General features: G+C 38.7%; 2 protein-coding genes across 9 annotated transcripts; one reads left to right on the plus strand and one right to left on the minus strand.

Annotated features, from left to right (window-relative positions):
* The first annotated feature begins 1,857 nt into the window (after positions 1-1,857).
* On the plus strand, positions 1,858-73,539 carry LOC309622750 (glucocorticoid-induced transcript 1 protein-like). Of its 8 annotated transcripts, none has more exons than XM_082378833.1 (3): positions 1,858-4,112; positions 44,642-44,793; positions 73,435-73,539. In XM_082378833.1, exons 1-3 carry the CDS (start codon positions 3,668-3,670, stop codon positions 73,444-73,446), a joined length of 609 nt encoding a protein of 202 aa, XP_082234959.1. In that variant the 5' UTR covers positions 1,858-3,667; the 3' UTR covers positions 73,447-73,539. The 8 variants fall into 8 exon arrangements, 4 of the variants coding, with proteins under 4 accessions (XP_082234959.1, XP_082234958.1, XP_082234961.1 ...); XM_082378832.1 differs by lacking the exon at positions 73,435-73,539 and adding an exon at positions 65,482-68,191; XM_082378835.1 differs by lacking the exons at positions 44,642-44,793; positions 73,435-73,539 and adding an exon at positions 65,482-68,191.
* Positions 72,269-111,937, minus strand: LOC309623509 (uncharacterized protein; the record flags this gene model as incomplete). The annotated part of the gene is made up of 6 exons (XM_082380454.1): positions 72,269-73,625; positions 85,666-85,796; positions 87,221-87,265; positions 88,203-88,421; positions 110,322-110,794; positions 111,841-111,937. The coding sequence occupies 5 exons, from the start codon at positions 111,935-111,937 to the stop codon at positions 85,776-85,778; spliced, it is 855 nt and encodes a 284-aa protein (XP_082236580.1). The 3' UTR covers positions 72,269-73,625; positions 85,666-85,775.
* Positions 111,938-119,077: the final 7,140 nt, after the last annotated feature.

The raw sequence follows: 119,077 nt of genomic DNA on the forward strand, positions 1-119,077 counted from the left end.
TACATTCTACAAGGACAGAACAAAAAATAATTAAAATACACAATAGGTAGGTGGTGATGTGTGCTCTGGGGAAAAAAAAAGGAAGAGAGTAGGGAACATCTAGGGGGTGCTTGCAATTTTAAAAAAGAGTTTTCAGAAAAGCTTTCATTGTGAAGGTGATGACATCTGAGTGAAGCCCTGGAGGAAATGAGGGAGCAAGCCATGTGGGTAACTGGGGTAGGAACTGCTCAGGCAGAGGGAACACCTAGTGCAAAGGTGCACGTAGCCTGTCACAAGCAGTAAGGAGTTTTACTGTAAGCATCTGCCAGGGACAAAAATTCAGGCAAGGCTCTTTTTGTTGCTGCTATAAAGAATCCACCTACAAGAGAGTTTAATCAGCTGAAGATGAACATCAGTGCAGATCTGTTTAGTGTTCTCTCTCAGCTGTGACCCCATTTCTGATACTGACAGCCTGGACTGCCTCTTAGATTTGGTTGGGGCTTGGATGCATACCCCGGCAAACCTGGAAGAAACTAGAAGAGGGAGGTTTTGGTAGCTCTGTAGGCCCGTTAGTTATCTCATTCTCTCTTCACATGGGGCTACATATTCATCAGAGGTAGCCAATGATTCCAAGTTTTAATGCAACCTAAAGTATAGTCCATTACCATATATGAACCAAGAAGTAAGTGTCATAGTTCTACTTCAGATTAGCTAACGGTGGAATCTTGTTCCACAAACAGCCAAGACACGGGTTACTGAGAACAAAGGTATTTCCCATGCCACCAAATTGCGCTTTCAGTGTTGTCTTCTTCTAGGTAGGTCAACATAGTAAAGAGGTCATTACCAACATTAACATATATAGAATTTCCAGGGATTGTTACACTTATATTCAACAAATAGAGATAATCTGCACGGGACCTAGCCATCCCATAGCTAGCACAGTCGGGTAACAATGCTCTTCTCGCCCAGCAATCCACACTTCCTTCTAAGTGGGGGGTCCCAATTTACTGAGGGCTATGTTTTCCTAAAGCTTCTTTTCATACCCTTGGAGCCCACTCCCAAACTCACTAAGAATAAAATACTGTTAAGAACTCAACAAATGGACACTGGAAAGCCGATACTGGGTTTAGTTGATTTTAGCCCACCTTTGATTTGTTTGGAGACTGAATTCCTTACACATAAAGATCAGTATTTATTTCATGAGAACAAAGGTTTAAGAGGCAACCAAGATATATTTAGTAAAGAGAAGGTGATTGAACCTCCAAATAGGTCATGGTGACTTATCAGCAACTGAAAATAGTATTTTAAGATCATACTAGTTCTCTGTGTGTGTCATTTAGATTTGTTTTGGTTGTCTGATTTAAGTTGGCGTTGGCAGTTTGGAACAAACACAGAAAGACTTTAACATATGGCTAGGTAGGTTGTTTTAGATCCAAATCAAGTATTGATCATTAGGACTGTGGCTTGGTATAAATTTAGAATTACTGTAATCTAAAGTGTTGGGGTCGTTACATACTTATATTTAGGAGTGGCCAGAGATAACATTTCTATTATGAAACCATGCTGTAATCAAATCGACAACTTGGCAATTTACCAGCATTTTTAAACACTTCACATATTTTAATCCGTCAATTTTTGTTCTTGATATTCTGAAAAAGTCATCAGAAAGAAGCCATTTATCATTCTTTTTCCTCATGAAGGAAGGCAATTTCCTAATGAATGAGGAAATCTTTCATTTTAGATGGAAAAAATAACACAATAGGTCAATTATACTGAATTGAAAAGAGTAAAGTTTTTACTACATTTATATTTAATATATGTTATTCTCAAAAGCAAATACATGTGAACACAATGGGGACAATAGTAGTATCCTACCTTGTGGATTATAGGAGGATTGAAGGAATTAACACATAAAACATTCTTACAACAGTGGCTGACACATGAAATGCTCAGTAAATGTTAGCTGTTATTCTACTATGTGATAAAGTGAGGAACTGTCACTAGTATTCATGGGTGCAATTCTTGCATTTTACAGAAAAAGTGGTTTCATCCACTTTTTACAGAACCTACTATGCTTTCTGTTCTGAGGGCACAATGAAGCTGAGAGGGATGGCTCCTCTAAGTGAAACTGACCCCTGCATTCAGTGCCTGAAATCAGAGGAAGCTTGTCAGTGTGGGCAGACACCAAGAGTAGACCAATCTGATCTCCCACTTCTTTTTTCTCTCATGGAAACGAATGGAGGGTATCTGATGTGGACCCTTCAATCAATTGTTCCTGCTTAATATTTCAAACCTTGGTTTACTGTGGGGTAAACTTCGGTTCCTGACAGCCATCCAAAATCTTAGTTTCTCTTCAGCTCCACTGCAGAATAAAAACTAAATTTACCCCAGTGGATTGTTACATCAAGTCTGGTATTATTTCTCCCAAGAGGCCATCTGCTTCTGGGAAAAGACAACAGGGTGTGCCCTCCATTACACCTCCATTTAACTGACGGTGCAATGATGGACAATTCCTTGTTGACCCCTGCAATTCAGAGTTATTATCTTGGAACATAAGATTTGATGATCTCTTTTCACTCCATAGGATAACTGTAAAAGTATCCACCCAGTGTTCAATCCAACCCCCAGACATTGCTTCTGATGACCTTACATTCTTTTAATTAGTCTACTCAACACAAAAACTCAGATTACTAAAATTAGTGGGGAAGGGATGGATTCTTCTCAAACATCCCATCACCAGAACAGGTGTACTTGCAAAGTCAAGTTTGCCTGACGTATCCTCTGTCTCAAGTGGTACAAACGGCCCTGGAGGGTGGAGCCCTCACAACCTGCTTCCCTGGGCGTGCGCGTCTGTGGGTGTCGGGGTACGCGCAGGACACACACGGACCCACTGTCCCAGGACAGCCCAATCACGGTCCCCCTCTCACCTCAAAGCCTGTCAACTCTCACGCCCCTCCTTGAACGCACAGCCCCTTTCTCCTCCTTCGCTCCTTCGTATCCCGCCTCCAAAGTAGGACGCCCAGTTTCGTTGGCCGGTGCTCCTCTCACTCCTACGCGGAAACCAATCACTCGCGTTCTGGTGGAGAGTGACGGAGACAATGGGAATTCTCGTTGCGTCAGCTGCCGGCCCCGAGCGCCGGGAGGCGGTGCAGGGGGCGGGGTACGGTTTGGGGTGTTAGGTGCCTTATGGAGTGAGGAGCGGGCAGAGGAGGCGGTGGCGCCGCTCCGCGTTCAGCCAGGCACCTCGAGGCCCTTTCCCCCTACCAGGACCCCAGAAGCAGGGATCCCGGCCCTCCCTGCATCTGCCGGGCTCTCCTGCGCGTGCAGCCCCGCGAATCTGCGTGATGCCGGCGGCTGCCCCTTTCCCGTGTCAGCGCGTTGCCCGTGTCGGCGGCGGCGGCGGCTCCGGGCTCCTCGCGGCCCCGGCCGTAACCGCCACACCCAGCCCGGTCGGGTGGTTGGGGCCGTTGGACGTTTGTTTTCGCAGGCTTCCCCTCCCCCCCCTCGCTGAGGCGGTGGGGGTGCGCGTTGCGAAGGGGGAGCCGAGAGACTCCTCCCCCTCCACGATCCCCCCGCCCCTCCCCCTTACACACTCGCACGCACTAGCGCGCCGGCTCCCACACGCTCGCGCGCCTCCCGCTCCGCGCCTCGGTGTTGGCCGGCATCGTCCAGGGCCCGCGGAGCCACCATGTGCACTGCCTCCTCCTCTTCCAGTTCCTCTCAGACTCCTCATCCCCCGCCGCAGAGGATGCGGCGCAGCGCCGCGGGTTCCCCGCCCGCCACCCCCGCCGCCGGGAGCGGGAACGGTGCGGGCGGCGGCGGCGGCGTGAGCTGCGCCCCGGTTGCGGGAGCCGGCCGGCTGCTGCAGCCCATCCGCGCCACGTTGCCCTACCAGCTCCTGCGGGGCAGCCGACACAGTCCCATGCGCCCGGCCGCCGCCGCCGCCTCGCTGGGCAGCCTCCTGGGGCCCGGGGCGGCTCGCGGCCCCAGCCAGCCCGGCCCGACGCCGCCGCCGACCGCGGCCCCGACCGAGCAGGCGCCGCGGGCCAAGGGCCGCCCGAGGCGGTCCCCAGAGAGCCACCGGAGGAGCCACTCACCTGAGCGCCGGAGCCCCGGCTCGCCCGTGTGCAGAGGTAGCGAGCCCAACCCTTGCGTCCTCCCGGGCTGCGTCTCCCCGACGGCGCCCTCCGTGGAAACTTAAGCCTCTCCGGGCTTCTCTTTGCTAGTGCATTATGGAAGGTGTGAAAGTGGCTTTGGGAACCTCACCCCCCTGCGGTCGCTGCGGGGCTTGGATGAGCGAACTGCGGAGCAACTTTTATTTGACCCTCCTGGCGCCCCTCAGCTTTTATCTTCCATCACTCGCCTGGATCGAAAGGTTTTTCAGTTTAAGAGCTGATTAGCTCACTCATGTGTTTGCTGTTTGTAGTGGGGGAAGGAGGAGCTGGGCGAAACACTTAAAAACAACACGCACACAAACTCTCCGGCAGCAGGTAAGGTGGTGGTTGTAATCTGTACAGCCTCTTTGTGCTTTCCTACAAAGTTCCTATAACGTGTCTGTGCCTACCGGGATAATTTTTGTTTTCTTTTTTGGGGGTGGGGAGGTGGAGTCGCCAGTTATGATGTAAGGATATCCTGTTGGGTGTGTAGAGGGGACAGTTTTGGATGTGCAGTTGAAGCGTATAGTGTTTTGTTTGGCTTTTTTTTGGGGGGGGGCTCCCTCTTTTCTCTACTTTATATAGTCATATGCATCAGGGCGGTACTGCACTGGAAACAGTTTATGCCCAACGCAAGACTTTCATGGTAAATTTCTAAGGACCTATTTGTGGAGTGTGCTCCCTTTTTCCCTTCTATTTTTAAGTACACTTAACAGTTCAGTTGAGCTGTTAAAGGATCTCAGGTTTCGTTTTTCTTAGCTGTCACAGGTAATGGTGAGCTGGTGGATGCTGTCGGCTTCCCTTAATGTTTTGTGTTTTGGTGTGGTTTGGTTTATGTTTAGGGACACGGTGAATGATCTAGTTTAGTCCTGGGGGAGAAAAGGAAGTTTAGTCAAAACAGGGATGTAAAGCTCCTAAGGGAGGGAGGAGTAGCTCATGTTATTAGCACGCTAGGGCTACAGATGCTGCTGCTGCATTGTGCAGAGAACGGATCATACCGAGGGGAAACTCTCTGCTTGGAAGGGAATCACTGTGGAGCCTGTGCAATGTTTATGTGGTATGTGTAATTTTTTTAATGGAGTTTTCTTGATGAAGGTCTTAGACTTGGAGAAAGTGATTGTGTTAAGATAGATTGCAGTTTTGGTGTTTTGTTTTAATATTTCTGACCTGTAATTAGCATGTTGCTAAGGCCCTTGTTTTCAGAGCACTTGGTGGTGAGGCAGGGTAGGATGTAGTGCAGTGGTATGTGTCCAGGAGCACCGAGAAATGCATCCTGTAATCAGTATGCACCGGAAGGAATTTGCTCCCCCACTCCTCCCCCAGGTCAAGCCCGCTGCAGAAACTGACATCCTCCAGCAAATCCTGAATGAATGAATGAAAACAACGGGATCGCCCTAATAATGACCACAACTGAACACACATATTTGGCTGTATTTTATAGAAAAGGCCACCATTTTCTAACAGATTAATGCCATTGCATCTCCTTTGCACATTTTCTAGAACTGTATGAAATGAGAGGTAACAGAATGAAAAGAAGGCAGCAGTTACATAAACTTTTGAGTGATTTAGTTTCAACAGTACATAGATTGAGTTTTGGGATTTTCTTTTAGGGACTAATGTAAGAGCCATAAAATAAGCACTGCAGAAAGACTGTGTTCCGAGGGTTTTGCGGGCATAGGGAGTAGTTTCAGCAATTGCTGCAACAATATATTGGTCATCTAGTACCTCCTCCCCTTTTGTTGATAAACACATCTTACAACAGATCGTAGTACTACTTGTTTTTCTGCATCCTTCAAAAGTCTTAATTGCGTAGGAATTACAAGGTCCATCATCAAGTAGTTTTAATGAAATTTGTGACCAGGCTTAAACTGTCCTCTTTGTTGTAGTATGTCACATCTGAGTTGAATGCAATTTTAACGCGATCATGATGAAAACACTTCTCTGAGTCTAGTTGTTCAGGAGACAGATTTGCATCAGAGAGCTTGTATTGGGAATAGAAGAGGCCTTTCTGCTGTTTTTTACACCAGGTGGTTTTGTCAGTTTCTTACATTGAAATGATTTTGAATGTAGGCTCTTCTGCCCCCGGTTCCCTGATGATATTACCTTTCTGTTACTTCTCCACATCCCACCTTGCTCCTCTCTACCTAAGTTAAAACGATACAACTAATCTATTCTTTTTACTTATCTATTTAAAATTCATGCTATGAACAGTTGAACAATTTTTCAAACAATTATCTACTCAGTTTCTTTTGAATTCTGCAAGGTTCTGACTTCAGTGGATTGTAGCCTCCACAGGTCAAGGCTCCTGCCGCTGCTGCTGCTGCAGACACTGACATCACTATACTGCATGAATGAAAAACAACAACGTGCTCCATTTCTGGCTCTCCACCTCCTTCCTTTTCTGCACACTCCGTGTGTGTGTGTGTTTAAGATGGTATTATGCTGCATTTGAAACTACATTTAAAACTGTTAAATTAGGTAGGTGGTGGCTCAGGGATATGTGTTTAGTATAGGAGCATATTGCTTACAAAAAGCTTCAAGTGCTATGAGCATTTGGACTAGAGGTGACATAACAGCATTCAGTATTTTTTTTATCTGGACTGGTGGTTATGGAAGAGAATACAGAAGATGTAAACAATTTTCTTTGTAATTGCTTTACCAAAAACAAGTTATGAGACAGTGTAATTTCTGAACATGTTAGATCATTATTATCTCCCTCTGAAACATTCTTAATATGCACATTTATAGGGTTAAGTCTAGAATAATAAAGAAATGATACTCAGATTGTTTCACAAGGCTGAGGAAAAGCTGAATTATGTAAATAGGCACAATTTTAATATATCTATAAAATCTAGCAAGAAGATGGTAATTTTCTTTATTTTCGTAGCACACTTTTAGATAATTTCAAAGGGTATCATAATAGAAAATGCATAAATCTCCAAACACCTTGCTCTGTATAGAGAACATGGAGTTTTAAAAATTGAAATTATCTTGTTTATGCATATGATCATATTTTTGTTTGCATTTTTAAAATTTTCTTTTGTATTTTTAAAACTTCAAAGTTTGTTATTTATATTCATTTCTTCTGCCTTTAGCAAAATGTCCCCCTCCCCCTTGTTCAGTTCTGAAGGGTCTTGAAGTGGTGAATGACAAGCTACTGAATGCATCCTCAGGCTCCCTGTGATGTGTTTTTAATAGATGTAAAATCATGAAGTATTATGCAAATAGTTATTTTTTTGTAATGGTAATACATAAGTCTACCTTTGAGATAAATAGAACAACCCAAATGAGAATATAGCAGGATGTTTTGTTAAAATGAATGATCTTTAAGCTAAAATCATGAGTAACAATGAAAATATAATAAAGTTGCTTCTTTCTGAAAACTTCATAAAGCAAAACCTATGAATTCAAAAACAGAACAAATACAGTTTTATTGTGCAAGACAGTAAATAGCAATTGCAGGTCCTTTTGTGGTTTTTTGTAAGGATTGAGCACTGAGATGAATTATAAATTCTAAAAGATATAAAAAGAGTTGCGTTAGAGCACTCGATGTAGAATACCGCTTATTTTTAAGTGTACCAAACCTAATAACAAAAACATGGAAGAGCTTGTAATTTATATAGTTCCTGCTATGGAAAATAGCATGTGTTGATTCCTGATTTAACATGCCTAATATCATTAACTCTAGAGTGAAATTTGATAAGAATTTTTCATGAGTACCTTGAGAGCCTTATTGTTTTATACATTAAGAAGTTATGATTATATTTTAAAAGAAAATACAGAGCCAGGTAGCATATAATGCTGAATGACTGCCTGCAGTGTGTGTGCATGTATGTGTGTGTGTGTGTGTCTGTGTTTTGATCAAATAATTTGCTTTCAGTTTTTTATTTTTCATTAAATTTTCCCTCGAGTCCTTTTTACTGCTATGCTCAGTTTGTGGACTTCCAACCTTTTAAATTACTTTTTTTCTCTCTCTTTTTAAGGATACTCAGACATTCTCTTATAAAGTTACTTCTCAGGCCGATATTGTTGAAAATTAAGGTCCTCCTCTTGTCCCCCCCGCCCCCCCCCCGCTTTTAAAAACAGTTTTCCTTGAGTGCTTAGAGTTAACTTGTTTCAAAGCTTTCTTATACTAGACTGAAAACAGTTAAAGCTTTGACTGTTTTTCCTAAAGAGGCAGGTTTCAGATACTGATTTTTGGGAAAGGTTTTCAGCCTTTGAGAACTACACTAATTATCAGCAGCGTTCATTAACTAAATTTTCCCATTAATTATGGTACGTAAAATTTCTACATCAGTGGGTCAATAGCAAAATAGATAAGTGAATTTATAGAAGTTTTTTTATTCTTAAACTGTTTTATGTTCAAAGATTATATTCCTTTCAAATAACTATTATTCTAAGCATATTGAATATTGTATACCTAGGGTGTAGAAAAGCACCTTGGTCAGTTTAACTGTATGTAAAGTCGTGCATATATATTGAGCTAAAAATTCTTTCATTATTTACAGTACTTTTTACAGAAGGACAATTCATTCACTGCAATGTATGTTGCTTCAAGGATTTAATGCAAATTAGGATTTATACATTGGGGAAGTGTTGAAGGGTAATGGTATCCTTGTGATTTTTATTTGTGATACTGTGGACTAAATGTGAATAAGAAAACAAAGGAGTAATTGGGCCCCATGGCAATGAAGAACAATGGAAATAAACGGCAGTGTTCAACAAATGGCGAGTAGGAGAGGATTTTTCTTAAATCTGAAATCTAAAACATTGCTAAAAGCCTGTTTTATCAAAGCTTCCACATACAGCTAATAATCTGCCAAGAAGTATATACTAATGACTTTGTTATTCTTCATTTTAGTTTAGTCTTTTCTCCAGAGTTTCAATCCCCAGACACCACCACGATAGGCTTTTTCACAGCACCTGTCCTGGGTCTGTGCCTGGCACTGTTGTCTTTTGTCCTCAATATATAATTTTGTTGTCTCATTAAATGGCAAAGAAACCAAATCACTGATGCTGTTTCTGTCCTATATTCTATTTATTTTAACAAGAGGTTGAGCTTCTCTGATGCTGGTCTCTAACTGGGTTTGCCAAAAGTCAGTGGAGGAAAGAGAGAACACTGCTCACCTATTGATGTGAAACACCTGAGTGAGAAGCTGATGGAAGAGCCAGGAGCCAATCTCTTTCCCTTTCTGCCTCTCATCTGAACCCTAGAACTGACCATGACTCCATGGGTCATCCAGTTGATTCTAGAAGGATAATACTTGTGCTTGTTCTGCAAAACAAATTATAATGGATTTATAGTAATTCTAAAGAAAACAGGATTATACTTAATTATGAACAAATCATGGAAAAATACTTTCCTAGTATTTCATTTTTGTAGGAACAAACATGGCAGATCCCTTTAAGCAGTGTTGTTTACCTCAGGTGAATGTTATTGTGGCGGCTTGCAGGACGAGGCAAGTTCATGAGTACCTGAATAACCTCCCCAATATTATGTTGTATCTCTAATTGTTGTAGGTACAAAGGAAGAAAACATGTGAGTGCTTTACTCTATATAAGGCAATATATACTTTCGTTCATCAAGAAAGTGGATTTCAAATCCTATCTTCCGATTCCAGATACAGCGTTCATTCCACAGGATTATCCTATTTCTCCTAATTAAAAAGAGACTGATATTGGTCATCAGCTGTGATTTCTGAGCTCTAAGAATTACTGAAGAATAGGTTTTCTATTGGTTCCACAGCACTATTACACTGTGCTGGGGTATGCTTTGACATTTTCAGAATGTCTAAAAATGTGTCAGAGAGAGAGAGGGAGAGAGACAGAGAGGAGGGTATGAGCAACAGTGTGTGTGAGAGAAATCCTGGTTCCTGAGGGGTCAAGGATATGGACTTGGTTGTATCTGGCCCTGTGTACTTCTAGAATCTGTGCTGTTCTTGAATCGTATTATAGTGAGGAGTATGTTTCTCCATGATTATTAAAAGTTAGTTATACATGGTGGTAAACTGGTAAATGCTTCAGGAATGACTAAGCAGAGATTCTGGTCTCAAGTGATTGTCCTGGCAACTGGTTCTAGGTTAATTTAGCCCCACCAAGAGCTAATAGTTATCACTGCAATTTGTGGGTTTGAACTCTGTATATATGTAACTTAATGAAATGCAAGTATGGTGCACCTTAATAATGGCTCACCAAAAATAAGGATGAGTTAAAGAAACTAGTGAGATCCATTATTGTGTGGGAAGGTTGATGTCCAAAATTGTCTTCCAAGTTATTAGAATTCAGAAATCCATTAAACTTTTGGATGTTGCATAACAAGAAGGAAAAACTGCTAAAACTTGCTGCCTAGTGTCTAAAGATAAAATACCTATCAACTACTGACAGTAATATCCCCTTATTTAGCCAGTATGGCCACAGGGTGAACTTCCGTTAGTAGTCCCTATAGCTAATTTTAACTTTTATATTACTAAAAGATCAATTATTTAGTGAAACATTTTCTAAAATTATTATACAGTTGTTTTCTTGAGCAGAACAAACAAGACATGAATGAACTCTTTGTGGCTTAATGAGCTTTGTTAATACCTATGATATACCTAATAAAGTGATTGCTGTTGATACTATTGAATATAGGATTGAATGAGCACTGACTGACAACTAGAGTTGCCCTGTAACTGATTCTATAAATTTGCTTTGGGGATTGTCTTATTTCTGGTAAAGGTGGAATGAAGCAGTGAGTGGCTACATTTATTCCTTAATGGAATAACCTGGCTTTTTTCTCTAGAATTAATTATCAAGTTAAAGACCAAAGAAATGATTTTCCAAATGGTTCCATAAAAGAGGCTTAGAAACAGAAAGATATACTGAAAAATATTAGATTTGGAGTCAAGAGACTTGGGTTATATTTCCACATCTACCATTTGACTTATAGTAAGTTCTTAACTCTTTGCATCTTATTTTCTCTATCTTTAAAATGATACAGGTGGGCTTTTGAAGAGTTTGGTTGGGTAGGGGAAAGATTCCGCTGTGGAAAGGAAAAGTAAGTTTATTAAAGGAAAAGTAAGTTTATTATTTACTGAGGCATAACTGACAAATAAAAATTCTATATATTTTAAGGTATACAGTGTGATGTCGGTACACATTTACAATGTGAGATGATTACCACAATCAAGATAATTAACATATCCATCACCTCACATAGATGCCTTTTTTTTTTTGATGTGTGATGAGAACACTTAAGATCTATTCTTAGCAAATTCCAAGTATACAATACAGTATTATCCACTGTAGTCACCATCTGTACATTAGATTCCCAGAACTTACTCATAACTGAAAGTTTGTACCCTTTGACCTCCCCACTTTTCCCACTTGCCAGTCCCTGGCAACCATCATTCTACTCTCTGCTTCTATGAATTAGACTTTTTTAGATTATGCACATAAGTGAGATCATATTTGTTTTTGTTTTTCCCTGTGTATTCGTTTTTCTGTCTGGCTTATTTCACTCAGCAAAATGTTCTCCAGGTTCATCTATGTTGTTATGAATGGCAGGATTTCCTTCTTTAAAAGACTGTGTAATATTCCATTTTATATGTATACCACATTTTCTTTATCCATTCCTCCGTGAGTGGACACATAGGTTCTCCACATCTTAGCTATCGTGGATAATGCTGCAAAGAACATGGGAGGGCAGATATCTTTTCAAGATACTGATTTTACTTCCTGTGGGTATATACTCAGAAATGAGATTGCTGGATCATATGATAGGTCTATGTTTAAGTGTTTGAGGAACCTCCATACTGTTTTCCATTCCCACCAATTTATATTCCCACCAATGTTATACAAGGGTTCTCTTTTCTCCACATCCTCACCAACACTTCTTATTTTCTTGCCGTTTTGACAATAGCCATTCTAACAAGTGTGAGGTGGTATCTCGTTGTGGTTTTAATTTGCATTTCACTGGTGATTAGTGATGTTGAGCACTTTTTCGTGTACCCTCATTAGCCATTTATATGTCATCTTTGGGAAATGTCTATTGAGATCCTTTGCCTATTTCTTAATAAGGTTATTTGTGTTTTTTGCTATTGAGTTATATGAATTCGATATATATTTTGGACATAGCAAATGTATATATCCAAAAAACCATATGCTTATCAGATGTATGGTTTGCAGATATTTTCTCCCATTCCATAACTTGCCTTTTTATTTTGTTGATTGTTTCCTTTACTGTGCAGAAGCTTTTTAGTTGCTTGTGCTTTTGGTATCATATCCAAAATATCATTGCCAAGACTGATGTCAAGGAGCTTTTTCCCTATGTTTTCTTCTAGGAGTTTTATAGTTCCAGGTCTTAAATTTAAGTCTTTAATCCATTTCAAGTTAACTTTGTGCATGATGTAAGGTAAGGGTCCAGTTTCATTCTTTTGCATGTGGATATCCAGTTTTCCCAGCACCATGTATAGAAGAGACTGTCCTTTTCCCATTGTATGTTCTTGGCACCCTTGTCAAAGATTAGTTGACCATATATGCATGGATTTATTTCTGGGTCCTCTGTTCCATTGGTCTATGTGTCTGTTTCGATTGCCAGTACCATATTGTTTCTATAGCATTGTGTAGACTAGATGATTCTTAGTAAAATTAGTTATTTACTGAGCTTTTATGTCAGCAACTAGTCTTCACCAGAACTCAATATAGAACACTTTTATAATTTCTCTTTCTCTCTTGAGAACTTAAGTAATCTGCCCAAGATCAGGTGGCATGCACAGAAGGCCCAAAGGGCCGTGTAACTCTCTAAGTCCCGACCTCAGGTCAGGTGAAAGTTGCTTTTGGAACCCAATTAATTATGGGGCAGGAAAGCATGCACAATGGGTTATCCCATTGCTTATACAGTTAAGTCACAGAAAGGCCAAAATTAGCTTTGGTGGGGTGTGAAGAGAAAGCTAAATGGAACTAAACTCTAGGGTCCATAGTACTTAAAATAGCTGCAAGTATTCCCAGTGATTCAGGCCTCAGATATGTATATAAATATGTCATAGCACTTCAAAACCTTATTATGTCATTAGTAAGCCTTCCCCTTGGTCCTTAAAGTACTTACCACTTTGTTAAGACAGAATTTAGATTTAATTTTTAAAGTTGCCTTTCACGTGAAATCTTAAAATCTGGGTAGAATGAGTCTTTTGCATTTTCCTATTTGATAAGGTAAGCTTTACATTTATAATAAAGCATCATAAGGCTCCATTCAACCATAACATTGTGATTCATAACTTTTACCATTCTTTGATAATTTAGCAGCATTCAAAATAGTATCTTTTTATATTTCACTCTCATGGCAAAGCAGCAAGGTGCAGTATCTTCTCAATTTATGCCTCCTTGGGCTCTTTTCCATTTTCTAGGTTTGCTGATGTGATGTATAATAGAAAAGATATTTCAATCTCCATTTTAACAATTCTTTCAGGATGTTGTGGCATTTTTCAGTGTCACTTGTGCTTACCCTAAGCCCTCTTTGATAGTCAGTGTGGAACATGCATCCTTTCATAAGTAACATTAGAAATGGTATTTTTATTGTTATTGTTATGATACTGAAAGTGTTATATAGAGTCTATGTGATGAAGTTTCTCATGACTTTTCTTGTGTAATTACTTTACTAGTGAAATACATCAGTTTATAAGTTGGATTAATGAAGTAATATTTGTATCTTAGGAGATAACAAAAACTAATAGAGCTCAGTTGCTCAGTTATCTTAAAGAACTTTGCTATACTTATGTAAACCTGTGAAATGATCTTCTCACAAATGTGGAAAAGGATCATAGTAAAATACAGATTTGTTTATATATTAGCTGGTAGTCTATAAACAAATTATGATATTTTTGAGTGTTCTGTGACAGTGTCATTTTCATTCTTCCAAAGAGTTTTGGAGGTACTCTGGTGCATCTCCCTGAAAAGAATCAACTGTCCTTTTCCTGCTTAAAGTCAGGTTATTTCATTTGTGTCTACTACTTACTAAACAGGGATTAGCAAACATTGCTAAATGCAGTTTCATTAGCATTGTAAATTAGGCAGTTAGACTGTGCTCAGAAATCAGGTTTTGGAAAAAAGCTACAATATTCTGCAATATTTTGATCAGATAGCTTTAAAAAACTTATTTTAAAATTCTGTTCTTTCTTTGCATATTGAAGTGACCTGTTATTGAAAAATACCTGGTCAGTTGATTGCATTTGCCCACTCTTTGTCTTTTTGGTTAACACATGGCCAAAGGTGAGTGTAGCTTTAGTGTAATTTCAGTGATAACTGTTCATTCAAGAAATTTTTGTTTTCAGGTATTGTAGTTGTTGGCAGTATGTTGATGAGTAAAACGAATGCATTTTCTCCCTGTTTTACAAAATAAATATTTATTGAGTCCCTGCTATGTCTGAGGAGCTCTGTTTAACCCTCCCAGAATACGTATCCTAGGTGCAATTGGGGTGCTCACATTCATTTTTCTCAACAAGGTCAAGTCATTTAAAATCTGCCAAGAATTTGACCCACTATTTTCTCTGAGGTTTGGACTTCATATGGGAATTATCATGTTCTATGCTTATCTTTCAAGATTAGGTTGCACTTCTTGGTATACTTTTTTGAATACCAAATACTTGTTTATATGTGTTTTTCCCTTATTAGATGAAGCTTAGGAGAGCATTACCTTGTGGCTTCTATATTATATCTAGGTCTAAGCTATATTGCTGCCTGGACATATTATAATATTCTGCTAAAGTTTGGCCTAGCATGGTGGGATTAACATGGAATCAGCTTCTGAAGCTGTTATATTTGGAGAAATTCAAAAAACCATCATGCCAAAAATTTGGTGGGCATTTTCAATTACAAATCTCAATGTTTTTAGATCTGTCATAAAGATCATGATTATACTAAGAAAGCAATGAGAATATAAATTACATATTAATTTGTTCTTTATTGCAATGTAAAAATTTTAAAGTGTAGAGCAGATTTTGGGGTGGTTGTTTGCTTTAGAGAATATCTAATTTACGTGCAAGTAAAATTATTCAATTTAGCAAAGTGTTATTTACACAAACTTTTTAGGAAGTCAGTTACACAAGATTGAGGTTCATCTGAGGTTGTAAAAATATATTACAGAATAGTGTAATTTCTCATTGCTACATAAAATGTTCTACTGACATTTAGCAGGATTAACTAATATCCTAAGAAGTTGTTATAAATGAACATGGATAGATCTTTTCCATTTCCTTTCTAGTCTGAGTTTTAAAATTCTAAGAAATTTTGTATTCAGTGAACCCCTAAAAGGGAAAGAATTCATATGTACTAATGATTTTATTTCTCACATTTCTCTGTGGAAAGGTATGCTTTCAAATTAGATAAATATTCCAAGTTTTTTTCTGGATTATTTTGTCCTTATAAAAAAAAAGTTATTACTTGAGTTATAATTTCCTACCACACTGTTCCTAACCAGCTTAATGGAGGAAATATTTCTTCCTTCATGAAAAACTTTCACCAAACCTTCTACTGTTTTCAGTGTCAGGAGGACAAGGCAATAAGTAAGCATAATTAGACTAGAAATATGATTAGTACTGTGGATTATGATTTTATTTATAATTGTATAATCCTACAGTCTGATTTTAACTTAAAGTTTCTGTATATACTTAAGGACGAAGAAATTAATTGGTCACCCATATACACACTACTGTATATAAAATAGATGACTAATAAAGACCTACTGTATAGCACAGGGAACTCTACTCAATACTCTGTAATGGCCTATATGGGAAAAGAATCTAAAAAAGAGTAGATATATGTATATGCATAACAGATTCACTTTGCTGTACACCTGAAACTAACACAACATTGTAAATAAACTCTACCCCAATAAAAATTTAAAAGTCAATAAATAAGTATACATTCACAGGAAGTTGCAAAGACAATACAGAGAGCTCCCACGTATCCTTCACCCACTTTTCCTTTAACGGTTATATTTTACAAAATTATAGTATGACATCAAACCAGGATTTTTATATTGGTGTGTGTGACTGTGTGTGTGTGTGTCATTTTATCACATGTGTAGATCTGTGTAGCCACCAGTAGAATCAAGATACAGACCTGTTCTATCACAGATGTCAGATGCCACTCAGATCCCCCTCGTGCTGCCCGTTGCAGTCACACCACTCCCTCCCCCTACCACCCTGACCCCTGGCAATCACTGATCTGTTCTCCATCTCTATAATTTTGTCATTTTGAGAATGTTAGATAAAAGGAATCATACACTATGTGACCTTTTGAGCTTGGCTCTTTTTCACTCAACATAATGCCCTTGAGATCTATCACAGTTGTTCAGAGTATCAATAGTCTGTTACCCTTTATTGCTGAGCAATATTCCACAGTATGGATGTACCACAGTTTCCTTACCCATCACTTATTGGAGGACATTTTGGTTAAGGTTGGGTCTGTTACAAATAAAAATGTTAAAAAAATTTGTGTACAAATTAAAAAAATTAATTGGTCACCTAATTTGATTATACCTAAGGCCTACACAATATCTGTGTGTGGTGTGTATGTATGTGTATAAAAGAGAGAATGCTGTAAAGTTTGCATTCCTTTCTCAGCAATCACTGGATAATCACTGGCTCCTGATACTTTTTCCGTATAGAGTAGAAATTCATGGTCATCTTTTCATAATGCTGTAAGTAATTTTAATATACTAACTGGTAGTGACTTAGGGACTTTACTTATCTCATGTAAGATAAAACCAATGGACAACTAACTAGATGAGAATTCTGAACATCTTCCTTGTGGTTATGGGGAAATTTGCTATTTATAATACAATTATATTTCCTTCGGGAGGCATGTCTTAAATGCTGAACTCTTTGACGTATTTACTTAAGGATTATTTGGTAAAAAGTAGTTGGATGGGTTTGGAGAAAGAAATTAATCAGTTTACATATAAATTCCCTTTTCTGAATCACCTAACATAATTTAGAATGACAATCCAGTTATCTACAGTTTAATTTTCTTAGTAAGTGTATGATCATTTTCTCTGCTGGAGTTGGCTTTGTGATTTTTGAGCAGAATATTATGTTGGTATTTAGATTCAAAGTTGAAAGAAGTGTTGAAAGCTGTCGTTATTGCATTTCTACTGACTGGAGTGGGTATTCTTCTAGGTGGTAACTGTATATAGCAAATTAAAACAGACATGATGCTTACATCCTGCAAGTCTACATATCCAAATATTTTAAAATATCATTATAATTGTCTTTGGATGTTTTGCTCATGCTCTTTACCTTCTTGCTGATCTTGTTACTATTTGTATAAAAAGTTTTAATTTAAAGTATATTCCACCGATGTTTCACGTAGAATATATCATACTCCCTTAGGTAACATGCTTTGAAAAAGTGGCCTAGTGTATTTTTCTGTGCTGCTAACAGAAAATCAATAATTTATTAATAAGACTTTCAGACCCAGAGCATCATTGGGTTGGGTTCTTAACTTCCTTGCAGCATAATTATTAACTTTTCCTCCTCCCTCATTTCTCTCATCCTACTGATCACCATATCTTATCCCATCTCCTTAGAATTATGTCCTGAATCTGGTAGCTTCTTTCCATCCCCTCACGGCTCCGTTATTACTTATTGCTTGATTTGTTAGAACTGCTGCCTCTTAAGTGGTTCCCCTGCCATTAGTCTCCCTTCTCTAATTGACCCATTGCACAGTCTTTCTTTATAAACATAGTCTTTCTTTAAAAAAAAAAAAATTCTGAAGTTCACAATCCTTTGCTTGACATAAAAGACTCACCTCAGCATCCTCGATGGTGTACCTCAAGTTCTTCGTAAACTGAACTCACTTTATATTGAAAATGCTATTATCTTTCAATAGCTCCATACTTGTTCCTTGTCAGGCAAGGATTCCGTGTCAGTGTAAGGTAATCTACTGATTACTGTAAATTAGATTAAGTTAGATCATTCTATTTATGGTGACAATTGTAATAATTTAGCAAGACTTACTCTAAAATTTGGCTCAAACCATCTCCAAGGTAATTCAGACAAAGGGAGTTAAGCCCTTCTATAGTAGAGACTTCTAAGGATTCACCAAACCCTGTTTTGTCTCCCTGTTGGCCCACATCAAGACTCTTTTTCCTACCCCTCCTTACAATTACATAAGGCTTTGTGATATATAACATTTTCATCTGTGTTCAATAAAAAAGCACTAGTTTGATCCTCATCATTCATTCTCTTCCCTCATCTGCCAGCTGGAAGCAGAGAATCTAGCAGAGGACTCCAACCAAGGCCCTGGAGGAATGGTGGAGCTATAAGATGAAGGAAGTCTGAATCCCTGAATGATCATATAGAAGGCCATCTGTCAGCCAGGAAGATACACATTGGGTTTTTATTGTGATAAGCCACGAATTTTAAAAAATTGTAGCTGTTAGCATTAGCAACTTTACTGCACCTCACAGTTTAAAGAAAGGTGGTCTACCAGCTGCTACTACTGGAGCCACTTTGAAAATGCACCTTGGGAGTCTCACTCTTACCTCGTGTGATCCATCACATAGGCAAGTGTGGTTCATTGTCATCAGTGCTTCTGTCAGTATGCAAGAGATACTTCATCAAGTTCGATTGTGTGGTCTTGGTGGAATGTATTTAGCTTTATACAATTTGCTATTTCATTAACTGAAGATGCTATAACTACTCTTTGATTAATAATTTAAGAAACTATTTTCAAAAAAATTTGGAGACGTTATACGAATTGATAGCCATGTGGAAATAAATCCATTGTCTCCCAGAGTGCCTGGCAGGACACGAAGTTTAGTGGTCTTATTAAGTGGTCTTGTTATTTTATATAAATATGTTATTTTTCTTGGATATGCACTATATGAAGAGTTATTTATTATATGAACCTGTTTAATGAGCTGTTTGTGAAATACCTAAGCATGGAAATCATAGCCTTTTATGTAAATGTGGAAAATGGGATGATAGAGATCTGAATTCAAGTTAATTTTGTCACTGTCTTGCACTTTATTCACAATGATTTTAGATGAGCCTCACGTACAGAATATTAAAAAGAAACGTGGAGCCATTCTATTTGAGGCTCTTCCAGAAAGCCTCCTTTGCTAATGAGTTCCATAATATATGCCAGGTGATTTCTAGTTTTTGAGTATTAATTTATTTAAAAGTAAGGAAAGGATGGATAACTGATATCCACAGATTCAACAAAACTTGAGTAGTTGTGCTAGGTGTTAGAGAAACAAACAGAAAAAGACAAGAGCTTTACTTTTAGGAAGGAGCCTACCCTCTGGTAGATAAGTTTTACATTTATCATTTAAGTATAAACAAAATAGTGAATCATATTAGGTTTCACTTTCTTATTTCATTCTTAAATGAAAGTAAAATAGCTAAAATATGGGGCAGGGGAAGAGACAGATAAATGAGTGATTTGACATATCCATGAAAAAGAAGTTAACTGTATTATTCATAATGTTTGAATATATATTGTTCGTACTTGTCCTGTCTCAAACACTACATAGAAAGGATTTAAAAAATTCTGGTCAGAGGTAAAGAAGGAAAGAATGGAGAAAAAAAGACAGACAAAAATCCAGTTGACCCATCTCTTTTCTATAGTGTGGTTTTGTTTTCTTCCCATGTTGAGATGAGTCTTTTTAGTACATCTGGAAGTGTTGTTCAGGTTTTTATTACAAATGCCCTAGCTATTGTAGGTATTGTTAATGATTCAAGCTATATCCAAAAGTGTAGTCTGATATTTGTTCGCTCATTTCTTGGGCTTTTGGATTGAACAATGTTCTTTCATCATTTAAGGGGAAAAATGAACTTAGATGCTAATAACAAACTCTGGAACTTTGTGACTTCAGTCCATTTGTAGCTCCTGGGCAGTGCCATTTTGATTGAAGTACAGTTCAATCAGTAATATCAATAGACTGTTTTTGGCTAAGATTATAATGGCCAGTTCTATGCCTGTTCTGGAGGAATAAAATATGATGCTCTTCTAAAATATTTTATGACACTTTTCCCCTACACTTAGTCATGCCGGTAGTAGTTTTATTTCATTTTTTCTGAAGTTGATCCCAGTCCTTGGCAGTGTTTCCTGGCAACCTTTTATGCACAATATTTGTAGAATTGTTGAGGTGGAAGGTGTCCTGTGCATGCAAACACGGAACTGGTTTTTACCATGTTCTGTTTTACTCCATGGCCTCTACAAAGGTATCATTTGTATAAGACGTTTTCCTTCAGGATGTTTTCCTGCAGCTTTGGGCCATATCCAGCTTTAATGAAGCATCCAATTTTGGATACATTACTGCTTCACAGCTGCATATTTGATTCTTTGATGTCAGTATTTATGAAAGTAAATGCTAGAATAAACATCTGTGTTTCCTTATTTCTGAAGCCTTCATTCTGTTGAGCCTATTGATTTTGGGTTTATTCTACAGAAGCGTAGTTATATATTTCCCAGTCAACAGCATATTCACCATTGCTGGATTTGGAGACACAATGTGGGGGAAAATACAGCTGGTCGGCTCGATTTAATTAACTAGATTCTTTTGCATGAAGCAAATCCGTGGTATCCAGATGTATTTTCAGTTCAGAGTTCTGTTTATCATTTGCCTACCATGAGTAAATTAGCTTGACTAGCAGTCATATCTTATTGAGGTTAAGCAGTTACTCTTTTCCTAAGCCTTTCTCCTTAATCTTTTCTACTTAACCATGGAGTTAACTGTTTACCCTATTATTATGCTATTATGAGCTAATCTGTAGGTTTTACTACCTAAACAAAATGTTTATAACTTAGACTTAAATGCTTGAATCTTTTCACTATAAATTGTATGTTGTTAAAATGTATTTGGATTTAGAATTCTACAAATTTTCAGTATAGATTTAAGAAGAGATATTTACTTGTCTAGGAGACTGTTGTGCTTTCTCTGCCATATTAAGTCATTATTCTTTATTCAAATAAGAGATGAGAAAGCTGATAATTTTCAGACTCTTTTTCAGGATCAGAGGAACTATAGTCCTCATACAGATTTCATCATAAAGATCTTGTATTACATGGTAAAATTTGTTTGTCCTTTTGTAATAGTGGTAAGACCCTGATTCCATAATGTTAATAGTCAATCAGTTCTTTCTTGGTCTTGACAATTATTTTAGGACTTTTTGTTCTTTATTGACCTGTCCCATAGATACTGGGATGATGTGGACAGAGGCTGCTTACTTTTGTTCCTTCAAAAAGCAGATCCTTATTGATTTAGCTCCTTGCAAGGTGAAGGTGCTCTTCAAGGCTTCTTTCCATCTTGTTTTTTTCCAAATGACTCTCTCTTCAAGCCCCTCAGCCCATTGTTCTACCTTTTCCCGTGGTAAACTCCACCTTTCCCCGTAAGAGGAATTCCCGTTCCTTTATCCATTCCTGGTTCTTGCTGCAGGCTTCTGTAGGATTGACTTTCAAACTTTACTGTGTAATTGCCAGCTCTAGAGGAGGGGGATGGGCAAAATTTCTATTAATGGAGTGACTATGGATGCCCCATTTCAATTAGTTTCTTCACGAGGTTGGGCAGGAGCTAATTTCTCTACTAGGTTACCTAGGAAGAAAGTATACCTCTCTAAGACTAACATTAATTTTTCTCAGAGTCAACACAATAAAATATTGGAGGAATATTAAAATGTTTAAAAATATATGTATATATATATATATATATATATATATATATATATATATATATATCTGGTTCTATAAGAAATTTAATAACTACATTTGGTTATCAGATATTCTGGAAATTCTTAGTCTTACAGATGTGCTGAGAGAATAACTGTATGAATTTCCAATCCTTCTCTGGTCATTTCTTTCATGGCATGATGGAGGACTTACCTGAGAGATATTGAGCATTCTGCTACTCTCTTCCCCTTTGAAAGTTACTACCTGAATGGCTCACACATTCCAGGAGCCCTTATGTTAATTCCTTTCCAAGCTGTTGGTTGTTTGAAGCTTATTCTCTGGTAGATTCTTCAGGACAGACTTATGGGAAGAATATTCCTTGAGTTCTCATGTATTATGTAGCAAGAATATACAAGACTATAAGAAGTTTTAATCTATGGGTTTTTATACTTGAAGGTCACTCTAGCTTCATTAAAATGTGTTCGATTTGGGCTGTATCATTTTCTCAGATACATGTATAGTCTTTCAATATGTAGTTTGATGTTATCTTTTATTCCAGGAGAGTTTTATTATAGTTTTTAGTATTTTTTGCTTTGTTGCTTTGGTCTTCTTCAGGGACTCCTACTAAACATATATTGGACAGTCTTGCTTATGTTACATATTAATTATTGTCTCTTAAAATCTTTTTACCTCTTCTTTTTTTTTAATTCTAAAATTTGTCTTATGTTCCATTTTCTACTTTTGGTAAGGCATTAACCCACTGTGCTTCTTCTTAACTTAGTCTTCATTCCTGAAATAAGTTTTTCTTTTCTTTCTAAATCTTTCCTGAGTTTGATCACCTCTCTTTTCATATCTTCCTTGTCCTCAAACACAACATTTTTCAGTTTTTCTAATTCTGAGGTTTTTCGTTGCTTCTGTCATTTAAAGAATATTTTTAGCTTGTTTTGAACTATTAGATCACAGTTTTCCCTACTTTAAAAATCAAGGAGTTTGATCAGTAATATTGGTTGTCATACTGTGGTAAAGATATAGCCCATTCTGTAGCCTTTATTATAGTCTTTTTTGTTCGTTTTTTTTTTTTAATTGGAATATAATAGTGGATCTGTCTCATTTGGTGAAAATTTTCTAAGCTCTACCACTGCTTTAACTGGAAGTTAAGTGCTTTGAAACAAAATTTTGTTAAACATTTTGTCTTCTGGTTAAGGAATATTTGCTTTCCTTTCACTTACTGTATTAATATCCATTTTTGGTCATCTTATTTTGGTTGTTTTATAGTTGCTAATACTTTGTGATTATTTCTTTAACATTTGAGACCATTAGGTAAGATTTTAGATGTTTGGAAGCTCTATTAATCGAGTTCATTGGAAGTTCATAAAGTTTATAGAATGTTCTTCTACTAATTATGACTTTGCCAGGGTTCCTTAAAGAAATACCATTTTCCACCAGAAAAAAAATGAACATAAAAATCTTTAGCATCTCAGCTGCCATATATGTTAATTTCTTTATAGATATATTCCAGATGTCAGAGCTCCATCTTAATTTGTTGTGTATTCCTCCAGTGCTTGTCACCAGCCTTCATGGCCGTCTTGGTGAAGTTTTCTTTTACAGCCTTGATACAAGAAGATACTCTCTTGGGTTTTCTTTGAAAACAGGCTGAAGGCCTTCCTCAAATGTCGCATCTCAATTTATGTATCATTTGACACAAATTTGAGTGAGCTATAACCTAGAGAAGAATCATTCCTAAATGGCTGCTTGACTACATTTTTCTGTTTGCTTTTCTTGACAGACCTCAGGTTCCAGGCTGTGTCAGGCCTCATTTGGTGAGAAGCATGTTTGTTTCTCTTGTCAGCTTCTTGACTGGTTCCTTTCCAGATTTCTGCAGGGCAGCCATATGGTCATTGCGGCATGTCTTCTAGATTGCTTCTGTGGCAGGATTCCAGGTCTTGATTAGCGTTTCAGAATCTGCTCACACTGAGAGGGCTTTAGCTTTTGCCCTTTAGTTTTATTTCAGATAGCATATTCAGATCTGGTGTCCTTCCTGTCTCACCTGAAGTTCATTTGATTTTGATGATTTTATTTTATGTGGCCCATGTATTTGGCTAACTTTTTATCTTCTTATATTTTAAGCAAGAAAGGCCCCTAAAGGCCGTTGGTGAGGTGCCTAGACTGTGCTGATTTTGGAAAACTGAATGTAACAATAATTCTATTAGATGATCAGTATTAATGTGCATTAGATTGGCTAGAGATGTATACCAGTCTCCTCCTTTCTACTTTTTTTATTCTTAGTTACATAGTTCTTTAAATTTGTTTTTTTCCTGGTGGTGGGGGAGGGATTTACTTTGAAAATTTCTCTCTGTAACCGAGAAGCAAGGAGAAAATTACTCATAATGTTGGTAGTGATGTTTAAGAAAAAATTGTTCATGACACTTATAAAGATTCGTAAAGCAGACTTTATTCAGGGAGACTATCATGATAGTTGTAGGGACCACTGCAATGTGGTTTTGCAGTGGGGGAGAGAGATTGGGCTCAAACTTGGAATACAACTAGGAGAACTGGGGCTGTATAGCCAAGTAGAAGGGTGGGGTAAAAATTACTAAGAGGAAAGAAACATCAAAATAAGGGGGATTCTGGCTACACAGACCTAAACAGGATTGTTGATGAAGGCAGGCCAGGTGGTCAGATATTACATGGGGGATGGTAGAGATGAGGAACCTAATCAGATATCCAGCATGATCAATATTGAGGGTGGGGGATTCTGGTTAAACTGACATAGTAGGTTTCTTGCTAAAATTGGACAATGCAGAGATGAACACAGAAGCCCAAAAGTTAAGGTCTAATTGGAAAGAGTTCAGAGGAGCCTGACTAAAGTTTGGTCAAGGAGAGACTCTTCAACAGTGATAATAAATGTAAAACTATAACTTTCAAGGAAGTAACTCTCAATACAGAAATACTGAAGCAAATCTCTATGAACAAAACAGACCTTTAGGAGCTTCCCTGGTGGCACAGTGGTTAAGAATCCGCCTGCCAATGCAGGGGACATGGGTTCGAGCCCTGGCCCGGGAAGATCCCACATGCTGCGGAGCAACTAAGCCCGTGCACCACAACTACTGAGCCTGCGCTCTAGAGCCCGCGAGCCACAACTACTGAGCCCGCGTGCCACAACTACTGAAGCCCGCGCGCCTGGAGCCCGTGCTCCTCAACAAGAGAAGACACTGCAGTGAGAAGCCCGTGCACTGCAATGAAGAGTAGCCGCCGCTCACCACGACCAGAGAAAGCCCGCACACAGCAACAAAGACCCAACGCAGCCAAAATAAAAATAAAAAATAAATAGATTTATAAAAATACAAAACAAAACAGACCTTTAGTTAAGTTCATGCTTAACCTCAGTGAACCAATAGCAAGATATTCTCTACCCGTATTTACTTTTGGTTATTTTTGATCACTAAATTAGGAACTATATCATTTCAGGTTTTTCTGAAGTTGAAGAAAAGCAACTTAATGTCTTATATTCAGTCTCTGCTCCATGAATTTGTTATTTTGATTTCAGTGATAAGGATTGAAATTATAATATGAAGGAGCAAATTCAGACACCATGAAACACTTATTTTCTCTTAAAAGATAAAGGTTTTAAATAAACAGGCTATAAAATACTGTAATATTTGGAGACTCAGGCTTAAATTCTTTAATCAAATTAATTATTAAAATCTAAATTTTACTCTGCTTATATATTTTATTTTTCTTTGACACTTTGATTTTATAAAAAGGAACGTACTTAATGTATTTTTTCAGACTTTCTTGTATTTTTTTAGGAAGCAAATTTTATTGTAGTTAACTTTTGTGTGCAAAATGCCCTGTTTGGGTGGGAGGGAATCTTTCCAAAGAAGCTGTATTGAACTTTTTGTCTGTTATCTCATCTTTCTGAGAAAGCATTCCTAAGCATTCTGCCTAGAGTGCTTTGTATTTAGGTTTGAAGGTTCTTATTGTCATGGCTGGCACTTAGTTTAGAAAGTGACCTTTTTGAAGGAGATGACTAGAAGTTTAAATTTACTAGATTCTAGAAGGTTAGCTCCTAAGTGCAGATTTCGAAGAATTGTTTGACTTTTTTGCAGCAGGATATTTTCTTGGATTTATATTCAAACTTTCAGTGCCTCTAAATGGAGTAGATTATAATCAACAAAATGATTTTATTTTTGAGCACCTGCAGCTCTAAAGGATCTAGTCCCAATCCTGTAGACATAGGTTCTGAAGCTTGTAGTACCAGTAGATTCACTTGAGATATGTGTTTAAAATTCACATTGTTTGGTCCCACTAGCAGAGAGTCTCACATTGTTGATGAGAAATTGGGCCCGGTATTGAGCATATTTAACAAATGTCTAACACCATAAGAAACATTGCTTTAGGACCTCAGTGGTTCCCAAGGCTGATGATGCATCTGAATCAATTTGGTCTGGTTTAAGAAATATGTTGAGGGCTTCCCTGGTGGCGCAGTGGTTGGGAATCCGCCTGCCAGTGCAGGGGACATGGGTTCGAGCCCTGATCCAGGAGAATCCCACATGACGTGGAGCAACTAGTCCCGCACGCCACAACTGCTGAGCCTGTGCTCTAGAGCCCGCGAGCCACAACTCCTGAAGCCCGTGCGCCTAGAGCCCCGTGCTCCCGAACAAGAGAAGCTACCGCAATGAGAAGCTGGCGCACTGCAACAAAGAGTATCCCCCGCTCTCTGCAGCTAGAGAAAACCCGCGTGCAACGACGAAGACCCAACGCAGCCAAAAATAAATAAATTAATTTTTTAAAAAAAGAGAGAAAAGAAAAATTTAAAAAAAATATGTTGATACCTGGTTCCACCCTATAGCTACTAAATTAGAATCTCTGGGAGTGTGGCCCAGTAACGTGCATGTTTAACAAGCTGCCTGGTGATGCTTATACAGAGAGCCACATCTCAGGATCCCATCTTTGAGATCCATTGCTTAGTTCTACCTATGCCTGAGGGCCTTGAGCCTTTTTGTTCTAGGATCTCCCAAGATCTAATTTCTGGGTGATACACTGTATTAGAAAGCTTTTGCTATTACTTCTCAGACATGCCCAGATGTTGACACTGTACTGACTAAAAAGTATTGCCTTTTTTTTTTTTAACCATTCTTTAACATTTTTCTAATCAATACTAGGTGATTTAAGGCATACACACACACGTACACATTATGGGATTTAATGGCTGCTTCTTTTTGAACATAATTGTTAAAACATAAAAAGATTTTACACACTTTAGGAACTTAAATTCAAGACAAAATATATATGTGTGTTTTGATACTACTGACTAACATTGTTAATGTGATTTTTTTTGTAAAACTAGTTATTTAATGTGAGTTCTATGTAGAAAGGTCTGGAAAAATTGGTATTCGTTACTTAGTTATCTTAAGCATTTTGCTGAATTGTATGGCTTGAGGATTCTTTAGAGTTGTAATAAATGTATGGCTTGAGGATTCTTCAGAGTGGTAATAAACTTTGAATAAAGTAAGAAGCAGTTTATTCTTGGTGGTGGTGTTACAATGGCTAAGTTTCATGCAGTTACAGTCTTTACACAGTAGTTGAAGGAATAATAGCTTTTTCAAAAGGTTTAAATGCTTTCTTAAGTTTAGATGTGCTTTGCTTGTATAATCAGTGTTTAATGGAGAGCTTTGGCGAATAATCTTTCTTGAGAGTTAAACACAGAGAATCAACAATTTTTATTTTTTAGTTACTTATGCACACTGAACCTATGAAAAAGGTTGGAGTGTGTTAAAGTGCAAGAAAAGAATGTGAGCACTTTTTATTACGTGTGTTAGTTTACATTCTGTATGGCTGCATTATGTCACTCAAAAATATTGCATCCTCTTTACCACCTGTTAAGGTTGGTTTAGAAGGCGTAGTGGCTTGTTTCATATTTCTCTGTAGCTAAAGTTCTTAAAGTTTCTAATAATAACTTTTTTTTAATTTGCAGAAATTCCACTTAACTTTGTTAATTTTCTCCTTCAGGTGAGCTTCTTAATCCATCAGATTTCCAAACTCACTAACCAGTCAATCTTCAGTCACTGCTACTAAAGTAAAAATTGTTGGGAACAATTAGTTTAACATCATATTACAGTGCTCTGGCAGTTAGATATTAAGCAGTTTTGCCTATTTAGAGTAATGCCTTGTATGCTATTCAGATGCAGAGTTATCTAATACAGCTCCTTGTTTTTAAACCTATTATACTATTATCACTTTAAAGTTAAATTTCCAATTGGCTGTTAGAAAGCAATAATTATTTTGTATAGTCCTCAGTAGGAACCCCAGAGGAACCCCAGGCCTACCACTGCTCCCTCATCACGGAGGGGAATTGGAGGGGGAAAGTGCAACCTGTAGATGGATATAATGAGCAAGTCTTTTTGCAGAATGCTACATGAGGAGTCATTTTCTGGTCCTAGCAATGATGCTAGTACTGGAAATAGATGTGATTTTTTTCTAACCATCATATTTTATTGCTGAATTTAGTATTCTCTATTTTATCCTCAAATATTTAAGTAGGCGATGTTAGCAACAGGATTATAAGTGGCATGGTAAGAGTCTTACTACTTGAAAGTTTCCCTTGATGTAGTTGGAGTACATCATTGTAGCTATCTGCTGCCTCATTTATTTTTTGCATTGTTTGCTTCCTGTCCTTCATTGGTGTGCATGTGCCATAATATACCACTTTATATTATAGTTTAATTATACATATTGTATCTCCCTCAACCAGAATGTAAATTCCTTGAGGAGAGTCTGAAACTGATTTTGTAATTCTTCTTGGTACACGGAACAGTGCTTTTCATATATAGTAGTAGACATTCAGCAAGTTTTATTTAGTGGTAGTGGTTACCTGGTTTCACTATATATGAAATTACTATTTTGCTGATGCCTGTTTACCTTAAGTAATGATGATAAGTATTTATTTAATTGATTTGCTTTCATACTTCAGAATATTTATTTTAGCAATTTTATTGCTACTATTAATTTTTTATTCAATGTTTTATTAAATGTTATTATTTAAGCTCTTGTAAATTCAAAGATTGTTTGAGTATTTTAGGTATTTTACTCTTTTTGTTGCACTGGTCTGTGGCATTGTTTCCTTAATTTCTCTTTCTGATTTTTCATTCTTAGTGTATAGGAATGCAAGAGATTTCTGTGCATTGATTTTGTATCCTGCAGCTTTACCAAATTCATTGATTAGTTCTAGTAGTTTCCTGGTGGCATCTTTAGGGTTTTCTATGTATAGTATCATGTCATATGCAAACAATGACAGTTTTACTTCTTCTTTTCCCATTTGTATTCCTTTTATTTCTTTTTCTTCTCTGATTGCCGTGGCTAGGACTTCCAAAACTATGTTGAGTAAGAGTGGCGAGAGTGGACATCCTTGTCTTGTTCCTGATCTTAGAGGAAATGCTTTCAGTTTATCACCACTGAGAATGATGTTTGCTGTGGGTTTGTCATATATGGCCTTTATTATGTTGAGGTAGGTTCCCTCTATGCCCACTTTCTGGAGAGTTTTTATCATAAATGGGTGTTGAATTTTGTCAAAAGATTCTTCTGCATCTATTAAGATGATCATATGGTTTTTATTCTTCAATTTGTTAATATGGTGTATCACATTGATTTGCGTTTATTGAAGAATCCTTGCATCCCTGGGATAAATCCCACTTTATCATAGTGTATGATCCTTTTAATGTGTTGTTGGGTTCTGTGGGTTAGTATTTTGTTGAGGATTTTTGCGTCTATGTTCATCAGTGGTATTGGTCTATAATTTTCTTTTTTTGTGATATCTTTTTCTGGTTTTGGTATCAGGGTGATGGTGGCCTCGTAGAATGAGTTTTGGAGTGTTCCTCCCTCCACCGTTTTTTGGAAGAGTTTGAGGAGGAGAGGTGTTAACTCTTCTCTAAATGTTTGATAGAATTCACCTGTGAAGCCATCTGGTCCTGGATGTTTGTTTGTTGGAAGATTTTTAATTACAGTTTCAATTTCATTACCTGTGATTGGTCTGTTTATATTTTCTAATTCTTCCTGGTTCAATCTTGGCAGGTTGTACTTTTCCAAGAATTTGTCCATTTCTTTCAGGTTGTCCATTTTATTGGCATATCGTTGCTTGTAATAGTCTCTTATGGTCTTTTGTATTTCTGCAGTGTCAGTTGTAATCTCTCCTTTTTCAATTCTAATTTTATTGATTTGAGTACTCGCCCTCCTTTTCTTGATGAGACTGGCTAAAGGATTACCAATTTTGTTTATCTTCTTAAAGCAACAGCCTTTAGTTTTATTGATCTTTGCTATTGTTTGGTTTGTTTCCATTTCATTTATTTCTGCTCGGATCTTTATGATTTCTTTCCTTCTACTAATTTTGGGTTTTCTTTGTTCTTCTTTTTCTAGTTGCTTTAGGTGTAAGGTTAGAATGTTTCTTTGAGATTTTTCTTGCGGTGAGCTTGAATTGCTATGAACTTCCCTCTTAGAACTGCTTTTGCTGCATCCCATAGGTTTTGGATCGTCATGTTTTTGTTGTCATTTGTTTCTAGGTATTTTTTGATTCCCTCTTTGATTTCTTCAGTGATCTCTTGGTTATTCAGCAGCACACTGTTTAGCCTTCATGTATTTGTGTTTTTTTGCTGTTTTTTTCCTGTGATAGATCTCTAATCTCACAGTGTTTTGGTTGGAAAAGATGCTTGATACAATTTCAATTTTCTTAAATTTTCCAAGGTTTGATTTGTGACCCCAAATGTGATCTATTCTGGAGAACGTGCCGTGTGCATTTGAGAAGAAAGTGTATTCTTCTGCTTTGGGGTGGAATGTCCCAACAACATCAATTAAGTCTGTCTGGTCTCTTGTGTCATTTAAAGCTTCTGTTTCCTTATTTATTTTCCATCTGGATGATCTATTGGTGTCAGTGGGGTGTTAAAGTCCCCTATTATTGTGTTACTCTCAATTTTTCCTTTTAAAGCTATTTGCATTTGCCTTATATATTGAGGTGCTCCTATGTTGGGTGCATAAATATTTACAATTGTTTTGTTTTCTTCTTGGATTGATCCATTGATCATTATGTAGTGTCCTTTCTTGTCTCTTGTAACAGTCTTTATTTTAAAGTCTATTTTATCTGATATGAGTGTTGCTGCTCCAGCTTTCTTGTGATTTCCATTTGCATGGAATATCTTTTTCCATCCCCTCACTTTCAGTCTGTATGTGTCCCTGGGTGTGAAGTGGGTTTCTTGTAGACAGCATACAGACAGGCTTGTTTTTGTATCCATTCAGCCAGTCTGTGTCTTTTGGTTGGAGCATTTAATCCATTTACATTCAAGGTGATTATCGATATGTATGTTCCTATTACCATTTTCTTAATTGTTTTGGGTTTGTTTTTGTAGGTCCTTTTCTTCTCTTGTGTTTCCCACTTCGAGAAGTTCCTTTAGCATTTGTTGTAAAGCTAGTTTGGTGGTGCTGAATTCTCTTAGCTTTTGCTTGTCTGTAAAGCTTTTGATTTCTCCATTGAATATGTATGAGATCCTTGCTGGGTAGAGTAATCTTGGTTGTAGGTTTTTTCCCCTTCATCACTTTAAATATGTCCTGCCACTCCCTTCTGGCTTGCAGAGTTTCTGCTGAAAGATCAGCTGTTAACCTTATGGGGATTCCCTTTTATGTTATTTGTTGCCTTTCCCTTGCTGCTTTTAATATTTTTTCTTTGTATTTAATTTTTGATAGTTTGATTAATATGTGTCTTGGCATGTTCCTCTTTGGGTTTATCCTGTATGGGACTCTCTGTGCTTCCTGGACTTGATTGACTATTTCCTTTCCCATGTTAGGGAAGTTTTCAACTATAATCTCTTCAAATATTTTCTCAAACCCTTTCTTTTTCTCTTCTTCTTCTGGGACCCCTATAATTCGAATATTGGTGCGTTTACTATTGTCCCAGGAGTCTCTGAGACTGTCCTCAATTCTTTCATTCTTTTTTCTTTATTCTGCTCCCTGGCAGTTATTTCTACCATTTTATCTTCCAGCTCACTTATCCTTTCTTCTGCCTTAGTTATTCTGCTATTGATTTCTTCTAGAGTATTTTTAATTTCAGTTATTGTATTGTTCATCACTGTTTGTTTGCTCTTTAGTTCTTCTAGATCCTTGTTAAATGTTTCTTTTATTTTCTCCATTCTGTTTCCGAGATTTTGGATCGTCTTTACTATCATTACTCTGAATTCTTTTTCAGGTAGGTTGCCTATTTCACCTTCATTTATTTGGTCTTGTAGGTTTTTACCTTGCTTCTTCATTTGTAACATATTTTTTGTCATTTTATTTTTTTTTTCTGATGGTTGGGGCTGTATTCCTGTCTTACTGATTATTTGGCCTGAGGCATCCAGCACTGGAGTTTGCAGTCAGTTAGATAAATCCGGGTCTTGGTGCTGAGATGAGGACCTCTGGGAGGCCTCACTCCTATTTATATTCCCTGAGGTCTGAGGTTCTCTGTTAGTCCAGGGGTTTGGACTCGGAGCTGCCACCACAGGAGCTCGGGCCCAACCTGTGGCCTGGGAACCAGATCCCATAAGGCATGTGGCGTGGAAAAAAAAAAAAGAAGAAGAAGAAAAGGAGCAATACAATAACAAAGAATAAAAAACAAAATAAAATTAGAAAGATCAAAAATATATTAGGAAAAATAACAATATAATTGAAACAACTGCAACAAGGTAAAATAAAACTGTAACAGAAAAAAGAAAAAGAAAAAAGGGGGGTGGGGGAACAAGCCAAAAAGGAGCAGAACAATAACAAAGCATAAAGAATAAAATAAAATTAGAAAAATAAAAGATTTATTAGAAAACATAAACATATAAATGAATGAAGAACAATTAATCAACAAGGTAAAACAGAACCCCAATCTAAAAGAGGAAAAAAGGAAAAAAAAAAAAAAGCCTTGGCTATGGGGTGCGGAGTTTAGGCAGGGTTGGAACTTAGACATTGGTGGGGGTTATGGTGGGGCAGGGCCTAGGCTTAGGACCCATGCAGCCAGAAAAGGTCTTGGGGGCGGGGCCTGGGCAGGTGATGTTCAAGTGTCGGGCAGGGCCTCTACTTAGGACCTACAGAAGGGGAGAGGCAGCACGTCCAAAGGAGGGCCTTCAGAGTGTGGAGTTCTGGGGTTTGGAGGCAAAGCCGTGGGTGAGGGTGTGTGGGTGCGGTTTAGGCCCAGCTCATTGGAGGGGTTCTCTGAGTGTAGAGGTAGGGCCCTGGGTGGGGGTGTAAGGATGGGGCTTGGTCTCTGCGCAGCAGGAGGGAGGCTCTGAGGGCAGAGAATTAGGCCCAGGAGCCCAACAGGCTCTCTGGTGCCTAAGTGGACAGGGAAAGCACTGGCCGCGTTCCCTTCCATTCCTCCACGCCCCCACTCCCCATCTCTCCCGGGGTCTCCCCAGTCCCCGCTGGACCCCTAACCGTGGGTGTGTCCTGCTGGGTGTAGGAACTCCTCCCCTCCCCCAGCCACCCCTCAGGGGTTCCAGTCCAGTAGGTCTGGCCTTTACTTTTGCTTTCCCTTCCCTCCCTCCCACTCCCTCAGGACCCATGCAGCTGGAGGGGACATTCATGGGCAGAGGATCAGGACCAGGATCTCAGCAGGCTCCCAGGGGCCCAAGTGGGCAGGGGAGACCTGGCCATGCTCCCTTTTGATCCTCTGCCCTCCCAGTGGTCCCCCAATTTCCCCCTTTGGGGATGGGATCCCTTCCCCTCCCCCAGCCACCCCTCAGGGGCGCCAGTCCTATCCCACCTGCACTTCTCCCCCTCTCACTCCCCCCATGCCCCACATCCTACTTGGTCACTGGGTGTTTCTCCCCTCCCCTTAGGTGTCTGTGGTCCCTCACTGGTGCCTGGTAGGTGCCCTAGTTGTGTGGAGACGTGAATTCCATGTGCTCCTAGTCCGCTATCTTGACTCTTCCCCCCAATCTTAAACTTATGAATTATTTCTGGAATTTTCCATTTAATATTTTCAGACCATGGTTGACTGTGGAAAGTGAAAGTGAGGATAAGAGGGGACTACTATAATGCAAAACCAGTGTTGATTTTTATTGTTGCACTAAATTGTAAAACCTGAATTGGTAGGCAATAATACCACAAATTAAATAAATAAAAATTTGGGAGAATCAAGGCTTAGATGTTGAGGCAGTTAAAGTCTAACTCATTGCCATGATAGTTTGGATAATAGGAATAAGTCGTCTTATTTAATAACTTATTTAATAAGTTAAAGTAGAATCGCACTGCTTATGATGAATCTGTTGGTAAAAAAGGCCCTACTGATATTTGGTTAAGCGGGGTTATTATGGCTAATCATATCTTGGAAGAGGACTATCCTTGCCAATTATTAAACTTATTTTGTATTTTAACCCTTCAAATAATTTACGTGGAAATTACTAACAACTACATATCTTTGAAATTTTCCTTATGTGAGCAATGGTGAGAGTCTTGTGTGTGTGTGTGTGTGTGTGTGTGTGTGTTGTTGTTGTTGTTGTTTTTAAACATCTTTATTGAAAAACAATTGCTTTACAATGGTGTGCTAGCTTCTGCCCCATTACAAAGTGAATCAGTTATACATATACATATGTTCCCATATCTCTTCCCCCTTGCATCTCCCTGCCTCCCACCCTCCCCATCCCACCCCTCTAGGTGGTCACAAAGCACCGAGCTGATCTCCCTGTGCCATGCGGCTGCTTCCCACTAGCTATCCATTTTACATTTGGTAGTGTATATATGTCCATGACACTCTCTCACCCTGTCACATCTCACCCCTCCCCCTTCCCATATCCTCAAGTCCATTCTCCAGTAGGTCTGTGTCTTTATTCCCGTCTTGCCACTAGGTTCTTCATGGCCTTTTTTTTTTTCCCTTAGATTCCATATATATGTGTCAGCATACTGTATTTGTTTTTCTCTTTCTGACTTACTTCACTCTGTATGACAGACTCTAACTCCATCCACCTCATTACAAGTACCTCCATTTCGTTTCTTTTTATGGCTGAGTAATATTCCATTGTATATATGTGCCACATCTTCTTTATCCATTCATCCGATGATGGACACTTAGGTTGCTTCCATGTCCTGGCTATTGTAAATAGAGCTGCAATGAACATTTTGGTACATGACTCTTTTTGAACTATGGTTTTCTCAGGGTATATGCCCAGTAGCGGGATTGCTGTGTCGTATGGTAGTTCTATTTTTAGTTTTTTAAGGAACCTCCATACTGTTCTCCATAGTGGTTGTATCAATTTACATTCCCACCAACAGTGCAAGAGTGTTCCCTTTCCTCCACACCCTCTCCAGCATTTATTGTTTCTAGATTTTTTGATGATGGCCATTCTGACCGGTGTGAGATGATATCTCATTGTAGTTTTGGTTTGCATTTCTCTAATGATTAATGATGTTGAGCATTCTTTCATGTGTTTGTCGTCAATCTGTATATCTTCTTTGGAGAAATGTCTATTTAGGTCTTCTGCCCATTTTTGGATTGGGTTGTTCGTGTTTTTGTTATTGAGCTGCATGAGCTGCTTGTAAATCTTGGAGATTAATCCTTTGTCATTTGCTTCATTTGTAAATATTTTCTCCCATTCTGAGGGTTGTCTTTTGGTCTTGTTTATGGTTTCCTTTGCTGTGCAAAAGCTTTGAAGTTTCATTAGGTCCCATTTGTTTATTTGTGTTTTTATTTCCATTTCTCTAGGAGCTGGGTCAAAAAGAATCTTGCTGTGATTTATGTCATAGAGTGTTCTGCCTATGTTTTCCTCTACGAGTTTGATAGTGTCTGGCCTTACACTTAGGTCTTTAATCCATTTTGAATTTATTTTTGTGTATGGTGTCAGGGAGTGTTCTAATTTCATAATTTTACATATATCTGTCCAATTTTCCCAGCACCACTTATTTTTTTTTTAATTTTATTTATTTATTTATTTATTTATGGCTGTGTTGGGTCTTCGTTTCTGTGCGAGGGCTTTCTCCAGTTGCGGCAAGCGGGGGCCACTCTTCATTGCGGTGCGCGGGCCTCTCCCTATCGTGGCCTCTCTTGTTGCGGAGCACAGGCTCCAGACGCGCAGGCTCAGTAATTGTGGCTCACGGGCCTAGTTGCTCCGCGGCATGTTGGATCTTCCCAGATCAGGGCTCGAACCCGTGTCCCCTGCATTAGCAGGCAGATTCTCAACCACTGCACCACCAGGGAAGCCCCCCAGCACCACTTATTGAAGAGGCTGTCTTTTCTCCACTGTATATGCTTGCCTCCTCTATCAAAGATAAGGTGACCATATGTGCGTGGGTTAATCTCTGGGCTTTCTATCCTGTTCCATTGATCTATATTTCTATATTTGTGCCAGTACCAAACTGTCTTGATTACTGTAGCTTTGTAATATAGTCTGAAGTCAGGGAGCCTGATTCCTCCAGCTCCATTTTTCGTTCTCAAGATTGCTTTGGCTATTCGGGGTCTTTTGTGTTTCCATACAAATTTTGAAATTTTTTATTCTAGTTCTGTGAAAAATGCCAGTGGTAGTTTGATAGGGATTGCATTGAATCTGTAGATTGCTTTGGGTAGTAGAGTCATTTTCACAATGTTGATTCTTCCAATCCAAGAACATGGTATATCTCTCCATCTATTTGTATCATCTTTAATTTCTTTCATCAGTGTCTTATAATTTTCTGCATACAGGTCTTTTGTCTCCTTAGGTAGGTTTATTCCTAGATATTTTATTCTTTTTGTTGCAATGGTAAACGGGAGTGTTTTCTTAATTTCACTTTCAGATTTTTCGTCATTAGTGTATAGAAATGCAAGAGATTTCTGTGCATTAATTTTGTATCCTGCTACTTTACCAAATTCATTGATTAGCTCTAGGAGTTTTCTGGTAGCATCTTTAGTATTCTCTGTGTATAGTATCATGTCATCTGCAAACAGTGACAGCTTTACTTCTTCTTTTCCGATTTGGATTCCTTTTATTTCTTTGTCTTCTCTGATTGCTGTGGATAACAGTTCAAAACTATGTTGAATAATAGTGGTGAGAGTGGGCAACCTTGTCTTGTTCCTGATCTTAGTGGAAATGGTTTCAGTTTTTCACCATTGAGGACAATGTTGGCTGTGGGTTTGTCATATATGGCCTTTATTATGTTGAGGAAAGTTCCCTCTATGCCTACTTTCTGCAGGGCTTTTATCATAAATGGGTGTTGAATTTTGTCGAAAGCTTTCTCTGCATCTATTGAGATGATCATATGGTTTTTCTCCTTCAATTTGTTGATATGCTGTATCACGTTGATTGATTTGCGTATATTGAAGAATCCTTGCATTCCTGGGATAAACCCCACTTGATCATGGTGTATGATCCTTTTAATGTGCTGTTGGATTCTGTTTGCTAGTATTTTGTTGAGGATTTTTGCATCTATATTCATCAGTGATATTGGCCTGTAGTTTTCTTTCTTTGTGACATCTTTGTCTGGTTTTGGTATCAGGGTGATGGTGGCCTCGTAGAATGAGTTTGGGAGTGTTCCTCCCTCTGCAATATTTTGGAAGAGTTTGAGAAGGATAGGTGTTAGCTCTTCTCTAAATGTTTGATAGAATTCTCCTGTGAAGCCATCTGGTCCTGGGATTTTGTTTGTTGGAAGGTTTTTAATCACAGTTTCAATTTCAGTGCTTGTGATTGGTCTGTTCATATTTTCTATTTCTTCCTGGTTCAGTCTCAACAGTTTGTGCATTTCTAAGAATCTGTCCATTTCTTCCAGGTTGTCCATTTTATTGGCATAGAGTTGCTTGTAGTAATCTCTCATGATCCTTTGTATTTCTGCAGTGTCAGTGGTTACTTCTCCTTTTTCATTTCTAATTCTATTGATTTGAGTCTTCTCCCTTTTTCTCTTGATGAGTCTGGCTAATGGTTTATCAATTTTGTTTATCTTCTCAAAGAACCAGCTTTTAGTTTCACTGATTTTTGCTATTGTTTCCTTCATTTCTTTTTCATTTATCTCTGATCTGATCTTTATGATTTCTTTCCTTCTGCTAGCTTTGGGGTTTTTTTGTTCTTCTTTCTCTAATTGCTTCAGGTGCAAGGTTAGGTTGTTTATTCGAGATGTTTCCTATTTCTTGAGGAAGGCTTATATTGCTATAAAGTTCGCTCTTAGCACTGCTTTTGCTGTGTCCCATATGTTTTGGGTCGTCGTGTCTCCATTGTCATTTGTTTCTAGGTATTTTTTGATTTCCCCTTTGATTTCTTCAGTGATCACTTCGTTATTAAGTAGTGTATTGTGTAGCCTCCATGTGTTTGTATTTTTTACACATCTTTTCCTGTAATTGATATCTAGTCTCATAGCGTTGTGGTCGGAAAGATACTTGATACGATTTCAATTTTCTTAAATTTACCAAGGCTTGATTTGTGACCCAAGATATGATCTATCCTGGAGAATGTTCCATGCGCACTTGAGAAAAATGTGTATTCTGTTGTTTTTGGGTGGAATGTCCTATAAATATCAATTAAGTCCATCTTGTTTAATGTATCATTTAAAGCTTGTGTTTCCTTATTTATTTTCATTTTGGATGATCTGTCCATTGGTGAAAGTAGGGTGTTAAAGTCCCCTACTATGATTGTGTTGCTGTTGATTTCCCCTTTTATGGCTGTTAGTATTTGCCTTATGTATTGAGGTGCTCCTATGTTGGGTGCATAAATATTTACAATTGTTATACCTTGCTCTTGGATCGATCCCTTGATCATTATATAGTGTCCTTCTTTGTCTCTTGTAATAGTCTTTATTTTAAAGTCTATTTTGTCTAATATGAGAATTGCTACTCCAGCTTTCTTTTGATTTCCATTTGCATGGAATATCTTTTTCCATCCCCTCACTTTCAGTCTGTATGTGTCTCTAGGTCTGAAGTGGGTCTCTTGTAGACAGCATATATATGGGTCTTGTTTTTGTATCCATTCAGCCAGTCTGTGTCTTTTGGTGGAGCATTTAATCCATTTACATTTAAGGTAATTATCGATATGTATGTTCCTATTCCCATTTTCTTAAATGTTTTGGGTTTGTTATTGTAGGTGTTTTCCTTCTCTTGTGTTTCTTGCCTAGAGAAGTTCCTTTAGCATTTGTTGTAAAGCTGGTTTGGTGTTGCTGAACTCTCTCAGCTTTTGCTTGTCTGTAAAGGTTTTAATTTCTGCATAAAATCTGAATGAGATCCTTGCTGGGTAGATTAATCTTGGTTGTAGGTTTTTCTCCTTCATCACTTTAAGTATATCCTACCACTCCCTTCTGGCTTGCAGAGTTTCTGCTGAAAGATCAGCTGTTAACATTATGGGGATTCCCTTGTGTGTTATTTGTTGTTTTTCCCTTGCTGCTTTTAATATGTTTTCTTTATATTTAATTTTTGACAGTTTGATTAATATGTGTCTTGGCGTGTTTCTCCTTGGGTTTATCCTGTATGGGACTCTCTGTGCTTCCTGGACTTGATTAACTATTTCCTTTCCCATATTAGGGAAGTTTTCAACTATAATCTCTTCAAATATTTTCTCAGTCCCTTTCTTTTTCTCTTCTTCTTCTGGAACCCCTATAATTCGAATGTTGGTGTGTTTAATGTTGTCCCAGAGGTCTCTGAGACTGTCCTCAGTTCTTTTCATTCTTTTTTCTTTATCTTGCTCTGCAGTAGTTATTTCCACCATTTTATCTTCCAGGTCACTTATCCGTTCTTCTGCCTCTGTTATTCTGCTATTGATCCCATCTAGAGTATTTTTCATTTCATTTATTGTGTTTTTCATCGTTGCTTGGTTCCTCTTTAGTTCTTCTATGTCCTTGTTAAATGTTTCTTGCATTTTGTCTATTGTATTTCCAAGATTTTGGATCATCCTTACTATCATTATTCTGCATTCTTTTTCAGGTAGACTACCTATTTCCTCTTCATTTGTTAGGTCTGGTGTGTTTTGACCCTGCTCCTTCATCTGCTGTGTGTTTTTCTGTTGTCTCATTTTGCTTATCTTACTGTGTTTGGGGTCTCCTTTTCACAGGCTGCAGGTTCGTAGTTCCCGTTGTTTTTGGTATCTGTCCCCAGTGGCTAAGGTTGGTTCAGTGGGTCGTGTAGGCTTCCTGGTGGAGGGAACTATTGCCTGTGTTCTGGTGGATGAGGCTGGATCTTGTCTTTCTGGTGAGCACGTCCACGTCTGGTGGTGTATTTTGGGGTGTCTGTGGCCTTATTCTGATTTTAGGCAGCCTCTCTTCTAATGGATGGGGCTGTGTTCCTGTCTTGCTAGTTGTTTGGCATAGGGTGTCCAGCACTGTAGCTTGCTGGTCGTTGAGTGAAGCTGGGTCTTGATGTTGAGATGGAGATCTCTGAGAGATTTTTGCCATTTTGTATTACGTGGAGCTGGGAGGTCTCTTGTGGACCAGTGTCCTGAACTTGGCTCTCCCACCTCAAAGGCACAGCCCTGATGCCTGGCTGGAGCACCAAGAGCCTTTTGGGAGGTCTGACGTTTTCTGCCAGCGTTCAGTGGGTGTTCTGTAGGAGCAGTTCCACGTGTAGATGCATTTCTAATGTATCTGTGGGAAGGAAGGTGATCTCCGCATCTTACTCTTCTGCCATCTTCCAAGAGTCTTTTAAAGCATATGTTTGAAATATAACCTTTCAAGTATATTTACTTCATATACTATAATTTTTTAAAAAATCATGACTGGTAGAGGGAATTTTTTTTTTTATATTTCTTTATTTATTATTTATCTTGGCTGTGCTGAGTCTTAGTTGCGGCACACGAGATCCTCATTGTGGTATGTGGGCTCCCATTTGTGGCATGCGGGCTCTTACTTGTGGCATGCATGTGGGATCTAGTTCCCCGACCAGGGATCGAACCCAGGCCCCCCGCATTGGGAGCGCAGAGTCCCCCCCACTAGGCCACCAGGGATGTCCCTGGTAGAGCAAATTTTATAACAGGATATCGATACCATGTTGTCCTACCTTATTCTTTCTACTTAAGGCAGACCGTTTTTGTTTTTTTGGTATTGGTAATGTGTGATGCTTGTTTACACATTCTTAACACAATTAAGCATTAGCATTATATCACAGAATTGAGCTAACTGGCCAATCTGTAGATTGAATTTAGCACCCAATTCATATTTTTCCCTTTTATTACATTATGTTTATGGTAACCACATGGAGATATAAATTTCAGGAAGTTTCCAGTTCAAAAACCTCAGGCTCTCACCCAACATAACACATTTATACAACATTTAAAAGTACAAAAGCTCCTTTTGGTTAAGGGACAATACAAGAAAACTCATGAATTTAATGACACCAGAAGTTCCGGTCCGCGCTGTCCCAGAAAAAGGTTGCCAAATCTGTTTCTTGGCTCTCTCGTTGGTAAGAATGTCCCCCTCTGATACTCAGCACAAGGTGAGTGTTTCTACACCAAATGTTGGAGCCTAGGTTTTCAGAGTCCAAGCTGATGACCGCCACTGGTCCTTGGGCCTTGGGAGCACCCAATTTAAAGTCCCTTATCCCAGTGGTCTTCACACTGAAGTAAGGTCACCCACTTATGAGATACAGGAAGAAAATGTAACTTCCATTTTTTTCATACATATTTTTATTTTTTATATCATGTGTAAATTTCTACTTAGGTTTACACTATATATAACATATTAGTCATATAATATATACCTCATTTATAAATAAATAACTGCACATATTGCTGCATACTTAGATATTTACTATTAGGAGTACTCAGTCAAAATAACTTGAAGACCACAGTTCTGACAGTAGCTAATCAGAGAGAATGGACACTAAGGGGAGAAATGGGATCCTTTGGAAGGTATAGACAAAGGTCCAGTGATTAACAATATAATAAAAAAGTATAGATTAGAATATTATATGTATCAAGGGACTTGTTTATAGATTCTTTATATACTTACTATAAAACATAAAAATTATCCCTATTGTTCACCAAGTTAACAGGAGTTTTAATAACTATAGGTAGACTACATACAACTTTCATAATAGTTTGGAGCAGTTTAAAGTTCAGGCACAAGTTTTTTGCATATAGTGGCTTTTCATTTTCTGGTTGTGGCTGACCTTTATGTAGGTCTTTTTTATTGCTATAAATGTTGTTTTTCAAGGGATAAATTGTTTTTGTCTTTTTTTTTCTTGGTGGAGGGAATGTAAAGTAACTTTAAAAAGTTTTAAACAAATTATTATAAATCAGATTATGAGAGACATGTTAATTTTCCGTGTTTCCTAAAGTTGCTAAAATTTGTGCATATTGCTTTTTTAGCCAGAAAAAATATTTAAAAGAATTAATAGAAGTAACTCCTAGTAATAGAACTAAAAACAATCTGCATATCTTCTAAATTACCTGTGGTAGGGGAAAAGGTAAGAAGGAGAAAAAGAAGTAAACAGTAAAACATAGAAAACACGTAGCAAGGAAGCATTTATAGGAGGAAGGAAAAAGTTATGACAGGTTTAATCAAGTTTGTTATAACAATAAATATAAGTGGGATGAACATACCTTTTATAAGAAGACATACTCTAAAGTTTTTTCAAAAAGCCTAATTACATACAGTATACAAGAGTCGCACCTAAACAGCATGATTGAAAGAAATTGAAAATAAAAGAATAGGCAAACCAGATACATTATAATAGAAGGAAAGCATAAAGGGGTGATAATGTTCAATTTGACAGAGCTTAAAAGTAATAAATGGAACAGACTGCAATGGTGAAGCATATAAGCCATAATGATGATGTCATGAATCAATATGGAACCAAATTATACAGAACTAAATTTCTATAAACTTTTTTTGTTTGTTTCTTGTTTTTGGCCACACGGCGCAGCTTGCGGGATCTTAGTTCCCCGGTGACCAGGGATTGAACCCATGCCCCCTGTAGTGGAAGTGCAGAGTCCTAACCACTGGACTGCCAGGGAATTCCCCAGAACTAAATTTAAATGATAAAAATTGCAAGAGATAAAGAGAATTGTTATATCTCAAGAGTAGTTTAGAAACTTGAGTAGTTCTCTAAGTCTGTGACAGATAAAGCTAATAATTTTCTTATTAATATATTCTATATTTTTATTTCAGCTGATGTACAAGAAAAATAACTATTCTGAAAACAGAAAATATATGTTCTCCGTGACTCATGAAATATTTATAAAAATTGACCATGATTTTTGGTTACAAATAAAATTTCAGGTGATCCCAAAGAGTAGACATAGATTGTCCTAGACTCTCTGCCTATGGCAAAATAAAATGAGAGCTAAGTAATAAACATAGGAAGGAAATTGTGTAATTTTCAGATCTTCTCTAACACTCTTGGGTCAAAGAAGAAATCAGAACTGCAGTTGTAAGATAAAATTGGCCCTCCAGCCCTCTGTGTCCAAGGATGTGGAACCTGGAGAGGTGGATGGCCAAACGTAAGGGACTTCAGCTTCCTCAGATTCTGGTATCCGTGAGGGTCCTAGAACCAGTCCCCCACAGAACTGAGGACGACTGTATGTAAATAATACGATAGTTCACAGTATGCTGCATTTTCTTTTGTTTTCCGATTAAAAAAACCCAATTTTGTATTTTGGTTTCAGAAGGGTAGTTAAAGGACAGTATTCAATAACAAATGTTTCTTGGCCCTCTGTAATGTGCAAGACATTTTGTTTGATGTGAGATATAACTCTGAGTAAGACTGAGCCTTGGTGCTTGTAATCCACTGGATTTTATTATTCAATGCACATTAGTAGTAACTTATTTGAGATGCATATATGAAAAATCCTTTATAGTTTCTTTGTAAAGAAACGATAGAGTTCAGTATGATCATTTTAAGTTTCAGCAGAGGTACCTATGGTACCTATATGGAGAAGAGAAGTAGATTATTATAGTAGATTGAACTGTGTAGAATGTCTGGATATCTTCGTTCCTTTTTACCTCTATCACCTGTTAGCAGTTCTGTTTCATTGGACAATTTAAGTTTATCCCTCTGGGCTTCAAATTCTTCATCCATAAATGAGGAAGCTGAATTAAAATATAAGATTCTTTATACATGTTATTTTTGTGTAGCTGTGAATAAATTCATAAGTATTGAGCATCAACTTCTTTTCAATCTGTAGGGACCAAACGTATGCTCTAGTTGGGGAAAAAAGACAAATTTAGGGCTCCACGCAAGCAGAGGAGAGTGCGTATATCTTTAAAAAGGACAGAGATGGAGAAAAGAAGAGCATTGGGAAAGGTTTCACAGAGGCAGTGTGACACCTGAGCTGATCTTGAAGATAAGTTTTTGTCAAGTGAACAGGGAAGGAGAACATTTTAGGTGCAGGAGATAATAGAAGGTATAGAGGCAGAGAAGTGAGCGTTTTACATTTGGGAAGTTGCAGTTAGTTTGTATGGCATTTCGTAGTTAACATGGGTTTATGGAGGAGTAGCAAGACATCAAGTATTGATGTATATGGGAGCTGAACTGTGAAAAATAATGGGCTTTAAGTTAAAGGCAGTGAATAACCATGGAAATATTTTTAAGCAGTGGAGGGAGGTGGCACTGTAAGATTTAGTTAGGGTGGATGCAGAGATAGCATTTAGGAAACTGGCAGTTGAGACATGATGAAGTCTTAAATAAAGTAATGGCAGTGGAGATGCTATACAGGTTTTAGAATAGGTCTCTAAAATGGATGGGCTTTGTAGGGTTGACAGCCCTGGAAGTGTGTGCAAAATTTAATATGTGAATGTATTTTCCTCTGGGAGAGGGTCTATAAATTTCATCACATCATGCAGGAGGGCTATTAGGATAAATATATATTGTAGGGAAAATTGACAGAGTGATATTTTACAAACCATGAGGGTTAAATAATTTTAAGTTTTACTTTATTCATTAGTGACTAATCTAATCTTTTTTCACTTTTTGATAGTGGACAGGCCAAAATCTCATCAAGTTCGAACCTCTGGTACAATAAGGCGAACCTCTTCTTTGGATACGATAACAGGACCTTATCTCACAGGACAGTGGCCACGAGATCCTCATGTTCATTACCCTTCATGCATGAAAGATAAAGCTACTCAGGTAAAATAAGCAAATCAAAATCAGTTTTATTATCCTGCAGTTTTTCTATTTTGATCACAGTAAAGAAAATTAATTTAATCAAATTTTCCCAGTTATTAAATATATTCAACCAAAGAAGAAAGCCATTTCTTTTAATAAACTTTAGACTAAGTATTTTTATCATCTCGGTTTTGAAAGTTTTTAAATTATTTAATATTTAATAAATAGCACATCAGTCTACATTGTGTTGTTTTTGAGACTTATAGTTTTAGGAATTATTTTCCTACAGAAATTAATGACTAGTAACTGTATTAGAAAATACAGGCATATCTCGTTTTACTGTGCTTTGTTTTACTATGCTTATCAGATATTGTGTTTTTTTACAAATTGAAGGTTTTTGGCAATCTTGCATGGAGCAAGTCTATCGGCGTCCTTTTTCCAACAGCATTTGCTCACTTTATGTCTCTCGGTCACATTCTGGCAATTCTTTAAATATTTCAAACTTTTTCATTATTATTATATTTGTTATGGTGATCCGTCATCAATGATCTTTTTTGTTACTATTGTAAAAAGATTATGACTTGCTGAAGGCTCAGATGATGATTAGCATTTTTTAGCAATAAAGTATTTTTAATTAAGGTATGTATATTGTTTTTTTAGGATTTAATGCCTTTGAACACTTTAATAGACTACAGTAATAGTATAAAAATAAATTTTATATGCACTGGGAAAGCAAAAATTTGTGTGACTCTCTTTATTGCGATATTTGCTTTATTATGGTGGTCTGGAACCAAACCTGCAGTATCTCCAAGGTATGCTGGTATAAGTAATTTTTGAAGAAAAGCTTGTACAGTTCCTGGAAATAATTTATAAAGTATTAACACATGGCTAAGGAAATATATGTTAAAGGACATTTTTTCTGTTTAAAGCCAAAACTAAAATCCTTGAGAGAGAAATAGAAAATTTCCTGTTTGTCACACCTTCTCTATTTGTGGATCACAGCTTTTGACTTGAAAAGTTTTCCTTCCATGTCAGAAAAAGATCTGAAAACATCTTAATTTATAATTTCTGAATTCTTGACCATATCTTTATAGCAGTAGTCGATTAGCATTATGAAGAATACTAAAAGTATAAGAGATGGTTATTGGCCTTAAAGAACTTACAGCATAGTTAGGAAGATAAGATGTAAATGTAAGAAAATTGGTAATAGAAGACAGAGTATTATTAGGTGTTAGATGAATGGAGCATTTAAATGTAAGGGAATTCAATGGAATGGGAACATTTTTGGCTTTGTGGGTTAGGGAAATAGAAGGATTAGAGTTTCATGTCTGAAGAATGAGGAAAAGGGGAGAAAACTTTGGACATGATCTGTGAGAATCTTCTCCAGTTTTGTAATTTTCTCAGGCAAGCTTGAAACCATAAAATTAGCTTCTTTATCATGCATCCTATCAATTTTGTCTGTGTAACATTTTATGTCACCCACTCCCAGTCTTTTGCTTGCCATTCTTTGTGAGGGAAAGGAGGAGTTTGAGATGGTATGCAGTGGGATTCTCAAGTAGAAAGTACTAGCAAAACTTAGAGATGTGGGCCTGCACACTTAGAAATGGTCACAGATAATTCAAAACTATCTATCTGGAGGAGTTGGACTCCCAAGTGTGACAGAGTGTAGGTATAGAGTAAAGAAAGAAGGTCAAGAGATCAAGGACTTAGTTTTTAGAAATGCACACAAAGGAAGGATAAAAAAATTAATGTATTCACCTGGTAGCAACAAGAAGAGAAAGGAGTTTAACATTTACTGACTCTGCACCATGTACTTTGTGTTTTTATATCCTGTGTTTCATTTAATTCTCACAAGAACATTATAAAATTACACGATGGGGAAGCAGAAGCTCAGGGAAGTTAAGTGACTTAGTATCATAAACCTAGGAATTGTTGGAGCCAGGTTTCTAATACAGGTTAATTTGTCAGCCAATCTGAACTTCAATTTTATGGTTCTTGTAGGATAAATGGAATAGTGTGTGTGCATGTGTGTGTATCACCTAGTAGAGTAGTTGACACCATTCTTAAAAATGGTAGCTATTCTTTTTAGGTTAAAAAGAAACCCTACCCCTTATTGAATATATGCTTTATGCTGACACTCTCCAAAAACATTATCTTATTCATTCTTCACCAAAACTCTAACAAGAGGAGACAGAAAAAGAGCAAAAGCTAAGAGAAGAAATGAAATAGTCTTGCCTTAGAAACCGAAGGGAAAGTTGTTTTAAGAAAGGAAAAATTATTAACAGTATCAGGTGCTACCGACAGGTCATGGAAAATAGGGACTAGATTTAGGGATTAGGGGCATATTGTCTTGGAGAGTGAAATATTGATAATATGTTAGAGAAGGAAGCTCAGCTATTTGGGAGTTAAGAAGAGAGTGATATGGTGATAGAAGATAAGGGCGCTGGGTAGGTTTCTTAACTACATCTGTTTCTTTATCTGCACAATGGGATTAATGAAACCTAAATCATGGTAATGTTGTGTGACTAAATAGGGTAATATTTGAAAGTGAATATGGCAATACACATGTTAGGTTATTAGTAGTAGATACAGACAGGCCCATTTGTAACATCTGCAGGATCTGGAGCAAATATAAATGTAGACCTACATACCATATACATACTAAGTTAAATTAACAAACTGTTACATAAAACTCCCCCAAAAGCCTGAGTTCCAGGGTAGGGGCTTCTCTTGCCTGGGTCTGCATGTAGATCGTCTATTTGAGAAACCTGACATTGATAGCAAGTCCAAATATAGGCCTCATTTTACATATAATACACTGAGGCTTAGAGAAGCTTAACTTGTACATGGTTATATAGCTAAATAAATACAAAGAGATCTGAATCCAGATTTGGCTGATTCCAAAGGTTTTGTGTTTTCTCCAGTTCCTCCCTGCCTCTCATAGTAATCACTAAAGTGTATAGCACTTGACCTAGTGCTTGCCTTACAAGCCTAAGAAATGGTCTTGCCCCGAAGCATTATTAGTTTAATTGAAGGTATAAGAGATGAACATATGAGATGGTTGTTCTTGTTATGTCCATACCTCCTTGATTAATTCTTTAACTCTTGGGGAAGGAAGTAGATATTTTTATTTATTCAGTGGAAATTAGTAAACAGAAAGTGGTACAGTCATTCTGCTACAGATATTAAATACCTAGGCTGTCTGGCTTTAGTAGAGGGAATCTCTAGTATTTTCTACCTTTCATATTTCCATATTTCAGCTGCCTTAATTATTGAGGGTTAGAATTTTTATTGCTTAATGTATTTATACATTGGGCCTTTTTAAAAGAAGTAGCATAGTGTTGTGGGAAAGACTGTGGACTTTAGAGACAGATCTTGTGTTCAAATCAAGGCCCAGGATTAACCAAGATGGCGGAGTAGAAGGACGTGCTCTCACTCCCTCTTGCGAGAGCACCAGAATCACAACTGGCTGCTGGACAATCATTGACAGGATGACCCTGGACTTCACCAAGGAGGATACCCCACATCCAAGGACAGAGGAGAAGCCACAGTGAGACGGTAGGGGGGGCGCAATCAGAGTAAAATCTAATCCCATAACTGCTGGGTGGGTGACTCACACACTGGCGAACACTTATACCACAGAAGTCCACCCACTGGAGTGAAGGTTCTGAGCCCCACGTCAGGCTTCCCAACCTGGGGGTCCGGCAACGGGAGGAGGAATTCCTAGAGAATCTGACTTTGAAGCCTAGTGGGAATTGATTGCAGGACTTCGACAGGACTGGGGGAAACTGAGACCCCACTCTTGGAGGGTGCACACAAAATAGTGTGCGCATCGGGACCCAGGGGAAGGAGCAGTGACCCTGGGGGAGACTGAGCCAGACCTACCTGCTGGTGTTGGGGGTCTCCTGCAGAGGCGGGGGGTGGCTCTGTTTCACTGTGGGGACAAGGACTCTGGCAGCAGAGGTTCTGGGAAGTGCTCCTTGGCGTAAGCCCTCCCAGACTCTGCCATTAACCCCACCAAAGAGCCCAGGTAGGCTCCAGTGTTGGGTTTCCTCAGGCAAAACAACCAACAGGGAGGGAACCCAGCCCCACCCATCAACAGTCAAGTGGATTAAAGTTTTACTGAGCTCTGACCGCCACAGCAACAGTCAGCTCTACCCACCACCAGAGCCTCCCATCAAGCCTCTTAGATAGCCTCAACCACCAGAGGGCAGACAGCAGAAGCAAGAAAAACTACAATCCTGCAGCCTGTGGACCAAAAACTACAGTTACAGAAAGATAGACAAGATGAAAAGGCAGAGGGCTATGTACCAGATGAAAGAACAAGAAAAAACCCCAGAAAAACAACTAAATGAAGTGGAGATAGGCAACCTTCCAGAAAAAGAATTCAGAATAATGATAGTGAAGATGATCCAGGACCTCGGAATTAGAATGGAGGCAAAGATTGAGAAGATGCAAGAAATGATTAACAAAGACCTAGAAGAATTAAAGAACAAACAAACAGAGATGACCAATACAATAACTGAAATGAAAACTACACTAGAAGGAATCAATAGCAGAATAACTGAGGCAGAAGAACGGATAAGTGACCTGAAAGACAGAATGGTGGAATTCACTGCTGCGGAACAGACTAAAGAAAAAAGAATGAAAAGAAATGAAGACAGCCTAAGAGACCTCTGGGACAACATTAAATGCAACAACATTCGCATTATAGGGGTCCCAGAAGATGAAGAGAGAGAGAAAGGACCAGAGAAAATATTTGAAGAGATTATAGTCAAAAACTTCCCTAACATGGGAAAGGAAATAGCCACCCAAGTCCAGGAAGCGCAGAGAGTCCCATACAGGATAAACCCAAGGAGAAACACGCCGAGACACATAGTAATCAAAGTGGCAAAAATTAAAGACCAAGAAAAATTATTGAAAGCAGCAAGGGAAAAATGACAAATAACATACAAGGGAACTCCCATAACGTTAACAGCTGATTTCTCAGCAGAAACTCTACAAGCCAGAAGGGAGTGGCATGATATACTTAAAGTGATGAAAGGGAAGAATCTACAACCAAGATTACTCTACCCAGCAAGGATCTCATTTAGATTTGATGGAGAAATCAAAAGCTTTACAGACAAGCAAAAGCTAAGAGAATTCAGCACCACCAAACCAGCTCTACAACAAATGCTAAAGGAACTTCTCGAAGTGGGAAACACAAGAGAAGAAAAGGACCTACAAAAACAAACCCAAAACAATTAAGAAAATGGTCACAGGAACATACATATCGATAATTACCTTAAACGTGAATGGATTAAATGCCCCAACCAAAAGACATAGACTGGCTGAATGGATACAAAAACAAAACCCATATATGCTGTCTACAAGAGACCCACTTTAGACCTAGGGACACATACAGACTCAAAGTGAGGGGATGGAAAAAGATATTCCATGCAGATGGAAATCAAAAGAAAGCTGGAGTAGCTATACTCATATCAGATAAAATAGACTTTTAAATAAAGAATGTTACAAGAGACAAGGAAGGACACTACATAATGATCAAGGGATCAATCCAAGAAGAAGATATAACAATTATAAATATATATGCACCCAACATAGGAGAACCTCAATACATAAGGCAACTGCTAACAGCTATAAAAGAGGAAATTGACAGTAACACAATCATAGTGCGGGACTTTAACACCTCACTTACACCAATGGACAGATCATCCAAAATGAAAATAAATAAGGAAACAGAAGCTTTAAATGACACAATAGACCAGATAGATTTAATTGATATATATAGGACATTCCATCCAAAAACAGCAGATTACACGTTCTTCTCAAGTGCGCACAGAACATTCTCCAGGATAGATCACATCTTGGGTCACAAATCAAGCCTCAGTAAATTTAAGAAAATTGAAATCATATCAAGCATCTTTTCTGACCACAACGCTATGAGATTAGAAATGAATTACAGGGAAAAAAACGTAAAAAAGACAAACACATGGAGGCTAAACAATATGTTACTAAATAACCAAGAGATCACTGAAGAAATCAAAGAGGAAATCAAAAAATACCTAGAGACAAATGACAATGAAAACACGACGACCCAAAACCTATGGGATGCAGCGAAAGCAGTTCTAAGAGGGAAGTTTATAGCTATACAAGCCTACCTAAAGAAAGAAGAAAAATCTCAAGTAAAGAATCTAACCTTACACCTAAAGAAACTAGAGAAAGAAGAACAAACAAAACCCAAAGTTAGCAGAAGGAAAGAAATCATAAAGATCAGAGCAGAAATAAATGAAAAAGAAATGAAGGAAACGAGCAAAGATCAATAAAACTAAAAGCTGGTTTTTTGAGAAGATAAACAAAATTGATAAACCATTAACCAGACTTATCAAGAAAAAGAGGGAGAGGACTCAAATCAATAAAATTAGAAATGAAAAAGGAGAAGTTACAACAGACACCGCAGAAATACAAAGCATCCTAAGAGACTACTACGAGCAACTCTATGCCAATAAAATGGACAACCTGGAAGAAATGGACAAGTTCTTAGAAAAGGTATAACCTTCCAAGACTGAACCAGGAAGAAATGGAAAATATGAACAGACCAATCACAAGTAATGAAATTGAAACTGTGATTAAAAATCTTCCAACAAACCAAAGCCCAGAACCAGATGGCTTCACAGGCGAATTCGATCAAACATTTAGAGGAGAGTTAACACCTACCCTTCTCAAACTCTTCCAAAATATAGCAGAGGGAGGAACACTCCCAAACTCATTCTATGAGGCCACCATCACCCTGATACCAAACCCAGATAAAGATTTAACAAAAAAAGAAAACTACAGGACAATATTACTGATGAACATAGATGCAAAAATCCTCAACAAAATACTAGCAAACAGAATGCAACAACACATTAAAAGGATTGTACACCATGATCAAGTGGGGTTTATCCCAGGAATGCAAGGATTCTTCAATATACGCAAATCAATCCGTGTGATACACCATATTAACAAATTGAAGGATAAAAACCATATGATCATCTCAATAGGTGTAGATAAAGCTTTCGACAAAATCCAACACCGATTTATGATAAAAACTCTCCAGAGGGGCTTCCCTGGTGGCGCAGTGTTTGAGAGTCTGCTGCAGTGCAGGGGACGTGGGTTCGAGCCCTGGTCTGGGAGGATCCCACATGCCGCGGAGCGGCTGGGCCCGTGAACCACAACTGCTGAGCCTGTGCTTCTGGAGCCTGTGCTCCCCAACAAGGGAGGCCGCGATGGTGAGGGGCCTGTGCACTGCAGTGAAGAGTGGCCCCCGCTTGCCGCAGATGGAGAAAGCCCTCACACAGAAACGAAGACCCAACACAGCCATAAATAAATAAAAAATTAAAAAAAAAAAAAACTCTCCAGAAAGTAGGCATAGAGGCAACCTACCTCAACAGAATAAAAGCCATATATGACAAACCCACAGCCAACATTGTTCTCAATGGTGAAAAACTGAAACCATTTCCTCTAAGATCAGGAACAAGGCAAGCTTGCCCACTCTCACTACTATTATTCAACATAGTTTGGGAGGTTTTAGCCACAGCAATCAGAGAGGAAAAAGAAACAAAAGGAATCCAAATCGGAAAAGAAGTAAAGCTGTCACTGTTTGCAGATAACATGACACTATACACAGAGAAGCCTAAAGATGCTACCAGAAAACTACTAGAGCTAATCAATGAATTTGGTAAAGTAGAAGGATACAAAATTAAGGCACAGAAATCTCTTCAATTCATATACACTAATGATGAAAAATCTGAAAGAGAAATTAAGGAAACACTCCCATTTACCACTGTAACAAAAAGAATAAAATACCTAGCAATAAAGCTACCTAAGGAGACCAAAGACCTGTATGCAGAAAACTATAAGACACTGAAGAAAGAAATTAAGGATGATACAGACAGATGGAGAGATATACCATGTTCTTGGATTGGAAGAATCAACATTGTGAACATGACTATACTACCCAAAGCAATCTACAGATTCAATGCAATCCCTATCAAACAACCAGTGGCATTTTTCCCAGAACTAGAACAAAAAGGTTCACAATTTGTATTGAGACACAAAAGACCCCAAATAGCCAAAGCAATCTTGAGGAAAAAAAAAAAAGGAGCTGGCGGAATCAGTGCCCTGACTTCAGACTCTACTACAAAGCTCCAATTAAGACAATAAGTAATTAAGACAATATGGTACTGGCACAGAAATAGAAATATAGATCAATGTAAAAGGATAGCAAGCCCAGAGATAAACCCACACACATATGGTCACCTTATCTTTGATAAAGGAGGCAAGCATATACAATAGAGAAAAGACAGCCTCTTCAATAAGGGGTGCTGGGAAAACTGGACAGCTACATGTAAAAGTATGAAATTAGAACACTCCCTAACACCATATACAAAAATAAACTCAAAATGGATTAAAGACCTAAAATGTAAGGCCAGACACTCTAAAACTCTTAGAGGAAAACATAGGCAGAACAATCAATGAAATAAATCACAGCAAGATCCTTTTGACCCACCTCCTAGAGAAATGGAAAGAAAAACAAAAATAAACAAATGGGACGGAATGAAACTTCAAAGCTCTTGCACAGCAAAGGAAACCATAAACAAGACAAAAAGACAACCCTCAGAATGGGAGAAAATATTTGCAAATGAAGCAACTGACAAAAGATTAATCTCCAAAATATACAAGCAAGTCATGCAGCTCAATATCAAAAAAACAAACAACCCAATCCAAAATATGGGCAGAAGACGTAAATAGACATTTCTCCAAGAAGATATACAGATTGCCAATAAACACATGAAAGGATGCTCGACATCACTAATCATCAGAGAAATGCAAATCAAAACTGCAATGAGGTATCACCTCACACCAGTCAGAATGGCCATTATCAAATTTTACTTAATTTTTAACTACTACAAAACTATATATTTTTTTAAAAAGGCATATTCAAGGGTGTCACATACAAAATGTTACTACAGAAGAGGCCAACAACATGCTTACTGGCCTCACCAGGTTAACTCTCTTGGTACAGCCCTCAGAACAAATGAAGCTCCCCCTTGGTACTTAGAAATGGAATGGTACCCTTAGACCACAAGGCAACTTGTTTAAAAACTCTATTTTTTACCATTTCCAACAGTTTATCATTGTAATCAAGAAAAATCTTGATAATATGCAAGAAGTAAGAAATCACAGAAATCAATTGGTTGCTGAAGCTCACGTAAGATAATTGTCATTAATCCCCTAATTTTAATTTTTGGCATTCATCACAACAGGCTTGTTTTTACATTGAATTTGAATAAATACGATAAATCTGAACTAATACAATGTTTACTAAAAATATTCTTCCTATCTGTTTTATATATTTGTGATTCTTCATAAGATTCCTTCTGAAAAGAGGGTTCTACTCCTAAAAAAAGTCTTTTAAAAAACTGAATGTAAGGGAGGGGCAAGATGGCGGAAGAGTAAGACGCGGAGATCACCTTCCTTCCCACAGATACAGTAGAAATACATCTACACGTGGAACTGCTCCTACAGAACACACACTGAACGCTGGCAGAAGACGTCAGACCTCCCAAAAGGCAAGAAAATCCCCACGTACTTGGGTAGGGTAAAAGAAAAAAGAAATAACAGAGACAAAAGAATAGGGACGGGCCCTGCGCCAGTGGGAGGGAGCCGTGAAGGAGGAAAGGTTTCCAGGCACTAGGAAGCCCCTTTGCGGGCAGAGACTGCGGGTGGCAGAGGGGGGAAGCTTCGGAGCCGCGGAGGAGAGCGCAGCCACAGGGGTGCGGAGGGCAAAGCGGAGAGACTCCCGCACAGAGGCTCGGCGCCAACCAGCACTCACCAGCCTGAGAGGCTTGTCTGCTCACCCGCCGGGGCGGGCGGGGGCTGGGAGCTGAGGCTCGGGCTTTGGTGCTAGCCGGGAGGGAGTCCGGGAAAAAGTCTGCAGCTGCCGAAGAGGCAAGAGACTTTTTCTTGCCTCTTTGTTTCGTGGCGCGCAAGGAGAGGGGATTCAGAGCACTGCCTAAATGAAATCCAGAGACGGGTGCAAGCCACGGCTATCAGCGCGGATCCCACAGCAACAGGGGCGCAGAGGGAAGAACGGAGATTCCCGCACAGAGACTCAGTGCCGAGCAGCGCTCACCAGCCCGAGAGGCTTGTCTGCTCACCCGCTGGGGCGGGCGGGACTGGGAGCTGAGGTGCGGGCTTCAGTCAGATCGCAGGGAGAGGACTGGGGTTGGCGGCGTGAACACAGCCTGAAGGGGTTGGCGTGCCGCGGCAAGCCGGGAGGGAGCCTGAGAGGAGGTCTGCAGCCGCCGAAGAGGCGAGAGACTTTTTCTTGCCTCTTTGTTTCGCGGCGCACAAGGAGAGGGGATTCAGAGCGCCGCCTAGACGAACTCCAGAGGCGGGCGCGAGCCGCGGCTAACAGCGCGGACCCCAGAGACTGGTAGGAAACGCTAAGGCTGCTGCTGCCGCCACCAAGAAGCCTGTGTGCGAGCACAGGTCACTCTCCACACTGCCCCTCCCGGGAGCCGGTGCAGCTCGCCACTGCCAGGCTCCCGTGATCCGGGGACAACTTCCCTGGGAGAACACATGGCGCGCCTCAGGCTGCTGCAACGTTACGACGCCTCTGACGCCGCAGGCTCGCCCCGCCTCCTCCGTACCGCTCCCTCCCCCGGCCTGAGTGAGCCAGAGTCCCCGAAGCAGCTGCTCCTTTAACCCCGTTCTGTCTGGGCGGGGAACGGACGCCCTCAGGTGACGTACATGCAGAGGCGGGTCCAAATCCAAAGCTGAACGCGGGGAGCTGTACGAACAAAGAAGAGAAAGGGAAATCTCTCCCAGCAGCCTCAGAAGCAGCGGATTAAAGCTCCACAAACAACTTGATGTGCCTGCATCTGTTGAATACCTGAATAGACAACGAATCATCCCAAATTCAAAAGGTGGACTTTAGGAGCAGGATATATTAATTTCCCCTTTTCCTTTTTTTGTGAGTGTATATGTGTATGCTTCTGGGTGAGATTTTGTCTGTATAGCTTTGCTTTCACCATCAGTCCTAGGGTTAGGTCCGTCCATTTTTTTTTTTTACTTAAAAAAAATTTTTTCCTAATATATGTTTTCTTAATAATTTTTTCCGTATTTTCTATTTTTAGAAATTAAAAAATTTTTTAATAAGTTTTTTTATATTTATTTTAAAAAATTAAAAATTTTTTTCTTAATAAATTTTTTTTAATTTTTTTTCTTATTTTTTACTATAAAAAATTAATAAATCTATTTTTAAAAATTAAAAAAAATTTTTTCTGAATACATTTACTCTTAATAATTTTTTTTCTGATTTTTTATTATAATAGCTTTATTTTATTTTATTTTATCCTCTTTTTTTCTTTCTATTTTTTTCTCCCTTATATTCTGAGCTGTGTGGATGAAAGGCTCTTGGTGCTCCAGCCAGGCATCAGGGCTGTGCCTCTGAGGTGGGAGAGCCAACTTCAGGACACTGGTCCACAAGAGACCTACCAGCTCCACGTAATACCAAACAGCAAAAATCTCTCAGAGATCTCCATCTCAACATCAAGACCCAGCTTCACTCAACGACCAGCAAGCTACAGTGCTGGACACCCTATGCCAAACAACTAGCAAGACAGGAACACAGCCCCATCCATTAGCAGGGAGGCTGCCTAAAAACATAAGGCCACAGACACCCCAAAACACACCACCAGACGTGGACGTGCCCACCAGAAAGACAAGATTCAACCTCATCCACCAGAACACAGGCAATAGTCCCCTCCACCAGGAAGCCTACACAACCCACTAAACCAACCTTACCCACTGGGGACAGATACCAAAAACAATGGGAACTACGAACCTGCAGCCTGTGAAAAGGAGACCCCAAACACAGTAAGATAAGCAAAATGAGACAACAGAAAAACACACAGCAGATGAAGGAGCAGGGTCAAAACACACCAGACCTAACAAATGAAGAGGAAATAGGTAGTCTACCTGAAAAAGAATGCAGAATAATGATAGTAAGGATGATCCAAAATCTTGGAAATACAATAGACAAAATGCAAGAAACATTTAACAAGGACATAGAAGAACTAAAGAGGAACCAAGCAACAATGAAAAACACAATAAATGAAATGAAAAATACTCTAGATGGGATCAATAGCAGAATAACTGAGGCAGAAGAAAGGATAAGTGACCTGGAAGATAAAATGGTGGAAATAACTACTGCAGAGCAGGATAAAGAAAAAAGAATGAAGAGAATTGAGGACAGTCTCAGAGACCTCTGGGACAACATTAAACGCACCAACATTCGAATTATAGGGGTCCCAGAAGAAGAAGAGAAAAAGAAAGGGACTGAGAAAATATTTGAAGAGATTATAGTTGAAAACTTCCCTAATATGGGAAAGGAAATAGTTAATCAAGTCCAGGAAGCACAGAGAGTCCCATACAGGATAAACCCAAGGAGAAACACGCCAAGACACATATTAATCAAACTGTCAAAAATTAAATATAAAGAAAACATATTAAAAGCAGCAAGGGAAAAACAACAAATAACACACAAGGGAATCCCCATAAGGTTAACATCTGATCTTTCAGCAGAAACTCTGCAAGCCAGAAGGGAGTGGCAGGATATACTTAAAGTGATGAAGGAGAAAAACCTACAACCAAGATTACTCTACCCAGCAAGGATCTCATTCAGATTTTATGCAGAAATTAAAACCTTTACAGACAAGCAAAAGCTGAGAGAGTTCAGCACCACCAAACCAGCTTTACAACAAATGCTAAAGGAACTTCTCTAGGCAAGAAACACAAGAGAAGGAAAACACCTACAATAACAAACCCAAAACATTTAAGAAAATGGGAATAGGAACATACATATTGATAATTACCTTGAATGTAAATGTATTAAATGCTCCCACCAAAAGACACAGACTGGCTGAATGGATACAAAAACAAGACCCATATATATGCTGTCTACAAGAGACCCACTTCAGACCTAGAGACACATACAGACTGAAAGTGAGGGGATGGAAGAAGATATTCCATGCAAATGGAAATCAAAAGAAAGCTGGAGTAGCAATTCTCATATCAGACAAAATAGACTTTAAAATAAAGAATATTATAAGAGACAAAGAAGGACACTATATAATGATCAAGGGATCGATCCAAGAGCAAGGTATAACAATTGTAAATATTTATGCACCCAACATAGGAGCACCTCAATACATAAGGCAAATACTAACAGCCATAAAAGGGGAAATCGACAGCAACACAATCATAGTAGGGGACTTTAACACCCCACTTTCACCAATGGACAGATCATCCAAAATGAAAATAAATAAGGAAACACAAGCTTTAAATGATACATTAAACAAGATGGACTTAATTGATATTTATAGGACATTCCACCCAAAAACAACAGAATACACATTTTTCTCAAGTGCGCATGGAACATTCTCCAGGATAGATCCTATCTTGGGTCACAAATCAAGCCTTGGTAAATTTAAGAATATTGAAATCGTATCAAGTATCTTTTCCGACCACAACGCTATGAGACTAGATATCAATTACAGGAAAAGATGTGTAAAAAATACTAACGTATGGAGGCTACACAATACACTACTTAATAACGAAGTGATCACTGAAGAAATCAAAGGGGAAATCAAAAAATACCTAGAAACAAATGACAATGGAGATACGACGACCCAAAACCTATGGGACGCAGCAAAAGCAGTGCTAAGAGGGAAGTTTATAGCAATACAAGCCTACCTCAAGAAACAGGAAACATCTCGAATAAACAACCTAACCTTGCACCTAAAGCAATTAGAGAAAGAAGAACAAAAAAACCCCAAAGCTAGCAGAAGGAAAGAAATCATAAAGATCAGGTCAGAAATAAATGAAAAAGAAATGAAGGAAACAATAGCAAAAATCAATAAAACTGAAAGCTGGTTCTTTGAGAAGATAAACAAAATTGATAAACCATTAGCCAGACTCATCAAGAGAAAAAGGGAGAAGACTTAAATCAATAGAATTAGAAATGAAAAAGGAGAAGTAACCACTGACACTGCAGAAATACAAAAGATCATGAGAGATTACTACAAGCAACTCTATGCCAATAAAATGGACAACCTGGAAGAAATGGACAGATTCTTAGAAATGCACAAACTGCCGAGACTGAACCAGGAAGAAATAGAAAATATGAACAGACCAATCACAAGCACTGAAATTGAAACTGTGATTAAAAACCTTCCAACAAACAAAATCCCAGGACCAGATGGCTTCACAGGTGAATTCTATCAAACATTTAGAGAAGAGCTAACACCTATCCTTCTCAAACTCTTCCAAAATATTGCAGAGGGAGGAACACTCCCAAACTCATTCTACGAGGCCACCATCACCCTGATACCAAAACCAGACAAAGATGTCACAAAGAAACAAAACTACAGGCCAATATCACTGATGAACATAGATGCAAAAATCCTCAACAAAATACTCGCAAACAGAATCCAACAGCACATTAAAAGGATCATACACCATGATCAAGTGGGGTTTATCCCAGGAATGCAAGGATTCTTCAATATACGTAAATCAATCAATGTGATACACCATATTAACAAATTGAAGGAGAAAAACCATATGATCATCTCAATAGATGCAGAGAAAGCTTTCGACAAAATTCAACACCCATTTATGATAAAAGCCCTGCAGAAAGTAGGCATAGAGGGAACTTTCCTCAACATAATAAAGGCCATATATGACAAACCCACAGCCAACATTGTCCTCAATGGTGAAAAACTGAAACCATTTCCACTAAGATCAGGAACAAGACAAGGTTGCCCACTCTCACCACTATTATTCAACATAGTTTTGAACTGTTATCCACAGCAATCAGAGAAGACAAAGAAATAAAAGGAATCCAAATCGGAAAAGAAGAAGTAAAGCTGTCACTGTTTGCAGATGACATGATACTATACATAGAGAATCCTAAAGATGCTACCAGAAAACTCCTAGAGCTAATCAATGAATTTGGTAAAGTAGCAGGATACAAAATTAATGCACAGAAATCTCTTGCATTTCTATACACTAATGACGAAAAATCTGAAAGTGAAATTAAGAAAACACTCCCGTTTACCATTGCAACAAAAAGAATAAAATATCTAGGAATAAACCTACCTAAGGAGACAAAAGACCTGTATGCAGAAAATTATAAGACACTGATGAAAGAAATTAAAGATGATACAAATAGATGGAGAGATATACCATGTTCTTGGATTGGAAGAATCAACATTGTGAAAATGACTCTACTACCCAAAGCAATCTACAGATCCAATGCAATCCCTATCAAACTACCACTGGCATTTTTCACAGAACTAGAACAAAAAATTTCACAATTTGTATGGAAACACAAAAGACCCCGAATAGCCAAAGCAATCTTGAGAACGAAAAATGGAGCTGGGGGAATCAGGCTCCCTGACTTCAGACTATATTACAAAGCTACAGTAATCAAGACAGTTTGGTACTGGCACAAAAACAGAAATATAGATCAATGAAACAGGATAGAAAGCCCAGAGATAAACCCACGCACATATGGTCACCTTATCTTTGATAAAGGAGGCAAGCATATACAGTGGAGAAAAGACAGCCTCTTCAATAAGTGGTGCTGGGAAAATTGGACAGATACATGTAAAAGTATGAAATTAGAACACTCCCTGACACCATGCACAAAAATAAACTCAAAATGGATTAAAGACCTAAGTGTAAGACCAGACACTATCAAACTCTTAGAGGAAAACAGAGGCAGAACACTCTATGACATAAATCGCAGCAAGATCCTTTTTGACCCACCTCCTAGAGAAATGGAAATAAAAACAAAAATAAACAAATGGGACCTAGAAACTTAGAAGCTTTTGCACAGCAAAGGAAACCATAAGATGAGAAGACAACCCTCAGAATGGGAGAAAATATTTGCAAATGAAGCAACTGACAAAGGATTAAACTCCAAAATGTACAAGCAGCTCATGCAGTTCAATATCAAAAAACGAACAACCCAATCCAAAAATGGGCAGAAGACCTAAATAGACATTTCTCCAAAGAAGATATACAGATGGCCTACAGACACATGAAAGAATGCTCAACATCATTAATCATTAGAGAAATGCAAATCAAAACTACAATGAGATATCATCTCACACCGGTCAGAATGGCCATCATCAAAAAATCTAGAAACAATAAATGCTGGAGAGGGTGTGGAGGAAAGGGAACTCTCTTGCACTGTTGGTGGGAATGTAAATTGATACAGCCACTATGGAGAACAGTATGGAGGTTCCTTAAAAAACTACAAATAGAACTACCATACGATCCAGCAATCCCACTACTGGGCATATACCCTGAGAAAACCATAGTTCAAAAAGAGTCATGTACCAAAATGTTCATTGCAGCTCTATTTACAATAGCCAGGACATGGAAGCAACCTAAATGTCCATCGACAGATGAATGGATAAAGAAGATGTGGCACATATATATAATGGAATATTACTCAGCCATAAAAAGAAATGAAATGGAGGTATTTGTAATGAGGTGGATGGAGTTAGAGTCTGTCATACAGAGTGAAGTAAGTCAGAAAGAGAAAAACAAATACAGTATGCTAACACATATATACGGAATCTAAGGGAAAAAAAAGAAAAGGCCATGAAGAACCTAGTGGCAAGACGGGAATAAAGACACAGACCTACTAGAGAATTGACTTGAGGATATGGGGAGGGGGTGGGGTGAGATGTGACAGGGTAAGAGAGTGTCATGGACATATATACACTACCAAATGTAAAATAGATAACTAGTGGGAAGCAGCCGCATAGCACAGGGAGATCAGCTTGGTGCTTTGTGACCACCTAGAGGGGTGGGATGGGGAGGGTGGGAGGGAGGGAGATGCAAGAGGGAAGAGAAATGGGAACATATTGTATATGTATAAGTGATTCACTTTGTTATAAAGCAGAAGCTAACACACCATTGTAAGGCAATTATACTTCAATAAAGATGTTTAAAAAAAAAAAAAAACAAACCAATAGCTAACATCATACTTACTGGAGAGAAACTCAGTGCTTTCCCACTAAGATTAAGCACAAGGCAAGGATGTCCTCCTTTATTATAACTGTTCAATATTGTGCTGCAAGTCCTTGTTAATGCAATAAGGCAAGAAAAGGAAATAAAAGTGTACAGATTGAGAAGGAAGACATAAAGCTGTCTTTGTTCACAGATGACATGATCATCTATGTAGAAAATCTTAAAGAGTTGACCCAAAACTCCTGTAGCTAATAAGTGATTATAGCAAGGTTGCAGGATCCAAGGTTAATATACAAAAGGCAATTACTTTCCTATATACCAATAATGAACAAGTGGAATAGGTTAAAAAAAAACCCCACACTATTTACATTAGCACTGCCAAAAATGTAATACTTCAGTATAAATCTAATAAAATAAGTACAACCTCTATAGGAGGAAAACTACAAAACCATGATGAATGAAGTCAAAGAATAACTAAATAAATGGAGAGATATTGCATGTTCATGAATAGGAAGACTCGGTATTATCAAAATGTCAGTTCTGTCTGACTTAATGTATAGAAACTCAGTGCGATCCCAATCAAAATCCCAGCAAGTTATTTTATGGATATTGGCAAACTGATTCTAAAGTCCATATGAAGAGGCAAGAGACCCAGAATAGCTGTCACCTCACTGAAGAAGGACAAAGTTGAAGGAATGACACTACCCAGCTTGAAGACTTACTATGAAGGTGCAGTAATCAAGACAGGGTGGTATTGGTGAAAGAACAAATAGCTCAATGGAACAGAATAAAGAGCCCCAAAATAGACCCACATAAATACAGTCAACTGATCTTTGGCAAAAGAACAAAGGCAATACAATGGAGCAAAGAGAGTCTTTTCATCAAATAGTGTGGAAACAACTGGATGTCCATAGTAAAAAAAAAAAAAAAAAAAAAAATCTAGACACAGACTTTATATCCTTCATAAAAATTAACTCAAAATGAACCACAGACCTAAATGTAAAACACAAAACTGTAAAACTCCCAGAAGATAACATAGGAGAAAACCTAGATGACCTTGGGTATGGCAGTGACTTTTAAAATATAACACCAAAGGCACAATCCATGAAAGAAAGAATTGATAAGCTAGACTTCATTAAAATAGAAAATTTCTGCTCTGTGAAAATCACTATCAAGATAATGAAAAGAAAAGCCACAGAGTGGGAGAAAACATTTGTAAAAGACACATCTTGTTAGGATAAAGTGGCAACTTGCAAGCTTCTTACATGTGCAACTGGTGTAATTTATTTTGGTATGTAGTATGAGGTACAGACTTTAGTTTTCAATGGGTGTGTAGTTTTCTAGGCATCAGTTTTAAAGATTATACCTTGACTTTATCACAATCAAACTTCCCAGACATACTTAGAACTATTTGTGGATATTCTTTTCTGTTTAATTTGTATATGTGTTCATTCATGTAGTAATGCTACAATGTTTGAATTGTAGTGGCTTTATAGTTAAGTTATATAGCTGCCTGCTAATTAACAGATACTCGACTTCTAATAAAGTTTATTACTTGTACCAGAATGCCTCCAGATTATGTCCTTCATTCAGACTCTTTACTATTCACTCAATATAAATTCAGAGCTGATATACATTAAAAACTGAACTAAGGTGGCTAACATGTTTTAGTTTTCATCTATATTCCTAGATTTAAAATATGAGAAAGTAATAGAATGCAACATTTTTAAAAACCTCTAATGACTCACATTTTCTATCTCTAATTAAAACAGAATACCCTGTGGAATATCTTTGCATCATTTACCCGGTTTCATTAATTCTGGCTGCTGAAGTTAATTTAAATTCACTCTGGTAAAATGAGAGCTCAGTATAAGCTTTTAGGATACTCAGTGAGACTTACAAATAGTCATCTGCTAGATGGTAAACAGTAAACAGTCTTGTTTATTGCAAATAATCTTAGCCAATAAATGTTATTTATGCTCCATTTAAGAATAAAGATGTTAATCTGAGATCACAAAACGATCTTTTTGTTAAAGCTAAAAGCAATTCTGCTTTAATTAGTTGCAAATGCAAATATTACCCAACTTCTTTCTCCTTCTTTGATAGTTGTATAGAAATAAAACGAAATATAAGAATGTAAGCCAAACCCACTACAAATGAAACTGCACTACAGGCCCAGTATCTTCAGTGATTTCTAGATGATTTCTATGCTCAAACCTTCATTCTATCCTCTTTTCCTAAACAGAATTGTTTTGTTTTGTTTTTTTGGGTTTTGAGTAACTTTTATTACACAAGGGATTCATATTCTTTATAGAGAAATCATGTAATCAAATAATCCAAAAATAGATTAAAAAGCAGCCATAATTCCACCTCTCAGATATATTATCACTGTATCTATTTTATAGTATAGCTTTCATATATATTTTTTTAACATCTTTATTGGAGTATAATTGCTTTTCAATGTTGTGTTAGTCTCTGCTGTATAACAGTGCCTCAGCCGTACGTATATATATATCCCCATTATCCCCTCCTTTTTGCGTCTCCCTCCCACCCTCCCTATCCCACCCCTCTAGGTGGTCACAAAGCACCGAGCTGATCTCCCTGTGCTATTTGGCTGCTTCCCACTAGCAATCTGTTTTACATTTGGTAGTGTATATATGTCCATGCCACTCTCTCACTTCGTCCCAGCTTACCCTACCCTCTCCCCATGTCCCTAAACAGAATTTTAAGAAGTTAGCCAAGATAAAATGAGAAACTGATTTAGACTTAGGTCCCAAATTTACAGCTTCAATGATTTAGGAAAATTCCTTGACAGCTATACTGAGCCTCAGTTTTCACATTTGTAAAAGGGTGAGGATTAAAAAAACTGATACTTCTGGAAAGGCCTGTCATTCTGATTGGATATTTTTAAAATGTTAACTGAAATTTAAATGTATAAATTATAAAAAGAAGATGACAAAAAGGCCTATTATCATTTTATTACCCTGGTGGTCCACTGATAGGAGAAGGGGCTTCTCTAAGTAGTTTACTTCATCCTGATTTCTGGACACTCCCTTCTTTAACCTGCTTTTGGAGGCAGCGGGTGACATTTTGGCAAGTTTTATTCAATTTCTTTATGCCTTGGTTTTAGGAAAGAAGAATAGTAGCTGTGCTGAGCTCTGCCAGGTCAGATAGAATTTTGGAGTATTCTCTTTCTCTCTCTTGTAGACAGCCACTGTCATTTGGTAAGCCATAAGCCTTCCTTTGCTTTGACTGTGGTTAGTGTGTTTGCTGGATTTCTAAAATATATTTTTAGTGTTTACTTGTTTAGATTGAAAAGATTGGGCTATATTTTTAGAAGTTTACCCCTTCATTTTGGAAGGCCTTTTAAGTAGTGTTATTGCATGCAAGAGAGCTAACGGAATTCTGGACTCCATATTTTCGTTTTTACCTTTTTTTTTTCTCAGACTTTGAACCAACAATGGCTAAGATTGAAAGGAACTCAGACCCAAATATTTTTTCCCTTGTAAAGCACAGAGAATATGGGAAAAAATTAAATTGGGAAATTGTTTTGCTCCTCTTCCTCCTCCTTGTTGGTCAGTTACCTTAGTCGTCCACCTCACTTTGTATTTCTAGCCTGGCTTCAGAAAGACCTGAATTTGATGAACTACACACTGTTGGAGTAGTAGATTGCTAGAAGGAACCAAGATCCAGACAACCTTCAATGGTGGCTTCATGGAATTATATTCAAGAAGGATGGTCCAGCCAATTTCCTTACTTCCATTGTGAAAGGAGTTCCCTATTCCTAAGAAAATGGACCTATGTCCGACTGACACAGAAGATGGAGATTTATCCCAGTGCATTTATATATGTATATATATTAAAATTATGTATATTTATATATATATATAATGCCTAATGGAAATATCTCAGATGGTCTATTTTGTGTTTTTTCTTTAATTTTACTTATAAAATTGTGACCATTTTTTAACTCAAAAGAGGAGAACCTTAAAAATTAATTAAAAAGACATTCTCACTAGTCTAAGGTTCAGAGTGACTTGGCAGAGAAAATTGCTGAATGGTTAGATAACAGTGCTGGTATGCTTGGCTATTGTAACACTTTACATTTGAGTTTCTCTTTCTTGGAATTACAAGAACTATATGACTCAAGAGAAAGATTGATAATTAGGAATATTCTGCTTGCTTTTTATATAGCCGAATGAAGAACATTTTGATTAATTATTTGGAGGTCATAGGAAGGAACCTTCATGATCTAACTTTTGAACAAGTAGTGTTGCAACACAAAGCTGTGACTTCAAATTAAAAAGGAAATTTGAAATGACCTATTTCTTTTGGCATCTCAATCCAGATATCTGTCAGTAAAATGAGTCACTTTTCAGTCAAATGGGTGGTCAGCAATATAATTTTTTATTGGGAAGCTGAAAGACACCATTGCCAAACAGAGCATCTGCAGTGTTAACATCTATATTTGAGCATCTTTCGTTTTCCCAAGGGGTGCAGGTGAGAAGAAGGAAGGCAGAGAAATGCACTTGAATAAAGCTTTTCAAGATGGATAGAACAGACAGCATTCCCAGAGGCAGGTCAAGTTCAACCCAAGAACAACTCTCTCAGTGCTTTCACAACTAGTTAACTCAGCTCTCAAATCAGTAACTCAGCTCTCAAATCAGTGCTGAAATCAAGCAGAAGGTTGTTAATATTGATACGGTTAACATACATCAAATAGGATTACTGAATTTTCTGAATCCAAAAGTTCTCCACAGTGTTGACATTTCCTCACTGAACTCCCAGGATTGTTTGGTTTCAAAGGCTGTTGGGCTCAAGATGCATTTTGTTTTAAATAATCCTTCATAAAAAGTTCAGCTTTCAGTCTAATATGATTGAAACCCAGCTTGAGTGTGTTTTATAATGCACTGAGCTGGAAAGACCATGGGCACTGAATTATTCAAAACATGGTAGGCAAAGGAGTGATATGTGGGGAGGAGGTGATCAAAGAAATCAGTGAGACTTGATATGTCATGTTATCTCATTTTATTTAGCTTTTAGAACTCTTCCAAATATTAGAGGAAAGAAATCAATATCAGTTTTCACCTGTCACGTTCCACACTTCAATTATTAATGAATGTCAAATTTGACCACAGTTTTCTCTACCACCTGCTCTGCAATAATATTTCTGAGCCTTTATTAAAAATGTAAAATTGTCATTGAATTTCCAAATATGATTCTGCAGTGGCTAATTCAGCTTGTTTTATTAATAAGCAAGTTCTGATGAGTAATAGTAATTTAATATGCCTGCATGTAAGGTTAAAGTGTAAATTATTGCTGCCGAAGGTGATGAGATATGACTGCGATGTGGTGGTAGGGCACTCACCTTCCTGAACGAACCCTGCAAGCACACAGTTCTTGGGAGAAACCAGTACTTCATAGAGTAGCAAATCTGATATTACTTTGCATTTCTCCTGTAGCAGTGGAATGCACACACACACACACACACAAACATGATCACGGGTGAAAAAACACACATGCGCACCTTAGATGCTTGCATTAATTTCTGAATATAGTTCTCCGGAAAGAAAAAGCATTACTGATGATTTGTATTTTTATAGTTTATTACTTTATCCATACTAAAACACTTCATGAAATCACTTCCTGTTTTGTTGTCCATGGAATCCTTTCAATTTTGAGATGCGAAAAAGAAATCAAAATAATGATTATAGTCCTTGGCCATGAAAGACTTAAGTTACAGAGAGCCCGGTGACTGGAGGTCAGAGCTGCCACGGAATTATTCCCTGCTCCGGAGACCATTAGAATATCACTGTGTACCCACTTAAGGATAGAATGCTGCTATTGAGAAACTAGCTCTCTTTTATTTATGCTAAAAGGAGAGAACAGTAGGGGACCTTGGCTGTGTGAGTGTATGAAACTTTCTCTGTTTTGTACAATAAGCAAAAACTATACATGAAATAGCCTCGGGCCTTTTGTCTTTTGTACCCAGCTCTTTCCTGTATTGCTCCTGATCAATTACACTTAAATCAACAAGAGTTGCTTGAACATTTTGACAGTAATGTTCCCCATACCCTGAAGCATTTTTAAAGGGTTACTGAGATAAAGCTATTTCAAAAAATACTCCCTCCAAATGTTTTCAGGGTGGCATCAATGAAAGTAACTTAGAGGAAGAAAACTCCACCTTGAGTTCCTGGCCTACCACTCTAAGGCCAGGCAAGCATAAACCTTCATAGCAAAACCTAAATTTGCTCCCACTTGAGAATTTGGTTTCCATGGTCTTATATGAAAAGTATATGGAGACTTTAATTCCCTATAAGCCCTTTCCAAAGAGTAAATATAGTTCATCATTCGTAAGAAATGATGAAAATTACAATTTTGTTGAATAGGTGGAATATATATTATATATAATATTTTTTTTAATATATATATAAAATATATAAAGTTACTATTCAGAGTCCTAAAACATGGATTTTTCTTACTTACCAAGAAGGAACGGTAACTTGATCTCTAAACACAATAAAGCACCTGGTCATAGCAGAATCATAACAAATATTTGATATCAGAATGAATTCACTGTTCAGGTGTAAAGAGGGAATACCTTCAGCTTTCCTCTTTCTTGTACCCCATTATTGCATCCTGGACAGAGGGGATTTTTCTTGATTTTAATCTGAAGGAGAAATGTTCACTTTTGTTAAGATGGAAATTGACAACCTCAGTAGGCAGAGGCACTGTTTTTATTTGGCTGAATTCCTGTTTCTAGTGATAATTCAAGGTGTAATAGGGTTTTCTCTGCCACTCCAAAATCTGAAAATGATAAGCATCTCACCAGAGTTTCAGGACGGCCCATTACCTATTGTGTGGAAAGGATATTCAAAGTACCATGCTTCATCAGTGTCTTCTTTGACTTATTCATCAATGGACAACTACTGAGTTAAGACAGTGTCTTATCCTTGCTTCAAAAAAACAAAAACAAAAAAAACCCACAAACAGAAAAAAACTGTTAACGATGAAAACTTATTATGCCAGGCCTTAGTATGGCCTGACTTGGAAATTTAGTTTCAGAGGCTTTTGTGAATATACCAAGGAAAGAGGACCTAGGTGTATCTTATTCCCACAGGCCGCCAATAAATATTTGCTTAATGGAGAAAAAATTAATATATAGTATAGGAGAGAACCTGAGAGATGCTTAACATTATTGAGTGATAGCAATGCCCAAACTCATCTGTGATCAAACACTATGAAAGTATCCTCCTAAGGATAAACTGATTACAAATAAGAAGTGAAAATTCAATTATGGAGATACTTTCAGTTTCAGCTCTGATATGCAAAAAGCTTGGAAGTTGTCACTGTATATTGGCCTTACAAGATAATGCTGTACAAAATGAAAATCAATGACTTTTCTCAGACATGATTAATAAAACATGTAACTATGAAAGAATTTTAAAACTGTAATTATGTATGTGTATATATGTGTCTCTGAAAAATCTGTGTCAAAGAAAACTGAGGCTATCAGTATAAACTCATTTAACTTCTATCTCTTCTTACCTTTATTTCCTCCCAAACTTACCAGTATCCATCCAACTCGAAGGATACAAGTGATTTTTACATACTGTGCAAGGTTTTTTTCTTATTCCTATGTCCATGTTTCCCCAGTTCTCTAAATTATTATCTACATCTTCAGGATCTCCTTCATCGGTTCCTTCATTTCAACATATAAAATATAAGTCCTTCTCATTCTAAAAAGTTCTTTTTTGCTAATTATTTTCTCTTTTCATCCAAACTCCTTCAGAGTAGCCTATTCCCACTGTCTTCACTAGCCCCGCCTGGCCCCCACAGGCAGCCCTACACCCTCAATTTATCGCCATCTGGCTTTCTTGTCCACCACTTCACTGAACTGCTCTAAGGTCACTGGGGACCTAACTGCCCAAATCCAATGGACACTTACATTCTCTGAAGGATGACACTGTCATCTACTTCCTCCTTCTTGAAACTCTATCACCTCTCTCCTTCCCAGAATTCTTTCTCTGCTTATTACTTAAACGTTGTCAGTACTCACAATTCTCTGAAATCTCATCCATTTTCATGATTTTAATGACTACTAAGTGCTGATGACATTGAAATTTTTATCTTTCCATGTCTTCACGTGCAGGTCCAGTTATCTACCAGTTTGTCTCCCGAATTCTACAGGTGCTTTAAAATTCTACATGTCCAGAACTAAAGTCTTTTCCCCAATTCAGTTCTTTATCCCCTATTTCCAAACTCAATGATACCACCACCCAACCTTAGTCACACAGATGGGGGTTCAGCCTCCGCCTCCTACTTCTTCCTTACTTCCCAAGATCAAGTCTTGCTTGTAATTTCCTAAATACAATTAGAACTTATTTCCTCCCTTCATCTATACCTTATTTCAGACCCCTTTCTTCTTGCTATTACCTGGTCTAGAAGTTACCAAATTGCTGTTTGCTGGAACCAGTTGTTAGACACTTCTATTAAAAAAGGACTCTAGAGTCAAATAGCTTTGAGGATGGCTGTGTACCATACGCCTGCTGTGACGATCCAGAATGAACATTAGCCGACAGCAGCCCCGAGAAGCTGTGCAGTAAAGAAACCTGATTAACTTTACTTAAGCCAGGTTCTCCCTTCTGCCGGACTATAAACCTTTCAGTAGGGACAGGAGAGGAGGTGGCAGCATGAAAGTCCCACTCGAAAATAAAAAACACTGCTCGTCAGAAGAGTGGGGCATAATTGTCTCCAGGCTTCTTCAGATTCCTCATCCATACTGACGTCAGTGGTCTAAAATGCCACCTGAACTTGTCCTTTCCATTCTTAGCTATTTTCTGAGGAAACCAGCTCCACGCACATGGATGGCTAAGACCCGCTCTCCTCCTCCTCGCTGCCTCCTTTAGGGGCACTTGCAACTGCCTGGTGACACTGCACTGATGCGCCAGAGCCTGTGCCTGTGGCTCCGTAACACACCCCTTGCACACTCACGGCTCTGGACTTCTGCTGTCCTCTCTGCCTTGAGTGTCCTTGCCCTTCACCGGCTGACTCACCAGTTTTTCACGAGTCCTTTAAGACTTAGCTTAGGGACTGCCTCTTTCGATGACTTTTCTTCGCCTCACAGCTCCCCCTCTTCTTCCACAAACACTGATGAAACGCCCTGAATATGTCCGTCACAGCAGCATGTCACGTGCAGGATGAGACATCTGCTGTGTGTCTTCCCCTCTCACTCCACTGCTAAAGGGCCAACGCTACATCTTGCTCATTGTTTCGCTCCTCTAACACTCAATCCATGACTAATGAACTAACTAGTACTGTAGTAGCCCTCTTAGTAACAATCAGGCAGGAACTTCTAGAAGAAATCTGACACTCCAGCTCTTCTCTGATCTCACCTTTCAGTCTGAATGAACTAAAGACTTATCTGTACATGTTTTACCAGAGAGACATAATTTAATCCAGAGATGTGTCATCACATACTCTTACATACTCTGCCGTTTAAAAATTCGGCTCACAATGGGGAAAGGAGACAGGTGTGCTTTCTGATAGCCCCACTCTTTTGCACCTCTAGTGCTCACTGGCTTCTCTCTCGGTGCCTTCCTTAAACCCTTCCTCTCTTAACAAGGAAACAGGATAACAAAGTAATTAAGAGCCTGGGTTCTGCCTATCTGTGAAACAGAAACATAACCAAGGACATAGAGAATAGACTGGTGGTTGCCAAGGGGGAGGGGGTGGGAGAGGGTTGGATTGGGAGTTTGGGATTAGCAGATGCAAACTGGTGTATATACAGGATGGATAAACAAAAAGGTCCTACATGGGACTTCCCTGGTGGCGCAGTGGTTAAGAATACGCCTGCCAATGCAGGGGACACGGGTTCGAGCCCTGGTCCGGGAAGATCCCACATGCCAGAGAGAAACTAAGCCTGATGCCACAACTACTGAAGTCCATGCACCTAGAGCCCGTGCTCTGCAACACGAGAAGCCACCACATTGAGAAGCCTGCGCACCGCAACTAGAGAAAGCCCGCGTGCAGCAACGAAGGCCCAACGCAGCCAAAAATAAAAAAATAAATAAATACATTTATTAAAAAAAAAGTGGATGTATTTTAAAAAAACCAAAAAGGTCCTACTGTAGAGCACAGGGAACTATATTCTATATTCTGTGATAAACCGTAATGGAAAAGAATATGAAAAAGAATGTATATAAATGTATAACTGAGTCACTTTCCTGTACAGCAGTAATTAACACACACTGTAATTCAACTATACGTCAATAAAAAATAAAATTTAAAAAAATTGCCATAGAAATCATCACATAAGGGGGACTTCCCTGGTGGTCCAGTGGTTAAGACTTTGCCTTCCAATGGAGGGGGTGAGAGTTTGATCCCTGGTCGGGGAGCTAAGATCCCACATGCCTTGTGGCCATAAACCAAAATATAAACCAGAAGCAATACTGTAACAAATGCAATAAACACTTTAAAAATGGTCGACATCAAAAAACATCTTTAAAGAAAATAATCACATAAATCAGAAACAAATGAAACATAATAAAGTCCGTACATTTTAAAAAAAAGGAGCATGGGTTCAGGTCAAATCGCAGCTTACCACTTACTTATAGCTGTGTAATTCTTGGCAACTCACATAATGTCTCCTCCGACTCCTCATCTATAAAATGGGGATGGTAATAGTTCCCAATCTCATAGCGTTGCTGTAATCCATAAACACGGTTAAGTGCCTTGGTAAATGTTTGAGGCTCTCTGGTTATTGTGAATTAAAATACGTCAATGGCTTCTGGCCATGTGATTTATAATAGTTTGACATTTAACCAAATGGTAAAACTATTCCATTTATTATTCCCATCTCTTTTTACCCCTTACCCTGTTTTGTTGTTTATGTTTTCTCCCACCACAGAGTGCTAGTTCCAGGAGAGTAAAGGCTTTATTTTGTTCACTGCTGAAAGCAATGGCACCCAGAAAAGTACTGTACATATGAAGACCTCAGAAAACACTAGCTGAATGAATGGCAAAGTGTCACAAGGAAAAATACACCAAAACTTTCATTATAATAAAAAAGTATAGATAAATCTTTCTCTAATGGCTTCCAGTCAAGTAATTGAAAACACCATATGCTATAATAAAAACATAAGTAGTTTATTAAAATTTGAAGGCAAAAACATAATTTTAAAAGATTTAGACCTATGTTAGGCGTGATAGAGTATGGATGCTTTCTTAAAATTCACAATCAGATCCAAGAGTATCACTTTCAGAATGTTCTAGTAGACTGAGTTTACTTTTAGTTGTCTTTGATGAAACAGTCACTATTCTACTCTCTTTCTTAACAGAAATGTGTTTTTTCAAAGACTCACTTTTAATTGCTTTATTAACCAAAGAATTCTTTTGCCCCATTCCTTTGCTTTTCTGCTTTACAGGTGAGTCAGAGCAGGAATGCAGGTCCTTCCCAGGTTGTTTCTTAGCAGAGTATTTTTTTGGTTTATTCACCTGCTTTGCTCATTTTCTCTGAAGAAGACCTGCTATTTCTAGATAATTCCTCTTCTTTTCTTTGACTTCCAGTTCCAGAAATGACATCTGCTGAAGGGAGAACATGTTCTAGCAATGAAATCTTCAAAAGACTCCTGCTGCTGCTCTGTGACTGGGACCCCCAGGTTGTCTTTGGAAGTTTCTAAGGCCTCCTGAGTAGAGACTGGGACATGGAAGGAGTCGGGAGGCAAAGGAAGCCCAGCATCACCTGTAATTTTCTGAAACTGGAGGGAAAGACAAAAGACAAAAATTCAGTGATGAACAAAGCCAACCATTAAAAAGTAGAGTTCAAAACGTCAATGTTATTCTGTGATCTTATTATTAACACAGTAATTGATTATTCAGAAGATTTCAGAGCCAGTTTTTTTCTAATTCTATCTTGCCAAGTGATTCTCAACTTAACCTAGCTATATCCAAGGCTATGTCTGCTACATTTTCAGACTTTGGTGATTGGGGTAGTTATTACCCATTTCCTTTCCCTCACTAAAAATGAAACCCTACTCTGTAAGAAAATTAATTTCTTTTCTATCCTCCAGGCACATGTAAACAGTATATAGTTTGTGACCAGACTGTGTTCTCAAGCTGTCAGTTCCCAAGACCAGTCTGAGATTGGCTGAGGTGGGTGAAGGGGGCTCCAAGTAACGCTAGAGGAAAAGCTGACAGGTTTCCCCTCCCATTCCCATGACCAGGTGAGTCACTATAATATCTTACGTATTAGCTATGTCAAGATTACTTATTTTAAAAATTCTGTCAATACGTGTACTTTCATTAGTGTTCCTTCATTGTAAGCTGACTGCATACAAATAGAAACCTAGATAAAATATGAATAGAATAGACATTTATACAATTTAAAATTTGGAATATTTTCTGTAATGTTTTCTTTCTTCATTAAGGAGAGTTTGCTTTAACTCATAAATTTTCTAAAGAACTTCCAGTTTTCTTATGTACAACAATACAGTATCATGAAATGGGCCCACATTTACTAATCTCAGATTTGGAGAGGACTCCACAGTCCTCTAGCTCCCGAGCATGTGAACTATTAGAGACCGACCATTATTATTTTCTCTCTGACTTGGTCATTTCCTTTTTGCTAATCACTCTTAGAATCATTAAGTGCTGTCCTGTCCACTTACTTGGAGATTCTGCATTTGTACTGGGGCACTCTGCTTTGATTCTGATTTTTCTTCTTCAAGTGCCTTCTTTTCTTCTTTAGGTGGACTACTAACAGTAGAATTCATCTGGGGACGACCTAGTAAATGAAAATCTGACTGATCTATACCAGCCATTGTGGCAAAATTGTTCCCGGTTGAGAACCACTGACCTATATCTTCCCTGAAGATTAATAATAATTTTTATGTCTAAGACAAAAATAACTTTAATTCAAACTTATCAAACAAGCAAAATAAATGAAAGGTAGGAAAATTCTTATCCATTCCCAAATATTTTCAATGGACACTGCCTTCAATTTAGTCTTCACAACAAACTATACCTACTAATTACTCTGTCTACAGGTTACTCTTTTATAATGGGCTCCCCACTCTACCAAAGCAGGCTGCCCTATTTGCATTTCTTAAAAAATTTAATTCCTCATTTTAAAACGTCAACTATATTACCTATAATTACACTAAATTTGGCTAAATATGGCCACGTAAGTGATGAAAATCGCTCCAGTTCCTCAGCAAACTACCGTTATAGTCGCAAAGAGAAGAATGCCATGAAGAGAAATGAACTAACCCAGCATCTTTAAGGAGATCCAAGAAAGCATGGAACTTCTGAAAAGAATTCTCAGTGCTGCCCAAAACACCTTCATCATCCAGGATCATGCTTGTCAATGAGTGGGCATGAAGGCCTTCAGACAAAGAGAATTTTATATTTCTTAACTGGGCATTTTCATGTTCCAGCTATAAAAGAAGACTGAAAATGTCTGACATGCTTTTTTCTCATTGTCATCAAAAGTAGTCTTGTCTAGTTTCAAGGAACAAAACTAAAACACTCAAAATGTAATTAATCTGTAATTAACCTAACTCGCCACCAGTAAAGACAGAGACCATATCACATAATAACCAAAACCCCCAGGCACCCAACAAAGTTTCCTATATAACACTTAGCTGGTACATAAATAAACCAAAGTTATCGTTTTATTAATGATCTTTCACAAAAGATCACATTTCTAACTGGTTAAATTCATAATGGAGCCTCATTCCACATTAGAAAATTACCTGCTTTAAGTTTCCCTTAAATTAGAAAGTGAATTATAGAATCTGATTTGAACAAAACATATTACAACTCTGCTGAATGTTAAGAATTACCTTTAGTGAGCAAACTATCTAACGCTTACGTTTAAAAGTCCTAAATCATACCCAACCCAATTTATTAAATGTACGATCACCAATATTTTCTTTAGCTTCTTGCAAATATTCACTCCCGTGCACTCTTCCCCTTCCGCTCATCACCTATGCACTTAAAACCCCTATAAGCTCAACTCTAGTATTTCTCAGAAAGGCTGTTATGTTCATGATGCCCCTTTTGCCTTATATAAGCAGGTGCTCAACACTTATTGAATGAGTGTCCGGCAATCCAATGGATGCACTTTGAAAAATTCCTCCCTACGTTCAACCTATGATAAAGTATATTTAGATGGAACTTTTTAGATTATGCCCTGCTTTCATGCACATTACCTAATGTAATTCTTATAGTATATATTTTTATCTTGCATTGCATTCGTACAAGTTTTCCAATATCTTAAATTTATTTAAATGATTCACTTTCCTAATTCATTGCCAGGAGAGTCTCATCATGTCTTTTATGCTACTGTATATACAGTATATGCACAAAAAGTGCTTTCTTGAATCAAAGAATCATGAACAGAAAATAAGCTAGTGTCATATGAAAGCACACACACACACACACACACACACACAAAATGAGATTTTCACATTTTTAAAAACATGCTTTCTGGAATATAGATCATATGATCACTAAATACCAGTAAATGCAAAAGTCCATATGATACAACCAATTTGCAACATATTACAGTTTTAAAGTTTACAAACTATGTGTGTATGGCTTAAAATCAAATCAAAATAAAACGAAAACACTCTCAAAAGTATAAGAAATTGTTTGCCTCATTGACTCATTTATCAGCCTTAAGTCTTATTACTCTTTCCTCCTTTAACTGCTTTAGGCACTCCTCCAGTTTTTCCTAAACAAACAGAGTAAATATTATAACTAATTCGTAGTATAATATCCAAAAGCCTTTCCAGCTATAGGACTCATCAGGATTTAGGGGCAGAGCCAGAAGTGAACTCAGGTTTTAGTCTGCTACTGGTAATATCATACCATGCTAGTGAAATGAATTATCAAAATCTATCAAATTAGCATAGTAAAGATTTATTTAAATTCCACTTTTTCCAACATAAATTTGTGGCAGCCCACCATAAAAGGCATATGCGTATAACATAGCAAGTCATAAATAAATAGTTAAGACCAAGAAAGAAAACTTCTATTTTTATTTGTGGGTCTCTTTATAGTAGGAAGTCCTATTAATGAACATGCTTAATATACCTGAATTGCATAATTGCAGATTCAAAAGCATTTTTTTAAAAAGTAATCATTTTTAAAGCAATTTACAGTCAAGCACTGTTCCTGGAGTTCCCTGGGCATTAAATAATCTAATCATCAAAACCCTAAGAGGGGGGCTTCCCTGGTGGCGCAGTGGTTAAGAATCCGCCTGCCAGTGCAGGGGACACGGGTTCGAGCCCTGGTCCGGGAAGATCCCACGTGCCGCGGAGCAACCAAGCCCGTGCGCCACGACCACTGAGCCTACGCTCTAGAGCCCCCGTGTCACAACCACTGAAGCCTGCGTGCCTAGAGCCCGTGCTCCGCAACAAGAGAAACCACCGCAATGAGAAGCCCGCACACCACTAGGAAGAGTAGCCCCTGCTCGACGCAACTAGAGAAAGCCCGTGAGCAGTATCAAACACCCAGCGCAGCCAAAAATAAATAAATAAAATAATTTATTTTAAAAAAAACCCTACGAGGAAAGAACAATCACTAACTCCATGTTATTTTACAGATGAGGGAAACAGAGGCAGAGAAGTAGAGTAAGTAGAGCAGCACAGCCAAGGTGACACCACTAAGTAGCAGAGCCACACTGTGGACTCAGGAAGCTGGGTGCCGTTCCTGTTCACGGAGGTGGTAGTCTTCCCACTCACCAAGGTCAATCAAATAAAATGAACACTGATAAGCTCTCTTAGGAGTTTTAGGAACTAAGACACTTCAGTCCTTGAAGTGGGGACACTGCTTGCAATAGGCAGAATTCTAACAGAGCCCCTAAGACTTCTACTTACTGAAGTACACAAACCTTCCACTTAAACAATCAAACCCTAAATCTGGGTGCTGTAGTGAAGGGATTTTGCAGACGGAATTAAGATTCAAAATCAGTTGATTTTTTAAGATAGGGAGATTATTCTAGGTGGATGTGACCTACTCAGGCACCCCATGAAAAGGACTTGAACTCTTCCTAAATTGAAGTACAAAAGGGACAAGAGGGAGACTCTCCACTGCTGGCTCTGAAGAAGTCCAATGCTGCGGCAGGGAAGGCAAGCGAGAGGCCCCTAGGAGCTGAGACCGTCCCCCGACTGACAGCCAGCAAGGAAATGGGGACCTCTGTCCTGCAACTGCAGAATCTGAATTATGCCAACAAGCCAAAGAAGCTTGGAGGCATTCTTTCCCAGAGCCTCTGGATGCTAACACAGCCAGACTGACATCTTGATTTCAGCTCTGTGACCCACACAAACTATGGTGAACATCCAACATTTGGGGCTCAATGTTTACACTTAAATTTCACGTGCTTTAACACTCTCAGGAGGGAACCTACATGTTCCAGTGTGTATCTGAGCAGGAAACCCAGTCACGCTGTGCCTGGACTTCTGACCTACAGAACTGTGAGCTAGTTAAATAGGTATTGTTTTCAGTCAGTGAGAGTGTAGTAAAAGCATTAATATTCTACTCAACCTCCAGGTTCGTGGACAAAATAAATGACTGTCATTGTTTTGGGCCACTGTTTCGGGGTGGTTTCTTATGCAGCGATAAACAGTCAGAATACCTATACTTATGAAAACAGTAAGGTATATTTATACATTTTAACTGCTTTGAACAATCACTTAAAGAATGAGGAACTCTATTATATGCCATCATTGGGAGAGGAACTGGTATGACTTTCTGGAGAGTAGCTTTTGGTACCTAACAACAATCCTACATCAGGAGTTTACCCTAAGAAAATTAAAGATGTGGGCAAAGATTTATCTACCAACATGATGTCATAAGATTGTTTATAACCAAACCCTAGAAGAAAGCTAAGATCCTCCAAATTGGGATTGGTTTCAATAAAAATAGCTCACCGTATGAAGGAATGCGCTGTGAAGCCACTAAGAAAAGAATGACAAGAGGTCTCAGCCAGAGTTAATGAACGGGCTTCAGGAGTTCTACATTCAAAATATATCTGTGCGTTTCTCCTGGGAGATGATGCATAAGCTTAATCAAATTCTCTGATGTAGAAGAGTACTTAGTGACATGGCAAAATATTTTTGATAGTTTTTTAAGACAAAAGAGCAGATTAGGTGTGTGTACATGCAGAGGTGGCTTTTATTTCCTTCAATAAGTTGTTCACTGTTTTCAAAGATTTGCTCAATGAACATATATTTTTATATTCAGAACATGTTTAAAAAATTGAGAGTCTAAGAACTTCAAATTCTTTAATGTTTCATTACTAAAGCCAGTCAAGTTTTCAATGGGAAAAAAGGGGAAAAAATTGCAAAATTCCTCTACTTTTAGCATAATGGTTTAATCAATCTTCTAAAACTGATTTCAAAGAAATTATAAACAAATAAGCAAACAAACAAAAAACCATCACCACAGTCAGAGGAAAGTAGACTAAAATTCCTGACTGGTTCTAAATAGCACATCAAAGTGCAATTACATGAAATAGTTTCTCCCTCTAATGGAGGGAATTAGAACACAGTGTGAAATTTTTGTGAAAAAGTGTACCCCTCTCCTACAAAGTATTAATAATTCATGTACCTTACGTGGAAATATGGAACCAAAAAAGTTAGAAAGTAAAATTGCTTGATATTCTATTATTTAAGTAAGACTAATGATAAGGCTTTGGAATAATCTTGCTTCCTGTCATCTGCTCTCCTTCCTCCCTTCTGTACACTGGCTAGGGTGATTTTTCTGGGACAAAGCTCCCATCGTATTGGATATCAAATTTTATGTTCAACTTTTCTCCATTTAACATTGAAATCAATCATTTCTCATATAATCAGGGGATTCATAACCTTGATTTTTTTGTGTGGGCTACAAAATATTCCACTGAGTGGGTTTACTGGTTAACCATTTTACACATTTAAATTCTTTCCAACTTTTCAATATTATAAGACAAAATAACCGTTTTTATGCATGAAGGCTTTTTTCCATATTGAGAATAACATTCTTACAATAAATCCATAAAAATGAGTTTGAGATCAAAGCAAATGAATATTTTTAAGGCTCTGAGGTACCTATCTCCAAACTTCTTTCCAAAAGATTTCTGAGATTTTATACTGCCATCACCGATGTCTCACTTGGTATATAACCTCTACTATAACTGTTGGCTTACTTCCTCACCTAGAGTGCAAGTTATTTGAAGATAGGGGGTGTATTTTATTAAGTGTTTATCCCCAGCACCTGTGCCTAGCACAACGTAGATGGTCAGTAAATAATTGCTTAATAAGGAAAATCCCTGCCGATACAAGATGTACGTGTGTGAAAGACAGACTGTGTGTTTTTCTCTAACTGGATAGATGAAAACTTGTCATCTTCTTTATATAATTAGTAATTAAATTTCTCTTTTATATTATGTTGTAAACATTCAGATTCTCTGAGGCAAATGGGCCTGGCACTACCCGTTAGCTAGATAACCTTGGACAAGTTCTATAACTCTAGGCCTCAACTTCCTCATCTATAAAATGGAGATAAGCTCCCATATCACAGAGCTCTTGTGAGGATTACATGACTTAAAACACATAGAATTAGAAGAGTGCTTGGTACACAGCATATGTTCAATTAATGCTGAATGAATGAACATGTGAACGCAAGCAGTAGTGAAGGGCTTAAAATGAAATAGTCTCATCCCACTCCCACATCCAGCACTCAAGAAGCGACCGATTCTGTACGCAGGTTTTTAATTGTAAAATACGATATGTGTACTGAGAAGTGCACAGGACAAAACTGTCAATGTGACAAATCAAAAGAGAATACTTACATAACCACTACTCGAATCTGAAAGTATTGATACTTGTCAGCATCTCAAAAACCCCCCATATCGTTTTTCTCATCACAAGCTCCTTCCCTCTTCCCGGTTAAACACCATCCTCATTTCTCGACAATCATTTCCTTTAACCTGCATGCATCCCTAACAAAAGAGTTTAGTTTTGTCAACATCTAACTTTATGTAGAGGATCATAGTATATGAAGTCTTTTCTATCTTATTTCTTTCACTCAACATTGGTTTAAAAGATTCATCCACATTGCAGCCTTTAGCTCTAGTTCATTCAATTTTATTGCTTGATAGTTTTCCCACTGTATGAATACACATAATTTATTTAATTTTTGACTCTTAATGGACATTTGGGTTGTTTTCAGTTTGTGCTAATGCAAATCATGGACAGGAATCCTGCTGTACCGGTTATTCTGGTGCATTTACACAGGGCGGGGGTGAGGGCTGCTGGCTCACAGGCTATATATATACCTTCAGTTGATGGAGAGTGCTAAATGCTTTCCAAAGTAGTTGTGTCGATTTATACTCCAGTATAAGCAGGGTAGAAGATTCCCATAGTACTCCAGGTCTACAATACCTGATACTACCAGACTTTATTTATGTATTTGTCAATCTGATTGGCATGTAGTTTCATTGGTTTTGACTCACTTTTCTCTTATTACTTAATGAAGTCGTACACTTTTCTGTGTTTACTGGCTGTTTGGATTTCCTTTTTTATGAGGTTTACGTCAACTATTGTTATTTTTTATTCTTATTTTTTTAATTATTATTTATTTATTTTTGGCTGTGTTGGGTCTTCGTTGCTGCGTGCAGGCTTTCTCTAGTTGCGGCGAGCGGGGGCTACTCTTCATTGCAGTGGCTTCTCTTGTGGAGCACAGGATCTAGGCGCGCGGGCTTCAGTAGCTGTGGCACGTGGGCTCAGTAGTTGTGGCTCACAGGCTCTAGAGCGCAGGCTCCGTAGTTCTGGCGCACGGGCTTCGTTGCTCCGCGGCATGTGGGATCTTCCTGGACCAGGGCTCGAACCTGTGTCCCCTGCCTTGGCAGGCAGATTCTTAACCACCAGGGAGGTCCAACTATTGTTATTTTGAATTCTTCTCCATTTCCAAGTAATACTCTTACATGACTATTTTCTGACTAAATTTGAGGCATTATCTGTTGACTTTCTGATTTACTAAGTAAGGGTTTAGTTCCTTTACACTCTTTCCTATGTCCACACTGCTCAGTAAAGTTATGTCATCATTAGTTATTCCACTGCTCATGATCTCTTTGACTTGTAGTGATATACTTAAACACCTACATTGTTGATCCACTATAAACTCTCTCAGCGTCACGCTTTGTAAAATGAGGACATTCATACCATCTTCCCTTTTTTCTACCTCCTGTTTACCTTCCAAACCTAGCTTTTACGTTGTCAAAGTTGAAATTTATATTCTGTTCTATGTGCAGTTAAGTCTTCTGTTATTTGAGAGTCAGTAGGGAGTAAGGTTTAAGAGAACAGGCAGAGAGCCTAAACTCAAAGCCTCGATCCAACCCTAAATTCGGTACAGCCTGGGCAAGTTCCTTCCCTGTCTTAGCATCCTTTTCTCAAAAGTGGGAATGATATTAGCACCAACCTCATAAGGCTATTCAGAGGATTAAATGAGTTAATATATGCAAAAACACTTAGAGCCTAACATATACTAAGTACATACTAGTACACAATACATTTCAGTACATACCAAGTTAATACTAATACACACTAAGTATAGTTTAGGTTAGTTATTTGTTATTACATGCAAGTTGACAATAAAAGCTGCAAACCAAGACAGTATTGCCATTATTACAATTAAATTAATATTGCCCACTGCAGATGTACTGTGTCTCTGTGTATAGACTACACCTCGTTCCATACTGTGTCAGTGTCACTGCCCTTGTGCAGGGTGACCACATACCCCAAGCCGCCGTGGGCTGTTCCAGTTTATACCTGTTGTCCTGATGTTACAGCATTAGAGCGCCTCCTTACACTATTGAAGTGTAAGGAGTTTGGACAAGTTCTGGTTTGGACAACAAATTAGATAGGTGGTCATTACCCCTGTGTGTCACTGAAAATGGGGACATCTGTAGTGTCAAGTTTAGGTGGATTCTTCTCTTCCTCACCAATAGTAGGTTAAAAATCAACCATAATTTAGTTTGCTTCATGTTTATGTCAGTATAGCCTTTTCTCTGGAGTTCAAGTTCCTTCTCCTCTTCCTCTCCCTCCTCCCTTCCAACAGTGTCTAATACCTAGTAAGTACAATATGCCTCAAGGTGTTTCTAAGCTCTCAATCACACAATCAATGGAAGCCTCTCCAATCTAGACTAGCTGCTCTCTGCACTGAATCCCCTATTACCTTCCTTCTTGGTTTATTGCCTCATTTTGCTGGATTATTTCTATAAATAGCTTAAGGTATTTACAGGAGGTAAATTTTTCAAATTTCTTTTTGTACAAAATATCTCATTCAGGCTCCACTTATGACTGATAGTTTGGCTGGATACAAAACCCTAGGGTGAAAATTATGTGCTGGAAAAATTTGGAGGTATCTTTCTCATGCCTTCCAGCATCCATGGTGCTGATGACAAGTATGATAAAGTCAGATTTTAACTTTTTTTTTTTTAGGTGACCAGTATTTTTCTCTCTGGAATGGATGTATCCTCTCAGTATTTTATTCTATTTTAATTTATTTTTTCAGTATTTTAAAGTTTCACAATGAAGGGTGCCTCGGTATGAGTCTATTCTTGTTCATCTTGCTCAAAACTTGAGTAACTATTTTCAATCTGAGGTCTGATGTCTACTTTCAGCTGTGGGGAATTTTGTTGCCCTTTGACAGCTTCCCTCCATTTTTTGTCTGGGTCTGGAGTTTCTAATGGTAACATGTTGGATCTCCCAGATGCAGCCTCTCTAACATATTGCTATCACATTTTCCATTGTGTCATTCTTTTTTATATACTGAGAAATTTTTAAAATTCCTACTGAATATATTTCAGCAACCATATTTTCATATCCAAGACACCTCTCTTGCTTTCTGACGATTCTCTTTTTAATTAACACCCTAGTCTTATTTTATAGTTGCTAGCTCTTTTTAAACCTCTCTCAGGATACTAATTAGGGTTTTTTCTTAAATTATTTTGTTCCCTAAATTGTCCCCAGTCCTACCAGGATATGTTTTCACTCTTTTCCCCCCTCTCTCATGTTGTAAGCTTTACTCAACTATCAGGCAAATGACAGTTATTTTCTATTTAAGAATGAGCGCAGAAAGCTCCCTGAAGTCAACGATTGATTGGCTTCTTATGCAGGAAGAAGTGGGGAGTGACTATAATAGGATCCCCCCCAAACACTCTTTTCTAGGGTGTAAAAACTCACACTAGCTGCCCTAGTTCTCCCCAGTTTCACTGTTTTCAAAATTAAAATCATCTCACTTCAGGAGCGTGAGGGCGGGGCTGGGAGTCCACTCCTCCAAACACAACCCTTCAATGAGCTCCCCTATTTCAGTCACACTTTTAACTAACTCCACCCTCTCTCCTACATGCGCATCAAAGCATGAAGCTACTTCTGCAGGTGGGGTCAGAATCCTCCTCAGTTGCAGGTGGTACCTGTGCATATTCTAGGTGATGCTTTTCCTCTGTTCTACTGCTTCAGTTTCACACTCTTCCATGTGTCTTCCGTCTTTCAAAACTATGTTGAAATCTCTTGACTGTTGTTGGCTTATGTACTTAAACACTTTGACACCATCCTTGTAGTGTCTTGTCAAAATGGAGAAGAGCTGCAAGGGTTCTCAGTGCATTCTGAATCTGCTATTCTGTGGTCCCCGTGTTTAAAGTTCTTGGTCTTCCCCAGTCTATCACTGCTTTTAGAAATACAATCTCCTGTTCTACTCATGAAGGAAACGAATACAACGCATCTAAAATGACAAGGAATGCGGGTTAGATGCTCTAGGGTCTTGTCGTACTCGGCAATTTACTAAGAAATCACTTATGTGCTACAAATTGTAGGTGCTCATTTATAAAACAAAAGGGGGTAACTCTACATGAACTATAGATTTCTCCCACTGTAACATTACATAATTTTCTAAGTTTTCTTAAAATTTCTCTATATTATCATTAATTTTAATTAAAAAAATAAAAATCTAACTTTCTCTTTTGAAAATCAAAGAGTAATTACCATAGTCCTACAATAATGGGATAATTAGTTCTGAAACCTGTCAAGTTTCATGTTTCATACGAAAAGAGAATCATATTAAATAATTTTTAAAAATTAAACATGGACTTTGTAGCACAAAGACAAGGTTCCCCCAAATGGTATTCCCTTATTTACTAGAAATGTTCAGCTCTGCATTAAAGTTGAAATAAAACAAATATATTATTTTTGAGGTGCAAAAGTTTCTTATGAAAATCAGTTTTTCTTTTCTGTCCATACAAACAAAAGTATGGAATCACATTAGATGTCAGGTTTATTAGGGAATATAATGTAGCTTCTTGAGGTTTTTTATTTTAGGAAAGGAGAATATTAACATCAAAACTTTTTTCAACCTTACTTTTATTTAAAATGAGGCCATATTTTCCTCTTATAAAAAGAGAGTTCAACTAGAACTGTCAATTTTCTCATTTGTAAAACAAGAGCACTGAATCAGCTGACTATATTCATTCAGAACTCAATTTCTTTATCTTATGATCACTAAGGTTCTCCCTAAATCGAATATCCTAAGGTTCTAAGGAAAGGAAACTATATTACTAACGACATGTTTTGATTTTTATTTCTTAGAGTTCAAATGTCCACCATTCACCTTGGTCTAAGCTTAAGGAACCATTCAAGGGGATACAATGCAGATGGGAGGAGAAAACAGAACCCTCACTCAAGCTGTGCAGTGTTGCAATCAGGCTTCCATTTGAAAAATAATCTTCTCTATAGCTTTAAAGTGATAACTTTGTACCTGCAATGCTTCTTGTTTCAAGGTGATTTTCTCTGGCTCTTCCTGAACGCTTTCTGAGGAATCTTCGACCTCTTCGATTTCTGAGGAGGAAGGACTCTCTACTGTCACAGTCACAGGAAATTCTGATGGACCTGAGTGTCACAAGAAGAAGATAGGAAACCACAGAGTTGTTAAACTGAAGTGCAAAGAAAGAAGACAAGATTGTATAAAAGATAACACAAGCCAGATACCAAATATCCAAATATTAGAGGACATTTAACAAAAGTGATCTGACGTATCATTATTTATAAATGTCTCTCACTGCTCCTTAGTCTAAAACAGGCAATGACTAAGTAAAAGTACAGTAACTTATTTTTGCTATGTTACTGTACAGACCTCTGTTGTACATGGTTAGGATTAGTAATGGGAATTGCCCATATTATTTTATTAAGTTTCTTTCACAGAAGCCAAGTGAAGAGCCAAGATAAACATATTTTCTCAGATCAACTTTATACTGCAAATGAAAAATTTATTCTTTACCATCAGACGAAAACAGTCTGGAAGAAAATGTAGTTTTTTGGAGGAAAATACATCAGTAAAGGGACTGATGAATAATCAGAAAGTCAACATAGCTAAGCTGTGAATAACAGACATTAGAATTTTAAAAAATAAATCACATACACATACACAACTCAAACTGACCCATCAAAAATTTCATCTTCTCATCACCCTTAAGCCAAAACTAGGGTAGCAGTAATACAATTCTCCTGTCAAGCTTCACTGCCACTGCAATGTTGTTCCATAGGACATTTCCAGACATTTAAAAACTGACCTGGCCACAACCCCATAAAAGTCTACAGATCATACAGAAGTGTGCTGGGATTATATAACTACGCAGAAGACAAGTCACTAGGACATCGTTTTCACAACAAGCAGCAAACCTGCAGCAGAGGAAACTCCCAACAGGAGAACGAGGCGCACACCCCTCCCTCTGGGCATGCAAGGGCAGGACTGACACCCAAGGTGCTCTTCTCTCAATCTCAGCAGTGGTGCCTTTCACAGAGCAACTATGCGGTCTCCCAAGACCACTGGGAAGGAGAATCTGATACTGACAGTATTAGCTTGCCATGAGGCCATAAGAAAGGGAATGTGTGTGGCCTTGGTGAGAGAGCAGAAGTTTGGGAGATGTTGCTTTATATTGGCTTTCAGATCAGGAATTTGTACATACGGCCTGCAAACAACATTTCTTGAAAACATATGAACATTCTTGAGTATGACAGCTCCATGTGAGGGGTCAGAAATGGCAGTCAAGTTCGTTTCCCTGGGTAACAGCTGATTTGCAGACTGGAGAACAGGCTTCCTTGTTCACAGACATAACCACAAGGCTGCCAGTTGTGTGCGAAATCCACACAATTACACGGTTGCATTGGGAGAGCGACCAGACAAGTTTTACATGGATTTATTTCAGAGAGGGAAATGCTTCTTGTAAGGCTCTGTCAGTTTAAAAAGCAAAAAGAATGACCACCCACCTTTCCCAATTCAACCCCTACATATCATAAATATGATAGCTACATACCTGCACCTGATTACATACATCACGAGCTTTGATGAATGGAAAGCCCTTAAAAAGATATCAACAAAACGAAGTTAGATCTTCATGTAAATACATCACCAGTTAAATCCAGTTAATACAACTATTTAGTATTATGTACAGTATCCATACAGAATCGTGTATAAAAATAAATAAGCTCAAAAGAAGGACCTGGAGGGCTCTGCTACGGAGAAAACTGAACAGAATTCAGCCGACTGGCTTGGTGATAACTCTCTGAACAGCTGAGAGGCCCCTTCAGTTCATATGTTCAGGATGGTTGAGATTTCAGTCTCACTTCTTTAAATGGTGATATTAATCTTTCTCTAATTTACCACTCTGTGTGACGAGGATGGACCTGAGATTGTCTCACCAAGAAGATAGGAAACCACAGAGTTGTTAAACTCAAGTGCAAAGACTGGGGATTCAACAGTATAGTTTATGCAACAGCAATTCACATTACCGTTTGCAAAAAATTAGTTGGTTGTCCAATAGGGATTATAAACATCCATTTAACATGAGCTACTGAACAGATACTTTACACAGTAACTCCTTCAAGTACTATTTAAAATCAGTTCTCTTTGTTTTCTTAAGCAATTGTTAACCCCCAATTTCGTGAATACTACCAAGTAAGTCACGTGAAAATCATCTAGAGCAATCTATTTCACTTAGCAAGCCTAAAGCTATAACTCAACAATTTTATTTACTGTTCTATGACAAAAATTACTATGAACAGCTATCCCCTGGATAAGTAATCAGCTAAAGCTAGTTTGACTCACTAAATCTGATTTACTGAGTTAATAAGCCAGTTGATTTAGAATAGGTCTAATGCAGATTTCTCATCCATTCTGCATTAAACTACTTCCCATGCCTAAAATGTCTTTTTTCCCATTTGTACATATCCAAATTCCTACTTCTGTGCTGTAGGGCTTGGCTCAACTACACCTGCCTTTAGTGAAACTTTTCTCACCTGCACAATTGGAGATAATTTTAATCTCCTCATGACTCCCACGGGGTTACCTCTGTTGTGACACTTGAGAAACAACTTGAAACTCCCAATTACTTTCTGTTTTTCTTCCTTAGACGGCTCATTAGGCAGAAGCCATGTGTGAGTTATCTTCTTTCCTCTATAGAAAGCACCAGAGACCGCCCACGTAATGGAAGTTCCAAAATAAAGAATTCTGAACGACTGAAAAAGACAGGGAATGCAAACACATTACCTGTTGCTTTTTGCACGTTCTGCAGTACGCCACGGCAGGAAACCAGACACACCAGGTGGTAGAGGTTCAGGACCATAACATTCTTTACCAGCAGAGTGTTTCCTTCCATTACTTACAGGTTTCTTTGTGGCCAATCCTATGTTTGACAAAGCACAAAAGAAGGAATCAAGATGCACCAAAGGTCTACAGAGCAACTCTCAAAAGTGTACAGTTTGAAAGGAATCAAACAGGCACTGGACAATGATGCCAAGGCCATTAAAAAAAGGATCGTTTTGTAAAAAGGGTTTACATAAGCCAGCATTTTTAAAAAATATAAGTTCTCTACAGTAACAAGTTATTTTAACTAAAACAAAAGTATTGAGATGTGCAGAAATGGAAAAATAAATTTAAAAATCCCAAAGTATGATCCATTTTATGTATCATGCAGAAACACTCAAGTTTATTGAATCTTAGAACACCTTTGGCATTTCTGAATCTCAAGGATAGTGAAACACAGGTACACCCATGACTTCTGCCAAACAGAATCTTCAGAATTAGACCAAAATTTCAATTTAAGATGAATTTTTCTATGTAAAAACAATAAAAGTTATAAGACTGCAAGTTGCTGGGTGGTAGGTGAGTCAATGTTACTCTCCTATAAGCCTGTCAACCTTCACTGCTCCTTTGATTTCATATAGAAAACACACAAAAAAACAAATGAAACCCACTGGATAAAAGAGTGAAATGTGGAGACTTATCCTATATTTCAGTAGTAAAGAGGCAAGTATCTTTATATGAAATATTTGGTTGCAAAAACTAGACCTACGTGTTAATATTTTATTTAGAACAAGCCATATATTAAAATTCACATTTAATATTTAATTTGAATTTACTGAAAACAAACATCATAGGTTAAAATGGTTATATTTATCACTCAAATCTATTATATTTCATGTTATTTTATTTATTTATTTTAACAGATCTTTATTGGAGTATAATTGCTTCACAATTCTGCGTTAGGTTCTGTTGCACAACAAAGCGAATCAGCCATATGCATACACATGTCCCCATATCCCCTCCCTCTTGAGCCTCCCTCCCACCCTCCCTATCCCACCCCTCTAGGTCATCGCAAAGCACCGAGCTGATCTCCCTGTGCTATGCTGCTGCTTTCTACATTTTAGCAGCATTAGGATGGAGTGTAAAATAGAGTGTATGTGGTAATATAGGATAAATATTTCATAGAGTGTAGCTTATTGATAATCACCACATGATCCTGTGTGATTTAACATGCCTCTTAAAAATATATAGGAGCTCAGTTCATTTTGTGCTATTTTATTTTGTTTTTTAACTTAATTACCCTCGAAAAAAAATGTCTGTATGCATGTGGTTTGTATGTGTATACCCTTCCTTTACTTTCAGAAATTAATGCAAATACATTTGTATTAAAAATTTTTTTAATTATACTTTCTGTGTTAGGAGATAAAAAAAAATTTCTAATAAAAGTTCCCATCTTTTTTAGGCATACATAACTACAATATAAATGTGACACAATTCACACCGTTATCTTACCCCTATACTCACCTGGATCTAAGTATATACCCAGCTATTGATTTGGCTTACCTCTGTGTCTCCAAATAACTGAGGCAAATACAAAAAATAGACCAAGAAATAAAATTACTCTTAAATTACCTCAATGAGCTTGTATACTTCAGTTACATTTCCACTTTGTTTAATCACGCTAAATAAAAAAAAAATTTTTTTAATTGTATTCTCATTCCATGATACCGTATTATATACCACCAGGTACTAATATTACAGAATTCCTAATATGTTTTACATAGACATGTTTTATTTATATATGTTTCCATTTCTAATATTATAGCAAAAGGCAACTTAGCTATTTTAAGAATGCTTTACATATCATATAAATTTTTAATAACAATAAGTAATTAGTGTGATACCACAAATCTTAACTTCTTTGTATGTACTATTTCATTATTAAAATATCACTGTCTTGAAATAACAATTGGCAGACAATTCATAAGCTTTTTTTTTGACTTCATAAACACTCTTAACAACTTCTATTTAATACACTATTGTCCAAGCAAGTTCATTAATGGAGAATCAAAAACATACATCTTTAAGTAGAAAAAGAAAAGTTGTATTTATGAAGATGTTTACAATAGTTTATTTTAGGTTATTTCCAATTTTTCACCAATTTAAAAAATGGACCAACTCAATGAAACCTTCTGAATCCAATGTTAAAAAGTATAACTATGAATCATAAAATTGAAATTTAGTATGAAAAGATAAGAATGGCAAATTATATTGAAGCTATGTGGAATTATGTTTATAGACAACAGGAAGAGAAAATAAAAATGTAAACAATGGGAGGAACCAAGATGGCAGAGTAGAAGGATGTGCTCTCACTCCCTCTGCGAGAACACCGGAATCACAACTAGCTGCTGGACGGTATTCGACAGGAAGACACTGGAACACACCAAAAAGGATACCCCGCATCCAAAGACAAAGGAGAAGCCACAATGAGACGGTAGGAGGGGCGCAATCAGAGTAAAATCAAATCCCATAACTGGTGGGTGGGTGACTCACAGACTGGCGAACACTTATACCACAGAAGTCCACCCACTGGAGTGAAGGTTCTGAGCCCCACGTCGGGCTTCCCAACCTGGGGGTCCGGCAACAGGAGGAGGAATTCATAGAGAATCAGACTTTGAAACCTAGTGGGAATAGATTGCGGGACTTCGACGGGATTGGGGGAAACAGAGACCCCACTATTGGAGGGCACACACAAAATAGTGTGCGCATCGGGACCCAGGGGAAGGAGCGGTGACCCCGGGGGAGACTGGACTAGACCTACCTGCTAGTGTTGGGGGGTCTCCTGCAGAGGCAGGGGGTGGCTCTGTTTCACCATGGGGATGGTGACACTGGCAGCGGAAGTTCTGGGAAGTACTCCTTGGCGTGAGCCCTCCCAGAATCTGTTATTAGCCCCACCAAAGAGCCCAGGTAGGCTCCAGTGTTGGGTTTCCTCAGGCAAAACAACCAACAGGGAGGGAACCCAGCCCCACCCATCAACAGTCAAGTGGATTAAAGTTTTACTGAGCTCTGACCACCACAGCAACAGTCAGCTCTACCCACCATCAGATCCTCCCATCAAGCCTCTTAGATAGACTCAACCACCAGAGGGCAGACAGCAGAAGCAAGAAAAACTATAATCCTGCACCCTGTGGAACAAAAACCACATTCACAGAAAGACAGACAAGATGAAAAGGCAGAGGGCTATATACCAGATGAAGGAACGAGATAAAACCCCAGAAAAACAACTAAATGAAGTGGAGATAGGCAACCTTCCAGAAGAAGAATTCAGAATAATGATAGTGAAGATGATCCAGGACCTCGGAATAAGAATGGAGGCAAAGATCGAGAAGTTGCAAGAAATGTTTAACAAAGACCTAGAAGAATTAAAGAACAAACAGAGATGAACAATACAATAACTGAAATGAAAACTACACTAGAAGGAATCAATAACAGAATAATTGAGGCAGAAGAACAGATAAGTGACCTGGAAGACAGAATGGTGAAATTCACTGCTGCGGAACACACTAAAGAAAAAAGAATGAAAAGAAATGAAGACAGCCTAAGAGACCTCTGGGACAACATTAAACGCAACAACATTCGCATCATAGGGGTCCCAGAAGGAGATGAGAGAGAGAAAGGACCAGAGAAAATATGTGAAGAGATTATACTCGAAAATTTCCCTAACATGGGAAAGGAAATAGCCACCCAAGTCCAGGAAGCGCAGAGAGTCCCATACAGGAAAAACCCAAGGAGAAACATGCCAAGACACATAGTGATCAAATTGGCAAAAATTAAAGACCAAGAAAAATTATTGAAAGCAGCAAGGGAAAAACGACAAATAACATACAAAGGAACTCCCATAACGTTAACAGCTGATTTCTCAGAAGAAACTCTACAAGCCAGAAGGGAGTGGCATGATATACTTAAAGTGATGAAAGGGAAGAACCTACAACCAAGATTACTCTACCCGGCAAGGATGTCATTCAGATTGGATGGAGAAATCAAAAGCTTTACAGACAAGCAAAAGCTAAGAGAATTCAGCACCACCAAACCAGCTCTACAACAAATGCTAAAGGAACTTCTCTAAGTGAGAAACACAAGACAAGAAAAGGACCTACAAAAACAAACCCAAAACAATTAAGAAAATGGTCATAGGAACATACATATCGATAATTACCATAAACGTGAATGGATTAAATGCTCCAACCAAAAGACACAGGCTTCCTGAATGGATAAAAAGACAAGACCCATATATATGCTGTCTACAAGAGACCCACTTCAGATCTAGGGACACATAAAGACTGAAAGTGAGGGGATGGAAAAAGATATTCCATGCAAATGGAAATCAAAAGAAAGCTGGAGTAGCTATACTCATATCAGATAAAATAGACTTTAAAATAAAGAATGTTACAAGAGACAAGGAAGGACACTACATAATGATCAAGGGATCAATCCAAGAAGAAGATATAACAATTATAAATATATATGCACCCAACATAGGAGCAACTCAATACGTAAGGCAACTGCTAACAGCTATAAAAGAGGAAATCGACAGTAACACAATAATAGTGGGGGACTTTAACACCTCACTTACACCAATGGACAGATCATCCAAAATGAAAATAAATAAGGAAACAGAAACTTTAAATGACACAATAGACCAGAAAGATTTAATTGATATTTATAGGACATTCCATCCAAAAACAGCAGATTACACGTTCTTCTCAAGTGCGCACGGAACATTCTCCAGGATAGATCACATCTTGGGTCACAAATCAAGCCTCAGTAAATTTAAGAAAATTGAAATCATATCAAGCATCTTTTCTGACCACAACCCTATGAGATTAGAAATGAAGTACAGGGAAAAAAACGTAAAAAAGACAAACACATGGAGGCTAAACAATACGTTACTAAATAACCAAGAGATCGCTGAAGAAATCAAAGAGGAAGTAAAAAAATACCTAGAGACAAATGACAATGAAAACACGACGACCCAAAACCTATGGGATGCAGCAAAAGCGGTTCTAAGAGGGAAGTTTATAGCTATACAAGCCTACCTCAAGAAACAAGAAAAATCTCAAGTAAACAATCTAACCTTACACCTAAAGGAACTAGAGAAAGAAGAACAAACAGAACCCAAAGTTAGCAGAAGGAAAGAAATCATAAAGATCAGAGCAGAAATAAATGAAATAGAAACAAAGAAAACAATAGCAAAGATCAATAAAACTAAAAGTTGGTTCTTTGAGAAGATAAACAAAATTGATAAGCCATTAGCCAGACTCATCAAGAAAAAGAGGGAGAGGACTCAAATCAATAAAATCAGAAATGAAAAAGGAGAGGTTACAACAGACACTGCAGAAATACAAAGCATCCTAAGAGACTACTACAAGCAACTTTATGCCAATAAAATGGACAACCTGGAAGAAATGGACAAATTCTTAGAAAGGTATAACCTTCCAAGACTGAACCAGGAAGAAACAGAAAATATGAACAGACCAATCACAAGCAATGAAATTGAAACTGTGATTAAAAATCTTCCAACAAACAAAAGTCCAGGACCAGATGGCTTCACAGGTGAATTCTAACAAACATTTAGAGAAGAGCTAACACCCATCCTTCTCAAACTCTTCCAAAAAATTGCAGAGGAAGGAACACTCCCAAACTCATTCTATGAGGCCACCATCACCCTGATCCCAAAACCAGACAAAGACACTACAAAAAAAGAAAATTACAGACCAATATCACTGATGAATATAGATGCAAAAATCCTCAACAAAATACGAGCAAACAGAATCCAACAACACGTTAAAAGGATCATACACCACGATCAAGTGGGATTTATCCCAGGGATGCAAGGATTCTTCAATGTACGCAAATCAATCAATGTGATACACCATCTTAACAAATTGAAGGATAAAAACCATATGATCATCTCAATAGATGCAGAAAAAGCTTTTGACAAAATTCAACACCCATTTCTGATAAAAACTCCCCAGAAAGTGGGCAGAGAGGGAACCTACCTCAACATAATAAAGGCCATATACGACAAACCCACGGCAAACATCATTCTCAACAGTGAAAAACTGAAAGCATTTCCTCTAAGATCGGGAACGAGACAAGGATGTCCGCTCTCACCACTATTATTCAACATAGTTCTGGAAGTCCTAGCCACGGCAATCAGAGAAGAAAAAGAAATAAAAGGAATACAAATTGGAAAAGAAGAAGTAAAACTGTCACTCTTTGCAGATGACATGATATTATACATAGGGAATCCTAAAGATGCCACCAGGAAACTACTAGAGCTAATCAATGAATTTGGTAAAGTTGCAGGATACAAAATTAGTGCACAGAAATCTCTTGCATTCCTATACACTAATGATGAAAAATCTGAAAGAGCAATTATGGAAACACTCCCATTTACCATTGCAACAAAAAGAATAAAATACCTAGGAATAAACCTACCTAGGGAGACAAAAGACCTGTATGCAGAAAACTAGAAGACACTCATGAAAGAAATTAAAGATGATACCAACAGGTGGAGAGATATACCAAATTCTTGGATTGGAAGAATCAATATTGTGAAAATGACTATACTACCCAAAGCAATCTACAGATTCAATGCAATCCCTATCAAATTACCAATGGCATTTTTTATAGAACTAGAACAAATCATCTTAAAATTTGTATGGAGACCAAAAGACCCCGAAGAGCCAAAGCAGTCTTGAGGGAAAAAAATGGAGCTGGAGGAATCAGACTCCCTGACTTCAGACTATACTACAAAGCTACAGTAATCAAGACAATATGGTACTGGCACAAAAACAGAAACATAGATCAATGGAACAAGATAGAAAGCCCAGAGATAAACCCACGCACCTATGGTCAACTAATCTATGACAAAGGAGGCAAAGATATACAATGAAGAAAAGACAGTCTCTTCAATAAGTGGTGCTGGGAAAACTGGACAGCTACATGTAAAAGAATGAAATTAGAATACTCCCTAACACCGTACACAAAAATAAACTCAAAATGGATTCAAGACCTAAATGTAAGACTGGACACTATAAAACTCTGAGAGGGAAACATAGGAAGAACACTCTTTGACATAAATCACAGCAAGATCTTTTTTGATCCACCTCCTAGAGTAATGGAAATAAAAACAAAAATAAACAAATGGGACCTAATGAAACTTCAAAGCTTTTGCACAGCAAAGGAAACCATAAACAAGATGAAAAGACAACCCTCAGGATGGGAGAAAATATTTGCAAATGAATCAACGGACAAAGGATTAATCTCCAAAATATATAAACAGCTCATTCAGCTCAATATCAAAGAAACAAACAACCCAATCCAAAAATGGGCAGAAGACCTAAACATACATTTCTCCAAAGAAGACATACAGATGGCCAAGAAGCACATGAAAAGGTGCTCAACATCACTAATTATTAGAGAAATGCAAATCAAAACTACAATGAGGTATCATCTCACACCAGTTAGAATGGGCATCATCAGAAAATCTACAAACAACAAATGCTGGAGAGGGTGTGGAGAAAAGGGAACCCTCTTGCACTGTTGGTGGGAATGTAAATTGATACAGCCACTATGGAGAACAATATGGAGGTTCCTTAAAAAACTAAAAATAGAATTACCATATGACCCAGCAATCCCACTACTGGGCATATACCCAGAGAAAACCGTAATTCAAAAAGACACATGCACCCCAATGTTCACTGCAGCACTATTTACAATAGCCAGGTCATGGAAGCAACCTAAATGCCCATCAACAGACGAATGGATAAAGAAGTTGTGGTACATATATACAATGGAATATTACTCAGCCATAAAAAGGAACGAAATTGAGTCGTTTGTTGAGACGTGGATGGATCTAGAGACTGTCATACAGAGTGAAGTAAGTCAGAAAGAGAAAAACAAATATCGTATATTAACGCATGTATGTGGAGCCTAGAAAAATGGTACAGATGAACCGGGTTGCAGGGCAGAAGTTGAGACACAGACGCAGAGAACAAACGTATGGACACCAAGGGGGGAAAACCTCGGTGGGGTGGGGATGGTGGTGTGCTGAATTGGGCGATTGGGATTGACATGTATACACTGATGTGTATAAAATTGATGACTGATAATAAAAAAAAAAAAGAATAAAAAAAAAAGAAAGCCTGTGGGTGAGATTTTAATTTTTTAAAGTAATATTTATATTACATTAATTAATTTATTTAAAAATACATTGATGTTCTCATCAAAAGGAAAAAATTTTTCTTTTTCTTTAATTTTTGTATCTACATATAGTGATGGATGTTCACTAAGCTTATTGTGATAATCATTTCACGATGTATGTAAATCAAATCATTATGCTGTACACTTTAAACTTATACAGTGCTGTATGTCAATTATATCTCAATAAAACTGAAAAGAGGGCTTCCCTGGTGGCACAGTGGTTGAGAATTTGCCTGCCAATGCAGGGGACACGGGTTAGAACCCTGGTCTGGGAAGATCCCACATGCCGCGGAGCAGCTGGGCCCTTGAGCCACAACTACTGAGCCTGCGCGTCTGGAGCCTGTGCTCCGCGACAAGAGAGGCCGCGATAATGAGAGGCCCACGCACCGCGATGAAGAGGGGCCCCCACTTGCCGCAACTAGAGAAAGCCCTCGCACAGAAACGAAGACCCAACACAGCCAAAAATAAATAAATAAACCCAAAGTTAAAAAAAAAAAAAACTGAAAAGAAAAAAGTAACAGTACTATTGATGGCTATAAATAAATATGGAAAAATAATCAATTTTTCTAGTCTTTCCTATAAAATTTATGGAAAAGTTTAAACGTAGACTGCCTAGCAGGACCATCATATAACTGGTGCCCTCTACATAACTGGTTTAAATATTTTGGAAAACAATTTGATTATTTTTATTAAAAGCCAAAAAATGCCTTTACCTTCCTATTCAATAATCTCATTTTGATAATTATTCATTAAAGGTATTAATCATAAAACACGGAAAGAAAATGCACAAAGCCTTGTACACACAAAGCTTGAAGCAAACTGAATGTTCAATATTGTTTGCTGGGACTTCCCTGGTGGTCCCGTGGTTAAGAGTCCACCTTCCAATGCAGGGGACGTGGGTTCGATCCCTGATCAGGGAACTAAGATCCCAGACACAGCAGGGCAACTAAGTCTGCATGCCGCAACTACTGAGGCTGCGCGCTCTGGAACCCCTGTGCCACAACTAGAGAGAAGCCCATGCGCTGCAAAGAAAGATCCCGCGTGCCTCTACTAAAACCCAACGCAGCCAAAAATAAATAAATAAAATAAATAAATAAATAGAATGGTTTCTGTTAAAAAAAAAAAAAAGATGGAGCAGTTTGTGTCACGGCTGCAGTCTGGTCATCAGGCAGTCAGCTTTTTTTTTTTTTTTTAATAATATTGTTTGCTCATTCATTTACTCATTCAGCATTTTTCCCCCCAAGTGCCTACTAGGTTCCAAGCACTAGGGGTAAAACAGGGAAAAAAAGAAAGTCCCTTCCCTCACAGAACTTACATTTCTGTGGGGGAGACAGAAAATAAATAAAGAAGCATAGTAGATCCATGTATATAAATACACATGTATAGCATGTTAGATGGAGAAAACTAAAACAGCGAGGAGGGCAGGGAGTACGGAGAGGAGCAGGGATGGCTTCAGGGTGGTGACATCGGGGACTTGAAGGAAGTGAGGAATCAAGCCTGGAAGCTCTGTGGCAGAAGACTGTGCCCATCAGAAGGGGCAGGTCTTGACGTGGGAGCATGCTTGGCATGACTGAAGAACAGCAAGTAGGTCAGTGCAGCTGGGGCAGCCTGAGCTAGAGGGCGAGTAGCAGGCAAGGGCAGAGTTGGAGAGGACCAAATCTCTTAGAGGAGTTACAGGCCATGAGAAGAAACTGGCTTTTACTCTGAGTGAGACTGGAGGGTTCTGAGCAAGAAGGTGACATAATTATGATCTAGCTTTTAAAAGGATGGTGGGGGAGAAAGTGGAGAGCAGTCAGGAAACTACTGAAATAATACAGGCAAGAAACGATGGTGGGTTGGGTCAGCATGGTGATGACAGGGGTGATGAAAGCGGTTGGATTCTGGACAGAATCTGAAGGCAGATCTGACAGGATTTATTAACTACAGTGTAATTGAATGTGATGTGTAAGACAGAGGAATTAAGGAGGACTCCAACATTTGGTCTGAGTAACAGGAAGGATGGAGCTGCCACCTACTGAGATGGGGAACATGTGGGAAGAGCAGGTTTGGGGGTAGAAATTAGAAGCGTGTTCTTGAATGTGTAAGATTTTAGATGCCCTTTATTAAAAAAAATTTTTTTTCCTTTATGGTTTGTTATAGGATATTGAATATAGTTCCCTGTGCTATACAGTTGGACTTTGTTGTTTATCTATTTTATATATAGTAGTGTGTTTTCAGGGCAGAAGTTGAGACACAGATGTAGAGAATGGACATATGGACACCAAGGGGGGAAAACTGCGGTGAGATGGGGATGGTGGTGTGCTGAATTGGGTATTGGGATTGACATGTATACACTGATGTGTATAAAATTGATGCCTAATAAGAACCTGCAGTATAAAAAAACAAACAAAACAACTAATACTAAACTTTCATTGGGTTATTTGTATGGAAATATGTTAATATAAATGTTTCAGACATTACATGAAATTTCTAAAAATCTTATATTTGTATTTGTATGGAAATATGTATGGAAATATGTTAATATAAATGTTTCAGACATTACATGAAATTTCTAAAAATCTTATATGTTCTGGTATAATGTTATAAGTAATAATCCTAGTTATTACTTTAAAATGTATATCTCAGAAATAACTAATTCTCTTGTCAACTGCATTATTATGAACTTTCATCAAATCTTTAACCGTGGTCATTTTTAAGTCTTTTGTCATTTACAGACAGTTCTGGGTGTACTCTGATGATTTTGCAAATATGTTCCTATAAAAGGGTTTCATCTTCAAGAAATTCATGGAAAAGACTCTGACAAGTACAGGTTTCTGGTAACTGACTGTACTGCTGAACTGAATGAATAAGCATTTTCAGAACTCTAATGAAAAACTGATGAACTCATAAAAGTGCTAACAAAAGATCAAGATGAAAAAAAAATTAATTACATGGGACTGAGTGAGCTGATGAGGATGAGTATAATTTTTGTGACTTTCTGTCTGAATTTAAAAAAAAAAAAAAATCCCAGAAGGACTCAGAGGCAAAGAATATACAAATCAATTTTCACTGCAAAGTAAAGGAGCTGTTACAGTGGAGGATTACTGGACTGAATGTCAATATTATGACATAGTATGAGTGTGTTTCATGTTTGGTAATTGCAATCATTGTTGCTTTTGTTGTGGTCATCCATGTACAAAAAAAAAAAAAAAAGAGGTAAAGTTAGATAATATTGTGTATGGTGAAATAATGATTAAAAAACTATTCTCATACTCCTCTCTGCAATTTTGGAGTTAAAATGCTGTAAGAGATACTTAACACTTAATATGTAAGTTTAGTTATCTTCTCATTATACAAATAAAATAGGTAATAAAGGGGGAATCCCAAACTATTATACCAGCCAGTATGCCTCCACGTACAAGTATCCCAAACCAGAAGTGACCAGAAGTGGATGACGTCAGGTGGAATTTGGGAATAGGAGAAAGGTACAGGGGAACATAATGTTGACCTCATATTTCCCCACTCCTGTTTATAACAGAAATTCTCTAAAGAATTGCTAATACTCACAACTTGTACTTCCACCCATCCCACTCTCTCTTGAACCAATTAATCAAACTTTCAACTCAACCACCTGAATAAACTGCTCTTGTCATGGTCCCCAGTGATGCTGTGTGGCTGAACCGCACTGAATCCATTTTGTCAGCCCCGTCTTAGGCCCACAGTCCTACCCCTCCCCTTTTTGCATGACTGAGCTATAGCCCACTCACAGGAATGCACCCAAGTCATGCAAGTTTCCTATCAACTTTTACCCTTGCCTCCATCTGATATGAAACCTGGAAGACTGCATTTTGCTGACACAGATGGTTAATGATCGTGAGACCCCCAGTGGGAAGAAAAACCCTGGGTTCCTATCAGTGCGGACATGCTTCCCACTTGGTAGTCAGATTCTGTTTTTAGCTTTGGCCCCTTTAAGTCCCCCTGTACCCCTTTTGTTGGCACAGACTGCAGCTGTGTATGCCTCTGGATCCTCATCTGCAGGATTATTTTCCTTTGAAGTATCAAAGGAAATGAAGATTTTCCTTTAATGAACATCAATTGGTAATAAACCATGTGCTTTTGTTTACTTGAAAATGTCTTTATTTTGTCCTTGATCTTATAAATTAGTGTTACTGGGTACACAATTGTGAGATGACAGTTATTGTCTCTCAGCACTTGGAGAGATTATTCTGTCTTCCAGCTTCCCTTGTGTGTTCATAAGTTTGTCGTCAGTCAATTACTGTTCCTTTGTAAGTAAGCTGACATTTATTTGTCTCATGTTATGGGTTGAATTGTATTCCTCAGAAAGATAGGTTAAAGCCCTAATCCCCAGTGCCTAAGAACATGACCTTATTTTGAAAGAGCGTCACTGTGGACACCATTAGTTAAGATAAGGCCGTACTGGAAAAGGGTGGGCCCTTAATCCAATATAACTGGGTGCCTTATCAGAAGAGGAAGAGAGACACAGACACTCAAAAGGGGAATGCCATGTGATGGGGAGGCAGGCACTGAAGCGCTGCAGATGCAAGCTAAGGAATGCCAAGGACTGCCGCAAATCACCAGAAACTAGGGAGGGGAGGGAAGGGTTCTCCCCTCTCCTTCACAGGGACCAAGACCCTGATGACAACCTGGAGTTTGGATTTCCAGCCTCTAGAACTGTGAGACTATATAAATTCCTGTGATGTTAAGCCATTCAGTTTCTGGCACTTTGTTACAGCAGACCTGGGAAACTAATGCAACTGACTTTTAGATGTGTTGCCTTTTATGTTCTCGGTTTCACTACACTGTATCTAGATTGGATTTCTTTTTACTGGTCCTGTTCTTAGTGATTCCTCATCTACAGATTTATGTCTCTTATTGGTTTGGAAAGTCCTCACCCATTATATGAACCCATTATATGAACAGATGCTTACCTCCTTTCTCTAGATTCTCCTTAAGGGACTCTAAGTAGATCTAAAGTAGGAGACTGCCTTTTCTATCCTCCCTGTCTTTATTTATTTGTTTATACATTTATTTATTTCATTTATTTATTTTTGGCTGCGTTGGGTCTTCGTTGCTGCGCATGGGTTTTCTCTAGTTGCAGCGAGCAGGGGCTACTCTTTGTTGCGGTGCGTGGGCTTCTCATTGCGGCGGCGTCTCTTGCTGCAGAGCACAGGCTATAGGCACGCGGGCTTCAGTAGTTGTGGCACGCGGGCTCAGTAGTTGTGGCTCACGGCCTTAGTTGCTCCTCACCATGTGGGATCTTCCTGGACCAGGGCTGGAACCCGTGTCCCCTACATTGGCAGGCAGGTTCTTAACCACTGCACCACCAGGGCAGTCCCTGTTAAGTTTTTAAATATCAGTTAATTGTTTTAGAAGTTTGTGGCAGATTGATAGTCGTCTCTCAATAGTCATTTTCTCCTTATTTTAGTAATATAACTTCTTAATTTTAACTGGGTACATGACCATCCACAATAAAGTCTATATTTCCAATTTGCCCTTCAGCAAGGAATGACCATGAACTAAGCTCTTACCATGGGATATAAAAGGAAGTGGTGTGCACAATTTTTTAGGAAGTTTTCTTAAAGGGAAAGGCATGTCTTTTTCCTTCCCTTTTTTCTTCCTTTCCTCTACTCCATGAAAGGAGTATACTTTCCCGCACCATTATGTTGGACCTGGCTGTGTGACTTGCTTTGGTTAATGAAGTGCGAGCACACAGGACATGTGACACACCTGAGCAGAGCCTTCAAGTGATTCTGTGGCTTAGCCTCTTGTGTGCTTGTTTTCCATCATGAGGAAAATACAACCCAGGTGACTACTGCTCCTTTAGTCTGGTTCCTTGAATGGGAGATGTGTGGAACTGATTCGTACCTCGAGCATAGCACAGCAGCTGACTGCCCCTCCCTCCAGCTGTCAAATCCCAACTAACTTAGAAATAAATATTTGCTGTTTATAAGCCACTGAGTCTTTGAGGGCAATTCCTTTACTTTCTTGCAGGTCAGCAATTTGTTAAAAATTATTATTTTTTTTGAACTTATTCATGATTTAGTTTCCACTGTCCAGCTATTATGAATAATGCTGCTATAATATTCATATACAAAAGTTTGTGGTTTTGTGTGGATATTTTAAATTCTTTTAGGTATATAGCTAGGAGTAGAATCGCTGGGTCTTATGGTAACTCTATATTTAACATTTCAAGGAACTGTCAGACTGTTTTACAAAGTGACTACACCATTTTACATTTCCACCAGGTGTGTATGAGGGTTCTGATTTCTCTAAATCCTCACTAACAGTTACACTCTCTTTGATTATGGCCATCCTAGTGGGTGTGGTTTCTCACTGTGGTTTCGATTTGCATTTCCCTAATGACTGATGATGTTGAGCATCTTTTCATGTACTTATTGGCTATTTATATATCTTCTCTGGAGAAATATCTATTCAAATCCTGTACCCATTTTTTAATGGGTTGTCTTTTTATTGTTGAGTTGTAAGAACTATTTACATATTCTGGATATAATATCAGATATGTGGTTGCAAATTTTTTTCCCATTCTGTGTATTGTCTTCTCACTTTCCTGGTGGTGTCTGAATTAGTCTACTAGGGCTGCCATAACAAAATACCACAGACTGTATATGACCTCATTTAACCATAACCAGCTCTTTAAAAGCCCTGTCTCCAAATATAGTCACATTGTGGGGTAGGGCTTCCACACATAAATTTTGGGAGAACGCAGCTCAGTCCAAAACATTCTGCCCTCTGGATACCCAAAATTCTTGTCCTTCTCACAGGTAAACACATTCACTCACATCCCAAAGTCTTAACCCATTCCAGCATCAACTCTAAGTGCAAAGTCTCACCTGAATATCATCAGGTATGGTTGAGACTTGAGATATGATTCACTCGAAGGCAAAATTCCTTGCCATCTGTGAGCCTGCGACATCAGACAAGTTATGTGGTTCCAAAATACACTGGTGAGACAGGCATAGAGAGATATTCTATCCTAAAAGAGAGAAATCAGGAAGAAGAAAGGGAAATGGGTCCAAAGCGAGTACAAAACCCAGCAAGGAACATTTCATTAGATTTTAAGGCTCAAGAGTAATCCTTTTGGGCTCAATGCTCTGCCCTCCAGGCCCACTGGGGTGGCAACCTCATCCCCTTGGCCCTGGGTGGCAGCTCCACCCCCTCAGCCCTGGGCATCAGCTTTATTCCCGAGGCACTGGTTGGTAGCAGGCTCCACTGAAACCAAGGAGACAGTTTGCCCCCCAGACCTGTACTCTCTGGGCTGATGGCTGGAGTAGCAGCCCTGTTGATCTCTGAATCACTTTTGGTGTCATTTCTCACTTTTCTTGAAGGGTGATGTGAATTGGCAGCCAGATAGCTCTATTGTCCTGTCCTGTAGACTCCCAGAAGTCTGACAGTATTCCTCCATTTTGTTGTCTCTATGCCCCTTAGTCCAGACTGGCAGTGTTTCTACTGGTATAATCTTATTTCTATTCCTGGTTACTTATGAGATGACTGATTAAATCCATGAGTTGCACCCATGACCTCTTTATCAAATGACTGTCCAGCTACACCCTGGATGTATTCTCCAGAACATACTTCTTCTTTTTTTGTAATATGGATAGTAATTGGGTTCTACACCTAATTCCAACACGTGAGGAGTTGGGGTGGTTTCCCAACATCACCAAGGAGCAAGTCTCTGGGTACCAGCTGGGTGTCCTGCATCTCAGCTCAATTCTGACACTATCTACCCAGAGACAGCATCAGGTTCTGCAGGTTAAGTGCTCAGTCCCACAAGACTGCTGTACACCCCTCTTGCCCTCTCAGGATGCCAGGTGCAAGCCAGGTTGTTACCTGTGCTTCTGACCATCTGGCCACAAACTGGAGGTTCCAACAATCTCTCCCAACTCAGGATGCCAATTGAAAGCCCAGGTTGTGAACTGTACTTCTGACTGATGGCTATAAATCAAAGGTTCTTATGACCCCCTTCTTGGGTTTGATTAATTTCCCAGAGTGGCTCATAGAACTTAGAGAAACATTTTTACATACTGGATGACTGGTTTGTTATAAAAGGATATTATAAAAGGAAGAGCCAGATGGAAGAGATGCATAGGGCAAGGTATGGGCAAAGGGCGCAGAGCTTCCACGCCCTCTCCTGGTGTGTCACTCTCCCCACTTATCCAGGTGTTCACCAACCGGAAGCTCTCTGAGCCTTGCCCTTTTGAGTGTTGTGGAGTCTTCATTACATAGACATGATTGATCAAATCACTGGTCATTGGCAACTGATTCAACCTCTAGCCTCTCTTCCCTCACTGGAGGTCAGGGGGTGGGACTGAAAGTTCCAATCCTGTATTCATGGTTGGGTTCTTTGCTGACCAGCCTCCATACTTAGGGCTTTCCAAAAGTCACCTCATTAACATAAATCCTGTTGTGGTAGAAAGGGGCTTGTTACAAATAACGAGACATCCATTTTACCTTTATGACTCTGAAAGTGATTTCAGGAACTGAGGAGTAGAGACCAAACATTATGACAAGAGAAGTTCCCATTGGTCTTATCCCTCAGGAAATTCCGAGGGTTTTGGGAGCTGTGAGTCAAGAACCTTGGATGAAGACCAAATATGAGATATATTTTGGTCATCTGAATGACCAAATGTATATTTCTTTTTTTTAATTGAAGTATAGTTGATGTATTGTATGATATGTACATGTTAGTTTCAGGTGTACAACACAGTGATTTGACATTTAAACATATTACAAAATGCTCACCAGTATATATTTCTTGCAAGTTACAATATTGCAGATAGGCTAAGAATTTTCCAAATCTTTAGGTTCTGGTTCCTTTCTGCTTAACAACTCCTTTAATTTATCTCTCACCTCCTGCATACTATAAGCAGTAAGAAGAAATCAGGCCGCACCACCAACACTTTGCTTAGAAATCTCTGCAGCTAAATATCACAGTTTATCACTTTTAATTTCTACCTTCCACAGAACACTAGGAAACAGTTTGGCCAAGTTCTCTGCCACTTTATAGTAAGGGTCACCTTTCCTCCAGTTTCCAGTAACACGCTCCTCATTTCTGAGATCTCACTACAGTCACCTTTTAACGTTTACATTTCTACCAAGAGTCTCTCTTCAAGGCAATCTAGGCTTTTCCTAACATGCACCTCAAAAATCTTCCCCTCCACTCATTACCCACTTCCAAAGCCCCTTCCACATTTTTAAGGTATTTGTTACAGTAGTACCCCACTTCTCAGTACCAAAATCTGTATTAGTCTGGTGAGGCTGCCGTAACAAAATATCACAGACTGGGCAGCATAAACAACAGAAATTTATTTTACACATTTCTGGAGGCCAGACATCCAAGATCAAGGTGTTGGCAGGTTTGGTTGGCCTGCAAATGGCCATCTGCCTTCCTCCAACCCCTGGCAACCACCCTTCTGCTTTCTGTCTCTATGAATTTTACTATTCTAGGTACCTCATATAAATGAAATCATACAATATACAGTCCTTTTGTGATTGCGTTATTTCATTTGGCATAATGTCTTCAAGGCTCACCATACTTTTTAAAGCTGAACATACAAAAGTTTTGTATATTCGATTTTGATGGAGTCCAATTTTAAAATTTTGTCACTTACGGTTTTGGCTTCAGAGCTAAGAAACTATTGCCTAATCCAAGGTCATGAAGGTTTACACCTGTTTTTTTCTAAGAGTATTATCGTTTTAGCATTTATATTTAGGTCTATGATCCATTTTGAATTAATTTTTTAAAAATTTAATTAATTTTGGCTGCGTTGGGTCTTCACTGCTGCGCGCGGGCTTTCTCTAGCTGCGGTGAGCGGGGGTACTCTTCGGTGCGGTGCGTGGGCTTCTCAATGCGGTGGCTTCTCTTGTTGCGGAGCACAGGCTCTAGGCACGCGGGCTTCAGTAGTTGTGGCACGCAGGCTCAGTAGTTGTGGCTCGTGGGCTCTAGAGCGCAGGCTCAATAGTTGTGGCACACAGGCTTAGTTGCTCCGTGGCATGTGGGGTCTTCCTGGACCATGGGTTGAACCCATGTCCCCTGCCTTGGCAGGCGGATTCTTAACCACTGCGCCACCAGGGAAGTTCCTTTAATTAATTTTTGCGTTTGTGAGGTAGGGGTCCAATTTCATTCTTTTGCATGTGGTTATACAACTGTCCCAGCACCCTTTGTTGAAAAGACTATTATTTTCCCAGTGAATCAACTGTCCATAAATGTGTGGGTTATTTCTGAAGTCTCAATTCTTTTCCATGATATATACGTCTATCATTATTCTGGTACAACACACTATCTTGATTATTGTAGTTTTGTAGTCAGTTTTGAAAGCAGGAAGAATGAGTGTTTTTTAACTTTTTTTTTTTTTCAAGATTCTTTTGGCTATTCTGAGTCCCTTGCATTGCCATGTGAATTTTAGAATCTGCTTGTCAATTTCTAGAAATAAAAAAAGGCAGCTGGGATTTTTGATAGGATTGCAAAGAATGTGCAGAACAAATGGAGAAGTACTGCTTATTTTAACGATATTAAGTCTTCTATTATTTCTTGATGACGATTTAGCTTAATTATAAACCCTGTACCTCATGTCTTCCTATCCTCTCAGTAAGCCTAATAATTCCTTGCTCCTCCACTGGGCACTTTTCCTACTTCTAACAGTACACTTTAGCAACCGCTTCTTATTCTACCAACTACACACATCGTCTCTTGAGTGCTTTTCCCGTTACCTCTACCTTTCCTATGTTTCACATCTTAAACTGTCAGCTGTATTTTTACCTTTATGTTGTCAACATTGGTATAATTTATAAACTCTGCTTTAACTACAGCAAGATTATAATTTATTAACAGGTTTGGTCTAAAAGTTGAACACCAGAAACCCGCCTTTTCTAAGCTTTTTATCATAGTAATTATTCAGTTGAATTCTCTCCCAGAACTCCTATCCTTCCATCCGAATCTAGCCTAGCTCTTGGGACTTCCCTTTACTACTGAATTAGATCTAGTGAATCCTGGATAGTGATGCTGTCAGAAACCTCATTTCTACCTCATCTTTAAATTTTGAAAAAAAGCCTATGTGGGAGTTTGACTTTATGAGTCTCTGCATATCTGAAAATGTTTTCATTTTGCTCTCTTAATGATAATTCAGCTAGGAATAGAGGTTTTTTTTTAATAAAAAAATTCTTAGAATTTGAAGTTCAAGAAATATTTCCCTCAGAAACTTGAAGGTCATTGTTATCTTCTCATATCTAGTGTTGCTGGTAGGAATTCTAATTGCAATGTGAGTCTTACTCTTTTACGGGTCACTTTTTTTTTTTTTTTGGCTGCGTCGGGTCTTAGTTGCGGCACTCGGGATCTTTCCTTTAGGTGTGCGGGCTTTTTTCTGTGGTGCGCGGGCTTCTCTCTAGTTGTGGTGTGCAGGTTTTCTCTCTCTCTGGTTGTGGTGCATGGGTTCCAGAGCGCGTGGGCTCTGTAGTTTGTGGCATGTGGGCTCTAGCTGAGGCACACCGGCTTAGTTGCTCCACAGCATGTGGGATCTTAGTTCCCTGACCAGGGATTGAACCTGCGTCCCCTGCGTTGGAAGGCAGATTCTTTACCACTGGACCACCAGGGAGGTCCCTATGGGTCACATTTTTCCTTTGGAAATTCAGGATTTTCTCTTTAGCTTTAGAGTTTTAACATTTCACAAAGTTGTTTTTGCTCTCCACTAATGGACATTTTCAGCTCTGGGAAATTTTGTTCCATTATTTTTGGGGTAATTTTCCATCTTTTATTTACTCTCTTTTCTTTTTCTCTTGTAATATTAGTCCTGTTGGATTGACTCTTTATTTTTCTTATATTTTCTCTTGCAATTTCCATCTCTTTGCGTATTTCTTCTATTCTCCTTAAAATTGCACGGACTTTACCTTTCAACACTTCCAGTGAATTTATAATTTTGGCATTTTCCTATTTCTAATTTCAAGACTTACTTTTTGTTCTTGGGTTGTTACTTATCTGAGTACATTATCCTTGTTTCATAGCTGTAATAAAAGTTTGTGAGCATATTTTTAAGTTCTCTGAAGTTTCTTTTTCCTCTGTGGTCACATTTTCTCCTTATCCTCTCCCTCCCTTCCCCAGCCCCAAGTTGGAGACTTCCCTTAAACACCTAACAGTCCCTGGTTGTCCGTTCATATTTAAGATGAAGTAGTTGGATGCTGATGACGCATCTTTAGAACTTGGGAGGGTCTTGCCAACTTGCACAACTTCACTCTAGGGTGAGTGGGTAGGAAACTGGCTATTGTGCCAGAATAAAGAATGTTTTACTCTTAGTCATTAAATGCTCCCCAGAGATGATGAAAAAGCTTGACTCTTAGCCTGGGATAAAATGCCTAGCTATTGTATCTGAGGTATAGGGAGGGTTCTGCTGTTCTACATAGAGACCTTTATTTAGTGTCCTTGTTTTCAGCCCTGCTTCTCACTCTTGCTCTGTCTTGTCAGTGTCTCCAAATTTCAATTTCTCTAAATCACTTCTGGCAGGTAGGCCTCCTTCTTCACCTACAGTACCCCACCCCCATGCCTATTCCACATTATGGTTTCTTCCATTTTGTTTAATCAGACCTCACTCACTTTGTGTGTAAATTTAGGGGAAAAAAAAGAAAAACAACTCTTGGTGGCTCCCTTCCCATTTTCTGTTTTGTACGGGTTTGTATCATTTTTCATTCCTTTATTAGCATTTTAATGGGGTTCCAGGAAGAAGAGGCAACGAATGCATGCACTCAGCCAGTTTTAATTAAAAAAAAAAAAATCCTAAGTGTAGGTTTAAAAAAAGATATGTGGGGCAGAGTAGGAAATAAGAAAAAAGAACAGTGGAATGACAAAAAAGAAACCAAAAAAATTTCTGAGTCTGTGATATTGACAGTACTCCCGTGCATGAATAACAAGGCTTAGTACCTCACACTCTTCAGATCCCCACATTTCAGGGATGGGATAGATCTGAGACATCTCGTTCACACCCCCTTTTACAGTTACGGAAAGCAGGACCCAGGAGTAATGGGACTTTCCCAAGGTCACACACGTAGACACCGGCAGAATGGAAACCAGAAAGATAAGATGAGTCCACTTTGCTTTCCCTTCATCTCACCACACCGCTGGGGAGCAGCAGAACGAGCGGATCAGCAGTCAGAGAAGAAGGATCGTGAGAAACAGTCAAAGGAAGCTGGCTTATTCCTGAGTGAAGTCGGGTGCCCGAGAAAATGAAACACTTTAGGATGCTTCATTTGGCAGGACCCAGCGTCCCCCGGCAGCGGTCCTGACAGCGGCGGCCGCGTGCGGACCCTACGGAAGGGGGCGACTGTACAGCAGGCCGGGGGACGCTGGGCGGGATGGGGATGAGGTGACGAATGAAGGGACGAGAACCCCGACGAGGGACGGGAGAGTGACAGTGGGGCCACGAGGGAGTGGACGCTGGCGGTGACTCAACTGCTCTCAGGGGCGTTTAGAGTTACTGATAAAACAATTGCCAGCTGGGAATAAACACGATTCAAATCACTCTTACTTTCTTAGTGCAGCCATAGCTTACCTACAGCCTTACATTAACGGTGCGTGGCTCCGACAAGGAAACCCGTCTGCGCTTCGGTACCAGAAACTGGGGAGCCCGACGCCGGGCCAGCTGCCGCCCCCGAGGACCGGGACGGCCGTCCGGCCCGCCCGCCAGCCCCCGGAAAGTGCCCGAGGCCCGCGCGCGCCCGAGTCGCGCTCCCGGGAGAAGCGGGGGCGGGGCTCGCGCTGACGTCGGCCCGGGGCGGGACTGGGAAATCGCGCAGGGGGCGGGGCGCGGTGACGTCGGGCGCCCGGGCCGAGATGTGGCTGTGGTGGCGGCGGCGGCGGCGGTAGTGGTGGCGGCGGCGACGGCGGCGACGGCGCCCGGGCAGCAACGGCAGCGGCAGCGGCAGCCCTGAGCAGGGTGAGACGGCCGCGGTGGCGGCAGCTCGGGGTCGGGCGGCGCCTGGAGCTTCCCGCCCGTCGCTGGCGCTAGGCCCCTCGGCTCTCCTCCGCCCGCTCCTCCTCACTGCCCTGGCTGGGTCCCGGAAGCGTGCCGCCGGGGAGGGCGGAGCCGTAGGTGAGGCTGGCGGGCGCGGGGCTGGGGGCTGGCTGGCTTGGGCTCTGGGCTGCGGGCCGGCGCGGGCGCACACGCGCACACGGCAGGCGCCGGGCAGGCGGCGTCTGTCTCCTCCCTCTTGCCGTAGGAGGCGGTGCGGCGCAAACAGTGGGCCGCCGCCTCCGCCGCTGCTTCAGGGGGCCAGTCACGCAGAGCCCGGGGCGGGCCGCCCCGAGGAGCCTGGCGCCCGCGGACAGGTGGGCTTCCCGCCCGGAGGCCCTCGGGCTGCCCGCACGGCCCGGGAGACCCCGCCAGCGGCCTGTCCGCGGTTCGCCTCGGCGGCCGGGGAGGGAGGGAGGGAGGGCGGCGCGGACGGCCGTCCCGGTCCTCGCGGGCGGCGCCACCAGGGAAGTCCTTTACAGGTCTTTTAAAAGCGTCTGTCTTTTCTCTATCTGGTCATATATTTTTTTTCTTTTCTTCCTGCCTTCCTCAGAAAATCTCTACCTACGTAGCTTTAGAGCAGGAAATTATCCGATTGAATTCTAGCTGTTTCTTTAACAAGAGATTGTTTGTAATGGTATAAACAGAAGAATCTTAGTTTGAACGAATAAAAATGACTCATTTATGTTTATTCTGCATCTGGTATTAGTCAGGTTTATGGCTTTTATTTCCTAAAATCGTTCTAGAAATATTTATTATGATTTTGTTCCTTATATTTTTATCTGCATTGTATTGTTGTTTCCATGGAAGTTTCTGGACTGTTTCCAAATAAATTCCTTAGAAGGGATTGTTTCTGGCACACTGTTACTTCTGATGCCCTTACATTTGTCAAAAAGAAAATGAGGGTTTTTTGGACCTAAACTGAGAAGAATTATAGTGGAGGGAAGATGAGAGATGTATTTCTTTCACTGCCATTTATGTCTGATCCTGCGAGAGTACAGAATTTTTGATGGGTGTGTATTCAATTCTGTGGACCCAGGCGTTGCCCACTGCCCAGCTCCTCTGACTATACCTGACCCAGATGCGCAGTTTCTGTCTTTTCTGTATTGATCGTAGGTGGAGGAGTTACTGATGGCCATGGAGAAGGTAAAACAGGAGCTGGAGTCCATGAACGCGACGATGTCATGCACTCAGCAGTCACTGGCAGAGAAGGAAACTCATTTGACCAACATTCGGGCCGAGAGAAGAAAACACTTAGAGGAAGTTCTGGAGATGAAGCAAGTTTTATAATATTGTTCTTCAGGCATATGCTTAGTTGAAATACTTGTCCTCATCGCTTTCATCTTCTGGCCCTGTTTGTCACGCCTGACACACTTAGCCTAATTTTAATGCTCACTTGTGTTTCTCACTCCTTAGAACAAATTTGGGACAAATCCTCGTCAACGAGAAACTTTTTTTGCCTCCCTGTCATTGAATTTTGCAGTCCTCTAGAGTGTATGTATCCGTATGCAATTGTGTCTCTGAAATTCCTAAAACCTTCTGGAAAGTTCTGGCAAGTTGTTGAGCTTTCTGAGGAAGATAACCATTGCTCCTGAGGTCATACGATGGCTAGGCAATTTTTAAAAACATTTTTTATTATAAACATTTCCAAAGGTACACAAAAGTAGAGAATAGTATAGTGAACCTCCTTATACCCATCCCCCATATTTCACCATTAACATTTGCCACACTCTCCAGTCAGTTTTTACAAAATTGTCACTTTTAGCAGAACCTTTCTTTACATCATTTTCGTACTTTCCAGGCATCTTGCAGCTTCCTTGAGATAGTCTGTTGTGAAGGCTGTATATATCTGCTGTGCAGAATACAGCTGCTGCTTTTTCTGCTCTGTGACTTTGAAAAGTTCTGGTTTCCTTCTCTTCAGAACAAGTATGTCTCTTTTTTAAGTCCCTTAGTACTTTCTCCATCACGCCAATCCCCACCCCTATGTAATTGTCCTGCTCTCATTTTACTGAAACCAAGTCTATGCTGGGACCCCTCAGTTACCTTCATCACCTCAGCAGTTACCTGTGTTCTTGTCGTCTTCTCTTCTGACTCGGAGGAGATACTGCCTCTCCTTCACCAAGCTCGCTTCTTATTTCTATCACAGATTTAAGCTCTGGTTCCCTCCTCTGCAATCTGTCTCCATTAATTTTCTTTCACATAATCTTTGCTCACTTTCTGTTAGTTCCTTCTTCTCTGCAATAAATACTCACTCTCTCTGACCTAAAGTAAACAGTCTCTCTGAGCCCAGCCAGTGCTTGAAGCTAACATCCCCTCTTCTTTTCTGCTACTTTGAACTATCAATAAATGTTGAATATGAGAATTACAAAGTAGCAGAGGATCTTGCCATGACACCTCAGCATGAATTTTCATGGGGCATGATTGTTTTGATATCATGACGGCAGCCCAGGAGTTGAGGAAACAAATATCGGGGTGTCCCCTGTGCTTATGGATTATTAGGACACAGTGGGAGGTTAAGAGAGCCTGATCTTTTAGAAAAGAATTACAGGTGATGTGCTCTCGGAAGTGACAGATACTGGAGCCAGAAATAGGTTGATACGCAGGGAGAACTGGGAGAATTTAGGGTTCTGAGTATCATGATGAGAAAGTTTGCTTCTTAACGAGCAGGTTAGTAGAAGCAGTTGAAGACAAGGTTTTATCACTGATGATAAGAACATAGAGGAAGGATGGATATAATATTCGGGAATACAAGGTATCGATGTGATACTCCTAAGCACAAACAGGCCCTGCTAAAGCAACGGTATAGGAGTATTGTTTTGTTTTCTCTGTGTTCCAATATCTTGACTTGACTTGTCACGTCTTTCCCACTCAGTTCAAGTGTCTATAGCAAAACAGTGGTGGATTTGTAAAGGAATTTTCCTTTATTATTAGGACTTTGAAAAGATATGAACGAATTTTTTAAAGAATGCTTGACTTTAAACCATTAAAAGGGAATTGCGTGTGATTTTTTTTTTTGTTTTATTACTGTTATTATTTTTGGAACCACAGTACTAAACTTTCTTATGGACTTCCCTTGCCAACCCAGGTTAGAGATTACATTTCAGAAAAATCCTGTGATTTGCAAAACTGTTTTTGGTAAGATCAAACACACACTAAGGCATGGGATGAGTAATTAAAGTATTCAGAGAATTTATAAGTGGTATAGAAATTTGATGAATAAACATTAAATAAAAGTTCTCGAAATAAGGTGTTAACACCTGGCTCTGACAGGTGACCTGTCTCTTAAATCACCTTCCTCATTTGCTCAGGAGATACTACTACAGCATCATGCTGTTCTTAGATTTTCTACAAGTTTTTTGTCATGCAGATTTACTGACTTAAAGTTTTTAAAGTAGTCTTTGCTTTAATTTGCACTTAAATTTCTCCTTGTTGTTGTCTCTCATTTTCATATCTTAATAAAATGGTTGTTTAATACCTTTCTTTTAACAAATAAGCACTTCAGGCCTAATCGTCTATCCAAACATGCTGTTGAGAGTGGTGGCTAATCCCAAACTCCTATCCCTCCTCCACACTCTTTTCTCCTTTGGTAACCATAAGTTTGTTTTCTATGTCTGTGGGTCTATTTCTGTTTTGTATATAAGTTCATTTGTATCTTTTTCTTTTTTTTTTTAGGTTCCACATATAAGCGATATCATGATATTTGTCTTTCTCTGTTTGGATTACTTCACTTAGTATGATAATCTCTAGGTCCATGCATGTTGCTGCAAATGGCATTATTTCATTCCTTTTTATGGCTGAATAATATTCCATTGTGTGTGTGTGTGTGTATACACATACATATGTATAAATATATAAAACACATCTTCTTTATCCATTCATCTATTGATGGACATTTAGGTTACTTCCATGTCTTGGCTATTGTAATAGAGCTGCAGTGAACACTGGGTTGCATGTATCTTTTTGAATTATGTTTTTCTCTGGATATATGCCCAGGAGTGGGATTACTGGATCATATGGTAACTCTATTTTTAGTTTCTTAAGGAACCTCCATACTGTTCTCCATAGTGGGTGCACCAATTTACATTCCCACCATCAGTGTAAGAAGGTTCCCTTTTCTCCATGCCCTCGTCAGCATTTATTGTTTGTAGATTTTTTGATGATGGCCATTCTTACTGATGTGAGGTGATATCTCATTGTTGTTTCGCTTTGCATTTCTCTAATAATTAGCAACGTTGAGCATCTTTTCATGTGCCTTTTGGCCATCTATATATCTTCCTTGGAGAAATGTCTATTTAGATCTTCTGCCCATTTTTTGATTGGGTGGTTTGTTTTTTGATATTGAGCTGTATGAGCTGCTTGTATATTTTGGAGATTAATCCTTTGTCAGTTGCTTCATTTGCAAATATTTTCTCCCATTCTGAGGGTTGTCTTTTCATCTTGTTTATGGTTTCCTTTGCTGTGCAAAAGCTTTGAAGTTTCATTAGGTCCCATTTGTTTATTTTTGTTTTTATTTCCATTTCTCTAGGAGGTGGGTCAAAAAGGATCTTTCTGTGATTTATGTCATAGAGTGTTCTGCCCCTGTTTTCCTCTAAGAGTTTTGTAGTGTCTTGCCTTACATTTAGGTCTTTAGTCCATTTTGAGTTTATTTTTGTGTATGGTATTAGGGAGTGTTCTAATTTCATTCTTTTACATGTAGCTGTCCAGTTTTCCCAGCACCACTTATTGAAGAGGCTGTCTTTTCTCCAGTGTATATTCTTGCCTCCTTTATCAAAGATAAGGTGACCATATGTGTGTGAGTTTATCTCTGGGCTTTCTATCCTGTTCCATTGATCTATATTTCTGTTTTTGTGCCAGTACCATACTGTCTTGATTACTGTAGCTTTGTAATATAGACTGAAGTCAGGGAGCCTGATTCCTCCAACTCCATTTTTCTTTCTCAAGATTGCTTTGGCTATTCGGGGTCTTTTGTGTTTCCATGCAAATTGTGAAATTTTTTGTTTTAGTTCTGTGAAAAATGCCATTGGTAGTTTGATAGGGATTGCACTGAATCTGTAGATTGCTTTGGGTAGTATAGTCATTTTCACAATGTTGATTGTGGATTTGTCCATTTCTTCCAGGTTGTCCATTTTATTGGCGTATGGTTGCTTGTAGTAATCTCTCATGATCCTTTGTATTTCTGCAGTGTCAGTTGTTACTTCTTTTTCATTTCTAATTCTATTGATTTGAGTCTTCTCCCTTTTATTCTTGATGAGTCCGGCTAATGGTTTATCAATTTTGTTTATCCTCTCAATGAACCAGCTTTTAGTTTTATTGATCTTTGGTATCGTTTCCTTTGTTTCTTTTTCATTTATTTCTGATCTGATCTTTATGATTTCTTTCCTTCTGCTAACTTTGGGGGTTTTTTTTGTTCTTCTTTCTCTAATTGCTTTAGGTATAAGGTTAGGTTGATTATTTGAGATGTTTCTTGTTTCTTGAGGTAGGATTGTATTGCTATAAACTTCCCTCTTAGAACTGCTTTTGCTGCATCCCATAGGTTTTGGGTCGTCGTGTTTTCATTGTCATTTGTCTCTAGGTATTTTTTGATTTCCTCTTTGATTTCTTCAGCGATCTCTTGGTTATTTAGTAACGTATTATTTAGCCTCCATGTGTTTGTGTTTTTTACGGTTTTTCCCCTGTAATTCATTTCTAATCTCATAGCGTTGTGGTCAGAAAAGATGCTTGATATGATTTCAATTTTGTAAAATTTACTGAGGCTTGATTTGTGACCCAAGATGTGATCTATCCTGGAGAATGTTCCGTACGCACTTGAGAAGAAAGTGTAATCTGCTGTTTTGGGATGGAATGTCCTATAAATATCAATTAAATCTATCTGGTCTATTGTGTCATTTAAAGCTTCTGTTTCCTTATTTATTTTCATTTTGGATGATCTGTCCATTGGTGTAAGTGAGGTGTTAAAGTCCCCCACTATGATTGTGTTACTGTCAATTTCCTCTTTTATAGCTGTTAGCAGTTGCCTTATGTATTGAGGTTCTCCTATGTTGGGTGCATATATATTTATAATTGTTATATCTTCTTCTTGGATTGATCCCTTGATCATTATGTAGTGTCCTTCCTTGTCTCGTAACATTCTTTATTTAAAAGTCTATTTTATCTGATATGAGTATAGCTACTCCAGCTTTCTTTTGATATCCATTTGCATGGAATATCTTTTTCCATCCCCTCACTTTCAGTCTGTATGTGTCCCTAGATCTGAAGTGGGTCTCTTGTAGACAGCATATATATGGGTCTTGTTTTTGTATCTATTCAGCAAGCCTGTGTCTTTTGGTTGGAGCATTTAATCCGTTCACGTTTAAGGTAATTATCGATATGTATGTTTCTATGACCATTTTCTTAATTGTTTTGGGTTTGTTTTTGTAGGTCCTTTTCTTGCCTTGTGTTTCCCACTTAGAGAAGTTCCTTTAGCATTTGTTGTAGAGCTGGTTTGGTGGTGCTGAATTCTCTTAGCTTTTGCTTGTCTGTAAAGCTTTTGATTTCTCCATCCAATCTGAATGAGATCCTTGCCGGGTAGAGTAATCTTGGTTGTAGGTTCTTCCCTTTCATCACTTTAAGTATATCATGCCACTCCCTTCTGGCTTGTAGAGTTTCTGCTGAGAAATCAGCTGTTAACCTTATGGGAGTTCCCTTGTATGTTATTTGTCGTTTTTCCCTTGCTGCTTTCAAGAATTTTTTCTTTGTCTTTGATTTTTGCCAATTTGATCACTGTGTGTCTCGGCGTGTTTCTCCTTGGGTTTATCCTGTATGGGAGTCTCTGCGCTTCCTGGACTTGGGTGGCTATTTCCTTTCCCACGTTAGAGAAGTTTTCGACTATAATCTCTTCAAATATTTTCTCTGGTCCTTTCTCTCTCTCTTCTCCTTCTGGGACCCCTATAATGCGAATGTTGGTGTGTTTAATGTTGTCCCAGAGGTCTCTTAGGCTATCTTCATTTCTTTTCATTCTTTTTTCTTTAGTCTGTTCCGCAGCAGTGAATTCCACCATTCTGTCTTCCAGGTCACTTATCCATTCTTCTGCCTCAGTTATTCTGTTATTGATTCCTTCTAGTGTAGTTTTCATTTCAGTTATTGTACTGTTCATCTCTGTTTGTTATTTAATTCTTCTAGGTCTTTGTTAAACGTTTCTTGCATCTTCTCGATCTTTGCCTCCATTCCTTTTCCGAGGTCCTGGATCATCTTCACTATCATTATTCTAAATTCTTTTTCTGGAAGGTTGCCTATCTCCACTTCATTGAGTTGTTTTTCTGGGGTTTTATCTTGTTCCTTCATCTGGTATATAGCCCTCTGCCTTTTCATCTTGTCTGTTTTTCTGTGAATGTGGTTTTTGTTCCACAGGCTGTAGGATTGTAGTTCTTCTTGCTTCTGCTGTTTGCCCTCTGGTGGATGAGGCTATCTTAATAGGCTATTTTTAGATCAGTTTTTTAGGTCACAGAAAAGTTGAGCAGAAAGTACAGGGAGTTCCCATATACGCCTTCCTAGACCTCAATTTCCCTTGTTGTTAACGTCTTGCATTGGTGTGATACAGTTGTTAAAATTGATGGGCCAGTATTGACACATTATTAACTAGTCCATAGTTTACAGTTTGGATCACTCTCATGTTATACATATTATGGGTTTTGCCAAACGTGTGATGGCATGTATCTACCATTACAGTATCATACAAAACAGTATCAGTTCCTGAAAATTCCCCATGCTCCTCCTTTTCATCCCTCCCCCATCTCCCCATTCCCTGATCTTTTTCCTGTAGCCTTTTCAGACTGGCTTCTTTCCTTTAGCCTCTGTGTTTAAGGTAATCCCATGTCTTTTTGTGGCCTGAGAGTTTATCTTGTTTTATCTCTGAAAATATTCCGCTGAATGGACATACCATGGTTTGTTTATTCCATTACCTATTGAATAACACCTTGGTTGCTTCCAGTTTTTGGCAGTTGTCAGTAAAGCTGCTGTAAACATTCATGTGCTGGTTTCTGTATGGGCATCAGTTTGCAACTGATTTAGGTAAATGTCTGGGAGTGCGATTGCTAGGTTGTATTGAGCTTTGTAAGAAACTGAAAAAAATACGTTTTGAAGTGGCTGTAAATAATTTGCTTTTAATTGCATGCCTTTTTCTTTCTCTCTTTCCTGTTTATCTTTTTTCCTCCATTCTGCTACTCACTGCCTATCTGAAGCTGTTGAGTGAACTATTGCATGAGACCAGTCATTTGGGCTTTAAGTGGTTTAAGGTATGAAGAAACTGCTTTTATGTTTGTACTTCTGAGGCT

The sequence above is a fragment of the Balaenoptera borealis genome, assembly GCF_965194805.1.
Source record: "Balaenoptera borealis genome assembly, chromosome: 2".
Taxonomy (NCBI): Eukaryota; Metazoa; Chordata; class Mammalia; order Artiodactyla; family Balaenopteridae; genus Balaenoptera; species Balaenoptera borealis.

Bases quoted from the DNA above. Each gene is read 5' to 3' on its own strand.
- LOC309622750 (XM_082378832.1), top strand. From the start codon at position 3,668: ATGTGCACTGCCTCCTCCTCTTCCAGTTCCTCTCAGACTCCTCATCCC. The intron at 4,113-44,641 runs GTAGCGAGCCCA...ACTTTTTGATAG, and splicing joins CGGCTCGCCCGTGTGCAGAG to TGGACAGGCCAAAATCTCAT. The intron at 44,794-65,481 runs GTAAAATAAGCA...TTGTATTTCTAG, and splicing joins TGAAAGATAAAGCTACTCAG to CCTGGCTTCAGAAAGACCTG.